Source organism: Aquarana catesbeiana, linkage group LG05, assembly GCF_042186555.1.
Source record: "Aquarana catesbeiana isolate 2022-GZ linkage group LG05, ASM4218655v1, whole genome shotgun sequence".
NCBI lineage: Eukaryota > Metazoa > Chordata > Amphibia > Anura > Ranidae > Aquarana > Aquarana catesbeiana.
Genome location: NC_133328.1, coordinates 21,045,918 through 21,190,096, shown reverse-complemented (window position 1 = coordinate 21,190,096; position 144,179 = coordinate 21,045,918). Strand labels below are relative to the sequence as shown.

The window sequence follows — 144,179 nt, the reverse complement described above, 5'->3', positions numbered from 1 at the left end:
AAAACCCCGCAAATGACCCCATTTTGGAAAGAAGACACTTCAAGCTATTTGCTGAGAGGCATGTTGAGTCCATGGAATATTTTATATTTTGCCACAAGTTCATAGTTGCCAACATTGCAAAAAAAAAATTCGGTACACTTTATTGCATGTAGGCGGAGCCTTGCTATAATTAGGGGGCGTGGCATACGTAACAGGAAAATGCGGCGCGCCGAGCGTGCCGCAAGATGGGCGTGGTTTGAGTGGAATAGCGGGCGTGTCTTAAATGGGTGTGGCTCTGAAGGGGTGTGGTATGAGATGAATGAGGGATGGAGGGAGAAAGAAAGAGAAAGAAAGAAAGAGGGAGAGAAATAAAAAGAGAGAAAGAAAGAGGGATGGAGTGACAGCAGGCTCAGATCCTACACAACAGTAGAAATATGTGTATTCCAGAAAGTTTAACAAATCAGCAGATAAAGATACTCCAAACACCTGGTGTTGGCACTTCAATCATCCCGGCACCAAGGTTGTTATGATGTCAGGATGATTGAAGTGCATTATTTCTATTATTACATTGTAATATAGAATGAAATTATTTACCTCACCATAATGCAGAATCAGTGGAAGCCCTGAGCGTGTCACCTGCCACGTCGCCTGCCACCAGATGCCATTCTGGAGTCCCCAGCGGAGTCCCCCCTTACATCAGGCATTTCCAGCTGACGCCTCCCTTACATCAGGCATTGCCAGCGGAGTCCCCCCTTACATCAGGCATTTCCAGCTGACGCCTCCCTTACATCAGGCATTGCCAGCGGAGTCCCCCCTTACATCAGGCATTGCCAGCGGAGCCCCCCCTTACATCAGGCATTGCCAGCGGAGTCCCCCCTTACATCAGAGATTGCAGCGGAGTCCCCCCTTACATCAGAGATTGCAGCGGAGTCCCCCCTTACATCAGACATTGCCAGCTGATTCCCCCCTTACATCAAGCATTGCCAGCAGAGTCCTGTCCTTACACTAGGCATCCCACAATGGAACCCCCCCTTTCCTTACATCAGGCATTCCCAGCAGTGGAGACTCTCTTCGCCGCCATTACTAAATAGAATGGGACAAAATGATAGCCGGGTGGCTGCCAATAACAATTGAGCTGCGGCACCTCCCCTTCCCACATCAGGTCACAGACAGACGGCAGCGGGGCGGAAGCTGGGCGGTGCCACAGCTCAAATTCTATTGGCAGCCACCCGGCCATTGCTAAACAGTAATTGTTTATTTTGGTCTTCGGGAAAATGGCGGCCGGTGGAGACATTGTCTCCGTCGGCCACAGACCTCTAGCGGCGGCGAAAAAAAAAAACGGTAATATAAGAATTTCCGGGGACATTTCCCGGGAATGGCTAAATCCGGGAAAAGGGTCTAAATCCAGGGAATGTCCCGGGAAATTCATGACAGTTGGTAAGTATGCAAGTTTCGGGAAAATGTATTTATTTTTTACAGAAAGTTGTCACTAAATTATATATTGTTCAAACATGCCATGGGCATATGTGAAATTACACCCCAAAATACATTCTGCTGCTTCTCCTGAGTACGGGGATACCACATGTGTGAGGCTTTTTGGGAGCCTAGCCGCGTACAGGACCCCGAAAACCAATCACCGCCTCACTCCTCACTGCCTATCAGTTTCGAAGGCCATGAAATGCCCAGATAGCACAACCCCCCCCCCCCCCCAAATGACCCCATTTTGGAAAGCAGACACCCTAAGCTATTTGATGAGAGGCATGTTGAGTATTTTGCAGATCTCACTTTTTGCCAAAGTTTTGAAAATTGAAAAAATAAAAAAAAACATTTTTGTTTTCTTTCTTTATTTCCAAATACAAATGAGAGCTGCAAAATACTCACCATGCCTCTTAGCAAATAACTTGGGGTGTCTATTTTCCAAAATGGGGTCATTTGGGGAGGGGGGATTTGTGCTATCTGGACATTTCAGGACCTCCGTAACTCTGATAGGTAGTGAGGAGTAAAATCACAATTTACGCCATTAGAAAGCCTGAAGGCAGTGATTGGTTTTCGGGGTCCTGTACACGGCTAGGCTCCCAAAAAGTCTCACACATGTGGTATCCCCGTACTCAGGAGAAGCAGCAGAATGTATTTTGGGGTGTAATTCCACATATCCCCATGGCATGTTTGAGCAATATATTATTTAGTGACGACTTTGTGCAAAAAAAATAAATAAAAAGTTTGCCATTTTCCCGCAACTTGTTGCAAAATATAAAATATTCCATGGACTCAACATGCCTCTCAGAAAATAGCTTGGGGTGTCTTGGGGGGGGGGGTTGTGCTATCTGGGCATTTTATGGCCTTCGAAACTGTGATAGGTAGTGAGGAGTGAAATCAAAAATTTACGCCCTTAGAAATCCTGAAGGCAGTGATTGGTTTTCGGGGTTCTGTACGCGGCTAGGCTCCCAAAAAGTCTCACACATGAGGTATCCCCCTTACTCAGTAACAGTAGCAGAATGTATTTTGGGGTGTAATTCCACATATAACCATGCCATGTGTGAGCAATATATTATTTAGTGACAACTTTGTGTAATTTTTATTTATTTTTTGTCATTTTTCAATCTCTTGTGACAAAAGAATAAAATATTCAATGGGCTCGACATGCCTCTCAGCAATTTCCTTGGGGTTTCTACTTTCCAAAATGGGGTCATGGGGGGGGGGGGGGGTTGTACTGCCCTGCCATTTTAGCACCTCAAGAAATTAGATATGCAGTCATAAACTAAAAGCTGCATAAATTCCAGCAAATGTACCATAGTTTGTAGGGGCTATAACTTTTGCGCAAACCAGTAAATTTACGCTTATTGACATTTTTTTTTTACCAAAGACATGTGGCTGAATACATTTTGGCCTAAATGTATGGCTAAAATTGAGTTTATTGGATTTTTCTTATAACAAAAAGTAGAAAATATTCTTTTTTTTTTAAACTTTAGGTCTTTTTACGTTTATATCGCAAAAAATAAAAATCGCAGAGCCAATCAAATACCTTTAAAAGAAAGCTCTATTTGCGGGAAAAAAGGACGCAAATTTTGTTTGGTTACAACATTGCATGACCGCGCAATTACCAGTTAAAGCAGCGCAGTGCCAAATTGTAAAAAGTGCTCTGGTCATTGAGCAGCCTAATCTTCTGGGGCTGAAGTGGTTAATGCATAGTATGCATTAAGGTGAAAAAACACAAGGGTTTACAACCCCTTTAAGTAGTGGGGTCAAATTCCTCTCCACATATGTACCCACTTGTGATGTGATATGTACCCTTAGATCAGTGATGGCGAACCTTGGCACCCCAGATGTTTTGGAACGACATTTCCCATGATGCTCATGCACTCTGCAGTGTAGCTGAGCATCATGGGAAATGTAGTTCCAAAACATCTGGGGTGCCAAGGTTCGCCATCACTGCCCTAGATATTTAAATGTAGAGACTACAGCAATCTGAGAAGCAGAAATTGGTCACCAAGGGGTCCACTGGTAAAAAGAACTGACTGATCCTAATTTATCTGAAAGCCTGAAAAGGAGCCATATGTATTGATTATAGACATTACTGCCTTCAATGAAGACGAGGTATCTCCCAGAAATAGAAGTGTATCATCAGCATATAAGGCTCCCATAGATCTACAAAACCCAGTAATATTCTTTGATTGACGGATAGAGGCAGCCAATGGTTCTAAAGCTAAAGAAAACAACAAAGGTGATAATGGGCATCCCTGTCTTGTTCCTCGTTGCAGTGAAAAAGGTGCTGATACTGATATATGTCCATTTACCTGCACCTGTGCCACTAGGGCAGAATAGAGGAGTTGTATCCATCTTATAAACAGGGGTCTAAAAAAAACAAATTTTTCTAAGCGATACCACAAAAAATCCCATTCTATGCTATCAAAAGCTTTAGCTGCACCAAGCGACAATATAGCTCTATTACCCAAGTTTTCAGTTGGTACCTGTAAATTAAGAAATAAACGCCTTATATTTACTGCCGTGGATCTATTTGGAATAAAGCCTGATTGATCCTTATGCACTATCTAATGCCGTGTACACACAAGCAGACTTTTCGACCGGACTGGTCTGACGGTCTATCGGACGGACTTTCGGCGGACTTCCGATGGACTTTATGAACAAACGCACTTGCCTACACACGATCACACCAAAGTCCGACACACGCACGACCGCACGACCGGACTAAAATAAGGAAGTTGATAGCCAGTAGCCAATAGCTGCCCTAGCGTCGGTTTTTGTCCGTCGGACTAGCATACAGACGAGCGGACTTTTCAACCGGACTCGACTCCGTCGGAATGATTTGAAACATGTTCCAAATCTAAAGTCCATCGACCGAAAAAGTCAGCTGCAGGTCCGATGAAGCCCACACGCGGTCGAATTGTCCGCCGGACTTGGTCCGTTGGACCAGTCCGGTCGAAAAGTCCGCTCGTGTGTGCGCGGCATTAGAAATGACTTTCGTCAATCTAGTGGCTAATACTTTTGCCAATAGCTTCACGTCTGAGGTAAGTAATGAAATTGGGCAATATGATTCAGGGTTACTAGGGATTTTATCAGGTTTTAACAACACTATAATAATTGCTTTATTCATAGAAGATGGCAAATTACCACTTTCAAATGCTGTATTAAAGACCTTCAAAAATTCAGGCAACAGGTCTTCTCCAAAAACCTTATAGACCTCCCCTGGTAACCCATCTGCACCTGGGGCTTTATTATTAGGCAAATTGGCAGAAGCTATTTGGAGTTATTCTACTAAAGTAATGGAATTCAAGAAAAGTTTCAAGTCGGTCTCCTTATAGGATACTTTGCTACTATACTGTCAGGGCTGGGCTCAGGCCTTCCTTCTCCGAGCTGGCTGGCTAATTGCCAGCTCCCATCTCTCTCTACAGTTACTCAGCTGTTGTTGATATCCTGCTCATCAGCCCTGCCTGCTTATGACACATACACACGATTCGAAAATCGGAAGACAGACCGTCCGACTTTTTTTGCTTAAGGCTGGGTTCACACTGGTCCGACAAACGCTCCGACATTGGGAGCTCATGTCGCATGACGTGTGAAATTTAATGTTTCCCTATGGGAGCCGTCCTAACTGGTCCGACACAAGTCGTTCCGACTTTAGAAATGCTCCCTGTACTACTTTGGTCCGACTTTGATCCTACTTCAGCCTATTGACTATCATTGAAGTCGGATCAAAGTCGGATTGCCGTCTTGCATGATCCGACTTTGGCACGCGACTTGTGCTCAGATGTTCTTGAGGGGGAACTCCGCGCCAAATTTTAAATAAAAAACCGGCATGGGTTCCCCCTCCAAGAGCATACCAGGCCCTTGGGTCTGGTATGGATCTTGAGGGGAACCCCCTACGCCGATAAAAGCGGCGTGGGGGTCCCCCCCAATCCATACCAGACCCTTATCCGAGCAAGCAGCCCGGCCGGACAGGAATGGGGGTGGGGACGAGCGAGCGCCCCCCCCCTCCTGAACCGTACCAGGCCGCATGCCCTCAACATGGGGGGTTGGTGCTTTGGGGGAGGGGGCGCGCTGCGGCCCCCCACCCCAAAGCACCTTGTCCCCATGTTGATGAGGACAAGGGCCTCTTCCCGACAACCCTGGCCGTTGGTTGTCGGGGTCTGCGGGCGGGGGCTTATCGGAATCCGGGAGCCCCCTTTAATAAGGGAGCCCCCAGATCCCGGCCCCCCACCCTATGTGAATGAGTATGGGGTACAGCGTACCCCTACCCATTCACCTAGGAAAAGTGTCAATTTAAAAAAAAACACTACACAGATTTTTAAAGCATTTTATTAGACAGCTCCGGGGGTCTTCTTCCGACTTCGGCGGTCTCTCCGGTTCTTCTCCACGCTCTCCGGATCTTCTGCCGGGCTCCTCCGCTCTCTTCTGCTCTTTTGCCGCTCTTTTGCTAAAGCGGAGGAGCCTGGTCTTCAATCTTCTGCCTTCTGCCTTCTGCCCTCTTCTCCTGATGTTGACACGACGCTCTCCCCGGCTGGAATGCTCTCTGTGCGCTCTGCTCTGACTTATATAGGCGGTGACCCCGCCCCCTTATGCCGTCACAGTCCCTGGGCATGCTGGGACTGTGACGGCATAAGGGGGCGTGGTCATCGGGTGATGACCACGCCCCCTAAAACGTCACAGTCCCAGCATGCCCAGGGACTGTGACGGCATAAGGGGGCGGGGTCACCGCCTATATAAGTCAGAGCAGAGCGCACAGAGAGCATTCTAGCCGGGGAGAGCGTCGTGTCAACATCAGGAGAAGAGGGCAGAAGGCAGAAGATTGAAGACCAGGCTCCTCCGCTTTAGCAAAAGAGCGGCAAAAGAGCAGAAGAGAGCGGAGGAGCCCGGCAGAAGATCCGGAGAGCGTGGAGAAGAACCGGAGAGACCCCCGAAGTCGGAAGAAGACCCCCGGAGCTGTCTAATAAAATGCTTTAAAAATCTGTGTAGTGTTTTTTTTTAAATTGACACTTTTTTCCTAGGTGAATGGGTAGGGGTACGCTGTACCCCATACTCATTCACATAGGGTGGGGGGCCGGGATCTGGGGGCTCCCTTATTAAAGGGGGCTCCCGGATTCCGATAAGCCCCCCGCCCGCAGACCCCGACAACCAACGGCCAGGGTTGTCGGGAAGAGGCCCTTGTCCTCATCAACATGGGGACAAGGTGCTTTGGGGTGGGGGGGCCGCAGCGCGCCCCCCTCCCCCAAGGCACCACCCCCCATGTTGAGGGCATGCGGCCTGGTACGGTTCAGGAGGGGGGGGGGCGCTCGCTCGTCCCCACCCCCATTCCTGTCCGGCCGGGCTGCGTGCTCGGATAAGGGTCTGGTATGGATTGGGGGCGACCCCCCACGCCGTTTTTTCGGCGTAGGGGGTTCCCCTCAAGGTCCATACCAGACCCAAGGGCCTGGTATGCCTCTGGAGGGGGAACCCATGCCGGTTTTTTATTTAAAATTTGGCGCGGAGTTCCCCCCTAAAGATTCATACCAAACACAGTGCCGGCATTGGCGGGGATCCAAGTCGGATCCCCGTTCATTGAAAGTCGGACACATGCCGGCTTCATGTCGCAGGGCAAAGTCGGATCCAAAGTAGGACGGCTGTCGTGTCGCACCAGTGTGAACCCAGCCTAATAGTCGCAAGTAGAAATTGAATATGTTACTAAAGTCGCGAAAATTCTCGTACGACAGAAAAAAAAAAAACGGAAGTGATGTCATGTGTTGTAATTTGTATTGTATTTTCGGACGACAACTGTACTGACTAAATGAAAATCGTACGTTCTGATATTGTAAAAGGAAAATTTTCATGCTTGTCCGAACAAATAATATCGGATGAATTGTTGTGATCGGCTCTTGAAAACCCTGTACTAACGATCCGATTATCGTGCAATCGCGTTGAAAGCTGCATTTTTCGTCCGATTTTCGTATCATGTGTTCGGGCCATTAAGCCGTCCAGTCCAGAGGAGCTCTGCCTTTGCCTTGGTCAACATCAGAAGAAACATCTTCTGCGTTCCTATTTAACAGCTTGCCGTCCATCCGCCGCAGTTGTACTGCAGCAGAATGGCACAGGCAGGCAAACCACTGTTATGCTACGTCGGGCGCGTGGCCGGCGGGGGTCTCCCCGCCGGCCGCGATGATCGGATTCGATCAGGAAGCGATCAATCCCCAGGCCAATGAAATATGGCCTGGACCTGGTGACCGCTCCTGACGAATGATATCCTTCCCCTGTCTGTGTAACTGTAAACACTGCACTGACAGGGGAAGTGATGTCATCTCTTCTCGTGTCAGTCTTTTCGTTCCAGACCGAGAGGAGAGAGCATCAAACAGTGAGTTGCACAACACTACACTGACACCAGGTCACGTAGGCACATAATTCACCCCCCGATCACCCCCCCAGTTAACCCCTTCACCACCTGTCATTGTGTTATCCAGTACAGCAATCAATTTTTTTTTTTCGATCGCTGTACTAGTGTCATTAGTGACAAAAATCAGTGTTAGGGTAATTAGTCCCAGATAGGTCTAGGGACCTTGATTACCCCGTCACCTGTGATCACAGTATAAGTGTCACGGGTGACGCAGTTTAGCTAGATTTTTTTTTATAGCGTCAGGGCACCCGACGTATTTTACCCAATAAGGGTTTAACCCCCTGATCACCCGGTGGGTGATCAAAGTTAGGTTTTAGCGTCAGATCAGTGCCAGTACCGCTAACACCTACGCCTCTCTTAGTAGTATAGTGTCTGAATGGATCAATATCTGATCAGAACTATAGTAGATGATAGGCTCAGCAATGGCATGCAATGCCAAGCTGCTGCTAATAAGGCGAACAGAATATTGGCATGTATTAAAAGGGGGATCAACTCCAGAGATAAAACGATAATTCTCCCGCTCTACAAGACTCTGGTCCGGCCGCACCTGGAGTATGCTGTCCAGTTCTGGGCACCAGTCCTCAGGAAGGATGTACTGGAAATGGAGCGAGTACAAAGAAGGGCAACAATGCTAATAAAGGGTCTGGAGGATCTTAGTTATGGGGAAAGGTTGCGAGCGTTGAACTTATTCTCTCTGGAGTAGAGACGCTTGAGAGGGGATATGATTTCAATTTACAAATACTGTACTGGTGACCCCACAATAGGGATAAAACTTTTTCGCAGAAGAGAGTTTAATAAGACTCGGGGCCACTCATTACAATTAGTAGAAAAGAGGTTTAACCTTAAACTACGTAGAGGGTTCTTTACTGTAAGAGCGGTAAGGATGTGGAATTCCCTTCCACAGGCGGTGGTCTCAGCGGGGAGCATTGATAGCTTCAAGAAACTATTAGATAAGCACCTGAACGACCGCAACATACAGGGATATGTAAGGTAATACTGACACATAATCACATACATAGGTTGGACTTGATGGACTTGTGTCTTTTTTCAACCTCACCTACTATGTAACTATGTAACTATGTAACTATATTAGCGTCCCCAGCAGTTTAGGGTTCCCAAAATGCAGTGTTAGCGGGATCAGCCCAGATACCTGCTAGCACCTGCTTTTAGCCCCTCCGCCCAGCCCACCCAAGTGCAGTATCAATAGATCACTGTCACTTACAAAACACAACACACATAACTGCAGCGTTCGCAGAGTCAGGCCTGATCCCTGCGAACGCTAATGCCCTGTAAACACGGTCAGACATTGATCGGACATTCTGACAACAAAATCCATGGATTTTTTCTGACGGATGTTGCCTCAAACTTGTCTTGCATACACACGGTCACACAAAGTTGTCGGAAAATCCAATCATCCTGAACGTGGTGACGTAAAACACGTACGTCGGGACTATAAACGGGGCAGTAGCCAATAGCTTAGATTTATTCTGAGCATGCGTGGCACTTTGTGCATCGGACTTGTGTACACACGATCAGAATTTCCGACAACAGATTTTGTTGTCGGAAAATTTTATAGCAAGCTCTCAAACTTTGTGTGTCGGAAATTCCTATGGAAAATGTGTGATGGAGCCCAAACACGGTCGGAATTTCCTACAACAAGGTCCTAGCACACATTTTCCATCTGAAAATCCTATCGTGTGTACAGGGCATTAAAATTTTTACTGACAGCCTAGGAGCTTTTTTACCTGTGAGTCTCACTACTGTACCAGTAAATTTAGAGACCAAAATCGAAGGTACAGCAGGCTCTCCTTCAGTCCACCTGCCCTCATTTATCCATCAGAATGCATGTGCCTCCACTGTGGGGACACTTATAGTTTAGTGTTAGGACCACAGATACCAGGGTGCCGTGATGAGGCTCTGTGGCTCATGCATGCGTTTGCAAATGTGTGCAGACTAAACCCCTGTTTTTAACGCATACTTTTAGACGGGTTAATTCAGTTGTCTGCGAGCTGGTTGGTAAGTAGGCTTGGGTTTTTTCCTGGGCATTCCCCAGGCTTTGTTGTTACCTGTTTTAACCTTCCAATGCCGCTTACTGCGATAGCCAGCTATAGATGAGGGCGGTGGCAAGTTCTTTCATTATCACGTTGGTGTTTGTATTGGTCCAAGAACGCACCAACATTTTTGCAGCCATTGTGCTACTTGCTGGGTGTTTGGTGTGCTCCTGTACCTTTAAGAAGAGGTAGGCTCTCCTTCAGTTCACCTGCCCTCATTTATCCATCAGAATGCATGTGCCTCCACTGTGGGGACACTTATATTTTAGTGCTAGGACCACAGATATCAGGGTGCCGTGATGAGGCTCTGTGGCTTACGCATGCATTTGCGAACGTGTGCGGACTAAACTCCTATTTTTAACGCATACTGTTAGACAGGTTATATCGGTTGTCTACAAGCTGGTTGGTAAGTAGGCTTGGGTTTTTTCCTGGACATTCCCCAGGCTTTGTTGTTACAGTAGTGAAGAGACCTACACGTTTCTGAGCATGGCAGATAGTAAAGAGGAACTCACCCATCTGTCAGATTCAGGCTCAGAATACGAACCTGTAGACAGCAACGGCACCCTGACAGATAGCTCTGACGACGGAGTTGTGGTCCCTGCCAAGGTCAGGCGTACCAGACCCCAATCTTCAGCTGTCATTAAGGTGCAAGAACCACAGGTCTCTCGTATGGAGCAGAGAGCCAGTACTAGCGCCGCTATTCCTTCTGGTGAACTGGCAAGCACCAGTGGCCTAGTACATCCTGGTCATACATCCAGCACTGCAGTAACACTTGGTGACGTGGTGAGTCCCATAAGTGCAGTTCAAGCTGGCAAGGTGGCAAGCACGAGTAGTGTTCCGCTGCCACCAAGAAGACAAAGACAGGCCCGTCGTGCCCATAGTGCCCTTCCTGCTGCATTCGCCAATCCTAATTGGGAACCCACCACTTCTGCAGCACCCGTACTTCCCCTATTCACTGGCCAACCCGGAATTCAGGTGGAAACAGTTGATTTTACGTCACTTGATTTTTATTTGCTGTTTTTCACCTGACCCTTGCCAGAGATTGGAGACCAATTACGGTCTCTGAATTTAAGACCTTCTTGGGCCTATCCCTTCTCATGGGAATAACTAAAAAGAGTGAGTTGCGGTCATATTGGTCCACTGACCCAATTCACCATATGCCCTTGTTCTCTGCCTCCATGGCCAGGACACGATACGAGCAGATCTTGCGGTTCGTGCATTTCAACGATAATGAACTCTGTCGTCCTCGGGGTGACCCTGAATTTGATTGGCTCTACAAAATTCGGCCCCTCGTAAACCACTTCAACCGTTTTGCAGCCTTATTTACTACCCATCAAGTCGTCTGCGTTGATGAGTGCCTGATCAAGTTTTCTGGCCGCTTGTCTTTCAAACAGTATCTTCCCAGCAAGCCAGATACGGGACCAAGATGTATAAGCTCTGTGACAGGGCCACAGGCTATACATATAGTTTTATGGTTTACGAGGGAAGAGATAGTTACGTAGAGCCGGAGAACTGCCCTGACTACATAGGGACATAGGGAGCGCTGGTAAGATTGTGTGGGATTTGGTGTCACCCTTATTCGGAAAGGGGGACCGCGTGTATGTGGACAATTATTACACAAGCGTGCCACTTTTTAGTCACCTGTTTGATCATCAAATTGGCGCATGTGGCACCGTGCGATCTAATCACCGGGGCTTACCCCATCGGCTTGTAGATTCCCGTTTTAGGCTGGGGGAGAGAGTCTGCTTGAGATGTAATAATTTGCTCGCTGTGAAGTGGAGGGATAAGAATGTTTTCATTCTGTCCTCCCTTCACGCAGACACAACTGTCCAAATTCCTACAGGGACTGGTGTTGTGCAGAAATCCCTCTGTGTCCACGAATATAACCTTAATATGGGAAGGGTGGACCTCAATGACCAGTTGTTGGCGCTATACCTAATTGCCCGTAAGGCCAGACACTGGTACAAAAAAGTGTCTGTTTATTTCTTTCAATTGGCTTTGCTGAACGCTCATGTGCTATACAGAGCTTCAGGACGAACTGGATCCTTAAATTCCAGGAAGAGATCATCAGAGCCCTTCTGTTTCCAGACAGTGCTCTGGCCCAACATCCCAATCCAAATGCAGTAAGCCGACTGCATGAGAGGCATTTTCCGCATGTCCTCTCTGGTACCCCTACCCAAAGAAACTCCCAAAGAAGATGTTGTGTCTGTAGAAAGTGCGGATTTAAGCGTGACACACGCTTTTATTGTCCCTCCTGTCCTGACTAACCTGGTCTTTGCATTGGTGACTGTTTCGAACGCTACCACTCACTAGTTGAGTATTAGCGTAGGGTACAGCACCACACAGTCATAGGCAGACGTACACAGGGTCTCGGGATCTTGAAAGATGAGAGACCCTAATCTGCAACGTTTAGTTTATAGATTTTTTTACAGTTTTTATAAAAGTGAAAAAAAAAAAAAAAAAAACACACACAAAAACACAAAAAAAATAAAAAAGCCAAAAATAGTTGTGGTTGTATTTTTCTTCTCTCTCCCTCTATTTTTTCCTCTGTTATGTTCGCTCTGTACTGTCCGCTCACTATTGTTCTATATCTATTGTTCTCTGTTTTATTTTTACTATGTTTTATTGTATTTGCTTTGCGGGTATGGTATGTTATACTGTAATGTTTGTTTTATTGTTAACCATCATTTGCTTAGCAGGTACACCAGCTGCAGCGCAGATTTATTTATCTTGACAGCAACAGCGTTTGCTCCCACGATACATAAAGCCGTGACTCCAGCGCTGTAGGAGGTGATTTCACCACCACAGTTAAAAAAAAAAAAAAGCATGGGGGCAGCAGTGGTGGAGGAGCAATTTGCTCCTAACATAAGGGGCGGATTGCCCCCATGCTTCGGCATATATTTTTTAGGCACAGATTGCAATGTTTTATTTTTACTATGTTTTATTGTATTTGCTTTGCAGGTATGGTAAGTCTTATGCCCCGTACACACGGTTGGATTTTCCGATGGAAAATGTCCGATCGGAGTGTGTTGTCGGAAATTCCGACCGTGTGTGGGCTCCATCGGACATTTTCCATCGGATTTTCCGACACACAAAGTTGGAGAGCAGGAGATAAAATTTTCCGACAACAAAATCCGTTGTCGGAAATTCCGATCGTGTGTACACAAATCCGACGGACAAAGTGCCACGCATGTTCAGAATAAATAAAGAGATGAAAGCTATTGGCCACTGCCACGTTTATAGTCCCGACGTACGTGTTTTACGTCACCGCGTTCAGAACGATCGGATTTTCCGACAACTTTGTGTGACCGTGTGTATGCAAGACAAGTTTGAGCCAACATCCGTCGGAAAAAATCCTAGGATTTTGTTGTCGGAATGTCCGAACAAAGTCCGACCGTGTGTACGCCCTATAACTGTTATACTGTAATGTTACACTGTTTTATTGTTAACCATCATTTGCTTTGCAGGTATGCCATTCAGCTGCAGCACTGGTTTATTCATCTTGACAGCAACAGCGTTTGCTCCCACGATACGTAAATCAGCAACTCCAGCGATGTAGGAGGTGATTTCACCACCACAGTTAAAAAAAAAAAAATGGTGCATGTATGCCCATCATTAGAAGTGGGTGGATGAAGGGCGGTATTCTAATGGTGGGCATACCCACCGATCAATCTCTTTTTTTCATGCAGCCCACAGGCTGCATGAAAAAAAGAACATTACAAAGTATGCCCAACAAGGACCAGCGACGTACTGGTATGTTGCTGGTTTTTGAATGGTTATACCAGAATGATGCCTGCAGGTCTAAGTATCATCTTGGTATCATTCTTTTCAGCCAGCGGTTGGCTTTCATGTAAAAGCAATCCTAGCGGCTAATTAGCCTCTAGACTGCTTTTATAAGCAGTGGGAGGGAACGTCCCCGTCCCCCCCACCGTCTTCCATGGTTTTCTCGGGCTCTCCTCTCCTAGCGAACTTGAGATTGCAGCCGGTGATTCTGCCAGCTGACCATAGAGCTCATCAGAGACCAGAATGGCTCCAATCTTGGTGTGGTCAGATGCTTTGAGGGCAGAGGAGAGATCTAGGGTCTAAAATTTTTTCAAAAAAGAGTACCTGTCACTACCTATTGCTATCATAGGGGATATTTACATTCCCTGAGATAACAATAAAAAATTCTAAAAAAAATAAAAAAATGAAAGGAACAGTTTAAAAATATAATAAAAAAGCAAAATAAAAAAAAAGCACCCCTGTCCCTCCCTGCTCACGCGCAAAGGTGAACGCAAGCGTCGTTCTGGTGTCATATGTAATCAGCAATTGCACCATGCATATGAGGTATCACCGCGAAGGTCAGATCGAGGGCAGTAATTTTAGCAGTAGACCTCCTCTGTAAATCTAAAATGGTAACCTGTAAAGGCTTTTAAAGGCTTTTAAAAATGTATGTAGTTGGTCACCGCTGCACGTTTGTACGCAATTTTAAAGCATGTCCTGTTTAGCATCCATGTACTCTGCATAAGATCATCTTTTTTATTTCATCAGAAGTTTGGGCAATATAGTTGTGATGTGAATCAATCACCAAACCAATAAGACATACATAACCCATAATTAATGAAATGGCATACATTGTTGTTTGGGGGGACGTTATGGGGACATTGTCTGCAGTCTCTGTCCATCTCTTGTATCATGTCCGCATTCTCTGATCATCTCTTGCATCATGTCCGCAGTCTCTGATCATCTCTTGCATCATGTCCGCAGTCTCTATCCATCTCTTGTATCATGTCCGCATTCTCTGATCATCTCTTGCATCATGTCCGCAGTCTCTGATCATCTCTTGCATCATGTCCGCAGTCTCTGATCATCTCTTGCATCATGTCCGCAGTCTCCGTCCATCTCTTGCATCATGTTCGCATTCTCTGATCATCTCTTGCATCATGTCCGCAGTCTCTGATCATCTCTTGCATCATGTCCGCAGTCTCTGATCATCTCTTGCATCATGTCCGCAGTCTCTATCCATCTCTTGTATCATGTCCGCAGTCTCTGATCATCTCTTGCATCATGTCCGCAATCTCTGATCATCTCTTGTATCATGTCCGCAATCTCTGATCATCTCTTGCATCATGTCCGCAGTCTCTGATCATCTCTTGCATCATGTCCGCATTCTCTGATCATCTCTTGCATCATGTCCGCAGTCTCTGATCATCTCTTGCATCATGTCCACAGTCTCTGATCATCTCTTGCATCATGTCCGCAGTCTCAGTCCATCTCTTGTATCATGTCCGCAGTCTCTGATCATCTCCTGTATCATGTCCGCAGTCTCTGTCCATCTCCTGTATCATGTCCGCAGTCTCTGTCCATCTCTTGTATCATGTCTGCAGTCTCTGACCATCTATTATATCATGTCTGCAGTCTCTGACCATCTCTTGTATAATGTCTGCAGTCTCTGGCCATCTCCTCTAGTATTTTGGGGGAGCCTGGAGCTCCTTTTTAAGTTGTCTGCTGTTTAGACTTTGCTACATGCAGAGAGTGTTGTCTTTTTTTTAAGAACAGATAAAATAAAAAAATGGCGCATGGACAGAAATCGTGATGCATTGTAGAATCGAATCAAAACGAATGGTTGACAAGATAATCGTAATTGAATCGTGAGACCAGTGAAGATGCGCACCTCTAGTGTATACACCGCCCCTGCCCATTGAAATGAATGGGCATTGCAAAGTGCTTCGGCAGCAGCTTTTTTCGGGCGCATTTAACCCTTTCTTCGGCCCCTAGTGGGGGTTAAAAGCGCCCTGCTAGCGGCTGAAAAGTGCAGCTAAAGCGACGGTAAAGCGCTGCTAAAACTAGCAGCGTTTTACCGCTGACACAGCCTGCTAGCAGTGTGAAAGGGGTCATAAAGAGGAGTAGGCTCCCTTCAGGCACGCCTGCCCTTAAAGGAGAAGTACAGACAAAGCTCGTTTGGCTGTACTTCTCCCATGGATCAAAGGAGATAAAAGCTGCAGCCTGCTGACGGCTGACATCACAGAGCTGGTCCAGGCTGGGGCAAGATCACAACAATGAAGTCGGGATCCACCGACATGCCTGGACCGGTACCCGGCTCAGCGAGGCGCTGAGAGGCTGAGCCGACAGCTCCCGTCCCCTGATTTGGGCACTCTAGACTGATGATTCAGGGACAACCCGATCACCTTATGGGGTCAGGAAGGAATTTTTTCCCCTTTAGAGCCAATATGACCAAGGGGGTTTTTTGCCTTCCTCTAAATCATTAAAACTTTTTTGTTCTTTTTTTTTTTATTTAGTCAAAAGACATGAACCACGGCATCAAAAACATTGAAGGAGCAAAACGGCGAATAGAACAGCACAAAACAATGACAGTATGCATACCTAATACTCCTATTGCTTCACATATCCCTGGCCAGAGGACTCATCAAAAGGTTTAAGGGTCTGAAAAGAAGAGGGGAAAGTGGAAATATTTGTAATTCCTATACCTGAGCAAAAAGTAAAGGTTTTATTTTTATATAGTTTATAGGGGCTGCTAGTTGTAAGGATAATACCTTTAGGGCACTTTCACACTGAGGTGCAGGGGCTTTGGCGGTAATTTTTAGCGGCACTTTACTGTAGTTTTAGCAGCACTTTTTGGCCGCTAGCGGGGGCGCTTTTAACCCCAGCTAGCGGCTGAAAAAGGGTTAAAAGTGCCCGCAAAGCGGTGCTGCCCAGTGCTTTAGGAGCAGTGTATACTGCTCAAAGATGCTGCTTGCAGGACTTTTTTTTAGCATCCTGTCAGCGCACCACTCAAAAGCCCTCGGGCTCTCACACTGGAGTGACAGGAGAGTTGCATTACAGGCGCTTTGCAGGCGCTATTTTTAGCGCCATAGCACCTGTAAAACGCCTCAGTCTGAAAGTAGCCTTAATATTTAAAAATTTGCGATAAACCGCGCACCCTACTATTATTAACATAAGGTGCAATGAAGTGCAATATCATAAACAACCACTAGATGTCTCTAGTGGATAAACATAAATTAACCACTTCAGCCCCAGAAAAATTTACCCCCTTCCTGACCAGTGCGTTTTTTGCGATTCGGCACTGCGTCGCTTTAACTGACAATTGTGCGGTCCTGTGACGTGGCTCCCAAACAAAATTGACGTCCTTTTTTTCCCACAAGTAGAGCTTTCTTTTGGAGGTATTTGATCACCTCTGCGTTTTTTTTTTTTGCGCTATAAACAAAAATAGAGCGACAATTTTGAAAAAAACGCATTATTTTTTACTTTTTGCTATAATAAATATCCCCAAAACATAATTTAAAAAACATCTTTTTTTCCTCAGTTTAGGCCGATACGTATTTGTCTACATAGTTTTGGTAAAAAAAAAAAAAAAATCGCAATAAGCGTGTATTTATTGGTTTGGGCAAAAGTTATAGCGTTTACAAAATAGGGGATAGTTTTATGGCATTTTTATTAATAATTTTTTTTTTTTACTAGTAATGGCGGCGATCAGCGATTTTTATTGTGACTGCGATGTTATGGCGGACACATCGGATATTTTTGACACATTTTTGGGACCATTGTCATCTATAAAAATGCACTGATTCCTGTGTAAATGACACTGGCAGTGAAGGGGTTAACCACTAGTGGGCGGGGAGGGGTTAAGTCAGTACTAGGGAGTGTTTTCTAACTGTAGGGGGGATGGGCTAGCTGTGACACGCCACTGATCTCTGCTCCCGATGACAGGGAGCAGAGATCAGTGACACTGTTACTAGGCAGAATGGGGAGATGCTGTTTACATCTGCATCTCCCCGTTCGTCCTCTTCGTGAGGCGATCGCGGGTATCCTTGTCGCGATCGAGTCCGCGGGACCCGCGACCCGACTCACGGAGCTCCCGGCCGGCGGCACGCACACAATGGCACGGCGGGGAATTCAATGGGACTTACCTGTACTCCTATTTGCCCAGCCGTGCCATTCTGCTGACGTACATCACTGTGCGCCCATCGGGAAGTGGTTAAAGGAGAAGTCCAGCCTGAGCTTGTTTGGCTTATCTCCTCCTCTGGGTCACAGGAGTGCAATTCGTTTTGCACACCTGTGACCCGTTTTCAGCGGAGGGTCCGCTCTCCGCTGACGTCACCAAGATCAGTCCAGGCACCAAGATTTTTTAGGAAGTCTGGATCCGCCAGCTGCCTGGAGTGATGGCAGTCTCTGCCTCTCAGGAAGACACTGAGACGGCCGCTCCCCGCCCCTCCACAGCTCAGCGCTCCAATGAGCATGGAGGAGCAGAGCAGGAGAGCTGCTGACACAAATGGTCCATATAGTGAACTTGGTGTTTAGTTATTCAGTTTAAGGTCACCACAAAGGACAAGGGGGCACTATTTACGTCTAGAGGAAAAAAGATTTCATCTCCAAATACGGAAAGATTTCATTACAATAAGAGATGTGAAAATGTGGAATAGACGCCCTCCAGAGGTGGATCTGGCCAGCTCAGTAGATTGCTTTAAAAAAGGCCTGGATACTTTCCTAAATATACAGAGTATACCGTATTTATCGGCGTATAACACGCACCCCAAGTTTAGGAGGGAAGTTTAAGAAAAAAAACTGTTAGGAGGGAAGTTTAAGGAAAAAAACTTACATTTTAAATGCCCATCAATGCAGCCTTATCAGTGTTCATCTGCAGCCATGCCCAATAGTCTCCATCTGCAGCCATGCCCAATAGTCTTCATCTGCAGCCATGCCCAATAGTCTTCATCTGCAGCCATGCCCAATAGTGTCCATCTGAATAAGCTCAATAGTGTCCATCTGCAGCCATGCCCAATAGTCTCCATCTGCAGCCATGCCCAATAGTCTCCATCTGCAGCCATGCCCAATAGTCTCCATCTGCAGCCATGCCCAATAGTCTCCATCTGCAGCCATGCCCAATAGTCTCCATCTGCAGCCATGCCCAATAGTCTCCATCTGCAGCCATGCCCAATAGTCTCCATCTGCAGCCATGCCCAATAGTCTCCATCTGCAGCCATGCCCAATAGTCTTCATCTGCAGCCATGCCCAATAGTCTCCATCTGCAGCCATGCCCAATAGTCTTCATCTGCAGCCATGCCCAATAGTCTTCATCTGCAGCCATGCCCAATAGTGTCCATCTGAATAAGCTCAATAGTGTCCATCTGCAGCCATGCCCAATAGTCTCCATCTGCAGCCATGCCCAATAGTCTCCATCTGCAGCCATGCCCAACAGTCTCCATCTGCAGCCATGCCCAATAGTCTCCATCTGCAGCCATGCCCAATAGTCTCCATCTGCAGCCATGCCCAATAGTCTTCATCTGCAGCCATGCCCAATAGTCTCCATCTGCAGCCATGCCCAATAGTCTCCATCTGCAGCCATGCCCAATTGCAGCATGATCGTTTTTTTAAATTGCACCGCCGAGAGACAGAGCCGGATGTCCTGTGTCCTCGGCTCCTCTCGGCTTGTCTCGCAGTCCCGCCCCTTGGCCTGGCTCCTATGATTGACACAACATCGGTCCAATGGTGGGATGTAAATGCTAGGAGGCAGGACTGGGCGTGACTGCGAGCGGTGCCAAATACACAGTACACTCGGCTCGGGCGGCGCTCCTCTTTTCCTCAGACAGCGGGGGATCAGCGTATAACACGCACCCACGATTTTCCCCTGATTTTATGGGGAAAAAAGTGCGTGTTATACACCGATAAATACGGTAACTGGGTACTGACATTTATAGGTAAAGTTGATCCAGGGAAAATCTGATTGCCTCTCGGGGGATCAGGAAGAAATTTTTTCCCTGCAGTAGCAAATTGGATCATGCTTTGTTGGGGTTTTTTGCCTTCCTCTGGATCAACTGTGGGTATAGGATTGTGTATATGGGATTGTATTTTTTTTTTGGTTGAACTATAGGGACTTGTGTCTTTTTTCAACCTGACTAACTATGAAAGGCAGCATCTCTCTGCTCGGGGAGGTGAGAGAACCGTGCCATCGGCGATGTTTGGTGGCTCGGTTCTCAGTGAAGAGGCGGTGGGGGACAGATGCAGCATTGGACCAATGATCCTGCATCCACCTAGGTAAGTATGAATATAAAAAAAAAAAATCCATACTTCTCTTTTAATTACCATAAATTAACGTGTAATATTAGTGCAGTACTCATGAAAACATATACTCTAAAGTGCATAAGTGCAGACAAGTGAATACATATAACAGCCTCCAGATATCTCCAGTGGGCATCAAAGTTGAAGGTGCAGTGTCCAAGAAAATCAATCATATAAATGCACAGTGTCCAAAAACTTCCATCAATGACTTCCGATGGTAATAAATTGCGTTAATCCAGCTATAAGGTGACTACGGATCCTTCTCCACCAACACATGTCACACAGCCTACTCACCGGATCTATAAGACTCCCATCACAGGAGTCACATACAGCAGATTATCTCCCAATGGTCGTCTCAGCGATTCAACAAAGAAAGCTCCAAAAGCAGATTGGATCAAATCACCAGATCTCCAATCACCAGTAAGGCATTGAAAGTAAAGAAACAGCCTCCCATAGTGAAATACGTATGATTTATTTAACAATTAGCGCTACGATAGCACTTGGAACAGGTACAATTAAAAACCGGTAAAAGTGGAAGCAGGGATGCCAATTGCGCTCCACCTGCGTTCCACTGGGGCGGAAGTGACATATCACGCTCGGCCACTCCTCAGTGGCAGTTAGTCTTACAAAGGCTAAGTTCACCTTTCTAGAAAAAACAAACACATCTTTGCATTTATTATTTTTTCTTGCAGGAGCCTGGAAAGCATTGCACCCGTGATCAGTGGGTCAGGAGTGGAATGTCGGGCTCTTGTAGACAAGTCCTGCAGCTTTCAGCCTGTACCTCCATACGCCGGTTCCCGCATCGCATCTCTCCCGCAGGCAGTTCACACGATCTTCTGTGGACCGCTCCGGGTGTCAATACAATGTTAATGACACCCACCAGATCGGTTCACAGATCGCAGTGCGAACTGTGGATTCGGAAAGAATCAGATCGCATGGGTGAGAACACTTATGCGATCAGATTCCAGTACGGGGAAGAAAAAAAAAAGTCCCTGCACCTTTTTTAATGTGAATCCAATGCGAGTTCAGCCATACAACTGTATGGCTGAACTCGCATTGCACAGACATCGCATGTGATCGGCACCGCGATTGGTGATTTAATAAATCGCGGGACCCGATGGCTTGCACCCGAGGGTACTTAGGGAACTCAGTCAATGTCTTTGCCAGACCATTGTTTCTAATTTTTACTGACCGTCTACTGACTGGAATGGTACCAGCTGATTGGAGAAAAGACAATGTAGCACCAATATTTAAAAAGGGCCTAAAATACATCCCTGGGAATTACAGACCAGTTAGCCTAACATCAATAGTATGTTACAAGACTCTGGTCCAGCTGCACCTAGAGTATGCTGTCCAGTTCTGGGCACCAGTCCTCAGTAGGGATGAGCTTCGAGTTCGAGTCGAACTCATGTTCGACTCGAACATTAGCTGTTCGCAAGTTCGCCGAACACCGAACAATTTGGGGTGTTCGCGGCAAATTCGAATGCCGCGGAACACCCTTTAAAAGTCTATGGGAGAAATCAAAAGTGCTAATTTTAAAGGCTTATATGCAAGTTATTGTCATAAAAAGTGTTTGGGGACCCGGGTCCTGCCCCAGGGGACATGTATCATGTACGTTTTTTCAGGAGCAGTGATTTTAATAATGCTTAAAGTCAAACAATAATATCCCTTTAAATTTCGTACCTGGGGGGTGTCTATAGTATGCCTGTAAAGGGGCGCATGTTTCCCGTGTTTAGAACAGTCTGACAGCAAAATGACATTTGGAAGGAAAAAACACATTTAAAACTACCCGCGGCTATTGCATTGCCGACAATACACATAGAAGTTCATTGATAAAAACGGCATGGGAATTCCCCCCAGGGAAACCCCGAACCAAAATTAAAAAAAAAAAAAATGACGTGGGGGGGTCCCCCTAAATTCTATACCAGGCCCTTCAGGTCTGGTATGGATATTAAGGGGAACCCCGGCCAAAATTAAAAAAAAAAAAATGACGTGGGGTTCCCCCTAAATTCCATACCAGACCCTTCAGGTCTGGTATGGATTTTAAGGGGAACCCCGCGCCAAAAAAAAAACGGCGTGGGGTTCCCCCAAAAATCCATACCAGACCCTTATCCGAGCACGCAACCTGGCAGGCCGCAGGAAAAGAGGGGGGGACGAGAGTGCGGCCCCCCCCCCTCCTGAACCGTACCAGGCCACATGCCCTCAACATTGGGAGGGTGCTTTGGGGTAGCCCCCCAAAACACCTTGTCCCCATGTTGATGAGGACAAGGGCCTCATCCCCACAACCGTGGCCGGTGGTTGTGGGGGTCTGCGGGCGGGGGGCTTATCGGAATCTGGAAGCCCCCTTTAACAAGGGGACCCCCAGATCCCGGCCCCCCCCCTGTGTGAAATGGTAAGGGGGTACTTACCCCTACCATTTCACTAAAAAACTGTCAAAATAGTTAAAAATGACAAGAGACAGTTTTTGACAATTCCTTTATTTAAATGCTTCTTCTATCTTCCTTCATCTTCTTCTGGTTCTTCTGGCTCTTCTGGTTCTTCCTCCGGCGTTCTCGTCCAGCATCTTCTCCGCGGCGTCTTCTATCTTCTTCTCCTCGGGCCGCTCCGCACCCATGGCATGAGGGGAGGCTCCCGCTCTTCTCTTCATCTTCTTCTTCATCCTCTTCTCTTCTTCATCTTCTTCATCTTCATCTTCTCTTCTTTTCTTCTGCGGGCCGCTCCGCATCCATGCATGGAGGGAGGCTCCCGCTGTGTGACGGCGTCTCCTCGTCTGACGGTTCTTAAATAACGGGGGGCGGGGCCACCCGGTGACCCCGCCCCCCTCTGACGCACAGGACATGACGGGACTTCCCTGTGGCATTCCCCGTGACGTCACAGGGAAGTCCCGTCAAGTCACCGTGCGTCAGAGGGGGGGCGGGGTCACCGGGTGGCCCCGCCCCCCGTTATTTAAGAACCGTCAGACGAGGAGACGCCGTCACACAGCGGGAGCCTCCCACCATGCCAGCATGGGTGCGGAGCGGCCCGGAGAAGAAAAGAAGAGAAGATGAAGATGAAGAAGATGAAGAAGAGAAGAGGATGAAGAAGAAGATGAAGAGCGGGAGCCTCCCCTCATGCCATGGGTGCAGAGCGGCCCGAGGAGAAGAAGATAGAAGACGCCGCGGAGAAGATGCTGGACGAGAACGCCGGAGGAAGAACCAGAAGAGTCAGAAGAACCAGAAGAAGAAGAAGATGAAGGAAGATAGAAGAAGCATTTAAATAAAGGAATTGTCAAAAACTGTCTCTTGTCATTTTTAACTATTTTGACAGTTTTTTAGTGAAATGGTAGGGGTAAGTACCCCCTTACCATTTCACACAGGGGGGGGGCCGGGATCTGGGGGTCCCCTTGTTAAAGGGGGCTTCCAGATTCCGATAAGCCCCCTGCCCGCAGACCCCCACAACCACCGGCCACGGTTGTGGGGATGAGGCTCTTGTCCTCATCAACATGGGGACAAGGTGTTTTGGGGGGCTACCCCAAAGCACCCTCCCAATGTTGAGGGCATGTGGCCTGGTACGGTTCAGGAGGGGGGGGGCCGCATTCTCATCCCCCCCTCTTTTCCTGCGGCCTGCCAGGTTGCGTGCTCGGATAAGGGTCTGGTATGGATTTTTGGGGGAACCCCACGCCGTTTTTTTTTTTTTTTTTTGGCGCGGGGTTCCCCTTAAAATCCATACCAGACCTGAAGGGTCTGGTATGGAATTTAGGGGGAACCCCACGTCATTTTTTTTAAAAATTTTGGCCGGGGTTCCCCTTAATATCCATACCAGACCTGAAGGGCCTGGTATGGAATTTAGGGGGACCCCCCCACGTCATTTTTTTTTTTTTTAATTTTGGTTCGGGGTTTCCCTGGGGGAAATTCCCATGCCGTTTTTATCAATGAACTTCTATGTGTATTGTCGGCAATGCAATAGCCGCGGGTAGTTTTAAATGTGTTTTTTCCTTCCAAATGTCATTTTGCTGTCAGACTGTTCTAAACACGGGAAACATGCGCCCCTTTACAGGCATACTATAGACACCCCCCAGGTACAAAATTTAAAGGGATATTACACTTTTATTGTTTGACTTTAAGCATTATTAAAATCACTGCTCCTGAAAAAACGGCCGTTTTTAAAACTTTTTTTTGCATTGATCCATGTCCCCTGGGGCAGGACCCAGGTCCCCAAACACTTTTTATGACAATAACTTGCATATAAGCCTTTAAAATTAGCACTTTTGATTATTCATGTTCGTGTCCCATAGACTTTAACGGTGTTCGCGTGTTCGAGCGAACTTTTTTCCTGTTCGCATGTTCTGGTGCGAACCGAACAGGGGGGTGTTCGGCTCATCCCTAGTCCTCAGAAAGGATGTTCTGGAAATCTATCCATTAGAGTACATGTGCTCCCACTGTGGAGACTCTTCAAAGTTAGAGCTAGGGTCTGCAGGATACAGGGTGCCTTGCCGTGGCCTGCAGCTTACGCATGTATTTGCAAATATGTGCAACTAAACCCCTGTTTTTAACGCATACTGTTAGACAGGTTAATTCAGTTGGTCGCAGGCAGGTTGGTAAGTTGAGCTTGGAAATTCTTTGGTTTTTGACATACCGTATATACTCGAGTATAAGTCGAATTTTTCAGCACATTTTTTTGTGCTGAAAGTGCCCCCCTCGACTTATACTCGAGTCAAGCACTTTTCTGCAGCAAAAAATTTCATTTTCTGAACCGATTTTGGGGCCCCGTATCTCAGGGCCACTTGGTGCTAGGAACCCAAAATTTGGTGTGCAAACCCAGTGGAACTGGTACCATAACATATGGGGTTCCTAGCACCAAGTGGCCCTGAGATACGTGGCCCCAAAACCGGTTCGGAAAATGTCATTCTCTGCTGCAGAAAAGTGCTTGACATTTTCTGAACTGATTTTTGGGGCCCTGTATCTCGGGGCCACTTGGTGCTAGAAACCCCAGCTTTGGAAATTTTATGGTGCTAGTTTCACTGGGTTTGCACACCAAACTTGGGGTTGCTAGCACTAAGTGACCCCGAGATACGGGGCCCCAAATTCGGTCAACTGTGTCCATCTGCAGCAATGTCATATCGGGACCCTTTGGGTTCAGAGACCCCAAATTTTGGCTGCAGCTAGGGGGCATCTAGGAACCCTTAACTACCGAGTTTGAAGTTCAGGGGACCTATGGCTGCAAATGGGCACAGTGAGGCATGCAAATGGGCACAGTGATGCTGCAAATGGGCATTGTTGACCCTCTTTTCCACTTACAGTAGATGTGCATTTCTCACCCTCGTCTTATACTCGGGTCAATACGTTTTTCCCATTTTTTTGTGGTAAATTAGGGCCTCGACTTATACTCGGAACGACTTATACTCGAGTATATACGGTAGTTACATAGTTAGGTTGAACAAAAGACACAAGTATATCCAGTTCAACCATAAAATAAAAAAATAAATAAAATAAAAAATATCGTACAATCCAATATACCCAATTCTATACCCACAGTTGATCCAGAGGAAGGCAAAAAAAACCCCAGCAGAGCATACTCCAATTTGCTACAGCAGGGGAAAAAAATCCTTCCTGATCCCCCGAGAGGCAATCGGATTTTCCCTGGATCAACTTTACCTATAAATGCTAGTACTAGTGATGCACCATTTCGGCCGAAAATGGCCTTTTCGGCAAAATGGCGAAAAGGAAATCTCGCTGATAAGGGCGCCGAAAATGGGGGTGGGGCCCCGTCCCTGGTGCTGCCCATTACAGGGGTGCCCTTCTGGTACGGCGTGGCGCAGTCCTCTCCTCTCTTCTCCTCCTCCCCTCCCCTCCCTCCTCGCCGCGATCTCCGTTGTGTCACGGTGCTTAACTACACAGACTGCAGTAACAATGTCCCGCCTCCTGTGACAGACGGCACACTGGTCCAATGGTGGGACATTGAATCAGTGTGACGTGATTACAGGAGGCGGGTCATTGTTACTGCGACCCGGGCAATTCAAATGCAGCTCCGTGACACACGGAGATCGCCGCTCTGATTCGGGAACTGGCAAGCTCCATGATGGGCACTGGCAGGCTACATGACGGGCACTGGCAAGCTGCATGATGGGCACAGGTGAGGCTGTATCTTATAGGCACAGGCAGGCTGCATCTTATGAGCACATATGGGCTGCATTTGAGGGGCAAACGCGGGCTGCATCTGAGGGGCAAACGCGGGCTGCATCTGAGGGGCACTGGTGAGACTGCATTGATCTCTTGTATCATGTCTGCAGTCTCTGACCCACTCCTGTACTATGTCTGCAGTCTCTGATCATCTCCTGTACTATGTCTGCAGTCTCTGACCCTCTCCTGTACTATGTCTGCAGTCTCTGACCCTCTCCTGTACTATGTCTGCAGTCTCTGACCATCTCCTCTACCATGTCCCCAGTCTCTGACCATCTCCTGATGTAACAAATAATTCTGCGCTGCCTAAGGAAAATAGCAGCTAACACAATAAATTGAATAAATGCAACAAAAGTGGATACAAAAAAAGTGTAGCACTTACGTGTGAAGCATGATGCAACAACAAAATGTCAAACAAAAGAGTAATGAACCCCAATGATCACTGATAAGAAAAATAAAAAATAAAAATACAAATGCAATAAACCCAGTGACTGTTGATAAGTGTCCAAGGAAAAAGTCCAAGTGAAAAAATTATGATCAAAATTTAATTCTGAATCTCATATAAAATAAATACAAAAACTTCAGATGACATCACCCGCTGCCATCCTTTGAAGCTAAAAGCACACGGTCGTGCTACATGCCTGTATCGTTTTAATCCGTCCGTGAGTTCCAGCTAGAGTCATCTGAGGATTCCAGTGTCCAGTTCCATTGGTTGTTCATACAAAACAAGCCCATTTGACCCACAGAACATACGTTCCCGTGGGTTCAAACTTTCCGGTAAGCCTCCCTACTGTCGGTGGTGGCATTTTTCACTCCAAGCTCACATCTTGTTCACCGTTATGATCTTCACATGAGGTTTTTGTATTTATTTTATATGAGATTCAGAATTACATTTTCATCATAATTTTTTCAATTGGACTTTTTCCTTGGACACTTATCACCAGTCACTGGGTTTATTGCATTTGTATTTTTTTTTTCTTATCAGTGATCATTGGGGTTCATTACTCTTTGTTTGACATTTGTTGTTGCATCACGCTTCACACATAAGCGCTACACTTTTACTGTATCTGGCCATCTCCTGTACCGTGTCCGCAGTCTCTGACCATCTCCTCTACTATGTCCCCAGTCTCTGACCATCTCCTGTGCCATGTCCCCAGTCTCTGACCATCTCCTGTACCATGTCCGCAGTCTCTGACCATCTCCTGTACCATGTCCGCAGTCTCTGACCATCTCCTGTACTATGTCCCTAGTCTCTGAAATCTCCTGTACCATGTCCCCAGTCTCTGAAATCTCCTGTACCATGTCCCCAGTCTCTGAAATCTCCTGTACCATGTCCCTAGTCTCTGAAATCTCCTGTACCATGTCCCTAGTCTGTGACAATCTCCTGTACCATGTCCCTAGTCTCTGACAATCTCCTGTACCATGTCCCTAGTCTCTGACAATCTCCTGTACCATGTCCCTAGTCTCTGACAATCTCCTGTACCATGTCCCTAGTCTCTGAAATCTCCTGTACCATGTCCCTAGTCTCTGAAATCTCCTGTACCATGTCCCTAGTCTGTGACAATCTCCTGTACCATGTCCCTAGTCTCTGACAATCTCCTGTACCATGTCCCTAGTCTCTGACAATCTCCTGTACCATGTCCTCAGTCTCTGACAATCTCCTGTACTATGTCCCTAGTCTCTGACAATCTCCTGTACCATGTCCCTAGTCTCTGAAATCTCCTGTACCATGTCCCTAGTCTCTGACAATCTCCTGTACCATGTCCCTAGTCTCTGACAATCTCCTGTACCATGTCCCTAGTCTCTGACAATCTCTTGTACCATGTCCCTAGTCTCTGACGATCTCCTGTTCCATGTCCCTAGTCTCTGACCATCTCCTGTATAAAAATATTTTTAAAAACAGTCACTTTCGGTATCGGTTTTTGGGTTTAAGGAGGATTTATTTTCGGTATCGGCACCAAAAAACCCATTCGGTGCATCCCTAGTTAGTACCCAGTTATATTATGTACATTTAGGAAAGTATCCAGGCCTTTCTTAAAGCAATCTACTGAGCTGGCCAGAACCACCACTGGCGGGAGTCTATTCCACATTTTTACAGCTCCTACTGTGAAGAAACATTTCTGTGTTTGGAAATGAAATCTCTTTTCCTCTAGACGTAAAGAGTGCCCCCTTGTCCTCTGTGTTGACCGTAAAGAGAATAACTCAACACCAAGTTCACAATATGGATCCCTTATATATTTGAACATGTTGATCATATCCCCCCTTATTCTCCTCTTCTCAAGAGAGAATACATTCTGTTCCTCTAATCTTTCCTCATAGCTGCGTTTGCCCTTCCAGTGCTCCTTGCTGTGAAGACCAGTTATATGTGAAGGCAGTGACCTTTTTTTGTAGCGAGTACAAAGAAGGGCAACTATCCTAATAAAGGGTCTGGAGGATATTAGTTATGAAGAAAGGTTGCGAGCGTTGAACTTATTCTCTCTTGAGAGGGGATATGATTTCAATATTGAAATACCGCACTTGGTGACCCCACAATAGGGATAAAACTTTTTTGCGGAAGGGAGTTTAACAAGACACGTGGCCACTCATTAAAATTAGAAGAAAAGAGGTTTAACCCTAAACTAAGTAGAGGGTTCTTTACTGTAATGCCGCATACACGCGGTCAGACTTTCAGACGGGAAATGTTGGATGTGAGCTTGTTGTCAGAAAGTCCAACCGTGTGTACGCTCCATCGAACATTTGCTGTCGGAATTTCCAACAACAAATGTTTGAGAGCAGGTTCTCAAATTTTCAGCCAACAAAACTTGTTGTCAGAAAGTCCGATTGTGTGTATACAAGTCCGTCGCACAAAAGTTCACGCATGCTCTGAATCAAGCAGAAGGAGCCGCACTGGCTATTGAACTTCCTTTTTCTCGGCTCGTCATACATCTTGTACGTCACCGTGTTCTAACGTTTGGAATTTTTGGCCAACATTTGTGTGACCGTGTGTACACTAGACAAGTTTGAGCCAACATCCTTCGGAAAAAAATCCACGGTTTTGTTGGTAGAAAGTCCGATCGTGTGTACGCGGCATAGGAGAGGCAAGGATGTGGAATTCCCTTCCACAGGCGGTGGTCTCAGCGGGGAGCATTGATAGTTTCAAAAAACTATTAGATAAGCACCTGAACGACCACAACATACAGGGATATACAATGTAATACTGACATATAATCACACACATAGGTTGGACTTGATGGACTTGTGTCTTTTTTCAACCTCACCTACTATGTAACATCAGGGGTGATCAAAGGGTTAAATGTGTTCCCTGGGAGAGCTCACTAACTGTGTGTGTGTGGGGGGGGTTGCTCTGACTGGGGGAAGACAGAGATCAGTGTCTCTGCTTAGTAGAAACACAATATCTCCATTTTCTCCCCTGTCGGACCGCCGTTCTGCCTCTCGGAAACGATCGCGGGTGGCCTGCTGGACATCGGATCCGCCGGACCCACTGATTGGCTCCTCTTCTATCCGATCAGTGTGCAATCGAGTCTCCGGCAGCGTGTGCGTGCCCCCTAGAGGCTATTGCACGAAATAACATACAGGTACGTGATTTTGCGCAATAGAGCCACTTTGTGTACGTTACGCAGTCGTCAACCACTTCCCGACCAGCTCCTGTACATATACGTAGGCAGGATGGTTCTCCTACGCGAATCGCCATATTTGTACGGCGCCTCCTTTAAGAGCCATAGCCGGCACACGAGCACCTGCTGCACATTGGGGACCCGATGTGTGTGGCCGGTGGGCGCGATCGCCACCAACCACCCACGATCGTGAGCACGAGAGCCAGAACGGGGGTTTTGTGTGTTTAAACACACAAATCCCTCTTCTGACAGGGGAGGAGAAACAGATTGTTGTTCCTACGATCTGGCTCCTCCCCTAGTCAGTCACATCCCCATACAGTTAAGCCTCGTACACACGATCGGATTTTCCGCAGACAAAGCCTCAGACTTTTGTCCGAAGGGCGTTGGCCAAAAACTTGTCCTGCATACAAACAGCACACAATTGTCGGACAACAAACACAAATGTAGTGACGTACTAGACGTACTAAGAGCCGATAAAGAGGAAGTTCAATTGTCAGACGCCACTCTTTGGGCTCTTCTGCTAATGTCGTGTTAGTAGAAGTTTGGTGAGTGTTGATTTGCGCTTTTCATTTCGTGCTTTTCAGTTCGTTTCTGAACGACCATTCGTCAACCAGCCATATTGTGGAATCGGAGGAGGTGTTATTTATTATTGGCCTTGGAGTTATTGCTTTGACCCAAGTCCAGTCCAGGAACAGGAGGAGGAGGAGTTCTTGGACCAAAAATTGGTTGCTTTATTAACCACTTGACCACTGGGCACTTAAACCCCCTTCCTAACCAGACCAATTTTCAGCTTTCGGTGCTCTCACACTTTGAATGACAATTACTCAGTCATGCAACACTGTACCCATTTGAAATGTTTGTCCTTTTTTTCACACAAATAGAGCTTTCTTTTGGTGGTATTTAATCACCGCTGGGTTTTTTTTATTTTTTGCGCTATAAATCAAACAAGACTGAAAATTCGGTAAAAAAAAAAATTCTTTGCTTCTGTTAAAATTTATTGCAGAGTATTGGCAGAGTATTGCATAGTACTTCAGAGTATTGCATAGTACTGCAGAGTATTACATAGTATTGTATAGTACTTCAGAGTATTGGCAGAGTATTGCATAGCATGGCAGAGTATTACATAGTATTGCATAGTATGGCAGAGTACTGGCAGAGTATGGCAGAGTACTGGCAGAGTATGGCAGAGTATTGCACAGTACTGGCAGAGTATGGCAGAGTATTGCATAGTACTGGCAGAGTATGGCAGAGTATGGCTGAGTATGGGCACTGAGCAGCGCTGTGGGCTGGATCTGCGCTCCAAACGATCTCTCCCCCTCTCCCACTGTACCGATCAGTACAGAGAGGGGAGGGAGGAACCAGTGTCATGACATGACGCCGGTTTGTTTACAAGTGATGCTCTGTCATTTGACGGAGCGATCACATGGTAAACGGCCGCTATCAGCGGCCATTTACCGTGATCCGTGATGCTCCGGGTCCCCCAGCCACTGGTCCCAAAATAGTGTCAAAAGTGTCCGATCTATCTACCGCAATGTCGCAGTCCCGCTAAAAAACGCAGATCGCCGCCATTACAAGTAAAAATCCGTTGTCGGAAGTTCCGATCGTGTGTACACAATTCCGACGCACAAAGTTCCACGCATGCTCGGAATCAAGCAGAAGAGCCACACTGGCTATTGAACTTCATTTTTCTCGGCACGTCGTACGTGTTGTACGTCACCGCGTTCTTGGCGTTCGGAATTTCCGACAACATTTGTGTGACCGTGTGTATGCAAGACAAGTTTGAGCCAACATCCATCGGAAAAAAAAAAAAACATGGATTCTGTTGTCGGAATGTCCGATCCTGTGTACGCGGCATAAGGGTTAAATATGGAAAAAAGGTGTCTCCCCACTGATGCTTTATCACCAATCCTTGTTTCCCTAATAACCCCAAATTTTCAAAATCCATTTGTCATTGGGACAGAAAGTGAGGTGAAATCTTCTGAAGAGGAGCACAGACAGCAAAACAAATGTTACAGGGGTGATAACTCTTCCCTATGCTATCCAAAAAGCTTAAAAATAGATTTTTTGGCTGGAGCTACACTTAAGCACTTCAATACCAGGTACTTATACACCTTCCTGCCCAGACCAATGTTCAGCTTTCAGTGCTGTTGCAGTTTGAATGACAATTGCGCGGTCATACAACACTGTACCCAAACTAAATTTTTATCATTTTGTTCCCACAAATAGAGCTTTCTTTTGGTGGTATTTGATCACCTCTGTGGTTTTTATTTTTTGCCAAACAAAGCAAAAAAAGACCGAAAACTTTGAAAAAAATCAAAGTTTTGCTTTTGTTTCTGTTAAAAATTTTTGTAAATAAGTAAGTTTTCTCTTTCACTGATGGGCACTGACAAGGCGGCACCAATGAGGTGGCACCAATGAGCGGGCACTGATATGCGGCTCTGATTGGCACTGGAAGGTGGCACTGATGGGTGGCACTGATATGCAGCACTGATGTGCATTGATAGGCAGGACTAATGGGCACTCATGGGTGGCACTGATAAGCGACACTGATGGGCACTGAAAGGCTGCAAAGATGGGTTCTTATGGGTGGCACTGAGGGGCACTGCTAGGCGGCACTGATGGGCACTGATACGTGGCACTGATATGAGGCACTGATAGGCATCCCTGGTGGCACTGGTAGGCATTGTGAGTGGGCACTGATTTGCAGCTGCCTGGGCATTGATTGGCAGCTGCCTGGGCACAGATTAGTATTTCCCTGGGGGTCTAGGGGCATACCTGGTGGTCCAGTGTGGGTGGCTTCCCTGGTGGTCCTGGGTGGGATCTGGGGGGGGCTGTGCTGATAAACAATCAGCACAGACCCCCCCCCTGTCAGGAGAGCAGCCGATCCGCTCTCCTCTACTCGCGTCTGTCAGACACGAGTGAGGAAAAGCCGATCACTGGCTCTTCCTATTTACATAGTGATCAGCCGTGATTGGACACGGCTGATCACGTGGTAAAGAGTCTCCGTCAGAGACTATTTACCTAGATCGTTGTTGCGGGGTGTCTTACTGACACCCCGCAGCAATGATCGCCGCGGCTCAATATCCTCAGGGCGTTATATGACGCCCAGTCAGGATATTGAAACCACTTTGCCGCCGTCATTCTGCTATATGGCGGGCGGCAAGTGGTTAAAAAATGTACCTGTTCCAAATTACAAACAGATTCAACAAACCTACAGTCCCTGTCTTGTTTGTAACCCGGGGACCGCCTGTATTTATTATAGCAAAAAGTAAAACTTTTTTTTTTTTTTTCAAAATTATCGTTTTTCTTTTGTTTATAGCGCAAAAAAATAAAAACCGTAAAGGTCATCAAATACCACCAAAAGAAAGCTCTATTTGTGTGAAAAAAAGGACAAACATTTCAAATGGGTACAGTGTTGCATGACTGAGTAATTGTCATTCAAAGTGTGAGAGCACCGAAAGCTGAAAATTGGTCTGGTTAGGAAGGGGGTTTAAGTGCCCAGTAGTCAAGTGGTTAATAAAGCAACCAATTTTTGGTCCAAGAAATCCTCCTCCTCCTGTTCCTGGACTGGACTTGGGTCAAAGCAATAACTCAAAGGCCAATAATAAATAACACGTTATCTCCTCCGATTCCGCAACATGTCTGGTTGACGAACGTCCGTTCAGAAACGAACTGAAAAGCGCGAAATGAAAAGCGCAAATCAACACTCACCAAACTTCTACTAACACGAAATTAGCAGAAGGAGCCCAAAGGGTGGCGTCTGACAATTGAACTTTCTCTTTATCGGCTCGTAGTACGTCTAGTACGTCACGTCAAAAGGACGTCAATTTTGTTTGGGTACAACATCGCACAACCGCGCAATTGTCAGTTAAATCAACGCAGTGCTGTATCGCAAAAAATGCTCTGGTCAGGAAGGGGGTAAAACCTTCCCGGGGCTGAAGAGGTTAAACACCGGAATTTTAGGTTTCGGGCGTCGCCAATTATAAGAGATTTTTCAGCAGCGTGAGAAGACAAACGTCCAATAGAACGAGACGTTGTGCAAATATTGCCTCAGGACCACCATTGGGCCTACAGAAATGAACAATGAATTAAATATTAAATCGTAAATATAATAATCATAATGATACAAAATAAATAAATAACAAATCAAAATGAATTAATACCAATAGAGAAAAAAAGTAAAACATGTTTAGATAATAAAAATAAAAAAATAGAGATACCTCCAGGGCATTGCGGGGGCCCCTGAGGGTGGTTGGCGTTCATTCGTCTTGGCGTTGGTGACCTGAAGACGAGAATAGCGGTTGCAGGGGGTGGAGAGATGGATCCTGTTGTCCAACCAGCCTGGAACGGCGCTTGAACACAGAGCCCGCCCACCTCCTCTGTGTGTTATTCCCTCCCTAGTCATGTCTGGTCTCTTCTCCTCCAGGATTAGCAGCACTGAGAGGTCATGTGACTGAAACTTTCTTCTCTCCCTCTCCACTTCCCCCTTAGGGGGCTTCCAAGTCAACGACCCAGGGGCCGAAAGTGCGTACATAATACACTTACAGTCATTTATCAGATTCAAACAGTAGAGGGCAGCAGATCCCTACAATATGTTTATCTCTGTCTGCATAGCAACCAATCATTCTACACAGAAACCTGACTGGTTGCTAGGGACATCCACTCCGCTTCTAGCTCGGCCATGTGAGGATTTTTCATTATTTCAGTGATTCGTGTTAGTCACTGAGGATTAGTGTGCACACATATGACTGTTCGTTATGTTGCCAGAGGGTTACGTTAGACTTCTACTAAGGGCATTTTTGCCCTCGCCCAAGATGGCGGCCCGCTCGGCCGTAGAGCGCCCCCGGGGCCACCTGCAGTCGCGCGGTGTCGCTTTGCGGCGGCCGGCACAGCAGAGATTTCATCATGCAGTGAGTGTGATGCGCGTGCTGAGATCCCTCCCCGCCCTGCTGCTGCGGCTCACTACTCAGCCCCGATCCCTCCGCCACAAGAGCCGGCTCTCCTCCCCGAGCCTCCTCCTCACCGCTCTACACCCCAAACACCCCACACACTCACCCGGCATGGAGGAGCAGCTCGCCCCGCTCAGACTGGCCGTCAAGGAGCAAGTGAGTCAGGAGGACACCTGGGGAGAAGGGTGACACATGGGGAGGAGGGGGACACATGGGGGGTATGGGGACACCTGGGGAGGAGGGCGACACATGGGGGGTATGGGGACACCTAGGGACAGTACACAGGGAAGGGGACACCAGGAGAGGAGGGTGAGACCTGGGGACAGTGCTGAGGGACGGGGACACCTGAGAAAGATGCTGACACCTGGGGAGGAGGGTGACACCTGAGGAGGAGGGTGACACCTGGGGACAGTGCTGAATGATGGGGACACCTGGTGGGCTGGGGACATTGCATAGGGATAGTGACACCTGGAGATAGTGCTGAGGCATGGTGCCATCTGGGGACGGTGCTGAGGGATGGTGTCACCTGGAGGGGAGGGTGACACCTAGGAACAGTGTGTAGGGATGGTGACACCTGGGGACAGTGCTAAGGCATGGTGCCATCTGGGCAGGAGGGTGACACCTGGGGACCGTGTACAGGGATGGGGACACCTAGAAAGGAGGGTGACACAAGGGGGACAGAGCATAGGGATGGGGACACCTGGGGAGGAGGGTGACACCTGGGGACAGTGTGTAGGGATGGGGACACCTGGGGAGGAGGGTGACACCTGGGGACAGTGTGTAGGGATGGGGACACCTAGAAAAGAGGGTGACACAAGGGGGACAGAGTGTAGGGATGGGGACACCTTGGAAAGAGGGTGGCACCCACGTGACAATGCATAGGGATGGGGACAGTGTGTAGGGATGGGGACACCTGGGGAGGATGGTGACACCTGGGGACAGTGTGTAGGGATGGGGACACCTTGGAAAGAGGGTGACACCCAGGGGACAATGCATAGGGATGGGGACACCTGGGGAGGAGAGTGACAGCTGGCAAAGGGGATGATACTTTGGGGAGGGGTAACAACTAGGGGCAGTGTACAGAGAAGAACGTACACCTGGAGGGGGGGGGGGGTGACAGTTGGGGACAGTTTACAAGGGTACACCTGGGGAGAAGGATGATAACTTATTAGATTGTAAGCTCTTCTGAGCAGGGCCCTCTTAATCCTCTTGTTTTTATTTTGCAAAGTGCTGCATAAACTGTTGGCGCTATATAAATCCTGTCTAATAATAACTTCATTAGGTGGGTACAGACATCTAAGGACTGAGACCTGAGCAGGAGGATGACACCTGGGGAGGAGGATGACACCTGCAGGCATTGCATAGATGGGGGGGGGGAGACACCTGGGGAGGAGGATGACACCTGCAGGCATTGCATAGATGGGGGGGGGGGGAGACACCTGGGGAGGAGGATGACACCTGCATGGGTGGGGGGGGGAGACACCTGGGGAGGAGGACAACACCTGCAGGGGGTGATGGGAAATCCTGCTGCCTGTGCTGTCCTGTGTGGTCAGTGGGTGATGATGAAAACACCTGGACAGGATGTTGGGTACCACAAAAAAATCTGACAGCAACATTCTTCCCAACATTCTATTGGAAAGCAGTCCCGGGGGAAGGTACGGAGGAGTATTATGTATAGGTGGTTCCTCACTGCCATGACTGTCCCTGCAGAGTGTAGTGAGGAAGACTATGTACATGGAGCTCGTCATCACCATGACTGTCCCTGGAGGAAGGTACAGAGGATGACTATGTACATGTGGTTATTCACATTTAGAATTGTCCCTGGTGATGACTATCTACATGAGGTTACTTAGCACCAAGAATGTCCTAGTAGAAGGCACAGGAGATGACCACGTGCTTCCCCACAACCAGGACTGTCCCTGTAGAGCAGGGGTCTTCAAACTGCTGCCCTCCAGGTGTTCAGGAACTACAATTCCCATCATGCCTAGTCATTTCTGTGAATGTCAGAGTTTTACAATGCCTCATGGGATGTGTAGTTCTGCAACAGCTGGAGGGCCGTAGATTGAGGATCCCTGCTGTAGAAGATACAGAGGATGACTAAGTACATTTGGTTTTCCATCACCAGGATTGTCCCTGGAGACAGCCTACCGCCCCAAGAGTATCAGGGATGCGGCATATCTGTTGTGAGTTGGCGTGGGCTCTGGTATTGGGGGTACAGTGTGTAGGTACTAGTAGTGGGGGTTGCTGTTAATTACTAGAACATACACTTTAGATAGGATGGATTCTGTGACTTCAGAATGTGGACACATTTGTAATCTGGAGGGGGAGGGGCCAACATATGGAGGGGCTGATACATTTCAGAAGTGTCGGGGTCCTGAATTGGTTGCCCATATTAGTTTTAAGTCACATGGTCATCCTTCAGACAGGGGAGGGCTAGGAGGGAATATTTCAATAATGTTCAATGCATAGATATGATTGTGACATCTTTATAATCTTTAAGTGTGGTCCATAGCCACATATCTGGGGGTGTGGTCTGTAGCTGCACATCTGGGGGGGTGGTTTGTAGCATCTGGGGGTGTGGTCTGGTGTTTTTTTTTTTGCTGGTTACATTCTTGGTTTGTCTTCTTGTAGCAAACTCTTCCATTGTATCTGGCACTGGAGGGCGTCCATCATCCCACTCTCTCTATTCCATCCATACAATCCTCTTCTGTGTTCCCCCATCCAGGTCCTGATCATTGCGGTGAGCACCATCACAACCCAAAGTCTGGCTTCATGTTGTCGCACTGCAGTAATGGATGGGTCGGCTGTGAAAACATGCGCTGTTGTGCAGCGGCATCATTCATTCTTGGTGGCACCCCAATGCACCTTGCCAGCAGATGTGTGTTGCAGTGCACTGCAGCACCCACTACGAGGTGTCATGGTGCAGTGCCTAATAAATAATAGGATATGCACGGTTGGTGTTTCCGGCAGCATGTTCCCATGAATGTGAGCTACCTTGTCACAGCACATGGTAATGCCCGCAGCTGTGTAACTCTAGGCGAAACTATTTCCTGGAGGAAGTTCTTGGCATCTACCTTGTATCACAGAGGAGCTTTTTTTTTTCAGTTTAAACACTTTGTAGCTGATCTTGGAAGAATAGCGAGACAGGTTGCATAGCAGGAGCTGGGGTGGTTTGGAGCTGGGGCTGGTTGGGTGGTTTGGAGCTGGGGCTGGTTGGGTGGTTTGGAGCTGGGGCTGGTTGGGTGGTTTGGAGCTGGGGCTGGTTGGGTGGTTTGGAGCTGGGGCTGGTTGGGTGGTTTGGAGCTGGGGCTGGTTGGGTGGTTTGGAGCTGGGGCTGGTTGGGTGGTTTGGAGCTGGGGCTGGTTGGGTGGTTTGGAGCTGGGGCTGGTTGGGTGGTTTGGAGCTGGGGCTGGTTGGGTGGTTTGGAGCTGGGGCTGGTTGGGTGGTTTGGAGCTGGGGCTGGTTGGGTGGTTTGGGGCTGGGGCTGGTTGGGTGGTTTGGGGCTGGGGCTGGTTGGGTGGTTTGGGGCTGGGGCTGGTTGGGTGGTTTGGGGCTGGGGCTGGTTGGGTGGTTTGGGGCTGGGGCTGGTTGGGTGGTTTGGGGCTGGGGCTGGTTGGGTGGTTGGGTGGTTTGGGCCGGTTGGGTGGTTTGGGGCTGGGGCTGGTTTGGGGCTCGGCTGGTTGGCTGGCTTGGGGCTGGGGTGGTTTTGGGGCTGGGCTGGTTGGGTGGTTTGGGGGCTGGGCTGGTTGGGACTGGCTAGCTTGTTTGAGTGGCGCAGGACCGGTTTTATGAGTACATCATTCTTGCCTAGGCAAGAATAAAGGAAGTGCTGTGCTGCAGGTCAAAAAAAAAAGTAATTATTATTCAATTGTGGGAGGGGGAGGAGTCAGGAGGAAAAAAGTTGCTTTATTGTGTGAAGATCCTCTTTGAAGAATAGTTTTTTCTTTTTATGGGGTGTTAGAACAAGGGCCATTAACACTTATGTGATGTGGAAAGATGCCCATTTTAGTGTGGCAATGCACCTACTCTGTGTGTAGAGTTACAGTACTGTACAGCAGAGCCCAACCATGCGTTGTGATGAAATATGTTGCTCTATAATGCTTAGGTGGGTATTTCAATCTGCTCTGATGAATGGTTGGCCTGTTCATAATTAGTGGACTGCCCCTTTACAGTGGGCATTACAAACTGTAACAGATCGCTAAAGTGTCAACCAGCTCTTAAGGGACCGTATAGTGACAGGGTCATGTGACCAAGGCCCAGTGGGTGGGGCGAAACACATCAGGGGGCGTGGCCAGAGCAGTGCTGGCTGAAGCCACACATGTACACACCTTGAGCGCCGTCTCTCTTCTCGTAGGGTCATGCTAAATCCCAACTCTATGCAAAAAAGAGTTTTCTATTGCGGTGAGGCTGTGCCCGCCTTCAAGGGTTAACTGCTTATTTTTGCCCAGGGGATTGGAGAAGGGAGATATACTTGACTAATTCTCCGATCCTCCTCGCACAAGAGCGGTCCCTGCGGCTCCTGTCGTTCCCCCCCCCCCCCCCTGCAGTCGTGTGCGGTGGACTGTTCCTGATGTCATCACACCCATAGATCTGTTCTGGACTTGAGGATGTCAGGAACAGTCCACCACTGGATCATGGGGGGAGCGCAGTTCGCCACTGGAGCAGTGGATCGGGTAGGTACAAGGCTTTCTGGTTGCCCCTGGACAAAACAAGCAGGGCACAACTTTTTTTTTTTTGCTCAGAGTTGGGCTTTGGTCCCCGATGTACCAAGAATCATCAATTGCTCACATCTGCTCTTGTACCGATCCATATGCTTTAAACTCCGTACACACCCCCGGAAGCTGTATTGCGGCATAATGCCAGCAGTGGCGGTCAATGGTCTGCGTGGTGATGTGACAGCGCTGACCAATGTGAGGCTCTTCTTCATCCGGGACAAAAGAAGAGACTTCAGTGCCACCACATTCCCGCTCGCCACTGCCGGCATTGTGCTGCCAGCAGTCTATGTGGTGATGTGGCAAAACTGACCAACCAGGGTCTCTTCTGTCCCCGGAGTAAAAAGAGACTCTCGTTGGTCAGGGCTGTCACTGCATTGACCACCAGCCACCGCCGGCATTATACTGCTACACAGATTGATACTCCGGCAGAGGTTTGTAGTGCGGGAGGGGTGGTCAGTAGAGGTGGAATTACCCTTTAAGCTGAACACATTCATGTTTACCTCAAGGAGATTATAGCTTGCTATGGTGTTCTGTGCAGGAGATTTAGATCTCTATGGACTTCATTGGACAGAATAATAAAGCGTTTCCCTGCAGGGTACCCGGCATCCCCCCCCCCCCCCCCCCCCCCAACCCCTTGATGAATGCCATCATGGAGTCCTGTAAACACAGCCGGGTGACCCCTCTCTCTCCCAGGTTACTGTGGGCCAGATGACTGGGAGAGAAATCTTCATTCATTTATTCATTTTCAAAGTGTTTTCACAAATGTTTGGCTCATCCGAAGCTGCCGACTCGGCAAAGTGAAGAAAAAAAAAAATTAGGAAGTTGTCACGTGATGGTGAGCGATAATTGTGAGCAGGATTGAAATTTGTTATGTGATTGATGTATGGTCAGCCCTGGAAGAATTCATTTCTGTTTTTATACAATTAACTATTTGGCAGATTATTATACAGGATTTATTTATTATTATTATACAGGATGTATATATTCCCGTTATTCAGGATTTCGATATTATTTTTTAAACAGGATTTATATATTGTCCTGTATAATAATATATACATCCTGAATAATAACAATAATAGTAATATATAAATTCTGTATAATATCCAAATCCTGAATAATAATATTTTTATACAGGATTTATATATTATTATTATTCAAGATTTATATATTACACAGGATTTATATATTATTATACTGGATAATAATATATAAATCCTGAATAATAATAGGAATATATAACTCCTGTATAAAAATATTATTATTATTATTCAGGATTTAGATATTATTTTTATACAGGAGTTATATATTACTATTATCCTATATAATGTATAAATCCTGAATAATAGTAATATAAAATCCTGTATAAAAGTATTATTATACAGGATTTAGATATCACTGTTGTTGTTCAGGATTTGACATATTTTACAGGAATTCGATATTATTATTATACAGGATAATATATAAATCCCGTATAAAAATATCTAAATCCTGAATAATGGGAATATATAAATCCTGCATTTATAAATCCTGTAGGGCTGCAACTAACGATTATTTTCATAATCGATTTTAGTTGGCCGATTTATTGTTTCGATTAATCGGTTAATAACCTTAAAAAAAGTGTGGTGTATAATTTAGTTAATGTGTAAAGTTTAAAAAAAAAAAGGCAATTTATTCTTAAATATCTTTATATGCAGTGGTAAATATAAATAACCAACTATATTGATATGGAGAAAAATCTCTAATCCACTCTGAGAATAACAGACAGAAGAGATATACAGTATATACTATTAGAGGTTGAATCTGGTAAATATCAGACTCAGATCAATTTTTTTTATTTAAAGAAATAAAAAAAGACATACTGTTTTGCAGATTTTCAAACAGAACTGTAAGCTGGCCATACAAAAACAATTATTTTTCGTATATTTTTTTTTTTCAATAAACTCCCCTTCATGTTATCCTATGTGTCCATGCACACATAGGCTGTTATCAGCAGTTTTTGGCTTTAAAAAACCCCCCAAAACTAGTGGGTTCTGAGAGGAGTTTCACAGCTGTTTTCAGCTGTAAAAACGCTCTAACGTCATTAAACGCTCAAACGCGGCTCACTACTAGCGTTAACGTTTTTTATCTATTGAAATAAAAAAAAAAAAGAAGAAAACATTTTTTTTTTTCAAAAAAAATACTTAAAAACACGCAAAAAATGTTAAACGTTGAAAGACTCACTGCAAAGCTACTGGCGTTTTGATAACGTTATTTTAACATCCAATGTGCATGAGGCCTAAAAGTACAGTTGGGTGGAGATGGGATAGGCAGAGTTTCAGGTTTCGGCTAAAAGTTGACATAAAGACAAGGATGAGCGAGTTTGGGGTGGAGGAACTTGACTTCCCTGCATAGAGTCCTGACCTCGACCCAATAGAACACCTTTGGGATAAATTAGAGCGGAGACTGCGAGCCAGGCCTTCTCGTCCAACATCAGTGCCTGACCTCACAAATGCGCTTCTGGAAGAATGGTCAAACATTCCCATAGACACACTCCTAAACCTTGTGGACGGCCTTCCCAGAAGAGCTGAAGCTGTTATAGCTGCAAAGGGTGGCCCAACTCAATATTGAACCCTACGGACTAAGGGTTCCTCTCAGGACCTCCTACTCTCTAGCTTCTTCTTCACCTCCTCCCATGCTCGCCTTCAGGACTTTTCCAGAGCCTCTTCCATCCTATGGCACTCCTTACCCCAAGCTGTCCAATTATCTCTAACATGCAGGGCCCTCTGATTCCTCCTGTATTGATTTGTATTGTAAGTGTACTGTCTGCCCTCATTTTGTAAAGCGCTGCGCAAACTGTTGGCGCTATATAATTCCTGTATATTAATAATAAAATGTGTGTAAAGGCAGGCGTCCCAATACTTTTGGTAATTTAGTGTTTATACAGTATATGTGTCTATCCTGTCTGTCAATCATCTCTATTTATAATCTATCTATCTATCTATCCCATGTGGTCACACCTGTTTAGCACTCAATGGGTTATCTATGATGTATAAACTATTGGGGTTTGAGCACAGATATATCATTTCCATTGTATAGCCCGGGTCAGTGACCGGACCTGTACCTGTAGTGTGGGGGGAGATTTACTAAAACTGGAGCACTCCGAATCTGGTGCAGCTCTGCATGGTGGCCAATCAGCTTCTAACTTCCTTTTTGTTCAATTACCCTTTGGCCATAAAACCTGGAAGCTGATTGGTTGCTGGGCACAGCTGCACCGGATTTTGCACTCTCCAGTTTTACTAAGCCTGCTTTCACGCTGAAAGCGCCGGCCGTTAGCGGTAAAGCGCAGCTCGTTTTAGTGTCGCTTTACCGCTGTTTAAATTGCACTTTTCGGCCGCTAACGGGGCGCTTTTAACCCCAAAGACGGGGTTAAAAATGCCCTTTTTTTGCGGCGCTTTCAATGGGCAGGGGTGTTTCGGGAGCTCTATATACAGCGTTTACAAACCGCCCCAAAGATGCTGCTTGCGGGACTTTTCCCTAATGGTCCCGCAAGCGCACCGCCCCTGTGTGAACAGTCACACTGAAATGAATGGGAGGCGCTTTTCAGGTGCTATTTAGAGGCTGTTTCTAGCGCCAAAATCCGCCTCAGCGTGAAAGGGGTCTAAATTAACCCCAACTTGTATCTATGCGGTCCGTATTGGCACCATGCCCACTGAGGTCATGTCTGGGTTTGCAAAGGCGTTTGATGCCCATAAAGTGGTGTTATGGCCACAAAGGAATATGTTTTAATGAAGGTGTCCGGAGTGCAGCTTTAACCACTTCTGGAACGCCGCACGCCGAGTTACGTCCTAACTTTGACGGGGGATATCGTTGTTATGGCAGATAATTGGACTAGCTGCCATAACCCCGGTATCCTCGTATTCAGCCGGCGGTCCGGTTTCTGATAAGAGTGGTCTCTGCGGTGGATTTGCCGCAAGATCACTTTTATCGGTGGTGGTAGAGGGCCCCTCCTCCCGCCGCGCTCCGGTGCCCTCCGCCGCTTACCGGATCTGTCGGCAGCAGCGGAGGCAATCGGATCTTCACCCTGGCTGGGCATAGAGATGAGTGAGGGGAAGATGGGGGGGCCCCCCCCCCCCAGTCTCCATGACACTGCAGAGCGGAAGCAACGTCAAAACGTCACTTCCACGCACAGCCCTTGAAGGGCCATTTTTTTTTAAATAATTTTTTTAAATGACATTTTTTTTTTTTAATTGCATTTAAGTGCAAATATGAGATCTGAAGTCTTTTTGACCCCAGATCTCATATTTAAGAGGTCCTGTCATTCTATTACAGGGGATGTTTACATTCCTTGTGATAGGAATAAAAGTGACACTTTTTTTTTTTTTTTTTTTTTTTTTTAAACAGTGTAAAAATAAAAAAACTAAATGGTAAAATAAATAAGAAAAAAAAAAAAATGTTTTTTTTTTTTTAACGCGCCCTGTCCCGCCAAGCTTGCGGGCAGAAGCGAACGCATACATGAGTAGCGCCCGCATATGAAAACGGTGTTCAAACCGCACATGTGAAATATCGGTAGAGCGAGAGCAATAATTCTAGCCCTAGACCAGTGATAGCGAACCTTGGCCCCCCCCCCCCCCCCCAATGTTTGTTAATTACATTTCCCATGATTCTCATGCACTCTGCAGTGTAGCTGAGCATCATGGGAAATGTAGTTTCCAAAACATCTGGGGTGCCAAGGTTCTCCATCACTGCCCTAGACCTCCTCTGTAACTTAAAACACGCAACCTGTAGAATTTTATTTTAAATGTCGCCATATGGAGATTTTTTTTAAGGGTAAAAGTTTGTCGCCATTCCACAAGTGGGCGCAATTTTGAAGTGTGACATGTTGGGTATCAATTTACTTGGCGTAACATTATCTTTCACAATATAAAAAAAAAAAAAAAAAAAAAAAAAAAAAAAAAAAGAGCTATCTTTACTGTTTTATTTTTTTATTCAAAAAAGTGTATTTTTTCCCAAAAAAGTGTGCTTGTAAGACCGCTGCGCAAATACGGGGTGACAAAGTATTGCAACGACCGCCATTTTATTCTCTAGGGCAGTGGTCATCAACCCTGTCCTCGGGGCCCACTAACAGGCCAGGTTTTATGTATTACCTTGGGGGAGATGCAGACTAGAATACTGCAATCACCGAGCAGCAAATGATATCACCTGGGATGTATTTCAGTTATCTTGTAAACCTGGCCTGTTAGCGGGCCCTGAGGATGGGGTTGATGACCACTGCTCTAGGGTGTTAGGAAAAAAAATGTATAATGTTTGGGGGTTCTAAGTAATTTTCTAGAAAAAAAAACAGATTTTAACTTGTAAACAACACATCTAAAAACGAGAGGTTAATGAACAAACGTTCCTAAGTGATAAAAATCTGCATAGATCTTCCTGCATGCTGGATAATGAATTACTGCACACAGGACAGTCATTGGCCCCCCAGCTGTTATGTGCAGTGATTGGTGAGTGTGGGGAAGTCTGGTCACCGCTGCCATGTGTCACCGTTTTATCCCCTTCCAAAATATTATCGGAAGTCGGATTTTACGCCCATCTTCCATTACAAAATCTGCTGGCGCAGACCAGGACTGACTGCATGGCTTGTCCTGGGACATCCCGTCTCCCCGCGCTGCAATCCGAGCCATCTCCTCGTGTCTCCTCCCATGCCACGTTATCCAAAACTCTTCAATGCACACCAGATGAGACCTTCACCGTATGGAGGGGGGGAGGGGGGGATCCATTCATACAGCCCCCAGTCCTGGCTCAGCACTCAGCATGCATCTACTAGATCTGCATACAGCTGGAGTCACTCTATTATTAGTTTTTTTTACTTATTTTGATTTATTATTTTGTATTTATTTTACTTATTATTTTTCAGCTGGAGTCACTCTATTATTACAGTTTTTATTTTTTACTTATTTGTATTTATTTTGTATTTATTTTGCTTATTATTTTTATTAAAGCGGAGTCCCACCCACTTTTTAAATTAGATCTTAAAGGAAAGCCTACCCCTCCACCACTAGTTTTTGGCTATTGATTATTATTTTTTTTTTTATTTTATTGCTCCTTCCTACCTTTATTGAAGAACCTTGTCTGCTTCCGCCCCAGCATCTCGGCTGCACCCGATCCGTTGGAGGGATCGGCCTCGGGGGGAGGGGACGACGACATCGCGGGCTTCCTGGACAGGTAAGTGTCCTTATTAAAAGTCAGCAGCTTTTTTAAAAAATGTTTCCGGGTAGAACACCGCTTTAAAGGAAATCTATAGGTTCCTTTACAAAAAAAAAAAAAAAAGTTATACTTGCCTCCTCTGTGCAGTTGGTTTTGCACCCGAGTGGCCCCCGATCCTTCTCTTCTGGGGTCCCACAGCGGCGCTCCTGGCTCCTCCTCTTCTGGAGAGCCGCTTTCCCTCTGGGCGCTCATGCGGGCGCGCTCCCGTGTCCTGCTGCTGCGTCTTTTGACACAAACAGCAGGGCTCGGCTGTGTCAATGGATTTGATTGACAGTAGCGGGAGCCAATGGCTGCACTGCTATCAATCCATCCAATCAGAACCTGAGACACCAGCTGGAGCAGGTGTGCTCGTCCCCATCGCTGGAATTATCTGGTTCAGGTAAGTAAATTGGGGGGGGGGCTCTGGGGGGGCTGCTGCATTACAGGAGGTGTTTTACCTTAATGCATGGGAATGCATTAATGTGAAAAGCCTTGAGGGTTTACAACCCCTTTAAACCCTCATGATTTTTAAATGAACACACTAAGCACAATAAAATAAACATTCCCCCCCAGTAAACTATTAAAATTCTTACCCCAGCATATGCAGTTTACGGCTTTCAATGCTGCTGGCTTCTGTTCTTACAGTGCTGCTTCCCTGAACTTCCCACAGGAAAGAGTTACAAGTGGGCAGTGCAGTCTCCAGCCAATTTGTTAGTTTGGAGGAGGGAGGGAGAGGCAGGGGGAGTGGCTTGCTATCCTCGGCACAGAGTGTAGGAGGGCACAAACCTTGTCCCTACATGCCAGGGTGGCTCTATAGGATGCTGCAAGAGAAAGGAGACACTCTGAAATGGGGAAACCTGGGGTACCAGTCATGGCCACCATCCTAAAGAGGAACTGCAGTCTGCTCACAGAATTTGTAATAAAAACATCTTTGCCATTCTGAAGCTTCCCTCCAACCACTTTGCATATTTTATATATACTGTGATTCTGCACTTGCCAAATATGCTGCAGAAATCTCCCTCATTTGAGTCTGGCTGCAGCCATTTTAATTGTGGGCAGCTGAAGATGCAGCCTGTTCACTTCCTGGATTTACACAGACACTCCTCCAGCTCTGCAGCTTTCATTGGCCCTCTTATGACTCATCCCCCCTCCCTTCCTGGCAAACTTTTAAAAAAAAAAAAACGGAAAAAAGTCAAAATTTTGAAAAAAAAAAAAAAAGTTATTTCCTTGTTTCTGTCCGAAAATTTTGTAAAAAAAGTATTTTTTTTCTCCTTCACTGACGTGCACTAATGAGGTAGCACTGATAGGCACTGATAAGCTGCACTGTTCAATGGCACTGATGAGCACTGAGAGGCAGCACAGACTGGCCTCCCGGATGGGCACTGTTGGGGCTGTACTGATTACCCGCGCAGGTCTTCCCTGTGAGGAAATGCCGCTGATCAGCTCTCCTCTCACACTCTCAGGGTGAAGCATGGAGAGCTGATAACCGACATCTCCTTGTTTATATGTGATTAGCTGTGATTGGACACAGCTGATCACATGGGTAAAGAGACGTGTCATTGGCTCTTTACCGAGATCGGGGTCACGCTGTGTGCCAGTGAGACTGGGGCAACCTCATATGTGAGGTAGTCCCGGAACAGCATCCCGCCCCCCCCCCCCATCATTTGTCTATACGGTGGGCAGGAGGTCGTTAAATAGATCTGTACCTTAAAGTGGTTGTAAACCCTTCCATATACCCATTGAAGTGACTGGCCTCAGGTGATAAACAGAGATTAAACAAATCCTCCTGCGTAAGTTGTACCTGTTTATCTCTCTAATCTACAGCCATTCAAAGGCTAGAACTTATACAGCCTGTCTGAGCTATCAGAAAAAAAAGGGGGCGGAGAGCTGAAGTTGCACTCTGCAGCGTTCAGTAAGGAGAACTCTGAGAGCTGATTGGGAGGTAAGGGACATGCGTACCTTTACACAGCACACAGGAAAAGAGCTGAGGCTGTCAATCACTGGCTGTGTGCCAGAGCTCACACCACTGTCAAATTTTTTTTTTCTCTTGATGTCAGGAAAACTTGTCAGAAGTGATTCATGTTGATAGCAGAGGAAGGAGGCAACAGACAGAAATTATACTTCGTGCGCTGGATTGAGACAAGTACACGCTATAGAGGGACATGTCTGAACTGAATGACCGTTAAGGCCCATTACACCATCTCATTGCAACAATGCATAGAAACGCATGTTAAAAGAGATGTATGGGATTTTTTTTTCCTCCAAATTCTACTTACCTAGGTGGATGCTGCATCTGTCCCCCGACGCCTCTAAAGCCTCGTACACACGATCGGATTTTCCGCAGACAAAACCCTCACACTTTTGTCAGAAGGGCGTTGGTTAGGAGCTTGTCTTGCATGCAAACGGCAAGGAATTGTCGGCCAACAAACACAAACGTAGTGACGTACTACATGGTTTTTCAGCTCTTTAGCGCCACCCTTTGGGCTGCTCCTGCTAATTTCGTGTTAGTAGAAGTTTGGCGAGTGTTGATTCGCGCTTTTCATTTCACACTTCATTTTGCGCTTTTTTAGTTCGTTTCTGAACGGCCGTTCGTCAACCAGCCATGTTGTGGAATCGGAGGAGGTGTTATTTATTATTGGCCTTGGAGTTCTTGCTTTGACCCAAGTCCAGTCCAGGAACAGGAGGAGGAGGATTTCTTGGACCAAAAATTGGTTGCTTTATTAATCGTGACCAATTATGTCATATGCCTTTGCTGCGGGAGCTCCAGGAGAATAATCCGGATGATTTTCGGAATTATCTCCGGATGACGGACCCCTGCTTTCACCAACTCTTGGCATTGGTGACCCCCTACATCAAGAAGCGGGACACATGCATGAGGCTTTTATTTTATTTTTTTTTTTTTTTGGCTGAATAATAATGATTTGATTTGGTATATTTTCTATATTTTTGGATGCATATAATGCACTTTTTGGTTAAGTTCTATTGGCAGATAACATGTCTAATTTTATTTGTTTTCTTTTTTTAATGCACAATAAATAAATTGTGTAGAATAATACTTGGCTATGTGTTTTACTTCAAATGACAGTTTGGGAGTCGGCATTTCATTTAAAATAATAACATGTAAAATTGACAAGGGACACCAACATAGTTGTATCTTTGATCTTAAAAACTACGGGATAATGGTGTTGTGGTAACTTGCACCAAAAAAAAAAATAAAAAAACATAATAATAATATTATTCTTGATATCACTAGAAAAAAAAGCCTTTGAAACATCGTTTGCCATAACTCCATCAGTATCACCAGCAAAGCAGCTTCATTATTATCCCATTAAAGAAGAAGAGAATTGTGCGCTGCATTTCCAGATTTCAGAATTTGGCGCGTCTCAAATGTTAATTCTTCATTACGAGCGCTAGTTTACAAGACCGACCGCCGCTTCTGAGCATGCGTGTTTGTACTTTAGACTTTTGTCCGACGGACTTGTGTACACACGCTAGGAAAATCCGACAACAGACCGTTGTCCGAGGAAAATTTTTAAGCCTGCCGTCCAACATTCGTCCGCGGAAAATCCGATAACAATTGTCCGATGGAGTGTACACACGGTCAGATTTTCCGCCAACAGCCTGTCATCACACAATTCCCGTTTGAAAATCCGATCGTGTGCACGAGGCCTAAGAAGCCTCGTAGCAATTGAACACCGTCGATCGCTTGGTTCTCACAGCTCCTTGAGCAGAGAGCCGGTGACTATCGGTCACTGGCTCTTCGCTGCCCCCCTCTGAGCTCACTGGAGCACTAGGCTGTGGAGGGGGCGGCTTGCTGGGTGCCGGTCCAGGCATGTGGGTGGTTCCTGACTATATAGTCACTATCTTGCCCGAGCCTGGACCGGCTCTGTGACGTCAGCTGACAGCGGGCTTCAGCCCCTCTGTCTGCTAAAAAGGGGTCACAGGAGTGCAGAGCGAACTGCACTCCTGTGATCCATAGGAGAAATGCAGCCAAACAAGCTTTCTCTATACTTCTCCTTTTAAATGCGTTGGTGCGATGGGGTAATTCACCTGCCAATGGACATGTATTACAAAGTGGCAACATACAAACATACGTGGCAAAGAAAAAATGAAGTGCATACACTGCACTGAATCACAATGCAAGCTAATGTGCTGCCAAAAGATGATCATGTGAACAGTCCCTGGTAAGAAATATGGAACAGCAAAGTAAAAACATAGGAGATGCATTTAAAATAATAATTCAGTTGGCCGCCTTTTAACCACTTCAGCCCCGGAAGATTTGGCTGCAGAATGACCGGGCCATTTTTTGCGATTCGGCACTGCGTCGTTTTAACTTTCAATTGCGCGGTTGTGCGACTTTGCACCGAAACAAAATTGACGTTTTTTTTTTTTTATCCCCACAAATAGAGCTTTCTTTTGGTGGTATTTGATCGCCTCTGCGGTTTTTATTTATTGCGCTATAAACAAAAAAATGCGTCAATTTTGAAAAAAAAACCCAATATTTTGTACTTTTTGCTATAATAAATATCCCCATTTTTTTTTTTTTTTTTTTTTTTTTTTAAAGAAATACGTTTTTTTTTTTTCTCAGTTTAGGCCAATATATATTCTTCAAAAAAAAAATCACAATAAGCGTATATTGATTGGTTTGCACAAAAGTTATAGCGTCTACAAAATAAGGATATATTTATAGCATTTTAAATTTTTTTTTTCTTTTTTTACTAGTTATGACGGCGATCTGCGATTATTTTTTTTTTTTTTTTATTGTGACTGCGACATTATGGCCGACACATCGGACACTTTAGACACATTTTTCTTATTGGCATTAATACAGCGATCAGTGCTATAAAAATGCACTAATTACTGTATAAATGTCACAGGCAGGGAAGGGGTTAACAATACGGCGCGATCAAGGGGTTAACTGTGTTCCCTGGGAGGTGATTCTAACCGAAGGGGGGAGGGGACTGACTAGAGGAGGTGACGGATCGTTGTTCCTGGCTAATAGGAACACACGATCTGTCACTCCTCTCAGAACAAAACATGGATTTGTGTGTTAGTGCACACACTTCTGTGTTCTGTCCCTCGTGCCCGCGATCGCTCGAGCCTCTAATAAGTCTTACCTGTAGGTAGTGTATTTATCTCCTAAGCATGCACCATACTATGTGTATGGCTGAATGCGCAGTGCGGTGCGAATCGCATACGATCGCACAGCATTGTGAACCGGCCCTCTAATCTAATTGCTTTTTTTTTTTTGTAAGCCGGTGGTTTCCCTGTTGTCTTGTTTTGGCAAAGATTTGTTTTTATCTGTTCTAAATCTGTATTAGGTTCCCATTTTGGGCAGGCAGTGCTCTAAAATAGGCGTTTAAATAAACAGCTTAGTGGCTTATTACCGCAGTGATTTTTAATCCTCTTTTTCTTTTTTTTTTTTTTTTTTGTTTTTGTTGCTCGGACTCTCCAGTGTGTAATCGCAGTTCAGCTGCCATTACTGCGATTTCCTGACTTCAGATGCAACCAAATCATCGCTGCTTGAGGAGCTGGTGGGGGTTGTATCTCACAGAACGTCTCATGGGAGGTTGTGGTGGGTTCTGTGATAGAGTTGCACGCAATTATTTTCTAATAAAAACACACAAATCTGCCCAATTTGAGCTACAAAAAAAAAGCTCTAGGACTTGTAGTGAAGATGTGAACCAACTCCATAGAGAATAATTGTTTTTTTGTTTTTTTTTTCTCCAGCGTTTCGGAGCTCCAAGCTTCAAAATGCTGAGGTGTGAATGAAGCCGAAGGGAGCAAAACAAAGTCTTCTTTTAAGCAAGCTTGCAGAATTTTAATATTAAACTTGTATAAAAAAACATTGATGACTACTGACTAGTTGTCTTTTAGGCGAACACTTTTTCCTATTCATCTTAACTATTCTTTCTTTCCTTTCTCCCCTCGACCTCTCCCCTCGATGCCTTGCTCTCTCAATGATTATATCAATCTAACCTGATGATTCCAGCTGACATGTGTCCGTGTCCCAGTCACGCTTAGCCTGAGCCCCTGTATTGATGTAATAACAAAGGATTAGTATCTGAAAGTGCTGGGTTTAGCCCATTAAGCTGCATTACAAGCAGAGCTATAACTATTGCTTCTTGTAAAGAGGCGGCTTATTAGAAGTCTTGCGTGAGACATTGTTTGTCCTGTGTGTCAGCCACAGCCCCACAGGTGATACAAGACAGGGACAGGTTACATCAGGTCTTTAGAAGTTTCACCTTACACTCGTGCCCATTTGTTTAGCTCAACTGACGGTGGGTTTGGGGTATTGGGACTCAGGAGACTGCAGATTAACTAAGGGCACTTTCACACTGGGGTGGGGGGGGGGGGGGCATCGGCGGTAAAGCGATGCTTTTTTTTAGCAGCGCTTTTTGGACTCTAGCGAGGCACTTTTAACCCATGCTAGCGGCTGAAAGTGGTTTAAAATCGCCCACAAAGCGCCTGCCGAATCGCTTTGCGGGTGCTTCGGCAGTGCTGGCTATTGATTTCAATGGCAGGGGCGTTTTAGGAGCGCTGTATTCACCATTCCTTGAACGCCCCCAAAGATGCTGCTTGCAGGACTTTTTTTCCCGTCCTGCAAGCACACCGTTCCAGTGTGAAAGCTCTCGAGCTTTCACGCTGGGGTGGCAGGGGAGGTGTTTTTCATGCGCTTTACAGGCGTTATTTTTAGCCCTTTAGCGCCTGAAAAATGCCTCCAGTGTGAAAGTAGCCTTAAGGAGACTGCCTAAGATTGCAGACATTGTACAGGAGGCTGTCACTGATGGCAGACATACTATAGGAGACTGGCGGTGATTGTAGATATACTACAGGAGACTGCAGGCATATTACTGGAGACTACCAGAGATTAGACGTACTGTTGGAGACTTCACAAATGCTACAGGAGACCTCAGACATGTAGCAGACATACTAGAGGAGACTGTTGGCAATTGCGGACGAACTACAGGAGATTGCTTAAGACTACAGACATGCAGGAGACATACCATAGGAGACTGCCGGGCTCTGCGGCCGCACTATAGGAGACTGCCGGGCTCTGCGGCCGCACTATAGGAGACTGCCGGGCTCTGCGGCCGCACTATAGGAGACTGCCGGGCTCTGCGGCCGCACTATAGGAGACTGCCGGGCTCTGCGGCCGCACTATAGGAGACTGCCGGGCTCTGCGGCCGCACTATAGGAGACTGCCGGGCTCTGCGGCCGCACTATAGGAGACTGCCGGGCTCTGCGGCCGCACTATAGGAGACTGCCGGGCTCTGCGGCCGCACTATAGGAGACTGCCGGGCTCTGCGGCCGCACTATAGGAGACTGCCGGGGTCTGCGGCCGCACTATAGGAGACTGCCGGGGTCTGCGGCCGCACTATAGGAGACTGCCGGGGTCTGCGGCCGCACTATAGGAGACTGCCGGGGTCTGCGGCCGCACTATAGGAGACTGCCGGGGTCTGCGGCCGCACTATAGGAGACTGCCGGGGTCTGCGGCCGCACTATAGGAGACTGCCGGGGTCTGCGGCCGCACTATAGGAGACTGCCGGGGTCTGCGGCCGCACTATAGGAGACTGCCGGGGTCTGCGGCCGCACTATAGGAGACTGCCGGGGTCTGCGGCCGCACTATAGGAGACTGCGGTACAGGTGTGGTACATGAGACTGTATGGATTAGGGCTCCCATTACTTGCTGCTGAGACAGCGGGCAGCACAAATGTCTAAGGGTCTTGTGACCCTTTGGCTAGAGGTGCCAGTACGGGGCTCTTTTGCTTTGTGACAATTTTGTAAACTCCTTAACATATTTGGTTTGGGTTTAGATACACTATACAGTGAGGGGAAAAAGTATTTGACCCCCTGCTGATTTTGTACGTTTTCCCACTGACAAAGAAATGATCAGTCTATAATTTTAATGGTCGGTTTATTTTAACAGTGAGAGACAGAATGACCACAAAAATATCCAGAAAAACGCATTTCAAAAAAGTTATAAAGTGATTTTCATTTTAATGAGTGAAACAAGTATTTGATCCCCTATCAATCAGCAAGATTTCTGGCTCCCCAGGTGTCTTCTATACAGGTAACAAGCTGAGATTAGGAGCACTCTATTAAAGGGTGTTCTCCTAATCTCAGCTTGTTACCTGTATAAAAGACACCTGTCAATAGAAGCAATCAATCAGATTCCAATCTCTCCAGCATGGCCAAGACCAAAGAGCTGTTCAAGGATGTCAGGGACAAGATTGTAGACCTACACAAAGCTGGAATGGGCTACAAGACCATTGCCAAGCAGCTTGGTGAGAGGATGACGGAGTTTGTTGCGATTCTTCGGAAATAGAAGAAGCACAAATGACTGTTAATCTTCCTCGGTCTGGGGATTCATGCAAGATCTCACCTCGTGGACCTTCAATGATCATGAGAACAGTGAAGAATCAGCCCAGAACTAAACGGGGGAATCTTGTCAATGATCTCAAGAAAGCTGGGACCATAGTCACCAAGAAAACAATTGGTAACACACTACGCTGTGAAAGTCTGAAATCCTGCAGCGCCTGAAAGGTCTCCCCTGCTCAAGAGAGCACATCTACAGGCCAGTCTGAAGTTTGCTAAAGAACATCTGAATAATTCAAAGGAGAACTGCGTGAAAGTGTTGTGGTCAGATGAGACCAAAATCAATCAATCATTTTGGCATCAACTTAACTCTCTGTGTTTTGGAGGAGGAGGAATGCTGCCTATTACCCCAAGAACAGCATCCCGACCATCAAACATGGAGGTGGAAACAACATGCATTGGGGGTGTTTTTCTGCTAAGGGGGTCAAGACAACTTCACTGCATCAAAGGGACGATGGACGGGACCATGTACCATCAAATCTTTGGTGAGAGCCTCCTTCCCTCAGCCAAGGCATTGAAAATGGGTCGTGGATGTGTTTTTTTTTTTTTAGCATGACAATGACCACACTGCCAAAGCAACAAAGGAGTTGCTCAGGAAGAAGCATATTAAGGTCCTGGAGTGGCCTAGCCAGTCTCTAGACTTTAATCCCATAGCAAATATGTGGAGGGAGCTGAAGGTTCGAGTTGCCAAACGTCAGATTCCAAACATTAATGACTTGGAGAGGATCTGCAAAGAGGACAAAATCCCTCCTGAGATGTGTGCAAACCTGGAGGCCAACTACAAGAAACGTCTGACCTCTGTGATTGCCAACAAGGGTTTTGACACTAAGTCATGTTTTGCCAAGGGATCAAATACTTATTTCATTTATTAAAATGCAAATCAATTTATAACTTTTTTGAAATGCATTTTCTGGATATTTTTGTTCTCTCACTGTTAAAATAAACCTACCATTAAAATTATAGACTGATCATTTCTTTGTCAATGGGCAAATGTACAAAATCAGCAGAGGATCAAATACCCCCCCCCCTCACTGTATAATAAAAATTGTTGGTTCAATGGATAAAAACAAATCTATCTGAGATATTCTCCCCCTTTCACCCTCTTCATCCTTCATCCACTATGGCCCAATCGCCCTGTTTGTAGACAGTCAGCTTTTTTATTAAGAATTGTCTCACTTTTGCTCCCGTTCACCTCTGGTCACTTATTCTTCCTGGGTCACCCCACTCTTACACCTGGTGTCTGGAATCCTGGTATTTTACATAAATGATTTGGGTTGCTCTTGGTTGCATTGGGTCCAGCATGGTTCTTTTGTATATCATGGCACTGTAACAGGAATTTTATTTGCCGCTTTTTTAGGTTCACAATGCTCCTGTCTTGACTTTCCTCTCCATTTTGTAGGGCGACCTCGTCAGAAAGTTAAAAGAAGAGAAAGTTCCTCAGGTGGATGTGGACAGAGCCGTGGCAGAACTGAAAGCCAGAAAAAGGGTTTTGGAAGCCAAGGTACAAATCTTCTCGCGCTCACTGGTTCTCAAACAAAAAAAAAACTTGACAGCCCGTTTATTGAACCGCGCTTTGCAAACAAGCAGTTACATTAATTTTGCCGTTTTGTACAGTGAACTCTGCTTGACATTCTCATTTGAAATTAGACCTCAAAAAAGGAACTTCAGCCAAAAATGTTCTCTGCTTGTATGGGAAAAGGGTAAGAACCTCTGTCAGGTTTCTATGTCCCCACTGGGCAAACGTAGAATTCCTTTCTTGACTTGGGGACACGAGCAGAAGTGAGGGAAGTTATTTGAAGTCTTCCTGATGAAGATACAAGAAAAAACACATGAACCCCCATTGATGGGTGGGACTTTAAAAGTGACCAAGAACAATAATTTGTATCAAAAAATAGAAAATTTATTACAATAATCATATATTCAGTCAAGAACTTATGTCATCAAAGACAAGAGAATACATCAATATGGGTACATTGGATTGAATTTGCAAAGTGCATACAGACAACAAATAGGCTGATGGATAAACCCAAAGCTTCCAGCTTGATGCCCTTCTTCAGGGTAGTTAACATCCAGAGGCCGATGCCTGTTAGAAAGATACATATGTACATATCATTAGATAAATATTTAATACACACAGTATATGTACATATGTATCTTTCTAACAGACATCGGGCTCTGGATGTTAAAAAAAACCCTGAAGAAGGGCATCAAGCTGGAAGCGTTGGGTTCATCCATCAGCCTATTTGTTGTCTGTATGCACTTTGCAAATTCAATCCAATGTACCCATATTGATGTATTCTCTTGTCTTTGATGACACAAGTTCTTGACTGAATATATGATTATTGTAATAAATGTTCTATTTTTGATACAAATGATTATTCTTGGTCACTTTTAAAGTCCCACCCATCAATGGGGGTTTCATGTGTTTTTTCTAAAATTATGGGATGTGGTGACCTCTAACAAATTACTCCATGGGTCTTGGAATTCTTTTTCCGTGATGAAGATACAACGGCATGAACCTCAGAGGCTGAAACCCCAGAGAGGTGGAGGTATCTCATAGAAAACATATAGGAAACCATAGATCACTGGGAGGGGTTATTTTTAAAGGAGTTTGGCCAAATTAAAGTGGATGTGGTCAGTGATGGCTAATTTGCAGCTTTTTAAAGCATTTTAGATGTGTATTACAAGCGTTTTACAGCTTTAGGGCATTTTTGTTTAGCCAATAGAAAGCACTTGGGGAAAGGAAATTCGGGGTGGAGAACTGCTGTTTAAGTGTTTTACAAGCATTTTTCTGCTCAAGTCAGGCGTTTCTATTGAAGTACAAGAAAAACAGAAATGGAAGGCGCGCACACCTAATGTATTACCAAAGATAATTTAATAATAAGAAATTTTTATATAAAAGTGGGTACTGACAAAAGGCCATAAACACAGTGCATGGACATGCACAGAACACGGGGTACAGCTGACGTGTTTCGGGGGGCGCACCCCCTTCCTCAAAGCTAGGCTAGAGTAGAGTGCATTCTCCATGCACTGTGTTTATGGCATTTTGTCAGTTGTATTTTGTGAGTACCCACTTTTATATAAAGATTTCTTATTATTAAATTATGTTTGGTAATGCACTACTTGCGCGCGCGCCTTCCATTTCTGTTTTTCTTGTAGTTCCTTTCGGATTACCCCATCTGAGGAAGGCAGCATCCACCCAGTTCTGGATACCATATATACCTTTCACACCACCATTTTATCTGACATCTGTTACTCCACACATTGGAAGACCTATTAGCGCTGGAAGTGACTGTGTTTTTTGTATCGCTACTGTTTCTATTGAAGTCTATGGGGCCAAAATGCTTGTAGTCTGCCAAAAAGAGGCTCCTATACTTTAAGCTTCAGGCGTTTTGCTTCAGGCGACAGAACACTCGTATGTCAACAGGGGCCATTGAAATGAATGGGATTTTGCTTGTTGAGCGTTTTGGAGCTTCAGAGCTTAGTATTTTTACAAGCTGAAAAACGCTCAGGTGTGATTGGGGCCTCGAACTACCACGGCGCTGTGGTAGTTCATTGAGCCTTCCTGTTAGGGGTACTACCTTACCTGTACGGGATGTACACACAGATACACTGACAGTGTGCAGGAGACCTGCATGGCATCAGCGATCTGCATTGCCTTACAGGCTCCTACTACAAAAAATAATAAATGCACTTTTTTTTTTTTTTTACCTGGAAAACTTGCATTTTTATTTTTATTTTTTTTAAAGTGAAGTTATCCTTTACAGGTTTTTTTTCTGCTTTTGGCTCTTATACTTTTACTTTCTTGATGAAGAGAACTGTGTTCTTGCATGCTTGCGCTGTCTATATTTATTTAACTAATAAATGATTCCTCCTGGCAAATACAACACACTACATGCAGGTCTGGCGTCATAAGTTAGATACACTGGATCAGCAATAGGAAGTGAGGTGCTCCAAATGATTTCTGTTCTCTCGTCTGTTTGTTTTTTTTTTCCCGTCCTGCGAGCGCCCCGCCCCGGTGTAAAAGTGCTTGGGCTTTCACACTAGGGAGGCTGGAGAAGAGCTTTTCAGACGCTATTTTTAGCGCTAAAATGCCTGAAAAGCACTGCAGTGTGAAAGTAGCCTAATTGATAACAGAAGATTTGTGCAGCCACCGAGGGGGACAACTGTTGCATCTCAAAACCAATTTTTTATGGTTACCATCATTATAAATGTTATCTAGACCAGTGGTTCTTAACCTTATTGAGAGCGGGGTTTGGTAGATTCTTCCAAAACCTTTTTTGTCCCCCAACAGTAAAAAGAAAAAAAAAAAAAATTTTTCACAATAGAAAATATGTATTGAAATTGTGTAAAGCTCCGGATGGTGCTGGGTGTTAATAGGGGGGGTTCTCGAGCTGCTTAAGGGACTCTGGTGCAGGCAAACTTGGGGGTGCACCCAATGGCATCCTCAGGTCCCCGCTCCGGCTAATGCAGACGCATCCGGTAGATTCTATTCGGGGAGCAGGCTGGGTTAAGAATCTGATTAGCTCTGTTAGGTTAACGCCGCTTTTCACCCCCACCCACAGGGCTTAGTCGTGGAGGTCGAAACGCATCCGGGAGTAGGCCAGGATGGAGATAGACTGAGTTTGCTGTCATCTCTCTCATGTTGGGGATTACTGGGTTTGTGGCTTGTGGGGCTCTTTTTTTCATTCTGATACTTACACTGCATTCACACCCGAGTGTAGCGTTTTTGAGCGTTTCTTCCGGCGTTTTGTCGCACATTTTTTCGGGCATATTTGCGCGTTTCCATGAAGCGCTGTCCGGCGTTTTTGAGCTTTGGCATCTTTTTTATTGGCCAATAGGAAAAATGATCCTCTGTTTCATCATTTGTTGTTATGTTGTTAGATTTTGTCATCTGCTTCCTGCTCCAAAAATGCCCAAATCTGCCCGATTCGCGTGACAAAAAAGGGTCCAGAACTTGTTTGAGCTACAGCTGTTTGGCTTCAGGTGACTTGGAGTGGTGATATGAACCATCTCCATAGAGAATAATTGATTTTTTCCCCTCAAGCGTTTTGTAGCTTTAGGCTTCAAGCTACAAAACGCTCAGGTGTGAATGGGCTCTTAGGGGTGCAGGAGACTTGGTGGCCCTGTAGGAGTTGAGGTAGCTGGGGGAAACTGTGTGGAATCTGGGGTCTCTGGAGGGGGCTGGTGGGGGTTTTGCAGGGACAATGTGGGAGCGCATTGCTAGGAATGGAGGGGCACTTTTGGTGGAACAGTGGGAGGCTGGAGGCTCAGCAGCAAGCTAGGGGGCACTGTGGGAATTTGGGACTGAGGGCTGTTAAGGAGGGCTGGGAGTACTTTGAGAGGCGCTGCGGACCACTATGGAAGGTTTGGTGGCAGTATTGGAGTCTGGAGTTACGGTGGGATGTTAGGGGATCTACAGCTAGATGAAAGCCTAGGAAGACAACGGCCATGGCCCGGTCATTGATGTCTACTGCTCTGCAAAAACGTGGCCAGGAAGCTGCCTTCCTGCAACACCCTCTGCCCCTCCAGTACTGTTATATGGTAGTGGCTTTGAAATGGTCACCCCCCCCCCCCAAATTCTGTACAAGTCGGTTATCGCCCACACTTGCATCCACCTGCTGTTTGGGTATTAAGAACACAGAGATATGAGAGAACTTGGTCACCTTTGGTCGGTCTGCTGTCACATTTATTGAGATGTGAATGTAGTTTTCCTGTATCCATAAACTGTAATTTATTATAGAAATATGTATCTGTGTGCTGTGGTGGGGCAGCAGCTGACACAGATGAGTAATATACCAAATATAAAAAGGGGGTAGGGAAAAGGGGAAGTGGAAATGGGAAGGAGCAAGCAATCACCTGATAATGGTCAGGTATAATACGTGACCAGTTAGATCGTTCACCTAATAGGTGTTGTTGCTGTAACCATGTAGCATATAGCAAAAAAATGGGGTGGTTACCCGGTATAAAGAGAACCGGGTAAGAGGTTACTTTTAGCAACAAAAATTGATCAAACAAAAATTATCAAAAAAGAATACCAAATTTATTTCATTAAGCCCCGGTTCACACCGGGGCGGCACGACTTGCAGGTCGCCTCACCGAGGCGACCTGCACACGACTTCCACGGCGACTTGCAAAACGACTTCTGTATAGAAGTCTATGCAAGTCGCCTCAAGTCGCCCCCAAAGTAGTACAGGAACCTTTTTCTAAGTCGAAGCGACTTGCGTCGCTCCTATTAGAACGGTTCCATTGTACAGAATGGGAGGCGACTTGTCAGGCGGCTAGGTCGCCTGACAAGTCGCCCTTGTGTGAACCGGCACTGACAGACATATACATATTCATGTATTAAAAAAATTTTAAACTATAAAGGTGCAGTGTCTTTTAAAACTAATCACATCCAATTGTGGACATTGAAGAGATTGCCATAAACAGGATCAACAAACAAGACAAACATAAAACAATACATGACAACACTGAACACTGTCCGGACGCATTGTATTAGCCAAAAGTCAGTCAAAATCAAATCATAAATGTAACTTGATAATAGGGGGTCCTGAATAGTCCCCGTGTCCTAAATATTATTGACTGACTGTAGGCTAATCCTATTGGAGAAAGGGTAGAATTTGGGGAATGAGATGCGGGTCTGAGGAATATATTATTGAGCCAAACCTACTAGTGCCTGAAATGGTGGTCAGCAGTACTAATGAAATACTAAATTAATCCTTAAAACTAAATATCAATGTACTGAAGAGTATTGAAAAAAACGTCAGTCCTTAATTGGCATGCATTATATATCATGGAAATCCAAGGATAGTAATGGTACTATAAATACTAAAGTTCAACTTCTTTCATCATTTTTCAAGGGAAGCATCCAGTGTACCAGGATATTCATTAATATTCAAAGGCTCAGCTCCCAGACTTAATCGTCAAAGTTTTTATAGAAACAGCAGCAAACTAGTCTTCCACATTCAGGAATACTGCTAATGTTAGGTGAGAGTGAAGCTGGAGACAAGGAGTAAGTAAAGACATCCGGCGGTATTGTGCTGTGCATGTCATGTGGAGATTTGCCATATGTTACCGCTCGGCTGCTAAACGGCTTGATTCACTTGTCATCATTGGTTGGAACAACAGTAAGTTTAAGCCTCGTATCATTCCCCACTTCCAAAGTAAAGACCAGGGAAGGATATATGAGAAAAGTACGTCCTTAGCCAAGTTCATACAGCTCATAGATGTAACCTCTCCTGCCGTGGTCTCCCACTATTGTTGCTGAAGCCGTAGATCACTAAAAGCCGACATCCATCACTCTCAACACATCCCACACTGGCGTTGTTGTAGGACAAGGCAGCGTTGTGGATGACGTCAACGCGTTTTGCTGGGTCTAATGGCATAGCTTCATCTTGGACGATACTTAGGCTGGTAACCCCGCTCCCTTTTATCATAACAATTGCATTCGGTTACCACCAAAGTGAGTTTTAAACTTAATGGGACCATTGTCACATTTGGTGAAGTAGTTTATATTGGCGTTTTTTTCAAGATCCGTCATTTTAGCAAGTACACATCTTAGACCAGGAACAAAGTAAAGTAAATACCCATAGTCTCTTTAATATAAAATGTATAATTGTAGAACTTTTATGATAACCTCGAGATTATCTATGGAGAGGCAGCAGGGAAAGAGGAGAAAAAATAAAGGAAGAAAAGCGAGAACAAGAAAAGAATAAAGGGAGGGTAGAAAAATTACATAACATAAACAGACAGCCAGTTACACTAACATCAAAAAAGTTTTTTGTGGCATATAAAACTTGAGTATTGGGGTAACAAACTAGAAAATGACCTGGTAGTCATTGACCATATATACCAGGTATGTCGGTCACCTCAAATAATAAGCAAAAATACATGCATAGAGGATTTCCTAGGTGGATAGAAAGGCCTGTAAATTCAAATCCGTATTCAACCCCACCGGTACGAGGGACTTCAATCGATACACCCACCATTTTTCCTTCTGCAGGAGTATGCGATCGAAGTCCCCACATCTGATGGGTAATTTTAAGGCATAGATTTCCTTCACCTTCATGCCATGGGAACTCCCTCCATGGCATAGTGTGAAGTTTAGCCAGAGGCTTCTCTGGGATTTTTCTCTTGTCATTGATTTCATGTAAGTGCTCACCAATTCCAACCTTTAATTGCCTTTTTGTTTTTCCCACATAGATTTTGTGACAGGGACATGTTATCATATAAATAACTTGTAATGTGGAACATTTAATTAGGTCTTGGATTTCATATGTTTCCTTCTCGTATGCATCTATAAATGTAGAATTTCTATGTACTAGTGGGAGATCTGACATTTGTTACAAGAGAACATGCCTAGGGCTCGTGGGTAATTAGTTAGCCAAGTTGGGTCCTGTTCACGAATGAATTCTGACTAAATCAACATGTCACCCAGGTTTTTGGCTCGGCGTGCCACTAGCTTAGGGGAGGTACTTACTACTTTTGCTTGTTCTGGTGAATTAGTCAAGATTCCTCAGTGTTTCTTCAAAATGGAGCGAACTATGTTCCATTGAGACCCAAAGGCTGTTATGATTCGAATTGGGTCATTTGTGTTTAGATTAGGTTCAAGCATCAGTTTTGATGGCTCTATTGATAGCAGACTTTCACGATCCCGGATTGCTGCTTTCTTGATATGTCTGTGCGAGTAACCGCGTTCTCAGAATTTAGCATAGTGTTCAAGACCCTCACTTACTACATCTGTAGTCACTTTCCTTTGAACAATTTCTTTTAATACGCAGGAATTGCCCCACTGGTATACCATTTTTTACCCAGTGGGGAAGGTGACTTGTAGTGCATAAGGATATTTGCAGCTGTTTCTTTTTGGAATGTGGAAGTGCTGAGTTGACCATTTTCCAAGGTTATCTGCAGATCAAGAAAAGATAATCCTGTCTGGTCCATGGTATAGGTTAATCGTATGTTACGTTGATTCGTATTTAGTTCTTTCATGAACTCATGGAACTAAACAGAGGTACTCTTCCAGATCATGAGAACATCGTCGATGTCCCGTAACCATGTATGTATGTGGTCACGGTACATAGAAGAGTATACATCCTCCTCCTCCCACAGCCGCAAGTGGAGGCAAGCATAGGATGGTGCCCATGCTGCCCCCATAGAGGTTCCACGTACCTGTTGATAGTAAGTTGTTAGAAACTGGAAGAAGTTGTTGAGTAGCATGAACTCCAACAACTCAACCAGGAATTCATTTTGTGGCCCTGATTCTGGGTACGTGGTGTTTAGGAAGGTCTTGACGGCTTGTATACCGCATGAATGGGGTATCAAAGTATAAAGTGACTCTCAACGTCAATACCAACTAGCCACACTTCCCCAAGCTGTTCCAATTCTTCAAGCCCTGATATTTTGGCCAGAACATGCCGATTGTCCTGTGTCCAAGATTTTAAATTCCCAACTATGTATTTCAAAAGGGAGTCCAAGTACCTACCTATTTTCTCGAGGGCCTTGGCAGGTTGAAACAATTGGCCTTCCAGGTGGATTTTGTAAATTTTTGTGTATCTTGGGAATTGTATAAAAGGTGGATTGTTTGGGGATTTGCATCATTTAATTTACAGAACATGCCCACAACTTTTGAAGATGTGTGTTTATTTATTTTATTGTGAAGCAAACAACAAATAGGACAAAATAGCAGAAAAAGTCAATGTACATAACTATTCACCCCCCTAAAGTCAATACTTTGTAGAACCACCTTTTGTGGCTATCACAGCTCCAAGTCGCTTTGGATAAATCTCTATGAGCTTGCCACATCTTAACACTGGGATTTTTGCCCATTCCTCCTTGCAAAACTGCTCCAGCTCCTTCAAGGTGGATGGTTTGCGCTTGTGAACAACAATCTTTAAGTCTGACCAGAGATTTTCTATTGGATTGAGGTCTGGGCTTTGACTAGGCCATTCCAACACATTTACATGTTTCCCCTTAAACCGCGCAAATGTTGCTTTAGCGGTGTGTTTGGGGTCATTGTCCTGCTGGAAGGTGAACCTCCGTCCTAGCCTCAAATCACACACAGAGTAGTACAGGTTTTGCTCAAGAATATCCCTGTATTTAGCACCATCCATCGTTCCCTTAACTCTGACCAGTTTCCCAGTCCAGACTGCTGAAAAATGTTGGTGTTCTTTGGGTGATGTGATGTGTTGGGTTTGCGCCAGACATAGCGTTTTCTTTGATGGCGAAAAAGTTAAATTTCAGTCTCATCAGACCAGAGCACCTTCCTCCATACATTTTGGGAGTCTCCCACATGCTTTTTCACAAACTCAAAACGTGCCATTTTGTTTTTTGCTGAAAGTAATGTCTTTCTTCTGGCCACTCTGCCATAAAGCCCAACTCTATGGAGCGTACGGCTTATTGTGGTCCTATGTATAGATACTCCAGTCCCTGCTGTGGAACTCTGCAGCTCCTCCAGGGTTACCTTAGGTCTCTGTGCTGCCTCTCTGATTAATGCCCTCCTTGCCCGGTCCGTGAGTTTTGGTGTGCGGCTGTCTCTTGGCAGGTTTGCTGTTGTGCCATGTTCTTTCCATTTGGTTATGATAAATTTGATGGTACTCCTAGGGATCATCAAAGATTTGGATATTTTTTTATAACCTAACCCTGACTTGTACTTCTCAACAACATTGTCCCTTACTTGTTTGGAGAGTTCCTTGGTCTTCATGGCAGTGTTTGGTTAGTGGTGCCTCTTGCTTAGGTGTTGCAGCCTCTGGGGCCTTTCAAAAAGGTGTGTATATGTAATGACAGCTCATTTGACACTTAGATTGCACACAGGTGGACATCATTTCACGAACTATCTGACTTCTGAAGGTAATTGGTTGCATCGGAGCTTTTTATGGGCTTCATAACAAGGGGGGTGAATATATAGCCACATGTAAATTATCAGTTTTTTATTTCTGAAAAATAGTTTTATGTATTTATTTATCTAATTTTACTTCGCCAACTTAGACTATTGTGATCTGATCCATCACATATAATTCAGAATAAAAAAAAACATTGAACTAAAGGCTGTAATGTAACAAAATAGGTAAAAAGCCAAGGGGGTGAATACTTTTGCAAGGCAGTGTGTGTGTGATAGATTATATATAGATATAGATATAGATATATATAGATATTTTTTTTTTTTACATTTAATCACTGTTCGTGTAATTTATTATAGCTTTTTTATGGCTTTTTAGGAAAGAACAAAAATGTAGACCATGTTATTGTGAAGGAGCGCCTAAAAAAAACCATTGAAATGCATTGCATTTATTCACCTTAAATTGTGTATAATTTATTACCCAATAAATGTACATTTCCAACTATAGTAGTAGTAATTGTCCCATAAAGCTCTTATTTTGGCTTGTTTATTGTACAGAATTCTGCCCAGTTGCTCTTTTTTTTTTTTTTATAGTTGGCGTGGTCCAGTCCAAACGAGAACACCCAGATTATATGCCAACCAATCACTGAAACATCTACAAGTAAAACCTGCATTCAGTTGGCATCTAGTCTGTGATTTGTGACTAAACCAGTTCTCTTTTATCTATCTTATGATTTGGTTGTAGTATTATAGAAGGAGACGTCGTAATTGTAGGTCCGACACGTCAAACTGAAATAGAACTGGAAAAATGAGACGGGTTTGAGCAGGGCGATTCCAGCTGTGATTTAAAGTGAACCTGTCACTGCAAGTGTCTACCATTGCCTTTTTAACTAGCAGCAGAAAGTGTGTTTGCAGCTCTCATCTTAACCTCAGTAACTCCTGGAATGGTACCTGCATTGCACTCAGAGATATCATGTAGGGGTTCTTGCCAGTGATCCAATGTGAAGTTACGGAGCGACTATTATCACAAGCCATTCAAAGTGACCGTGTCTGCACATAGCCAGGCTTGTAAGTTTACCAAGACATGCTCCTTCACCACCTTACCACAATTCTGGAACCCAAGGCAGGGCCGCTGTTCGAAATCACGGGGCCCCATACAGCTTACATCTCCCCAGCCAAAAATGACTGACGATTAATCAGTCCCTTTCTCTACAGCCTCAGCTGCACAGATGAATAGGAAGCACTCTGAGGCTCCCCGCTCATTCCCAAACTGAAGTGTACCGAACATGGTTTCCTATGCTTCAGTGATGAATGGACACAGGAGTGATTGGTACTGATTGCTCACTGTGTTCATTCGGGAAAGTAAGGGGCCAGTAAATGACATATTTACCAGCCCCTTATCCCACTCTCCTTCCTGAAACATCCCCGTGTGTCCGCAGGAGCTGCCAGCGGCAGACGAGGGAAGCTGGCAGCGATGCAGGGGAAAGGGGTGCACAGGGGGACCCGGACAGCAGATGGAAGGGGCACATATACTAGAACCAATCCACCTGTGGTGCAGCCGAAGGGAGGAAGAGGAGAAACTGGCAGTGCAGTAGGGGGAGGTAGAAGAGGATGGGTGTCTGCAATAAGGCCGTACAGCCGGCCCTCCTATTCGTCAGTTGCCCTGGCCCCCCTTTTTAAGCTGAGACCCAGGCCCAGTACAGGAGGGCTGGTTGTACTGCCTTATCGTCCTGACCCTAGGTAATGGAGCACAACTTCCCAATATGGGGAAGCTTATCCACTTATCCACTTATCCACTTGCTGTCCCGCAACAGTACATTTACATTTACATTCAGCAGCTGCAGGCCCAGCAACGTACTGGTACGTCACAGAGCACTGGCATGCCCCCTGGAGTGTGCTTTTTATTTTTTTTATTACTTACTGTGACCAGTCAGTGCCCCTGATCACTGCCTTACCAGTCATATGATGATACTGTGCTGCGCTGGTGACAGTATGTAAAAAAAATGTAATTTCTTTATTTTCCAAAAATTTTAAAAAAAATTTCACAACTTAAACTTGCCATGCCTCTCAAAGTTCTTAAGTTCTCAAATTTTTTTTTTTTTTTTTTTAAAGAATATTCCTAACCTAGGCGGATGCTGCATCTGTCCCCTGTCAGCTCTAAGAATATGAACCGAGCGATCAAACGCAGATAATCGCTTGGTTCTCAGAGCTCCGTGAGCAGAGAGGTGGCGACTGTCAGTCACCACCTCTCTGCTCTGCCCCACCTCGCGCTGGAATCAAGAGGGGGCTCAGGTAAGTAGGGGGGCGGGGGGCAGCTGCACAGAGAAGTTTTTTTACCTTCATGCATGAAGGCAAAAAACTTTGTGGCTTTACAGCCACTTTAATTGAATAAGCTGAAGTTAGAAGCTGATTGGTTATTGTACACAGTTCCAAAATTGTCTGGAGTGGAGCTATAAAAACCTTTACAGTTTACCGGTTTGTGCCCCCATTCAGTTTAATTTCTTAAAGTAGCTGTAGAGTGAGATGGATAAGGAATGGATGACTGCAGCTGAAAAAGCACCAACAATCCCCGTGTCCTGCTGTCCGTTATGTGCAGGTCATACTAGTCCCACCAATCTGCTATTTATGTTTTTTATAGGAGCTGTCTCTTCAGCCCCAGGATGATATCGTGGACAGGGCCAAGATGGAGGACACCCTCAAAAGGCGATTCTTTTACGACCAGGCCTTTGCCATCTATGGAGGTAAGCGATGGTGATGACTCCCTTTTGACGTTTGGAGAAAACTGCGAAGAAGGAATAAAAGCAATGCCAGTGAAAGTGGAACTATACTCACAGAAATACTCACCTCCACATTCCAGCAATGTGGTGGTTAAAATCCCTCCGGGGTCCCCTGTCCTGGCTACTTCCAGGTGTCGGTTTTTCAGCCTCTTGATTGGCCAATGAGGGAATAATGTCATCTCACACATGCGCGTATCTATCATTCTCGCACAGCTGCTATTTACTGAAAATGCCAGCTGAGTTGTGCGTGCGCAGCTCAGTGTGCATTCAGTAGAAGACTTCCAGCAGGCCGGTAAGTCTTTGTTATTGCAGAAGAGACAAAGCTTGTCTCTTCTGCAATAAAAATCTGCCTGCTTGCGTGTTTGTTTTTTGTTTTTTAGTACCGACAGTACGCAAATATGCGGCCTCTCGGCGGGTGGGCCTTGGCGCTGAGGGGCATATATGCGTACCAAAATGTAAACAAACCTGTGGCGGGAGCATGCCCCCTGAACATTACCGGCGACTACTGGAAAGATCAAGTGACCAATGCGCCAGCCAATCACGGTGGTCACATGGCCATAAACCCCGCCCTGCCTGGCAGAAAAAAAAAATGTTTTACTATCCAAAGTTAAAACAACAAGGGCAGAAGATTTAATAGATTGAAAGTTAAAAAAATGACGGAAGGTCCACTTTAAGTCTGGTTATACTTTTAAGGTACAGTGCATCCATATATACTTTAAAGCCCAACAATAACCTTACCAGGTTTAAAGCACTTGCATCTTTACCCCAAAAGCAACCTCCCATCATGCAGACTTTCTCCTACATCGCACATATATACTTGTTTACATATCGGGGTTATTCTAGCTCTCACTCTACTTCTGTCCCGCTCAGACGTAAGTGTTGCCATGCTCATAGACCCCAGCACTGAGCTCTAGTGTCTCCTCCTCCCTCTCCTCCTGGCCATTCACAAAGTGAATCCTGTGGCTGTGTAGGGCCCAGAGAAGAGGGCGGCGGAGATGCAGCCTAAGCGGTGGGATTTATGAGCCCTACAACTCTTACATCTGAGTAGCCCAGAAGTACAGCGGGGGGCTCTACTAAATCCCGGCATGTAAACAAGCAGATTTGCAGGATGTAGGTGAGAAGCCTGCATGATGGGGGGTTTTCTTTTGAGGAAAATACATTTGTTATTGCTTTAACCCTGGTAAGGTCATTGTGCCCGGAATTAGGTTTTAATAATTAAAAAAAAAAAAAAAAAAAAAAACCAGGAGGGGTTTCCCTGCCCCCTATTGTGAAATATTTAATATTACAGCTTGTTTTTGTCTTGTGACACAATGAGACCGTGGCTTCCCGTTGTGTGATCCCTCTATAATTATATTTCCTATACCTGGGATTAGAGCAAGCTGTGTGTGGTGACTACAAACTATGCAACATGCCTTTTTCATTAAAGAACATTAAAGTTACCCTGTCTTTAAATCTCCTCCACAGAAACATATAGCACCTGTAAGAGAAGACTGTGAATATATAACCTTCATGCTGCTTTATAATGAGGTATTCAAAAATAAAAAGAGCTGCAGACATCTTTGTCCTTTATATCTGCCTGGACATTTAAAGCGGTGTTCCGCCCAAAAAAAAAAAAAAAAATTAAAAGGCTGAATAAATTCTACCCTTTGAATGGCTGTAGATTAGAGAGGGCTGCAGATAAACAGGTACAACTTACGCAGGAGGATTTGTTTAATCTCTGTGTATCACCTGAGGCCAGTCACTTCAATGGGTATATGTAAGGGTTTACAACCACTTTAAAGCGGTGTTCCACCCAACAAAAAAAATGAAAATAAAAGCCAGCAGCTACACATACTGCTGCAGCTACTGGCTTTTAACAATCGGACACGTGCCTGTCCTGGAGTCCCACGATGTCGGCACCGCAGTTGATGTTTCCATCAGCTGTCGGGTGCTGCCGCCGCCATTGCGGGTAAGGGTACCCGGCAGTGTAGCCTTACGGCTTCACGCCAGGAACCCTACTGCACATGCGCAAGGCCCCGCTCCTCTCTCCTACTGGCCCGGCGACAGGGAGAGGAGGAGGGAGCCCCGCGGTGATGTCACGGGCCGCGGCATGGACTCCCGGAAGTGGGAATAGGATACCCCCAAAAGGTGCCGATTGTGGCACCGGAGGGGGAGAGGAGACAAATGAGCGCAACTTCTACTTTTGGGTGGAACTCCACTTTAAAGTGATTGTAAAGTCTCAAGGTTTTTCACCTTAATGCATTCTATGCATTAAGGTGAAAAAACATTCTATGCTGCAGCTGCCCCCCCAGAACCTCCCTGTTTCTTACCTGAACCCGTTCGTTCCAGTGACGAGCACGAGCCCAGCAGCTCCAGCCGCTTTCTCTGTCCTCATAGATTTTTAGCAGCAGGAGCCATTGACTCCCGCTGCTGTCAATTAAATCCCGTGACACTAGAGCAGGGGGGGTGGGGCCGAGTCCTGTCTGTGTCAACGGGCGCAGCAAGGGGACTTGTGAACGCGCTCGCACGGGGGCCCCTATTGAAAGTGGCTCTCCGTGGGGGGCACCCGATGAAAAGGAGGTGCCAGGAGCGCTGCTGGGGCACACCAGAAGAGGAGGATCGGGGCTGCTCTGTGCAAAACCCTTGCACAGGGCAGGCAAGTATAACATGTTTGTTGTTTAAAAAAAAAAAAACTTTAAAGTGATTTTGTAAGGGTAATTAAAAAACAAAACAAAAACTTGGCTATATTTACCTGCTCCGTGCAATGGAATTGCACAGAGCAGCCGCGAACCACCTCTATTCGGGTCGCCCGCCGACGCTCCTGGCCCCTCCTCTCTGTCCAGTGTCCCCATGGAAAGCTGCTTCCCACGGGAGCACTCGTACGCGCTCGTACTCGAGCTCCACTGCTGTGTTCATTGACACAGACAGCGGGACTCAGCTCCATCCCCCGCCACCACCCCCCGCTCCCTCGTCACTGGCTTTGATTAACACCGCTGGGAGCCAATGGCTCCCGGTGCTCCAGCAAAGCCAGTGAGACCCGTAAGTGATGTGCACGGTGCTGGATCGAATGAGGGCTCAGGTAAGTAAAAAGGGTGGTGAGGGGAATGCCAGCACCTAAACATTTTTTACTTTAATATAAGGAATGCATTAGGTTTTATAACCACTTTAAAGCGGTAATGTAAAAAAAAAAAAAAAAAAAAAAAAAACAAACCCTGCCAGGTAAACTTCTTTTGTAAGAGTTGTCACTGGATAAGCTGTCTGGTGGTGAAAAGATATCTTGCTTTCAGCTGTGTTAGGTGTGTCTGTGACAGGAAGTGAAGGCTTCCTGAGAAGAATGCAAAAACCTGAGGTTTTCACACTTTCATATATCTAAGGTTTTTGGTTTGAGTATAATTTAATTATGTTAGATGTTGCTCATCACATAAGTATTCACAGTGGTTGTAAAGGCATACGGTTTTTTACCCTAATAAATTCTCTGCATTAAGTTTAAAATACTTCTGCATGCAACTGCCCCGCCCAGCCCCCTTTTATACATGCTTGAGTCCGATCTCAATCCAGCAATGTGCACAAAAGCAGCGGCTCTCTCGCTCATCATTGACTCAGAGACAGCAGCGGGAGCCATTGGCTCCTGCTACTCCCAATCACAGCCAGTGATGAAAGAGTGGGGCGGGTCTGCACTCTGTGTGTCAATCAACACAGAGCGGGCACGCACGAGTGCCCACAGAGCAAGTTGCTTGCACTTAAAAAGTACTTAAAAGGCGTTAGGAGCACCAGCAATGGACATCAGAGGAGGAGAATTGGGGCCACTCTACAAAACCATTGCACAGAGCAGGTAAGTATAACATGTTTGTTGTGATAAAAAAAGTGAGCATTTACATTCACTTTAGAGTGGTTCCAAAGCCTCAAGGTTTTTGCCTTAAAGGGGAGTTCCACCCAAAAGTGGAACTTCCGCTTTAAGTACTTTTTAACTTCTCACCTCCTAACATGCTACATTTGGCATTTCATTTTTAGGGGGGGTACCTAGTTTTGACAGGTACCCAGCTCCCACTTCCGCTCCAGGCCGCCTAGGTGGCCCCTCCCTCCCTGCAATCTTCTGGGACACGTCACAGGTCCCAGATTGCACGGCCATTCACGACGAGTGGTGTGACTCACACATGTGCAGTGCGCACCCGGCTGTGCAGCAGTAAGCTGTCAGTTGGGTGCCCACAGTAGTAATGCCGGAGCGGCAGACGAGCGGGGCAGAGGAGCGAGGCTTCAGGAGCCCTCATTGCTGGACCGTGGGACAGGTGTGTGTGTAAGGTCAGCAGCTACACTTTTTTTTTTTTTTTTTTTTTTTAATTTTGTAGCTGCTGACTTTTAATAAACATAGAACTGGGTGGAACTCTGCTTTAATGTATTCTATGAGATAATAAATCCTTTACATATACCAAGTGAAGTGACTGTCTTCAGGTGATCCATAGAGATGAAACAAATCCTCCTGCATAAGTTGTATTTGTCTATCTGCAGTCTTCTCTTCTCTACATTCGTTCAAAGTGCTGAATTTATAAGCTTGTCTGAGAGTTCTGAAAAAATGGGGTGGAGAGCTGAAGTTACACACTGCATAGCTCAGTGAGGAGATGTTTGAGAGCTGATTGGAGGGAAGAGACCCCCTCCCCCACACAGCAACAGAGCTGGGGCTGTCAATCTGCTGGAGGTCCCTCCCCTGTCACCATTATTCTCTTGGTGTCAGGAAAACTTGTCAGAAGTGACTCATGCTGATGGCAGAGGAAGGAGGCAGTAGACAGAAATTACACTTGGTGCTGTTGATTGAGTACCTACTATGGAGGGATATGCTTTGTTCAAATTTCATGTCCTAAAGGTTTACAACCACTTTAAGGTAAAAAAAACCTTCGGAGCTGCAGGATCCCTCCAGCCACCCCCTTAAACTTACCTAAGCCAAATCCCAATCCAGCGATGAGATGGGATCAGTAGCTCTTGCCAATGTCTCCCTTTTCACTGAGCAGATTGATAGCAGCGGGAGCCATTGCTGCAGCCAAACAAATGCTGGGCCCGAGCCGCCGGTCTGTGTCAAAGGCCGGCTCAGGAGCAAGCCCACGCAAGTACCCCCATAGAGAGCTGCTTTCTATGGGGGCACTCGCCAAAAAGGAGGAGTCTGGAGCGGCGTTGGGGGACCCCAGAGAAAAAGGGTTGCGGGCGCTGTGTGCAAAACCATTGCACAGAGCAGGTAAGTATTACATGTTTATTATTTAAATTTTTTTTTAAATGAAGGTTTAATGTTACTTTAAGGGTGATTGTAAATTTATCGCTGGCTTACCGTGGTTGTCTATTTCAGGGGTCAGCGGATTGTATGACTTCGGGCCTGTTGGATGTGCGCTAAAAAATAACATCATCCAGACATGGAGACAGCACTTCATACAGGAGGAGCAGATCCTGGAAATCGATTGCACCATGCTGACCCCAGAGCCTGTTCTCAAGTAATTGTCTCTTCTACCTGTATTGTCAAATGCAAATTACACCCATACCTATTTTTTTTGTTTAGGGTGGGCACTGAAGAGCTGCCATCTGCCAGCTTCTTCTAATCTGGGATCCTTCCCAGCCCTCCTTAAGTTCTAAAAAGAAACCTGATGAAGGACAAAGGCAGCGTTGCTTGACCGGATGTAGCAAGATAGAATTTCTGGCAGAGAAGGCTCTTTCAGCATGTTCCTATTGGTCAGTAACTGTAATGGGCAGCCTTATTGGCCTGTAGGATGGTATGAAAGGCAAAGGGGGGTGGGTGGTCTTTCAGCATGCCAGGAAGTGCTGAAATTTGCACGTTAAAATGGCTGTAAAGTTGTGGCCCCTCAGGCACTGGAGAAGCTTGGCCAGGTACCTGTGTTGAAGCAAGTCCAGTGCCTTTATGGTGCTAACAGGTTTAATTTGCCATACATTATCACCTGTATCTCTACAGTTGGGTGTCAGTGGTGGATTGGAAAGGGCTCTAGGACAGACTTTCTCAACATTTTTACCCTAGAGCAGGGGTTTTAAACTGGTGGCCTTCCAGCTGTTACGAAACTACAAGTCCCATCATGCCATTGCCTGTTGGACTCGTGCTTGTAACTGTCAGCCTTCCAGTGCCTCATGGAACTTGTCATTTCGCAACAGCTGGAAGGCCGCCAGTTTGAGACCCCTGCCCTAGAGGGGAAAAAAAAGTTTGATGTCTTGGGGACCCCTTACCAAAATCAGCTTATCGGTGGGGGGGTTGGCTATTACATTGATAATCATTGGAAAGGATGCCAACCTTACCTTTGCTAAGAAATAACATATTGCAGCTTACCAATCTTTAAGTGTGGCGGCAGCATTCATTTTATTTTTTCCCATGGTTGTTTTCTTAGGATGTTTGCTCAAGCTTCCCAAATCCTGTGCTCCACTGAAGGGTGCAGGCTGGAACCAACTCCGTCCCACTTCAAATCCCACTTCAAATCCTACATTAAAGGCGTGAAGAGCGTTCCAGTGACTGCACCCCATACCTAGCCGTGTGTCAGATGGTAACAGCCTCAGCTCACTCTGTCTAGGCCTGGGGTCTCAAACTGGCGACCCTCCAGCTGTTGCAAAACTACAAGTCCCATGAGGCATAGCAAGACTCTGACAGCCACAAGCTTGACATCCAGAGGCATGATGGGACTTGTAGTTTTGCAACAGCTGGAAGTCCGCTAATTGCATATCCCTGGTCTAGGCCATGGCTTGATGCGTTTCGCCCTGCCCCCGGAGCGCTCATGGACTAAGCCCTGGGGCGGGGGCAAGACATATCAGCACAATGGCCTAGACCAGGGGTCTCAAACTGGCGACCCTCCAGCTGTTGCAAAACTACAAGTCCCATGAGGCATTGCAAGGCTGACAGTTACAAGCATGACTCCCACAGGCAGAATCATGGACTTGTTGTTTCGCAGCAGCTGGAGGGCCACCAGTTTGAGACCCCTGGTCTAGGCCATTGTGCTGATATGTCTTGCCCCCGCCCCAGGGCTTAGTCCATGAGCACTCCGGGGGCAGGGCGAAACGCATCAAGCCATGGCCTAGACCAGGGATATGCAATTAGCGGACTTCCAGCTGTTGCAAAACTACAAGTCCCATCATGCCTCTGGATGTCAAGCTTGTGGCTGTCAGAGTCTTGCTATGCCTCATGGGACTTGTAGTTCTGCAACAGCTGCAGGTCCGCTAATTGCATATCCCTGGCCTAGACTGAGTGAGCTGAGGCTGCTGCCATCTTTCTGAAGGTTGCAGGCTAGAATTAAGTTGGTCCTGACTCAAACCATACTATAGAGATGTTAAGAGCGTTCCAGTAACTGCATACCATACTAAGCCTTGTGTCAGAAAAATGGTAGCAGCCTCAGCTTGCTCCGTCTAGGGCCCCCCCCCCCCCCCGAGACATTTCGCCCCTTCCCAGGGCCTAGTCCACGACTAAGCTCTGGGGGCATGGTGAAACACATGGGGTGTGGCTTAGATGGAGTGAGCTGAGACTGCTACCATCTTTCTGACACAAGGCTTTGTATGGTGTGTGATCACCGAAACATTCTTTACGCCACTGTGGGGAGAGAGTAGTGTTGAGATGCATTAGCAGATTTAGGCTTCTTTCACACTGAGCCGCCTGTCTTTTCGGCAATTAGCAGGGCGCTTTTAATCACCAAAAAAGAGGTAAAAAGTCCCATTTTGCGTCGCTTTCAAAGCGCTGCCCATTCATTCCAATAGGCATTGTGTTTTGGGAGTGCTAAATACAGCGCTCCCAATCCGCCCTAAAGATGTTGCTTGCAGGACTTTTCGGAACGTGCTGCAAGCGCACCGTCCCCGTGTAATGGATGGGAGGTGTTTTTTAGGCGCTTTGCAGAGTCTCTAGCACTAAAGCACCTGAAAACCGCCCCAGTGTGAAAGGGGTCTTGGGGTCCATTCACCCCAGCCGCTGCACTGTAACGTGTGCAGTTTTCTTTTGACAAACTTTTTTGAAACGTCGCACACATTTCATATTCAGTTCTCCACTGCGCTGAGAAAGTCATTCTTGCAGTGCTTTTTTTCAGTGCACTGCCGCACACCACCACAACGCCCTGGTGTGAACCGAGCACACAGACTAGTCATTTTGCCTTGCCATGCGGTGGGACTTTGCTGGAATAGATGCCCACCGCAGTCCCACCTCAGCTGGTGTAAATCGATCCTTAGGTGGACCAGACTAACAAATTAAACCTGAACTCTGGCTAACACTTGTTAAAGTGGTTGTAAACCCTTACAGACCACTTCTGGCTACAGGTAAGCCTATAATAAAGCTGTGCCGTTGCTCCTGTGAGTGTGCCATTACCGGCGGCTCGCGCGGGAGTGGCGTCATCTTGGCTCCGACCAATCAATCACAGCGCCGGAGCCGCGATACCCCAAAGTAACCCCCAGGAGTGATGTCGCCAGCCGGTGCTGTGTACAGGCACCGCAGTGAGGGCTTTGATCTCAGGTGAGTATTACGTAATGAGCTAGTATGCTATGCATACTAGCTCATTATGCCTTTGTCTTGCAGGTGTTAGTTTTTTTTTTTTTTTTTTTTTCAAAGTCGGTTTACAACCACCTTAAAGTGGTAGTAAACTCTGTACTACCATTTTTACCTACAGGTAAGCCTATAATAAGGCTCATCTGTAGGTACTGTGAATATTTCCTAAACTTGCACCATTTAGGAGATATTCAGAGTGCATGCAGCTGGTGGCATCATTGGCACATGCGCTCTGAAGGTCCAGCTTACAGCGCGGGAGTGACGTAATCGCGCTCCCACCCCCCCCCGGCCACTCATGTAGCCGGAGGCCACAAATTCAGAAGGAAAACGGGGGAAGATGATAGCCGTCTCAGCGGTGAGATCGCGGTGCTGAAGTACTTTGTTCTAAAGGTAAGTTCCCCATAATGCGATGGGGCTGCGTACTCCGGCTCTGTGACTGGCCGGAGCCGCGTGACGTTACTCCTGCTCATGCGTGCGGGAGCCGTCAGTCACGGCACACGCTGGGGGAAGAAATGGCACGGTGGTCCGTTTCTTCACAGTGCATGCGCTGATGACGACATTGGCACACTACAAGCGAAACGTCTCCTAAACGGCGCGCGTTTAGGAGATATTTTCACTACCTATAGGTAAGCCTTAGTCTAGGCTTACCTATAGATAAAGGTAAGACAAAAGGCTTTACAACCACTTTAAGCAGTTACAGCCACAGTTTGTTTTCCTTTTTTGGATAGAAGTTTTACATAAACTTAATTAACGATGACCATTGGAAGCATCCCTGTCAGTAGTAAAAAAAAAATTGTCCCAATCCTTTAACTGCCACCTTTGCTGGACAGCTTAGTCTGTAAAGGAAGCTGAAAAATAACACTTACTGGCCAGATCACCAGTTGAAAATAAAGGAAAAAAGCTTAAAGAAAGCTAATGCAGCCACCACATCAAAGAGTAGCAAGCTGTAATATCTTCATGTTTTTGGGTTTAATACTGCTTTAAGGAACCCCTAGCAACTTCTGGAGGAACCCTAGTAGATGGTCTAGTAGTTGTCTGTGTGTGTGTTTTGTTTGTTTGTTTTTTTATTTGCGTGTACTTGCAACCCAGACTGCAGATAATACTAGGGTGCAGTGGAGTGGCTCTTCAGCTTACGCATGCAAGAAGCACATGGAAGGGTGACGCATGTCAAACCAAAAAAAAAAAAAAATTCCCAGCTCAACTTACCAACCAGCCTGCAACCAACCAAATTATCCTGTCTAACAATTCACGTAAAAACTAACTAAACCCCTGTTTTTAACGTGAATTGTTAGGATAATTTGGTTAGTTGCAGGCTGGTTGGTAAGTTGAGCTGGGAATTTTTTTTTTAATTTGGTTTGACATGCGTCACCCTTCCATGTGCTTCTTGCTGCGAAGTCCAGCTATAGGTGGGTGCAGTGGCCATTTGCATCACGTAACTGTGTCTGGGAAATTCATGAAATTTCAGAACTGATATGATGATCTAGAGTTTCATATACAAGGTCATTTCATTATATTATTGCTTTTTGTTTACACATGGCACCCTCCTATTTACATTTTAGGACATCTGGGCACGTTGACAAGTTTGCTGATTTTATGGTGAAAGATGTCAAAAACGGTGAATGTTTCCGGGCAGACCATCTTCTAAAAGGTGACACATTAAAGCCGGCACCTTCAGGAACGCCCAGTCTCTGCACCCTCCCTTCATGCCCCCTCTGCTCATTGCTTGTGCACTTCTCTTTCACCCGTCTTACCCTCCTGTCTTCTCCGCACATTGCCTGTACCTTCTTCTGTCCCCCTTTACCTCCTCTCTCCTCCTTTGTCCCTTCAATCCCCCTTGTTCTACGTAACCTTTAATTTGTCCTGTAAACAATTGTTTGTTATATGTGATTGCAATGCTGATGATACTACTCATTGGACTGTATTAGTTTTCTGCCCCCATTCTAAAGGTTGTTTATTTGGCAGCTCATCTCCAGAAACTCATGTCTGACAAAAAGTGCACCGCAGAAAAGAAAGCAGAAATGGAGAGCGTGTTGACACAGGTGAGCAGTGTTGTGTGGTGAAGTCCTCTGGACACATCTGATTGGTGGCTCAGCCATCGTGATTTTGGGCCGATTCACAATAGGGAAGCGCACATGAACGCGGTGTGTGTTCCTGTGTGATTCGCACGTAGTTCCATGCAGTGTGATTTCAGCCCATTCATTTTGAATGGGCTGAAATTGCGCCGCACCAAAAGTAGTTCATGCACACACTTTTATTAATGTGCTGCAAACGGATTGCATGGTATTTTTGTACCATAATATCTTCTTGCTTTCACCTGACCATTATTATATATGGTACCTCATCCCTAAATTGTCGTGTGCCAGCATAGATTGGAACATTATATAGGTACGTATGAAAGAATTATTGGTTATAAAAATATTTTGCTTTATTTTTAAACATGAAGGTTAAAATTGTATCAGATTTTAAAAGATTGAAGTTAATTACATTTAAAGCGGTTGTATACCCGCAGGGAAAAAACAAAAAACAAAAAAAACCTGTAAGACAAAGGCATAATGAGCTAGTCGGCATCACATTCAGGGGAGCTGACATTTTCCCCTTTGCGTTTCTGCCGGGTGCCCGGCTTCCGGCGCTGTGAGTGGCTGGAGCCGCAATGACATCACTCCAGCGCATGCGCGCGGGAGTCCTCCATTCCGGAAAGGTTCAGCAACATCCGCTGGACCTTCAGAGTGCATGCTCCACTGACGTCAGCGGCTGCATGCAAGGTGAATATCTCCTTAACCATATAGGTTTAGGAGATATTAATTTTAATTACAGGCAAGCCTTATTATAGGCTTACCTGTAGGTAAAAATTTGCTAAAGGGGTATACAGCCACTTTAAGGGTTTATATAGCATGTATACATTTTATCATATGCAGATATCTTCAATATTAGTCTGTAAAAACACAACGCGTTTCAACTCCTAGAGTCTTCATCAGGAGGTGAAGAACATATAACAGAACCCAATGATTCAATATATAAAATAGAGAGGTGCAATACAAGGGATGCTGAAACCAAAAAAGGCCGTAAAGAGCAAAAAGGAATGATTGCCGCTTGTGCTGGGCAAAGGCTGAGACCATGTGGTGATCCAATTTTCACCATTTATCCGTATCAGAGGTCAATCACCAGCTCTACAACTTTAGGTTTTTCTTTTGTATAGATCGGGCCCTCATTCCTTTTTGCTCTTTACAGACTTTTTTTGGGTTCCGCATCCCTTGCATTGCATCAGGCTTGCCTCCTTGGGTTCTCCTTGGACTTGCATCCTCTCCATCTTATATATGCATCACTGGGTTCTGTAATATATTCTTTCATCCTGATGAAGACTCTGAGCTGAAATGCATTGAGGTCTTTTTACAGACTGATATTGGGGATGTCTGCATATGATGGAATGTATACATGCTATTATGTATAATTATGAATGTATGAACTTTTGATGTAATCGATTTCAATCTTTTTAAAATTGTGATACAATTTTATTTTTTTTTCTTGTTAACAAATAGTGATATATTTTTATATCCATAATTTTTTTTAATTGTTTCCTTGGTACCTATATAAAGTCCCACTCCATGCTTGCACACTACTACGTTTGTACCAAGCAATCTGTTGTGGGCAAACACACTGCATTTGGGATGTCTTTAATGCCGCGTACACACGGTTGGATTTTCCGACGGGAAATTTTTTCGATGGGAGCTTGTTGTCAGAAATTCCGACCGTGTGTAGGCTCCATCGCACATTTTCCATCTGAATTTCCTACACACAAAATTTGAGATCTGGATCTCAAATTTCCCAACAACAAAATCCGTTGATGGAAATTCCGATCGTGTGTACACAATTCTGATGCACAAAGCTCCACGCATGATCGGAATCAAGCAGAAGAGCTGCACTGGCCATTGAACTTCAATTTTCTCGGCTCGTTGTACGTCACCGCGTTCTTGACGTTCGGAATTTCCGTCAACGTTGTGTATATGCAAGACAAGTTTGAGCCAACATCCGTCGGAAAAAATCCCATGGATTTTGTTCTCGTAATGTGCGAACGTGTGTGCGCAGCATTTCAGTGCGCTGACACCCGCTGCAGATATCAAGGGCAGTGCTCTTTGAATTCGGTGCAGAACACATGCAAGGAATGCAGGTTTCATACACAGAGTTCTAGTGCGAACGGGCCCTTTAAAGTACATGTTTGTTAAATAAAAATTCCCCAGCCTTCTCTATATGTAGCTGCACTTAATAGGCTCCACCAGCCGATAAGTCTTGTGCTTGGGCACTACCATCCCACAGACTTGAATGGTATGTACCTTTTTAGCAGGAGCAGCACCCTATTAAAAGTCTATGGGGCATTAGTACAATGTTAATATTGACCGGGGGGTGTTCTAAAATCTGTATTGAATTGATAAGTTTAAACACTGTGCAGTGCTCAGACTGGCCAAAATTGGGTATTGTGTGCTCAGCTCTAGGTCTTATCCTCCCCTCTGTATGGTCAGGCCTGTATTTTTTGGCCCTATTAATTAGTATTTGTTTTGACTGCAGAATTTGTGATTTTTTTTAAATTTATTTTTCCTAAATTTTCCCTAAATAGATGGACAATTACGGACAACAAGAACTGGCAGACCTCTTTGTCAAGTACAACGTAAAATCCCCCATTACCTTAAATGACCTCACCCCTCCAGTGTCTTTCAATCTGATGTTCCAGACATCCATCGGACCCGGGGGCAACATGACAGGGTGGGTAACCTGCTCTTTATTAATCATGCTATTTTCTTGGTGACTATGGTCCCAGCTGCCTTGAGATCATTGACAAGATTCTCCCGTGTAGTTCTGGGCTGATTCCTCATCGTTCTCATGATCATTGTAACTCCACAAGGTGAGAACTTGCATGGAGCCCCAGACTGAGGGAGATTGACAGTTATTTTGTGTTTCTTCCATTTGTGAATAATCGCACCAACTGTTGTCAACCTCTCACCAAGCTGCTCGGCGATGGTCTTGTAGCCCATTCCAGCCTTGTGTAGGTCTACAATCTTGTCCCTGACATCCTTGGAGAGCTCTTTGGTCTTGGCCATGATGGAGAGATTGGAATCTGATTGTGGACAGGTGTCTTTTATACAGGTAACAAGCTAAGATTAGGAGCACTCCCTTTAAGAGTGCGCTCCTAATCTCAGCTCATTACCTCTATAGAAGACACATGGGAGCCAGAAATCTTGCTGATTGATAGGGGATCAAATACTTATTTCGCTCATTAAAATGCAAATCAATTTATAACTTTTTGAAAGTCGTTTTTCTGGATTTTTTTGTTATTCTGTCTCTCACTGTTAAACCTACCGTTAAAATTAGACTGATCATTTCTTTGTTAGTGGGCAAGCGTACAAAATCAGCAGGGGATTAAATACGTTTTTCCCCTCACTGTACAAACTGCAGCATTTAAGTGAATAAATTATTACTAAACATAAATAGTAACTGTTATAAGCTATCCAAAATATCAGCATCTCAATATTAGTGAGTGACCAATTATATAGAATACGTGACTCCAAAAAGGAGAAATTAACAACTGAAAAAAAGTCCAAATAGGGAGGATTTAAACAGTGAATATTCACAACAGAATTGGCGTGTGTATGCCCCCTGCTGGCGGAAATGCCAAATTACATATATACACACACGATTCGGGGCACAGCTGCTGCCCTGTAGCAGTAAAACTGTTATAGGGAGGTCAGCAAGTGGTTAATGGAGCTGGCTTTGTGAATTGGGCTCAATCATGTTCAGAAAAGGGCCTTCATCAAAATTACTAACAGAGGTGCACAGTTGTTTGAAATGTTTTTGTATTCTGAAGCGTTAACAGTGTAACGTCTGAATTCCATTATCTGGAGGTCTGTCTACATTAATGTTGGCTATACAATGTATTTGTAGAGCACCAGGCTTCTATGCAAAGCTTTACAGATAATATAATGTGGTTTTCACACTACAGTCTTAGAGATGTGCAGAAAATCCGGGAATAATTTGATCAGAAGCTAAGAAACCCAAGTTCCTAGTGAATACCGTAGCAGATGCTGAGATAATGAATGAACATTGAGACGGGACCCCAGTGGGAATTGAATTCACTCCCCAGCAACTGCAAGAAAACTGAGCTGTCCCCTAAGTCAATGTCATTGGCCTGTCCTATTTGAATGCAGCTGTCCTTCAGACTTTGATTGTCCATTTTCCTACCTCTAGGTATCTGCGGCCAGAAACTGCACAAGGAATCTTCCTCAACTTCAAACGGCTGTTGGAATTTAATCAGGGAAAACTGCCATTTGCGGCTGCTCAGATTGGAAACTCTTTTAGGAATGAGATTTCTCCCCGTTCAGGACTCATCAGGGTTCGGTAAGTAGTGGTTTCTCTTAAAGTCATTGTAAAGTCTTGTTTTTTTTGTTTTAATAACATGTTATACTATTCCTCCCACTGACACCTTTAACAGGGCACTATTCCTCCCACTGACCATCAACAGGGCACTATTCCTCCCACTGACCATCAACAGAGCACTATTCCTCCCGCTGACACCATTAACAGGGCACTATTCCTCCCGCTGACACCATTAACAGGGCACTATTCCTCCCGCTGACGCCATTAATAGGGCACTCTTCCTCCCACTGACCATCAACAGAGCACTATTCCTCACACTGACGCCATTAAGGGAGCACTATTCCTCCCACTGACACCATTAACAGGGCACTATTCCTCCCGCTGACGCCATTAACAGGGCACTATTCCTTCCGCTGACGCCATTAACAGGGCACTATTCCTTCCGCTGACGCCATTAACAGGGCACTATTCCTCCCGCTGACGCCATTAACAGGGCACTATTCCTCCCACTGACCATCAACAGAGCACTATTCCTCCCACTGACGCCATTAAGGGAGCACTATTCCTCCCACTGACGCCATTAAGGGAGCACTATTCCTCCCACTGACGCCATTAAGGGAGCACTATTCCTCCCACTGACTCCATTAACAGGGCACTATTCCTCCCACTGACTCCATTAACAGGGCACTATTCCTCCCACTGACACCATCAAAAGGGCACTATTCCTCCCACTGACACCATCAAAAGGGCACTATTCCTTCCACTGACACCATTAAGAGGGGCACTATTCCTCCCACTGACTCCATTAACAGGGCACTATTCCTCCCACTGACTCCATTAACAGGGCACTATTCCTCCCACTGACGCCATTAAGGGAGCACTATTCCTCCCACTGACACCATTAACAGGGCACTATTCCTCCCGCTGACGCCATTAACAGGGCACTATTCCTTCCGCTGACGCCATTAACAGGGCACTATTCCTTCCGCTGACGCCATTAACAGGGCACTATTCCTCCCGCTGACGCCATTAACAGGGCACTATTCCTCCCACTGACCATCAACAGAGCACTATTCCTCCCACTGACGCCATTAAGGGAGCACTATTCCTCCCACTGACGCCATTAAGGGAGCACTATTCCTCCCACTGACGCCATTAAGGGAGCACTATTCCTCCCACTGACTCCATTAACAGGGCACTATTCCTCCCACTGACTCCATTAACAGGGCACTATTCCTCCCACTGACACCATCAAAAGGGCACTATTCCTCCCACTGACACCATCAAAAGGGCACTATTCCTTCCACTGACACCATTAAGAGGGGCACTATTCCTCCCACTGACTCCATTAACAGGGCACTATTCCTCCCACTGACTCCATTAACAGGGCACTATTCCTCCCACTGACACCATCAAAAGGGCACTATTCCTTCCACTGACACCATTAAGGGGGGCACTATTCCTCCCGCTGACACCATTAACAAGGCACTATTCCTCCCACTGACAGCATCGAAGGAGCACTATTCCTCCTGCTAAAAAAACAATGGTGGGGCATTGTTTACTTCCACTTATGCCAGGACATTTTCTACTCAAACTGGCCTCAATTCGACCCCCCTAAATCCTGAAGGACAGTAAACCGGCCCTTTGTTCAACAAAGTTTGGAGACCCCTGGTGTAAGGCACGGACTGTTTCCTGTATATACTTGGCACAATGTAAGGCACAGGCTGCGGACTGAATGTGCATGGTACAGTGTAAAGCACACCCAGCAGACTGAACGTATGTGGCACTCCCTGCATCCTGAATGTTCATGGCACAGTGTAAGGCATTCACTTGAAGGTTGTTTGTTACTGAGATGTGCTTGTTCTGTTTCCCCTGCAGAGAATTCACTATGGCAGAAATTGAGCACTTTGTGGACCCCAATGAGAAAGTTCACCCTAAATTTGAGGCCGTGGCAGACTTGAACATCCTGTTGTATTCCTCCAAAGCGCAGCTCAGTGGGGAGTCGGCACATAAGATGAGGCTGGGTGACGCTGTGGAGCAGGTAGGTCACTTGACCAATCAGCTGTCATGTTCTGCATGTTCTCTTTTGTTTCAGGGAACTGTGTAATATTCTTAGTCGTTTGGAAGGACTCTATGATATAAACATATGAATCCATGACCTGCAGATAGGGTTATAATGCTATATTGCTGATGTAACTGATCTCTTCTCCGATGTTCATATTGTTCTTGCATGTGAGTGAGTGGCTCAAGCAGGTCAGTCTTTCCACCTTAAAAATGTTGTTGATCGTGATGATTTAAAAGCCCAACTTCAGAGGAAGTCAAAATCTTCCCTTGCGATGGGGCTGCTCCCTGTACTGCAAGGGATAAAACGCTTGTTTAGGTCAAGCACATATATCAAACACAAGGCCAGCCAAGCCAATCCGGACCGCCAGGCCTTGTCACTTGGCCCTTGCACCCAGTTTTGCAGCTGGAATGTGGAGGAACACTATTCCCCCACCTCTGGTTCTTGCCCTTCCTCGTTGTCATTTGTAAACATAGAAGCCTGCTTGGAGTTGGGGTTGCACACTGCATAGCGCACCCCTGAGCCCTGCGCTCTGTGCCTGGCGCACCCCTGAGCCCTGCGCTCTGTGCCTGGCGCACCCCTGCGCTCTGTGCCTGGCGCACCCCTGCGCTCTGTGCCTGGCGCACCCCTGCGCCCTGTGCCTGGCGCACCCCTGCGCCCTGTGCCTGGCGCACCCCTGAGCCCTGTGCCTGGCGCACCCCTGAGCCCTGTGCCTGGCGCACCCCTGAGCCCTGTGCCTGGCGCACCCCTGAGCCCTGTGCCTGGCGCACCCCTGAGCCCTGTGCCTGGCGCACCCCTGAGCCCTGTGCCTGGCGCACCCCTGAGCCCTGTGCCTGGCGCACCCCTGAGCCCTGTGCCTGGCGCACCCCTGAGCCCTGTGCCTGGCGCACCCCTGAGCCCTGTGCCTGGCGCACCCCTGAGCCCTGTGCCTGGCGCACCCCTGAGCCCTGTGCCTGGCGCACCCCTGAGCCCTGTGCCTGGCGCACCCCTGAGCCCTGTGCCTGGCGCACCCCTGAGCCCTGTGCCTGGCGCACCCCTGAGCCCTGTGCCTGGCGCACCCCTGTGCCTGGCGCACCCCTGTGCCTGGCGCACCCCTGCGCTCTGTGCCTGGCGCACCCCTGCGCTCTGTGCCTGGCGCACCCCTGCGCTCTGTGCCTGGCGCACCCCTGCGCTCTGTGCCTGGCGCACCCCTGCGCTCTGCGCCTGGCGCACCCCTGCGCTCTGCGCCTGGCGCACCCCTGCGCTCTGCGCCTGGCGCACCCCCGAGCCCTGCCCGCCCCGCCACAGATGCAACCGGCCCTTTGAGAGCAACCATACTGCTGATGCAGCCCATGATGAAATTGAGCTTGACATCCCTGGTCTAGGGAATGGGATAAACTGTTTTCTCTATCTAGTCCTCCACTCCTGCAGCAGCCAGTGCCCCAATACACTTTAGTTGTGGTCCCCTTGGCATCCTCAAGTCTGATGAAGGGCTATGGATCCTCCGTTGGACTTGATGTGACCAGGGAACCTGCATCCATCAGTGATTAGGGAAGAAGAAGCTGCGATGGGACCAGTCTGAGGAGATAGCCTGCGAGAGAGGAGGATTGGGTAAGTAAACCGCTTTTCTTGTCCCCATAGACATAAACATTCAACCCTTGCAGTGCGGGGGTAGCTCTTCTGCATGTAAGCATTTTTACTTTCCTTGGAGTTCAGTTTTACCCTTTCACACACCAGCTTTATAACTGCACTGAAGGATTGTGATTGAGGCATTGCTTTGAAAGGTTAGGGTTCAACAGACTCCAACACACCCTAAATACCAACTAGCTGTAAAAAAAAAAAAAAAAAAAATTATTTCCCACTAGTCTCGCCTTGTGTCCAGAGTTCGCTTACTTGCCCTTTCCTTTTCGTCTTCTCTCTCTGCATCTGAGCCTTTAAAAAAAAAATTAATAACTCTGACCTGCCACATAACTCCAGTTAATGTTGCGTCACTTACTGTAATTATTATTATTATCATTATACAGGATTTATATAGCGCCAACAGTTTGCACAGCGCTTTACAACATCGGGGAAGACAGTACGATTACAATACAATTCAATACAGGAGGGATCAGAGGGCCCTGCTCGTTAGAGCTTACAATCTAGAAGGGAGGGTCCAGTGGAACAAAGGGTAGTAGCTGTGGGGGATGATCACATGGAAAAAATGAAAATACAGTTGTTAGGTGTGGGTAGGGTAGGCTTCTCTGAAGAGGAGGGTTTTCAGGGATCGTCTAAAAGGTAATAGAGTAGGAGATAGACGGACAGATTAAGGGAAAGGAGTTCCATAGGCTTGGAGAGGCTCTGGAAAAGTCCTGGAGACTAGCATGGGAGGAGGTGATGATAGAGCTAGAGAGCAGGAGGTCTAGAGAACGATTAGGCTCGTATTTTGAGACTAGGTCAGTGATGTAGCTGAGGGCAGAATTGTGAATTGCTTTGTAGGTAGTTTGTTAGTATTTTAAATTTAATTAGTAGGGTGAGCGGAAGCCAGTGGAGGGATTGACTGAGAGGAGGAGCAGAGACAGAGTGGTTGGTAAGGTGGATGAGTCTGGCAGTAGTATTCATGATGGACTGAAGGGGGATAGAGTATGCAGAGGTAAGCCAATGAGGAAGGAGTTGCAGTAATCGAGGCAAGAGATGACCATGGAGTGAATTAAAAGCTTTGTTGTGTCATTGGTTAGAAAGGGGTGTATTTTGGAGATGTTCCGGAGGTTGAGTCGGCAAGATTTGGACATGGGGCTTAAAGGAGAGTTCAGAGTCCAGGACTACTCCTAGGACCTTGGCATGTGGGGATGGGCTGATAGTTGTGCCATCAATTTTGACAGAGAGATCAGGGGAAGTGGCACGTGGGGGAGGAAAAATGATAAGTTTGGTTTTGGACAGATTAAGTTTGAGGAAGTGGTGTGACATCCAGACTGATATATCTGATAGTAAAAGTGATACATGAGGAGACTGAAGGAGTGAGTAGAAAAATAGATTTGAGTGCGTAGAGATGGTATTGGAAGCCATGGGAGGCTATCAGCTGACCCAGGGAGGAGATGTAGATTGAAAATAGGAGAGGTCCAAGAACAGAACCTTGGGGGACCCCAACAGAGAAAGGAAGAGGAGAGGAGGCGGTAGAATTGTAGGTAACGCTAAAGGTGCGGTTAAATAAGTGGGTGGAAAACCAGCGAAGAGTACAGTCATGGAGACCAAAGACATGGAGTTTTTTGAGGAGGAGGGGGTGGTTAACCGCATCAAAGGCAGCAGAGAGGTCCAGAAGTAGGAGTTACAGAATAGTGTCCCTACATGCACTATAAAATGATGCATGTATTGGAGAAATGATGCATACAAGGTTTACAACCACTTTAAATCTAACAAGGTGGCTTCCTCTTTCTAGCTGTATATCACTTATTCCCATCTGACAGTTTTATTGTGCTCCTGGACGATAACTTCCAGAGCTCTACTGCTACTCTATGGTCTCAGTTCCTTCAAGAGCAGAGTCGCTGGAACTGCTATGCCCGCCCTTCCCTTCCTTCTGCCCATTTACAGAATCCATTGTATTATGTGAACTCATTCACAAAATACAAAGGCTTCTGTGAATGGGCAGCAGAGGGGTGGGGCGAGCATAGCTGCTCTCTGTGCTCCTCTCATCCTACAGCAAGAGTGTATCCTCCAGGAGTGCAATGAACCGGTAATAGAGAGAGGAGAGGTGACATGCACCTAACTGGATTTAACTTATGTGCCTGCACTTTTTGCAAAGTTGCTGAATTCCTGAAATTCAGGTTTAAAGTAATACTAAAGGATATTTTTCTTTTTTTTTTTTTTGTTTAAACGATATTGCAGAGAAAGGTCCCTTACCCCATTTTCTGGCGGTCCACCGCCAGCGCTTTCTGCTTCTCCCTCTTCCAGGTGCCTCCTTGGCAAGCTGGTTGCTAAGGAAGCACCCATGCATGCGTACGTCCAAGCTGTTCTGTGTGTCTCTAAAGATGAGCACAGCACCAGTTGGCCACGCCTTCCTCGCAGGAGTTTTACTTGCACCAGCAGGAACCTATGTCATCTCATGTTAAAGCAGGTAGCGGTGCTGGAGCTGCGGACTATGCTGAAGCAGGGACATGGAGCAAGGTAAGTGTTTAGGAATGGTACCTTAAAGGAATTGTACCTTAAAGGAGAAGTACAGCCAAAGCTCGTTTGGCTGTACTACTCCTGTGAATCACAGGCGTGCAGTTCGTTTTGCACTCCTGTGACCCTTTTTCAGTAGAGAGCGGGCTGAAGTCCACTCTCTGCTGACGTCCGAGTCAGTCCAGGCTCAGCATCATCAAGAGAATGGGAGTCGGGATCCACCTAGTTCCCTGGACCGACACCCGGCTCAGCCTCTCTGCGAGTCGCTGAGAGCCTGAGCTGTCCGCTTCCGCACCCTCCACAGCCCAGCGCTCCAGTAAACTAGGAGAGGGCAGAGCAAAGAGATGTGACTGACTGACAGTCAGCAGCTCTCTGCTCAGGGAGCTGTGAGAGCCGAGTAATTGGGGGTGTTTGATCGCTCGGTTCTCAGTGTAGAGGCGCTGGGGGACAGATGCAGCATCCACCTAGGTAAGTTTGAATCAAAAAAAAAAAAACCCATGCTTCTCTTAATGCAAAAAATGCAGTAAGGTAAAAAAAAAAACTTTTAGACTTTAAAACCAAATAAAAATCTAAACAACTCTGCCATTGTACACTGTAGCGAATTGTCTGCGACTTGTTAAGAAGACTTCCTGTAAGTAAAGATCTGACCTTTTTTGCGTCTTCCTTTTCTCCAGGGTGTGATCAATAACTCAGTCCTGGGATACTTCATAGGAAGAATCTACTTATACCTCATTAAAGTCGGCGTGTCAGCGGAGAAGCTGCGGTTCCGGCAGCACATGGAAAATGAAATGGCACATTATGCCTGCGACTGCTGGGATGCCGAGACCAAAACCTCTTATGTAAGTATCGGGAAGTATGTACTCTGCAGCTCTTACCAGGCTGTATCCTTCTGTCCTGTCTAATATCCAAATACCAGCAACAATCCATTCCAGCCCACTGCAAGTTATTGGGAGAAATCGGCTGATATTTGGGATATTTGACTGTAGTTCTTTTTTCTTCTCATGGGGAAATAGAGACATCTACTGGTTTACAGACCAAACTGCAGTTGCTTTGGCACCTTTCAATAAGATAGTGATGTGATACTTGGTTTAAGAACAAATCTGCCCTTAATATTTTTTGTTCGGCTTTGACACTGAAGAGCCTGTAAATCTATTTTTTAATATCAAAAGCCATCTGCGCTATGGAGCGGTTTGAAAGGTATACAGGCAGTATACATAACCCACATAGATAACTGAAATAAAAAATGTTTAGCGCCACTAAACGTGCAGCATAAAGCAAAACAAACAAATGTGTAAACATTCATCAACAATTGAGGCAAGAAAGAATGTGTTACTAAAAGGTCAAAGTCCAGATAAAAGGATGAGATTCTGTGCAAAATTCATGAAGAGAAGATCTGACACCTTCACACGTATAAATAATCCTTCCCAAAATTTGTTCAGAGGCCGGTCACCACCTCCCTGTGGAGTCAACACTCACTGGAACAGATGGCTGCCATTACAATAACGTATGCGCCTGTGACTTTAAAGCGGAGTTCCACCCAAAAGTGGAACTTAAGCACTCCTCGCCCCCTTACATGCCACATTTGGCATGTAATCTCTTTTCGGGGGGAAGTGGGTACCTGGTTTTGACAGGTACTTTCTGTTCCACTTCCTGCTTCCGTCGTCTCGCCGCCTAGGCGACTCCTCCTTTCCCCACAGAAGGCCACTCCCTCTCTGCAATCTTCTGGAACACGTCACAGGTCCCAGAAGATTGCCTGGCCACCAGGAGAGCGCAGTGCGCACACGGCTATGAAGCCACAAGCTGTTACAGCTGGGTGCCCACACTTGCAATGATGGCGCCACGGAGAGGAGGGGCAGAGGAGCGAGGCTTCGAGCGGCTGCATCCCTGGACTGTGTGACAGGTGAGTGTTTTTTGAAATTCAGCAACTAAGCTTTTTGTAGCTGCTGACTTTTAATAAACTTACAAAAGAGTGGGACTCCGCTTTAAGTAAAAAATTCACAGCCCAGTGTCTTCATCAAAAGGCACCTCTCAATGGAGAGTAGCTGGGATAAATGAAGCTCACCAGGAGCCAAGAGTAATCTCCAATAGTATAGTATTTTAGAGCGGTAGTAAACCTCAAAAAAAAAAAATTCCCTGAAAGGCAATGCCATAATGTGCTAGTATGCATCGTAGACTAGCACATTATGAGAAATTTACCTTTAGAACGTAGCCCTCCAGCTGCGCGATGTCACAGCTGAGAGGGCTGACATCTTCCCCCCCCAGTCTTCCCCCCCAGTCCGGTTCAAGGCCTCTGGCTACATGCACGTAGAAGCCGATGTTTACTGCACGGGCTTAAAGCGGTGTTCCAGCCACAAACTTTTTTTTTTTTTTTTTTTTTTTTAAAGTCAGCAGCTACAAACACTGTAGATGCTGACTTTTAATAAGGACACTTACCTGTTCAGGGAGCCCGCGATGTCGCCCCCCCCCCCCCCCCCCCCCCGCGGCCTCTTTTCAAATTGTGGCAGCTGGTGTGGGAAGAAGATCGGGGGGGGGGGGAGTTGCAGGAACATATTACATAAGATGAACTTGTAGAAGAAGAGTACTGCAGGGGACAGATCCGTATTAATGAGTATTGCACCTAAATCTTCTTTTTTTTATTTTACTTTTTTAATAGAGATCTATTTAATTCTTTGTTTGCTGTTGCTTACTTTTTCTTTCAGGGCTGGATAGAGATTGTTGGCTGTGCGGACCGCTCATGTTACGATCTTTCCTGCCATGCCAGAGCTACAAAGGTGGTGCTTGCTGCTGAAAAGCCTCTTAAAGAACCCATATCCTTTCTCAACTTCCGATTTTTATACATTTGTCTTGTGTGTTTCGGTATTAAGTTGTCTTGTCAATATTCCTATCGCACACGTTCCTGGAAAGTATGGCTCTAAAAATGGTGGGTGCTGTAGCGATTTACCAATTGGGTCCTGGAAACATCATGCAAGTGTACGTATTCTCACCAGCACACCGTGGATCAACAACCTCCGTCCAAAATGTTTTCTTTTATTGAGAGAGGTCACATCACAGAGATAAGTGCAACGTTTCGGAGCCACGCAGGGCCCCTTCGTCAGGCATGTGACACTCCAAAGCAATGCACTTATCTCTGTGATGTGACCTCTCTCAATAAAAGAAACCTTTGGACAGAGGTTGTTGATCCATGGTGTGCTGGTGAATATGTACACTTGCTTGGTATTAAGTTGGTCACACTATTTGCATATATAACTTGTATTCCCTCAGCAAACGGAGTGGTTGGGGAAGAGAAGAAAAGACGAGCAGCTATGGGGACTGTCAATAAAATGTAACTTTGGCTGTCCTAAAATACTTAAAGCGGTGTTCCGCCCAAAAAAATAAATACATTAAAAGCCAGCAGCTGCACCTACTGGCTTTTAACAATAGGACACTTACCTGTCATGGAGTCCAGCAATGTCGGCACCGCAGGGTGCTGCCGCCGCCGCCATTGCGGGTAAGGGTACTCAGCAGTGTAGCCTTACGGCTTCACGCCGGTAACCCTACTGCACGTGCGGGAGGCCCCGCTCCTCTCTCCTACTAGCCTGGCAACAGGGAGAGGAGGAGGGAGCCCCGCGGTGATGTCACGGGCCGTGGCCCGGACTCCCAGAAGTGGGAACACAGGATACCTGTCAAAGACGGGTATTCTGTCCCCACTGAAAGGTGCCAGTTGTGGCACCGGAGGCGGGGAGAGGAGACAAAAGAGCGGAAGTTCAACTTTTGAGTGGAACTCCGCTTTAAAATAGTTTCTTCTCCCTAGCTGATGATGAATATTTTACTTGCTGTTTAGGGGATGATCTGGCAGTGTCATACATACCCTAATCTATGGTCTTTCCGTCTTCTTTCCCACTGACTCCAGTTGTGATGACCAGTCCACCAAAATCTTTTCTTGCTGGTCTCTGATCTTGCCGTCACCCCTCATCGCATACATGGACAAGTGGCTGAGTCGCATCCTGATGACCTTGTCCCTGATCCTGCATTGTATATGATAGAGCCCCCCCATCCACTGTTGAGTTCTGGAGTGAGGAGGAACAGATAGTAGACTTTCGCTCGTAGGGATAGTATTGCTCTGTCAATTCATATTTTAGAAACAAACATATCTTTAGTTTGTAAGCTCCTTGAGCAGGGCCCTCCTATTCCTTCTGTATTGTAATTCTACTGTTCTCCTTTATATTGTAAAGCGCTGTTGTCACTATATAATCACTGTATAAATACAATATATTCTTCATTAGCTCAGTTTGGGGTGAGCAGATTTTAAGTGTTATCACTGCCAGAGTTGGGAATTTTATTTTAGGAAGGAGAGCGTTTTTTTTTTTTTTTTTTATGCACTAAGTATCAATTGATTCCAGTGCAGTCCATCTACCCATACATTTTATATAGTGGCTGGTGCTCAAAGAGAAACGACCTCCTCTTTTCAGTCCTCTTACCTTTTAAGCTGGGTTATCATTAAAAACAATATACTTGTGCGCTTTGCGAATCCAATGTTGGTCTGCTGGAACCCGCAGTGCCATCTCTGCTTCTGATGTCATCGGTAAGCCAGGTTTCTCTTCCGGGATTCAGGCAGCGAAACCTGGGGATCAGTTCTGGTTCCTGATGACACACCTCAAATTCTGTCCTTCTCCGCCGTATTGAAGATGATGCTTACCTGAAGCTGGCAATCTCCCACACGGAAACATCTTATAAGTACGGATAGGAGGCATTCTGATTGGTTAGTGCCGACCAATCAGAACCCACGTAGGCCGTCTTGTCAGCACTGGAGAAGTGGAGAGAAAGCCGTGGGGATTTCAGATCCCTGGATCGGTAAAGCGGCTATACGATGTGTTAGTGCGGGAGATCACCGGCTTCAGGTACAGCGGGACCGGGTGTGATGGGGGGGGGGGGTCCAGTGTACTTTCACCGTACAGATTTTCTGTAAAGGTGAACTTACACTTTAAAGTGAATTGGCCATTGGTGCCATGTCAGAGTACAGTTGCAAGTAGAATATATCGCCCAAACACCATTGTAGCAAAACTGGAATCAAACTTTTACTCGCTATCACATAGTGCAGCGTCTCAGGGCCACTGAAGACCCCTTCCTCAGGCAGCAGTAGTCACTGCTGGAAGGGGGTCCTCTGTGACCCCGAAACATCACACAATGTGGTGGGGAATACGTGTTTTGATTCCTGTTTTGCTTCAGTGGTGTTTGGATGATATATTCTACCTGGTGGCCCCGAAATGTCGCACAATGTGGCAGCAAAATAATCCGATCTATGTCCAAGTCTTCAGATTTTACTTGCTAAACATATCAGGATTCCAGTATAACACCTGTAGATGGCAGTGTAGCGCTAGGATTCCAGGGGTATCGGCCACAGAATGGCAGAGGAAAATCTGCTTTGCTTAGAGGGTATGTCACCCTGTCACCGGGGGGGGGGGGGGGGGGTAAGCAGCCCAGCTGGTCGAATGCTTCCATCTGACGGGCAGGAGTCTGCTTGTCAGATTTCCACCCAATCCTGGACCTGGCAGTGAAAGAGTTAAAGTATATCTAAACATCTCAGAGAACTAAGCACAAATCTTCTGTGGATGTCGGCTGCCTCAAATCCTTCTGTCTCTTCATGTCATCCCAGACAGACTCCATGATGTTGAGTAAAAGGGAAAATATGGGACTTTAATGGCACCACATCTCAGAGTAGATAAAAAAAATGTAAAAATGTATTTATTGAAATAACAAAATTGATTTAAAACATATCCGAGTACATATTACATTATGTATCCCCCCCCCCAATTATACTGCACTGGTATCCCCAATAACCCTCAAACTGTATATAGGGAGCCCCCAATAATCAGTGTGTTGAAAAATAATAAAAATAATCCATGAAGTTGAGATCAGGGCTCTGTGGGGACAAAACCATCTCTTTCAGGACTCGTTCTTCTTTATACTGAAGATAGTTCTTAAAGCGGAGTTCCACCCAAAAATGGAACTTGTGCTTTAAGTGCAGGTGACCCCCTGACATGCCACATTTGTGGGAACAGGTGTTTAATAAGTCAGCAGCTAAACTTTTTGTAGCTGCTGACTTTTATATGGGTAGAACTCCGCTTTAATGACATTGGCTGTATGTTTGGGGTGGTTGCCCTACTGTAGAATAAATTTGGGGCTAATCGCTTACAGCTCCCTGATGGTATGGCATGATAAATAAGCAACTGCCTGTATTTCTCAGCATTGAGGCGATTCAGTTCATATTTGCAGCGCTATACAAGTCCATTCATTCATTGAGGACACCATTGATTAGACTTTGCACATTTTATTTAATTATTTTTATCTATTTTTAAACCAAAATTCCTTAACCCCAGTGCACAAAACCGTTAATGTTGTCCAGTTTGATGCCAATAAGGGAGCTATCGGCAAAGCGTACAAGAAGGACGCCAAGCTGGTGATGGAGTATCTTGCGATTTGTGATGAATGCTTCATCACAGAGAAGGAGAAGCTGCTACAGGAAAAAGGGTGAGTCCATTTTTTTATTTTAGGAAATGCATATTGGTTTTGTGTGTGTTTTCTTTCTTTGGGTCATGTAAGCTCACCAGGTCAGGATTATTAACCAGTTTCGGTCCTGGCAAATTCGGACATTCCTCCCCTACATGCAATAAGCAGCATTTTGGGGTTTTTTTGGCTAGAAAACTACTTAGAACACCCAAACATTATATTTACAGTATCTCACAAAATGAGTACACCCCTCACATTTTTGTAAATATTTTATTATATCTTTTCATGTGACAACACTGAAGAAATGACACTTTGCTACAATGTAAAGTAGTGAGTGTACAGCTTGTATAACAGTGTAAATTTGCTGTCCCCTCAAAATAACTCAACACACAGCCATTAATGTCTAAACTGCTGGTAACAAAAGTGAGTACACCCCTAAGTGAAAATGTCCAATTTGGGCCCAATTAGCAATTTTCCCTCCCTGGTGTCATGTGACTCGTTAGTGTTACAAGGTCTCAGGTGTGAATGGGGAGCAGGTGTGTTAAATTTAGTGTTATCACTCTCACTCTTACTGGTCACAAAGTTCAACATGGCACCTCATGACAAAGAACTTTCTGAGGATCTGAAAAAAAGAATTGTTGCTCTACATAAAGATGGCCTAGGCTATAAGAGGTTTGCCAAGACCCTGAAACTGAGCTGCAGCACGGTGGCCAAGACCATACAGCGGTTTAACAGGACAGGTTCCACTCAGTACAGGCCTCGCCATGGTCAACCAAAGAAGTTGAGTGCACGTGCTCAGCGTCATATCCATAGGTTGTCTTTGGGAAATAGACGTATGAGTGCTGCCAGCATTGCTGCAGAGGTTGAAGGGGTGGGGGGTCAGCCTGTCAGTGCTCAGACCATACGCCGTACACTGCATCAAATTGATCTGCATGGCTGTTGTCCCAGAAGGAAGCCTCTTTTAAAGATGATGCACAAGAAAGCCTGCAAACAGTTTGCTGAAGACAAGCAGACTAAGGACATGGATTACTGGAACCATGTCCTGTGGTCTGATGAGACCAAGATAAACTTATTTGGTTCAGATGGTGTGAAGCGTGTGTGGCGGCAACCAGGTGAGGAGTACAAAGACAAGTGTGTCTTGTCTACAGTCAAGCATGGTGGTGGGAGTGTCATGGTCTGGGGCTGCATGAGTGCTGCCGGCACTGGGGAGCTACAGTTCATTGAGGGAACCATGAATGCCAACATGTACTGTGACATACTGAAGCAGAGCATGATCCCCTCCCTTCAGAGACTGGGCCGCAGGGCAGTATTCCAACATGATAACGACCCCAAACACACCTCCAAGACGACCACTGCCTTGCTAAAGAAGCTGAGGGTAAAGGTGATGGACTGGCCAAGCATGTCTCCAGACCTAAACCCTATTGAGCATCTGTGGGGCATCCTCAAATGGAAGGTGGAGGAGCGCGAGGTCTCTAACATCCACCAGCTCTGTGATGTTGTCATGGAGGAGTGGAAGAGGACTCCAGTGACAACCTGTGAAGCTCTGGTGAACTCCATGCCCAAGAGGGTTAAGGCAGTGCTGGAAAATAATGGTGGCCACACAAAATATTGACACTTTGGACCCAATATGGACATTTTCACTTAGGGGTGTACTCACTTTTGTTACCAGCGGTTTAGACATTAATGGCTGTGTGTTGAGTTGTTTTGAGGGGACATCAAATTTACACTGTTATACAAGCTGTACAATCACTACTTTACATTGTAGACAAGTGTCATTTCTTCAGTGTTGTCACATGAAAAGAATAGAATAAAATATTTTACAAAAATTTTCAGTTTCGGTGCACCACTAGTATTTCCAAAAAAATTTGTGTTTGAAAAAATGCAGTGCAACTATCTGTGACATAAAAATATGCAGCAGCCACCATTTTATTCTCTAGGGCCTCTGCTTTAAAAAAAAATAAAAAATGTGTACGTAGATATAGATATATAGATTATATATTTAAAAAAAATGTGTGTGTGTGTGTGTGTGTGTGTGTGTGTGTGTGTGTGTGTGTGTATATATATATATATATATATATATATATATATATTATAAAATATGTACCGTATTTATCGGCGTATAACACGCACTTTTTTCCCCTTAAAATCAGGGGAAAATCGTGAGTGCGTGTTATACGCCGATCCCTGCTAATTTTGATCGATAGGGGCGATCGCCGCCGACATACACATAGCGTGTAGATTTAAAAATGGTGCCGCCGAGTTTGCAGGGACTCGGCGCCGCCAAGTTTGCAGGGACTCGGCGCCGCTCACAGTCACGCCCAGTCCCGCCATTGGACCTGTGTTATGCCCATCATAGGGCGGGACTGGGCGTGACTGTGAGCGGCGCCGAGAAGAGTCGAGTACACTCGGCTATGTGTATCTTGGCTCCACCCAGTCACTGTGATCTCGGCGGTGCTCGTTCAGCTCAGCCGAGTCCCTGCAAACTCCGCAGCACCGTATTTAAATCTGTAATGGACAAAAATCCTGCTTGCTGCAGCTCGGTGGTACAGAACCTCTGCTCTAGACTAGAAAAGTGACTGTAAATATGAAATGTTAATATTATGCAGTTCATAATCCAGCCTGCAGATGTCACTCCAGTCTGCTTTTCAGATCATCAAAATGCTTTCTTTACACCAGTGCTGAACTCCGGGCCTTCCCTTCAGTCTTGCACAGTTGTACCGGCTCCTGTCCTTGACTGAAATTGTTAACCCTGATTTTACCGCACAATGCGAGCTTCCCGTTGCTGCCACTCTCTGTGCTTTTGACTGTATCTGACAATTCATTGCTTAAATTACATTTTAACCATTTCTGTTTTCTTGCAGGGAATTCACTATAGAGACAGAAGGGAAGACTTTTGTGCTGACAAAGGATATGGTCAGTGTGAAGAGGTTTCAGAAAACCATACATGGTAATTACTTCTATTTGCATCTTTAATGCACAACAGTGCTTTTGTTGCATTTACATGCTTTTGATATTAGGAGAGGCTTTGCTATTGTTCGTTGTTGCCTAGTCAGGTTCTGCTAACCACTTCAGCTCCGGAAGATTTTACCCCCTAATGACCAGGCCATTTTTAGCGATACAGCACTGCTTTACTGTAACTGACAACTGCGCAGTCGTGCTACTCTGTACCCAAATAAAGCGTACGTTCCCCCCCCCCCCCCCCCCCCCACAAATAGAGCTTTCTTTTGGTGGTATTTGATCACCTCTGCGGTTTTTATTTTTGTGCTATAAACATAAAAAAAGCACAATTATTTTTTTACTATACTATTTTTTACTTTCTGCTATACAACACATCCAATAAAAAAAAATTTAAAATTCAAATATCTTCATCAATTTAGGCCAATATGTATTCTGCTACATTTTGGTTAAATTAATCCCAATACGTTTATATTGATTGGTTTGCACAAAAGTTATCGTGTCTACAAATTATGGGATATTTTTATGGATTTTTTTTATTTATTTTTTTACTAGCAATGTTGACTATCAGCAATTTTATTTATTTATTTTTTTAGCGGGATTGCTAAATCGGACACCTGACACTTTTGACACTTTTTTGGGAACCAGTGGCATTATTACAGTGATCAGTGCTAAAAATTTGCACTTTTACTGTACTAATGACACTGGCTGGGAAGGAGTTAAGAGGGGCAATCAAAGGGTTAGGTGTGTCCCTAGGGGGTGCTTGCTAACTGTGTAGGGGATGGCCTGATTGGGGGAACACAGAGATCCATGTTCCTGCTCATCAGGGACACAAGATCTCTATCTTCTCCCCTGTCAGAATAGTGATCTGCCGCCTTTACAAAGGGAGATCACCGTCCTACCTCTCTGGGGATTGATCGCGGGTGGCCGGCGGACATTGGGGCCTAAAGCTTAAATCCAGCCAGGAGTAATATAATAATATTAGAAAGTGCTTGCCTTTTCATTGTGTGTGTATATGTGTGTGTGTATATGTGTGTGTGTGTGTGTATGTATATGTATGTATATATATATATATATATATATATATATATATATATATATATATATATATATATATATATTACACTTGTGCGACTTGGGACTGCTAAGTCGCATGACCAGTTGTACCCCATGATTTCCAATGAGTACAATTCATATCTGTACGACTGCAAGGTAGTCCCTTCACTACTTTGGTCCGACTTTGATGTCACTTGAGCTCCATAAACCCCAAGATTACACAGGCATTGCTTCAATTCTTGTCAAAAATCGCACAGAGTCCTGACCTCAACACCTTTGGAATGATTTAGAGTGGAGATTGCGAGCCGGGCCTTCTTGTCCACATCAGTGCCTGACCTCATAAATGCTCTTCCGGAAGAATGGTCAAACATTCCCATAGACACACTCCTAAACCTTGTGGACGGCCTTCCCAGAAGAGTTGAAGCTGTTATAACTGTAAAGGGTGGGCCAACTCAATATTGAATCCTACGGACTAAGACGCCATTAAAGTTCATGTGTGTGTGTAATGGCAGGTGTCCCAATACTTTTGACACAATACTATGTGTGTGTATATATATATGTGTGTGTGTGTGTGTGTGTGTGTGTGTGTATATATATATAAGTATTCACCCCCCTTGGCATGTTTTGTGGCCTCACAACCTGGAATTATCATGGATTGTTTGAGGATTTGCATCATTTAAGTTACAGAACATGCCCACAACTTGGAAGATGTTTTTATTATTGTGAAGCAAACAACAAATAGGACAAAATAACAGAAAAAGTCAATGTGCATAACTATTCACCCCCCTAAAGTCAATACTTTGTAGAGCCACCTTTTGTGGCCATCACAGCTCCAAGTCGCTTTGGATAAATCTCTATGAGCTTGCCACATCTTACCACTGGGATTTTTGCCCATTCCTCTTTGCAAAATTGCTCCAGCTCCTTCAAGTTGGATGGTTTGCGCTTGTGAACAGCAATCTTTAAGTCTGACCACAGATTTTCTATTGGATTGAGGTCTGGGCTTTGACTAGGCCATTCCAACACATTTACATGTTTCCCCTTAAATCACTCTAGTGTTGCTTTAGCAGTGTGTTTGGGGTCATTGTCCTGCTGGAAGGTGAACCTACGTCCTAGCCTCAAATCACACACAGAGTGGTACAGGTTTTGTTTAAGAATATCCCTGTATTTAGCACCATCCATCTTTCCCTCAACTCTGACCAGTGTCCCAGTCCCGACTGCTGAAAAACATCCCACAGCATGATGCTGCCACCACCATGTTTCACAGTGGGGATGGTGTTCTTTGGGTGATGTGATGTGTTGGGTTTGCGCCAGACATAGCGTTTTCTTTGGCCAAAAAGTTCAATTTTAGTCTCATCAGACCAGAGCACCTTCCTCCATACATTTTGGGAGTCTCCCACATGCCTTTTCGCAAACTCAAAACGTGCCATTTTGGTTTTTGCTGATAGTAATGTCTTTCTTCTGGCCACTCTGCCATAAAACCCAACTCTATGGAGCGTACGGCTTATTGTTGTCCTATGTACAGATACTCCAGTCTCTGCTGTGGAACTCTGCAGCTCCTCCAGGGTTACCTTAGGTCTCTGTGCTCCTCTCTGATTAATGTCCTCCTTGCCCGGTCCGTGAGTTTTGGTGTGCAGCCGTCTCTTGGCAGGTTGGCTGTTGTGCCATGTTCTTTCCGTTTGGTTATGATAGATTTGATGGTGCTCCTAGGGATCATCAAAGATTTGGATATTTTTTTATAACCTAACCCTGACTTGTACTTCTCAACAACATTGTCCCTTACTTGTTTGGAGAGTTCCTTGGTCTTCATGGCAGTGTTTGGTTAGTGGTGCCTCTTGTTTAGGTGTTGCCGCTTCTGGGGCCTTTCAAAAAGGTGTGTCTATGTAATGACAGATCACATGACACTTAGATTGCACACAGGTGGACATCATTTCACTAATTATGTGACTTCTGAAGGTAATTGGTTGCACCAGAGCTTTTTATGGGCTTCATAACAAAGGGGGTGAATACATACGCACATGACAATTATCAGTTTATTTCTGAAAAATAGTTTTATGTATTTTTCTAATTTTATTTCACCAACTTAGACTATTGTGTTCTGATCCATCACATATAATTCAGATTAAAAAAAACATTGAACTAGGCTGTAATGTAACAAAATAGGTAAAAAGCCATGGGGGGGTGAATACTTTTGCAAGGCACTGTATGTGTGTATGTGTATATATATTACTGTATATATATATATATAATATATTACTGTATATACTCAAGTATAAGCTGTCCCGAATATAAGCCGAGGCACCTAATTTTACCACAAAAAACTGGGAAAACTTTTTGACTCGAGTATAAGCCTAGGGTGGGAAGTGCGCAGCTACTGTAAGTGGAAAAGAGGGTCAACAATGCCCATTTGCAGCCTCACTGTGCCCATTTGCAGCCATAGGTCCCCCAAACTTCAAACTCGGTAGTTAAGGGTTCCTAGATGCCCCCTAGCCGCAGCCAAAATTTGGGGTCTCTGGACCCAAAGGGTCCCGAAATGACATTGCTGCAGATGGACACAGTTGACCTACTTTGGGGCCCCGTATCTCGGGGCCACTTGGGGCTAGGAACCCCAAATTCGCTGTGCTAACCTAGCACTACAACATATCTAAAGCTGGGGTTCCAAGCACCAAGTGGCCCTGAGATACGGGGCCCAAAATTCGGTTCGGAAAATGTCATTCTCTGCTGCAGAAAAGTGCTTGACTCGAGTATAAGCCGAGGGGGGCATTTTTAGCACAAAAAAATGTGCTGAAAAACTCGGCTTATACTCGAGTATATACGTTATATTATATGTATTTTCTTTCTCAGGCAATGATTTCTAAAATTTCACAGCGATTTTATTGAGTATGGGAAAGAGGGATCTAGGACTACAAAATGCTTGTTCAGATTTAAGATCTGTGACAAGATATTTATTATTTGGCCCCTACTAGAAAGATTTCCTCTTGCTGTTTTAGTGAATAGGCATAGCAAGAAGAACCTTCCCTTCTATAGACGGTGCTACAATAAAAAGTGTTACTCTCTGGACAAAGTACAACCTTAACTAAAAATGTTTACCAAAAACGTTTGTCGGCAGTCTGATTACCAATATTTGCATTGAAGTAACCTTTTGATTACTTTAATTGGCAATTGTGGAACTACGCACTTCAGGGTGGCATTTTAATGGTTTAAACTATGCCTGTTGGAAAAAAAAAAAAAAAAAAATTCTATGGTTTGTCATTGATTTGCTGGAGGAAGCCTTGAAAGGTTTTATTTCTTTGTTTACAGAGATGGATTTTTATTGTGCGCAATGATGTTTCTCTAGTCCACACTCTGCATTGTGCGCATTCATCTCATTGTTCATTCTCTCTTGTATATTCCATTATCTGTTATTTGAGAGGTTCCTGGCATTCGGTTTCCAGCGCAGATTGACACACACTCCATCCACTGTGTCCTTGTGCCGTGTTTCCAGCTGCAGGCGGCGCAAGGCAGCCAATCAAATTCCCCGACCGTGAGAAGAATAAGTCACTGAATTGCATTGACCTGCATCCCACGCTCGTCGCGTTTTGTTGCCGGTACTGCGCTGTTATTCAGCACCTGAGAACCTTGACTGTGCGGCATCGTTCCAATACGGCTTTTAGCAGTCGTCATGGCAACTGCCAAGGATCGGGTTCAGGGTCTGCTTCTCAAAAACAGACAATGTTCACTTTTGTTAATTGAAAATAAAAAAAAAAATTAAAAAATTAAAAAAGCCTGAGTTTGATTTCAAGCGAGGATTGGAGCAGTAATTAAAGCTCAACTCTAGACTTACTCTCAGTCTTAAACAGTTGTACCGGATCCTCTACTGGACTGAAATGGCTTACACTGATTTCACTGCACACTGTGAGCTTCTCATAATGTGCATTAGAAGCTGAAGCAAGTCAGATAGAGCCCCGCCCCATTTCCTGGCTGCAGGATGTCCGACACCAGTCAGCTCTTTTCATTCCCAGCCCATTCATTTATTGGATTTAAAGACTAAGTTCACCTTTCTGAACATGTTACACCCGTATTTATAGCGTAACATGTTCAGCATGCACCCCCCCCCCCCCCTCCACCCTGTTACAGCGGGCAGGGAATCCTCTCCCCGCACCAGTTGTCACAATTTGAAAACAGCGCTGCCATGCGGGGCTCCACCAATTCGGCCTCGTTATTCATTCACAGTTACCTGTGAATAAATAAACTACAAGTACCATCAGCCTTTGCGGCTGACGGCTTGTAGAGCTCAGTTTACTACAAGTGCGCTGGTGAGTGCTCTCGTAGGTCATTGATCTTCCTGCTCTCAAGTAACTGCCTGCCCGTATCAGAGGTACGGGCAGACCGTTATCCTAAAAGTCTGCAGGAGACATGACGTTGCACCCACGATCTGCTGGTTGCAGGTGCAGTGCCCTGCAGGTTCCTTAGAAAAAAAATAATTCACTTTTTTTTTTTTCCTGCAAAAAAAAAAAATAAACAATGCGCATTTTTTTTTTTTTTTGTTTTTTTTTCAAAAGGTGAACTTATCTTTTACACTTCAGTCTCTGCCCTCAGGGAATGATGTGTGTGTACAATATGTAGAGGAGCTTACAAGCTAAGGTCCCTAGAGCTCTTTGGTGTGTGCAAGCACAGGGAGAACATGCAAACTCAGTGCCAGGGACCCTAGTGCTGCAAGGCAGAAGTGCCGAGCACTAAGCCACCACCACACGCGCACACACGATATGTCCGATCCAGATTTTGTAAATTCAGGTAATGGATTTTTTAAACTTATTAAATGACTATATAAAGTTATTACTGCAATAAATAATTATATACTGTGTGTAGAGCATGATGCTGCCACCACCGTGCTTCACTGTAGGGATGGTATTGGCCTGGTGATGAGCGGTGCCTGGTTTCCTCCAGACATGACGCTTGCCATTCAGGCCAAAGAGTTCAATCTTTGTTTCATCAGACCAGAGAATTTTGTTTCTCATGGTCTGAGAGTCCTTCAGGTGCCTTTTGGCAAACTCCAGGCTGGCTGTCATGTGCCTTTTACCGAGGAGTGGGATCCGTCTGGCCACTCTACCCTACAGGCCTGATTGGAGGAGTGCTGTAGAGATGGTTGTTCTTCTGGAAGGTTCTCCTCTCTCCACAGAGAAACGCTGGAGCTCTGTCATCTCCCTGACTAAGGACCTTCTCCCCCGATCGCTCAGTTTTGCAGGAGGCCTGCTCTAGAAAGTGTTCTGGTGGTTCCAAATTTCTTCCATTTACAGATGATGTAGGCCACTGTGCTCATTGGGACCTTCAATGCTGCAGACATTTTTTTTGTACCCTTCCCCAGATCTGTGCCTCCATACAAGCCTGTCTCGGAGGTCTACAGACAATTCCTTGGACTTCATGGCTTGGTTTGTGCTCTGACATGCACTGTTAACTGTAGGACCTTATATAGACAGGTGTGTGCCTTTCCAAATCATGTCCAATCAACTGAATTGACCACATGTGGACTCCAATTAAGTTGTAGAAACATCTCAAGGATGATCAGCGGAAACAGGATGTACCTGAGATCAATTTTGAGTCTCATGGCAAAGGCTGTGAATACTTATGTACATGGCATTTTTTTTTTATTTACAAAGATTTCAAACAAATGTCTTTCATGTTGTCATTATGGGGTATTTAATTTATTCAATTTTGGAATAAGGCTGCAAAATGTGGAAAAAGTGAAGCACTATTAATACTTTCTGGATGCACTGTAAAGTAAAACAAATGTATAAAAAAAAAAAAATTAAGGGAGACCACTTGATCCTTTTTGTTTTTTGTTTTTTCTTCCTGTCGTTTTTTTTTTTTTTTTTTTTTAATTTAACACATTGTACTAACTATTTAACACATTGTACTTTTGTCTGTGACATTTGTGCTGCCATAGTAATATCTATCCGCTTTTTTTTCTTAAATTCTTCCAGTTGAGGAAATTGTGCCAAATGTGATTGAGCCTTCATTTGGTTTGGGGAGAATCATGTACACCGTTTTTGAGCACACATTCCAAGTCAGACAAGGAGACGAGCAAAGGACGGTAAGGAAATCTTTATCTAAACTATTTAATAAAAGCTGGGAGTTGTTTTTTTATGAAAATCTACCCAAGACCACCAGTTATCAATCGCATTTCATGATTAAACTATTTTTAAGCCAAAGTTTAACCACTTCCATACCGCTCAACGTCCTATGACGTCCTCGGCTTTCAGTGGTGATATCTGAATGATGTTTGCAGCTGCAGGCATCATCCAGATATCATTTTTTTTTTTTTTTCAGCCGGCGATTCCCTTCACCATAAGAATGATCATAGCGGCGGTTCTTTCCAGCGACGGGAGGGGATGTCCTCCCGCTGCCCTTTGGTACTTCTCCGGGCTCTCCCATGCGATCAGGGACCTGGAGAAGGAATCCACCGGCGCCGGACGGAAGTCCTAGAGAAAACCGAGGAACAGATGGTCCCTGGCAATCTCTGACTCTCGGAGGCCCGGGGCGTGACGTTCTGACGTCACGTCCGGGCCACCTGAAGTAAACAAAGCCGGGGAACTCGGCTAGAAAGCTTCAGATCGTTAACTTTTTTTTGTTGTGGTATCTGATTCTTTCCAGCCTGGAGGAGAGATGTGGGGGTCTTATAGACCCCACATCTCTCCAGAAAGAGGACCTGTCGAGCACTATTCCTATTACAAGGGATGTTTACATTCCTTGTAATAGGAATAAAAGTGATCAATTTTTTTTTTAAAGGGAAAGTGTAAAAAAAAAAAAAAAAAATTAAACAATAAAAAAAAAAAAAGTTAAAGCTTCCCTGTGAGTTCGCACGCAGAAGAAACGCATACTTATGTCGCCCCCTAATAGGTAAATGATGTTCAAACCACACATGTGAGTAAGAGCAATAATTCTAGCCCAAGTCCTCCTCTGTAACTCTAAACATGTAACCTGTACAAATTTTTAAAGCGTCGCCTGTGGAAATTTTTAAGTACCGAAGTTTGGCGCCATACCACGAGTGTGCGCAATTTTAAAGCGTGAAATGTGAGGTATCTATTTACTTGGCGTAACATCATCTTTCACATTATACAAAAAAATTGGGCTAACTTTACTGTCTTTGTTTTTCTATCTATTTTTTTTATTCATGCAAATGTTTTTTTTTTTTTTTTTTCCAAAAAATCGCTTTTGAAAAATGACTGCGCCGCAAATACAGCGTGACATAAAAAGTTTGAAATGACCGCCCTTTTTATCCCCTAGAGTGTCTGCTAAAAAAATATATTTATAATCTTTGGGGGTTCTGAGCAATTTTCTAGTAAAAAAAATGATGATTTTTACATGTAGGAGAGGAGTGCTGGAATTTGCGCAGTATGGAAGTGGTTAATCTGCTTCTGTTTTGCCTTCTCTGCTTTCCATTAATATGCTAATTAAGTTTTTAAATCAAACCTTTCTGCTTTTATTAGATACCATATTTTAGTACCAGTGATGTCATCATCGGGTAGCAGGCAGGTCATGACTGGTGGGAGAGGCCAGCAGGGTGCTGTACATGGCTTCCTGTCATGCTGAATCTCTCTAATTGAAATAACTAAAATCCAAAGAATAAGAGGGATGAGCCGGGGACAGTAAAGCTGGCCTTACACCGATCAAAATTCAGCTGGTTTAGCAGGGACAAGCCAAATTAATTTTGTGTCGCTGTCCCCACTCAACAGAAGTTGATCATTTGTTTGGCTTCTGACGAAGGGACATGCTGGAAAGCTTCTGTCGATCAGCAGCTGCAGCCACCGATCAGTGTATTTTGACAGCTGTGGGTGTCGCGGTCAGTTTTTTTTTTTTTTTGTGCAGCCAGCTGCGACATTCTATTCTGGTACAATAATTTTTTATTAAAACCATGCCAAAATACAGGCCTGAAAAAAAAGAAAGGAAAAATGGTCCCGCGCAGAGGAACAAAACATCACTTTTCGTAAATACAAACAAAACACTTTTTCAAAATGTAAAAGCAAGTAGTAGAAGCATCCGGCGTAGGTGCCGGAATTGGGAATGAATAACTTGGACTGGAGGTCCAAGACATGGTAAGACTAAAAAGCAAATCAGAACAAACAAAACAAAAAGGTGGGGGTGGGGTGGAATAGGGAGGGACGGGGAGGGTGGAGTGGGGAGAGAAATTGAGAGAAAGGAGATGTAGAATTAGGCCAGAAAGGAGAAAGAGAAAAGGTCAAGACAAGAATGGAAAAGGAGGAGGGTGTAGACTTAGACAAGGAAATGGCGTGGGGCCTGCGGGTTGGGTGGTTTATTAGAACAGTCCAGAATACTCAAGCTGGTTGGTGGCAGGGTGGGGAGAGCATAAGACCACCATGGGTTCCACGCTTTGAGGAACTTGGCATGGGAGTCATGACGTACACTGGTCATCTTCTCATGCAGCATGAGGGTGGTCAAAATGCTCTTCACCTCTGCAATACCAACCGAGGGCTTCCACCAAGCTCTAGCAATAGCACGTTTTGCAGCAGTGAAGAGGTAGGTGGCCAGCTTTTGTTGGTATGAGAAGAGGCCCGGGAGGAGGCAATCAAGTAGTGCATGCTGGGTGTCTTTGTGGAAGGGTACATGCGGGACATTCTATTCTAACTGCGTTGATCTTCTGATCTTTTTAGTCCTGTGACTGGCACGGCACCAATCAGGGCTGACCAGACAGACTCACACTGCAGAAAGCATACATCAGCAGAGTAGTAGAAGCCTGTGACGTTTTGACCTCACTTCCGCCCTGCAATGATATGGAGACGGGTGGGGGCCATCTTCCCCTCACTCATCTCCATGCCTAGCAGGAAGAAGGATCCGATCGCTACTGACTGCTCCGGTAAGCAGCGGAGGGCACCAGAGCGTGGCGGGAGGGCCCCTCTCCCGCTGCTGATAAAAGTAATCTTGCGGTGAATCCGCCGCAGAGACCACTTTTATCTGAAAGCGGACCGCCCTCTGAAGAAGAGGATACCGGGGTTATGGCAGCTAGCTGCTGCCATAGCAACGATATTCCTCTTCAAAGTAGCGACGTAAACCTGCGGCGGGCGGTTTGTAAGTGGTTAATGTCCCAAGTGAAAGAGCCCCTTCATTTCTTCAACACAAACCACACATATAGTACCCTGGATAACAGGGGTAAAAGGAAACGCTGAGTCCAGTGTGGTTGTACGGTGAGTCTGATTAGTGCTGATCAGACTGGGGTTCTCAGTCACCCTGTGCCCCTAAGGTGACTTAAACATAGGAGGGGGGTGGGGGAGCGCTGGACAAGGAGTTTCCAGAGCTCTCCAAGGTAAGCTGGGTTCCACAAGCCCCCCGCCCCAAAGTGACTCCCGTCACAAAGCCACTTCCAAAGATGTTTCCTTGCAGATTCCAAAGAACAGGGATAGATCATATAACCACACAACAGCACTGCAGGAATAAGGCATTTAGGGGATAACAAAAAAAAAAAACAAAAGTGTCATGAGAGATACGTGATTTATATGAATGAATTATGGTAATTAACACTTCTCTGTTTAGTATCACTTTAAGGCTGGATAGGCCAGCTCTAGCTTCCTGCAGCTTTTATTGCATACTGTGATAAGGTCTCATTGTGCATTAAATCAGAGTAAGCAGCACAGGAGAGGATGCTGTACAGCTGTGCAAAATTGAACAGAAGGCTGGAGTTCAGTTTTAGGAAAAATTCACTTCAAGCCAATTTATTCCATTTAGCATGCATGTGGTCGGGTGTAATCACCCATCAACTTGTTAAAAGCCTTTGGTACCCAGCAAGAGGATCTTCTGTAATATTGCATGTTTAGGCTGTGACATTGTTCAGTCACCTCTATGGCTAATTGGTGGTGTTAAGCCGTCTGTGCTAGTTTTTATCCATGTATTCCTTTGGTTAAAAAAAAAATGGCATGCAGCTCTTTAATGTATAAGCAGCAAAACCAGCACGAGGGGCCAGGCAAGTTCATAAATCAGTTATGGCAGCCCGCAGTTTGTGTTCTGTGGAATTAGTTTATTTCCCTAGCGTTTAAGTTTCCTTTTTCTCTCCTGTTTATAAATAAAAGAGCTGCTTGCCGCTTCTTCTCTTTGCCTACTTTTCTGCGCACACATGAGTGGCCTTTTACTGCTCTGAGAGGGTCCGATCCAATTATAGGTCACTGAAGTAGTCAGATACGGCTGTCTGCTTTGCAGCAAGGGACGGAAGAAGACACATTTATAAGATTTCCCACAGGAAGTGCAAAACATTATGGAGTGAAGATAAAGATGGATATTGAAAAGTAAACTTGGCTCAAACTAGGCACAGTCGGTTGACAGTCTTTTTGGTGCTTGCAGTATGCATGTACTGAGGAACACCCCCACCATTCCCTGCTATGCAGTGCTGGGCGTCCGTAACCTATTAAGAGTCACCTTGCATTCCATTGTGCATTTGGTGGGTGAAATAGTTGGAGTCGGTTAGAAAGCATAATTACATACTTCTAGATTTTGTGGGCTCCTGGGACACCCTGTAGTAACAGATTAGCAAGTGAAGGACCCCAGCAGCTCTGTCTTCTCTCTAAGGCTGGTTTTGTTAATCAGTGTTGAGAGGGTTCCTCAAAAATGAAAATTGGGATGATGCTACAATATTTGGGTGTACGGTGTAAGCCAGAACTACAGAAGAAAAATATTTGGTTGTGCTCATCTCTGAAAGTTGGAAAATGAACAAACATTGCCTGGCAGTGAAGAAAGCAAATATAATTCTTGGATGATCACTGGAAGGGATCACCAGGAGGAAGGAGGTCCTGGTCCCTCCATATAGATCTTTAGTTATCATTAGAGGGATCCCCAGCAGGAGAACAAAGGTCCTGATCCCTCCATATAGATCTTTATATTACTACAGGGGTCATGAGGAGGAAGACAGTCCAGTTTTCCCTACATAGAGATTTAGTGTACACTATAGGGGTCACCATCAGGAGAACAAAGGTCCCGATTCCTCCATATAGATCTTTAGTTATCACTAGAGGGATCACCAGCAGGAGGACTGAGGTCCTGATTCCTCCATATAGATCTTTAGTTATCACTAGAGGGGTCACCAGCAGGAGGGCGGAGGTCCTGAATCCTCCATATAGATCTTTAGTTATCTCTAGAGGGATCACCAGCAGGAGGACGGAGGTCCTGATTCCTCCATATAGATCTTTAGTTATCACTAGAGGGATCACCAGCAAGAGGACGGAGGTCCTGATTCCTCCATATAGATCTTTAGTTATCTCTAGAGGGATCACCAGCAGGAGGACGGAGGTCCTGATTCCTCCATATAGATCTTTAGTTATCACTAGAGGGATCACCAGCAAGAGGACGGAGGTCCTGATTCCTCCATATAGATCTTTAGTTATCTCTAGAGGGATCACCAGCAGGAGGACGGAGGTCCTGATTCCTCCATATAGGTCTTTAGTTATCACTAGAGGGATTGCCAGCAGGAGGACGGAGGTCCTGATTCCTCCATATAGGTCTTTAGTTATCACTAGAGGGATTTCCAGCAGGAGGACTGAGGTCCTGATTCCTCCATATAGATCTTTAGTTATCACTGGAGGGGTCACCAGCAAGAGGACGGAGGTCCTGATTCCTCCATATAGATCCTTAGTTTTCACTATAGGGGTCACAAGCAATAGGACGGAGGTCCTGATTCCTCCATATAGATCTTTAGTTTTCACTAGAGGGGTCACCAGCAAGAGGATGGAGGTCCTGATTCCTCCATATAGATCTTTATCACTAGAGGGGTCACCAGCAATAGGACGGAGGTCCCGATTCCTCCATATAGATCTTTATTTATCACTAGAGGGGTCACCAGCAGGAGGAAGGCGATCATGATTCCTCCATATAGATCTTTACTTATTCACTTATTCAGAATACTTTGTCCAGTTCTGGAGACCTCACAAGAAGATATTGATGAGATGGAATGAGTTCCAGAGGCACGCAACAAAAAATGTTGAATGGTTTGAGGGATAGAACCAGGAAAGACTTCAGGAACGTAAAGTGGTTCTAAAGGCTCAAGGTTTTTTACCTTCATGTATTTTATGCATGAAGGTAGAAAGCCTTTTGTGTGCACCGAAACAAAAAAAAAAAAAAACTTGCCTTTGTTATCACTTTAAGGCAGGCCACAGATTGTGGGATTTTCTTTCGTTGCAGGAAAGAAAATTGCTTGATTTTCCCCCATCAACACAATCATGGGGAAATTCCTACCGTGGTGCTATTATGTTTTCCTGGCTGGGGGGGTGTAGGGATCCATCCCTGCCAGGAGGACACAGTGATTATTGCTAGCGGCTATAGCCTGTGGCAATAATTGAATGCTAGAAATCTGCCATGCTGGTTGTACCCAAGTCAGTCGATGGATCGACTTGGGTACAATCAGCCTGTCATTAATATTGAATAGGCTTCTGTCAGGCCAGGTTCACATATGTGTGCCTGCGGTAGCGTGCTTGGGGGTTCGGTGCTTTCCTGTTCGCCAGTTCAGGTGCGATTCAGGTCCGAATTATTGCCTTAGTTCGCACCTCAATCGGACCCATAAATGCACAGGATCCTTCTGCAATCCAATCCGCAGCTGCCCCAGGCCTGTGTGAACCTGCTCCATTGAGAGCCGGGCACGCTCGCCTGTCATGCGAATTAGATATGGTGAAAAACGCATTCAATTCGCACATATGTGAACCCGGCCTCACAAAGTGTTTGTTGGCATGCTGCAGTGGACCACACAAATGGGAATCCAGCCTTAAGGTCCTAATAGAAAATCTGCTCTATATTTTCTTCAGCATAGGACACTGTATTTTTGCAGATGTGGTTTGTAAGTGGCGAATGTGCTGTAAATAATGTTTTTTTTTTTTTTCTTTTTTTTTTCTTGTTCATTGTAGTACTTCAGCTTTCCAGCCATTGTAGCGCCATACAAGTGTTCAGTACTCCCGCTGAGCCAGAATCAGGAATTCTTTCCTTTCGTGAAGGAACTATGTAAGTTCAGTGCATGTGTGTGATGTTCTATTACTTTTGTTCTAGATCTAGATTTTGTTTTTTACGGAAAACTTTATTGAACATATCAGCATTAGAAAACACGTTTCAGAAGGAAAAGTGCAAAATACATGAGAAATGCACCAGCACACCTGTTCCATGCCGGGGATAAAATCCTCAGTAGCACATCATACAATCCTAATACATCAAGACAAATCTTAGCACTGAAATACATGGAAAGCTGCTTTCCATGGAATGGGGGGGGGCACCCGTGCAGGCGCGCTCCCGAATCCTGCTGCTGCGTCCATTGACACAGACAGCAGGACTCGGTCACGCATTACTGGATTTGATTGACAGCAGGGGGAGCTAATGGCTCCTGCTGCTTTCAATCCGTCCAATGAGGACCCAAGACAGCAGCTGGAGCTGCTGGGCTCGTTTTCATCACTGAAATGATCGGGTTCAGGTAAGAAAAAAAGGGGGGGAGGGGCTGCTGCAGCACAGAAGGTTTTTCACCTTAATGCATTTAACCAGTGTAAAACCCTCAAGGTTAGAATAGAATGCATTAAGGTGAAAAAACCTACTGTGAGAGCCCCCCTTTTTACTTGCCTGAACCCGGTCTTTCCAATGACAGGGACGAGCACACCAGCTCCATCCGGTGTCTCGGATCCTGATTGGATAGATTAATAGCAGCTTGCAGCCATTGGCTCCAGCTGCTGTCAATCAAATGCAGTGACCGGGGGGGGGGGATTAGTCCTGCTGTCTGTGTCAATGGTCACAGCAGCAGGACACGGGAGCGCGCCCGCACGAGTGCCCCGAGGGAGAGCGGCTCTTAAACGGAGCACTCAAGAAGAGGAGGAGCCAGGAGCGCTGCTGAGGGACCCCAGAAGAGGAGGCTCGGGACCACTCTGTGCAAAACTAACTGCACAGAGGAGGTAAGTATGACATGTTTGTTTTTTAAGAATTAACCTTTAAATATCCTTTTAAGGTAACAAATCATGAGACTTTACAACTCCTTTAATTATCTTATTTAATTAATTGTACATTATTTAAATCATTTTATCTGAGCTGATTGGTCTCTGATTTCTCATGAAAACTCCCTGACTTGTCCTTTTTCTGTGCAGCTGAAGCTTTAACCAAGAATGGAGTGTCGCACAAAGTGGACGACTCCTCTGGATCCATCGGCCGCCGCTACGCCCGGACAGATGAGATCGGTGTAGCCTTTGGTATCACAATAGACTTCGATACAGTGAATCGCACGCCACACACCGCAACACTTAGAGACCGGGACTCAATGCGGCAGATCCGAGCCGAGGTATGAGCATTTCTTTTGTGGAAAGTGCAAACGCTTGCAGCTGCTGCAAAAGCAAAGTGTTAACTGTTCTAGTGCAATAAAGCCATATTAAACCCAAAATGTAATGTATTGCAGCTTACCAATCGGATGTGGTGGCTGCATTTGTTTTCTTTTTTTGGAGGCTCTTATCTCCTCTGTTTTCACCTGGTGATCTGGCCAGTAACGCACCTCCTGTATTAGAGTGCCCCCACTCTGGACGAAGGAGCAACAGAAACCCCTTTGGACAGCAGCATTGTTAATCTGGGCGGGTGTTGGATGTACTAGCAGATTTTGGTGGGTGTTGGATGTACTAGCAGATTTTGGTGGGTGTTGGATGTACTAGCAGATTTAAATACAAACTTCCAGCCAAACATCGGCTAACACTTTGTAAGCAGTTACAACAAAGTGTTTTTTTTTTTTTTTTTTTTTGCCTTTTTGGCATAAAGTTTTTACTTAAATAAACGTTTACCCCTGTTAGTGGTAAATGGTTTGTTTTAACTCTAACGCCAAAGATCCTACCCCTTTCCTACTCCATCCAAATTGAAAAATAGTTTTGGGTTTCAAATAGATACACTTTAGAAAGTCCCGGTCACCTTGACTATTCAGGGCAATTGATAAGATTTAACCCTTTCACTACCAGTTTTTGTGTTTTTTGCACATGTGTAAAAAATCATTTTAGGAAAAGGGTTCCAACATCGACAGAATCCGGTGTTCTTGTCACCACATCCCAAAAATAGATACAAAAGGATACCCCCCTTTGAGTGATGGGACTTAAAGAGGAAGTAAAGCCTTTAAAAAAAAAAAAAAAAAAAAATACACCCTGCAAGACAAAGGCATAATGAGCTAGTATGCATAGCATACTAACTCATTATGAATTACTTACCTGAGATCGAAGCACCCGCATTGGCCCTCGTTCGCCACCTCCGACGCTGCCATCTATCCCGGAGTGACTTCTGGGTATCACGGCTCCGGCGCTGTGACTGGCCGGAGCTGCGATGACGCCACTCCCGCGTATGCACGCTGGTGCCGCCACTAACGGCATGATCACCGTTAGAGACGGCGCGCTCAGTGCGCCAGCGCCCGATGTCTACGGCGCATGCGCCGTAGACATCGGTGCCGCTATTTCTGCAAATATCTCCTAAACCTTTTAGGCTTGGGAGATATTTCTTGTACCTACAGGTAAGTCTTAATCTAGGCCTACCTGTAGGTTAAAGTGGTTGTAATGGGTTTACAACCACTTTAAAGGCTACTTTCACACTGAGGTGCTTTACAGGTGTTATACGCTAAAAATAGCATCTGCAAAGCGTCTGTAAAACGCCTCTCCTGTCACTCCAATGTGAGAGCCCCAGGGCTTTCACACTGGAGCGGTGCGCTAGCAGGACGCTAAAAAAAAGTCCTGCAAGCAGCATCTTTCAGGCGCTTTAGGAGTGGTGTATACACCGCTCCTCCACTGCCCCTGCCCATTGAAATTAGCGGCGCTTTACCAGCACTTTTAACCCTTTTTAGGCCGCTAAGCGGTGGTTAAAGGCACCCCTCTAGCGGGCGAAGATCGCCGTTAAGACAGTAAAGTTCTGCTACAAAATAGAGACGCTTTACCGCCGACGCCCCGTTGCCTCAGTGTGAAAGTGCCCTAAAGGTGACAAGAACACCAAATAGTATAAAAAATAATTTTATTACAAAAATATAGAATACAATCCATTAAAACTGTCTATGCAAAGACAGATAATGGCATTGCATGAGTATTGTAATACATGAGCAGATACTTAGGACATCTCTGGTGCATGCGCATTAGGGAACTGGCTGTGAAGCCGCAAGACTATGGCGGTGGCAGCACCCGAGAAGCGATGGAAACATTGGCTGCGGGGTGCCTTCATCTCTGGATTCCAGGACAGGTACGTTTCCTAATATTAAAAGTCAGCAGCTACAGTATGTGTCAGTATGCTCCTTGTTGGCACATGAGCTTCGTGGCACAACTGATTGGCTCCTTGTGCTGCTTCTTCCTCCCCCAGCCTGAGCTCTACTTTACAGGGACTGGTATCATGTCAAATTCAACTACTTAAACTGCTTACTTTAAAAAAAAAAAAAAATACATTTATTGGTATAATAATGAATGCAGAGCCAAACTCCTGCCAGACTTTTTTTTTTTTTCATTTTGGATGGATGGTCAGTGTCCCTGCTGGGGAGATTTCTTTTTTGTTTTGTTTCTTGCACTGCCTGTGCCTTTCTATCCCAGTTCCCCACATTTCGTGTATGGTTGTCACCAAGACAGGAAGTAAGGAAAATCTCCCCACTATCCATCCAACCCCTTCTCTGCTTTACTGAAAGAAGCAATCCCTTAGTTGTAGCCTGTAGGGCACTTTCACACTGATCTATAGCAAAAAATGCAGTAAAAACGCAAATGCATTTTTGCTGCATTTTTTACCACATTTGCAGTGCGTTTTCCACAAGACTCGTGACTCAAAAACCACATTAAAAAAAACGCAACCACGAGTGTTTTTGCGGCGTTTTCTATGCATTTCAATGGAGATGTGCATTTTTGGTGCAGTTTTTTTTTTTTTCTTTTTTTTTTTTTTCACCGCATCAAACCTGCACCAAAAATGCAGCAAGCAGGATTTTACTAAACGGAACAGCGTGAAGAGTTCCAAAGGATTTACACAGTCGCACATTTTTCTTTTCGCTTTTTTTTTTTTTTTTTTTTTTTTTTTTTTTTTTACACAAAAGCGGTAGAAAAACAGATGAAGCGAAAACAGCCTAACACAAATGTTTTTTTTTTTTTTTTTTTCTTATGCAGATATCCGAACTCCCTGGGATCATCCGTGATTTAGCAAACGGTTGTCTGACCTGGGCGGACGTGGAGAACAAATATCCAGTGTTCGAGGGACAGGAGACCAGCAAGAAGGACTCGACAGAGGAGTAGACGCTGTGTGTTGGGGGGCCACTTTTTACCGCCAATGTTAATATTCATTGTTTTATCCGTTTGACATGTAAGGGAATCAAGCATTGTACAGTGCTTACAGGGATACTGCTTAATTATTACTTCCAAATCCAAATTCTGCCATTAAACTCATCATGATGATATTTTGTCTTTGTCTCTCTTTGTAGTAACCCCATAACTTCACGGTAATGCATTTTGGGCCGATTTTACCATGCTGTGCTTATGGGGTTTTTCAGAGGTCATGTGACTCAAAAAACGCATCAAAAACATACACTGTGAGTTAATGATGCTTTTTTGCTGCGTTTTCAATGCTTTAGAACTTGGAGGTATGTGTTTTGGTTTTTTTTTGGTTTTTTGTTTGTTTTTTGTGCTTTTTTTTTTTTTAACCACATCAATACTGAGCACTTTCGCCCCCTTCCTTCCCATACCAATTTTCAGCTTTCAGCGCTCTCGCACTTTCAATGACTATTGCGCGGTCATGCTATGCTGTACCCAAATTACATTTTTATAATTTTTTTCGCACAAATGGAGCTTTCTTTTGGTGGTATTTATTCACGACTCCGTTTTTTATTTTTTGTGATATAAGCGAAAAAAAAGAGCGGAAATTTGGAAAAAAAACAATATTTTCTTCTTTTTGTTTTAAAAGAAATCCAATAAAATCGAATTTTGTCATACATTTTTGCCAAAATGTATTCTGCTACATGTTTTTGTTAAAAAAATTTCCATTAAGTGTATAATAATTGGTTTGTGTGATCACAGACAGATGTACGCAAATGATCATGTACAGATGTGCGCAGGTGATCACGGACATATGTGTGCAGATAATCATTGGAACATGTGATTTTAGTGGGACATATGTGGGGGACATGTGTTTTGGGGACATTGTGTGGGTCATGTATGTTTTACATTGTGTGGTGACACTAGGTTGGTGATCAGGGAGTAAAAAGCTGTAAAAAAAACAGCTCATACTCACTGATGACCAGCCGGCTGCAGCGATTCCCTCTCCTCTCCTCACCGACAACTTCTGTGTGAGGAGAGCCGATTGCCTAGCAACCGGCTCTGTTTTTACATCACACGACGGCTGTGATTGGACACACCCGTCATGTGATCAGGAGTTCCAATCACAGAGCCCTGCCGATCGGAGATGCGCCGTGTCCAGGTGGCACGATCCCCCTCCTTCTGAGGGACGTTCCTGAATGTCCACTCAGGAGGAGAGAGCGCCCACCCGGCCGTTTATGTACATTGGCCAGTAGTTAAAGTGGAGTTCCACCCACTTTTACAACTCTTCAGCATCCCTCACTAAACTGTGCACTGTAAACAAATTGGATATTTTTTTATTTTTTTTTCTCATCACCTACTGTATATCTGCTGTATTCATTGTTCACTTCCTCCTCCCTGGCCGCGGCCCATCGCATCATTTCCTGTTTTGCAATGCCTTCTGGGAAGGGGCGGCAAGTTCCTCTGAAACTGCCATTGCTATGGAAACCTGACCTGAAACCTATTACACTGCTTGTGCTGCACTGAGCATGTACGAGATCTGCAAGGATGAGATCCAGGAAGAAATACAGTCTGGCTTCAGATGCCCACACTTAAGATGGCCACGGCCTGCTGTAAGTTTATAAAATAACAAACTACTGCTATAAACTAACAAAACAGACCTTAGTTTACAGACTAACTTTACTAGAATACATTAAGCTTGTGTATTATAGGGGTATTCTTATTGAAAAAGTATAATTTCGTCCGGAACACCACTTTAACTGACCACAAATGCAGCAAGCAGGATTTTTACACCACAATGGAATCGCAACGGACCAGTTTGAAGACATACATAGAATTTTTAAAGGGATACATTTTTCTTGCCCTAAAGGTGCAAATAATGGCCGACGATCAATTCATATTCGTTTAAATTGATGTCAATTAAAAAGTCAAATATAATACAATTCTATATAAAAATATAAATATTTTTTTAAAAACTGCCATTTTCGGCCAAGTACATCTTTCATTCGGTGCACCGTAGAAATATTCATTGTATCTTTTTCTCTTTGCAGGGGAGAAAGATGTAAACAAACAAGTGTGTTAAAAAACATTTGCTAGATCAATGCTTGCTGTAAGTCAGGGTTAGTGTTGGGGTCATGGCAAGGGTCAAAAGTGAAGGCCAGGATCAAAGGTTGGGGCTAAAGGTCAGGATCAGTATCTTTCGGCCAATCAAACGACCGGAGCCCGCTAACCCAGAAGGAAGACCAGGTGAAGATGGGCATCGTTTTAAGGTAAGTTTTACATAATGTGCTAGTGCGATGCACATTATAAATTTGCCTTGCAGGTTTAAAAAAAAAATTTAAAAAACTGCGGTTTACTACCGCTTTAAATAGAATAAAAAAAAAAAGCAAAATGCACACTATTGTTTTTGGGCACTACTACAGGTACACACAACAAATAAGACACACATGGTATCGCTGCAATCGGCAGGAGAATTTATTTTGGGTTGTTCTTTGGTGGTAGGTTATGTTAATAGCTAAATTTTACAAAAATTTAATTTTTTTTACCGTTCTAGGCCAGTTTTCCTTCGATAATAATAAAAAAAAAAAATCTGGAGATATCGTTACTGAAAATGTGAATAAGCGCTGAGCTGCATATATCTATTGCAGCCAATCAAGTAACCAATAATCACATAAGTGAATACAAATTACACAAACCATACTTAAAATTCAAACAAATGAGTGACCATAACAGAGTCCATAATCCTCAAACAAAACCAGTTTATGTGTTATCTGTGAAGATGTACCAACTATGGTCATTTCTTTGCATAAATTCCTCCACGTGACCTTCATGCTTTTTTGCACCTTTTTCCCATCGCCATTGTGCTCACATTAAGCTCACCTCAATTAGTTGAACCCCGTTACATATAAGGTTAGAAAGCGTGTATATTGTTCCCAGAAGGTGCCTCCTGGTGGTCCCTGTGGATGTTGTGCCGAGTCGCTCACGCCTATCCTCTAGGACAGTGATGGCAAACCTTGGCACCCCAGATGTTTTGGAAATACATTTCCCATGATGCTCATGCACTCTGCAGTGTAGTGGGGCATCATGGGAAATGTAGTTCCAAAACATCTGGAGTGCCAAGGTTCGCCATCACTGCTCCAGGATGTCTCAATCTCCCATAGGACTTATCCATGTAATAATTGGAATTGGTCCCTTTAAAATAACCTCATATGCAAACTCCCATATCTGGCTCCAGTGACATGTAAAGAAAGGGGAGAAAGTGGCCTCCAATAGTGTAATATTTTGATAACACCACTTTGCATAAAAACCACACTCACATATAGTTAAAATCAATGCGCTTATAGAAGAGTACAGGGATGGCTCAGTGTGTCATACACCCTTACTTCCAGTATGCAATCCTTAGGCTCCTCCCTACGTGTTACGTCACGGGTCATGCGACCTCATCAGGGGAGAAAGCTATCCATTACCATACAACACCAAATGAAAGCCCAATTTGCGATCATGTGTACAGTTGTGCGTTCAGAGATGGTATTCTGCATACCTTGGATGTAATGAGTTACTATTGCCTTTCTATCATCTTCAACCAGTCTGAACATTCTCCTCTGACATCAATAAGGCATTTTCATCCACACAACTGCCACTTTCCCTTTTGCCTACCCTTCTCTGTAAACCCGAGAAATGGTTGTAGGTAAAAAATCCCAGTAGATCAGCAGTTTTTAAAATACTCAGACCAGCCCGTCTGGCACCAACCATGCCACGTTCAAAGTCACTTAAATCCCCTTTCTTCCCCATTCCAGTGCTGTTTGAACGTCAGCAAGTCTTCATCACCACGCCTAGATGCCTAAATGCAATGAGTTGATGCCATGTGATTGGCTGATTAGCAGTTTGTTAAGCAATAAACCGGTGTGGCTGATGAGTGCATGTCCCACATGAATCTGACGTCCATACAAATACACAAGACACTATTGCTACGTTGCTGGGTTACCAATGACCTATCCAAAGAGCATCCAACTCGTTTGGCCTTTGAGGGACTTTGCCTCTGTTCTACACTGAATACTGTTGTCAGCAACCTCACAGTAGGACACAGCAGGCTGCCTGCCTCACCACAGGAGGCCTAGAAAGAGCTAGGCTGACTTCCTCCACTTTGCTGTAGGTGCCCATGGGCCCTCTTAGTTCTTGCTCTACAGGCTGTGCCAGAGTCAGGTGCAAAGTTCAACTAACCCCTCTGCATGAAGGTTTGCCCCCTCTTCTTCAAGTGAGGGGCTGATCCTGGTAGGCCCATTAGTAGCTTCCCTTTCTGGCCCTCAAGTGCAGCGTGTTCCCTTTTTCATCCACAGGCTAATCCCTTCCTTCTGGGGCCACCTGCAGTTGCTCCTTATCTCCCCTGGGATATTGCACAGGACCCCGCTTTTCCTTGTCTGTCTGCGTTTATTCCACCCACAGGATCCCCTGTTCTAGTCCTAGAGATGGCTTGCGTTCTGGAGCTGTGCCCCTTCCGGGCCTCCAATCCCTAGAACGTGAACAACCCTTGTTGGTATATGGTTCCTCCTCTCCAAAGGATCTCCTTGACTCAGAGGGTCACCTAAGACCAGCTCTGGCCTGTTTTAAACTTGGGCAAGGACCTGGATTCTCCTGTTGCTCCTCAGAGCACTGGCGCTTGGATGCAGCCTTTTGCCATCTCCTGGCAAAATACGATTTGAATGGAAGGAAATTATTTATGGATCTATTTGTTATGTTATGGTTCGGAGATTCTGATGGATCCACCTCCATCCAACCCAAACACAATGCTTGCTGCATCTTTGGTGTGGTAAAAAAAAAACACCAAAATTGCATCTCTTCATTGAAATTAATGGAAACCATGGCAAAAATGCATCTGTGGGAAGTGCTTTGTCCACTTACATGTCCAGGGGAAAACTGCAACACACTGCAGCAAAGTGTGAAAGCAGCTTTAGAGTGGGACTCATCATCTTATATAACTTTATCTCTTACTGTATTTATTGCAATATGTTTCTATTTCATATGTAGTGCATTTTTTTTAAATAAAGAAAAATGTTAATGCAAGATCAAAACAAATGGATTTGAATCAATTGGGATCATTTCTTATGTTATTTTGGATGCTTACATTAACCACTTGACCTCTGCAAGATTTACCCCCCCCCTTTCATGACTAGGCCATTTTTTGCAATACGGCACTGCGTTACTTTAACTGACAATTGCGCGGTCGGGCGACGCTGTAACCAAATACAATTTGTGTCCTTTTTTTCCCCCACAAATAGAGCTTTCTTTTGGTGGTATTTGATCACCTCTGCAGGGTTTTTTTTGCGCTATAAACAAAAAAGACCAATTTTGAAAAAAAGTTTTTAAAAAACCTATATCCAATAAAAAAAAAAAAAAATCTAATTTCTTCAAAAGATTAAGGCCAAACCCATGTATTCTGCTAGATATTTTTGGTAAAAAAAAAAAAAATCCCAATAAGTGTATATTGATTGGTTTGCACAGTTATTGCGTCTACAAACTGTTTATATATAATATATATATATATATATATATATATATATATATATATATAATTCCAGTATATATATATATATATACTGGAATTTTTTTATTTTTTTTTAATACTAGTAATGGTGGAGATAAGCGACTTATATTGCGATCAAAGGGTAATGTGTCCCTAACCAGTGTTTTTGTGTTTAATATGAGGTGCTTTGCAGGGAGATTAAATCCAGCACATTCCCGCTGACCGGACAGTGCTCTGCCTTGTTTACATAGGCAGAGCTCAGTTCTGTATCTCTGCCCAACAATCGCTGGGTGCTGGAGGGCATCCAGTGCCCAGTAATCATAGCAGAAGCGGTGCGCCCCCTAGCTGTAAGTGCAGAATCGCCTATATATACGTGATTCTGCGCCGGGGGGCCGCCCTGTAGCAGTATATTTGGTATGGGGTGGCCCAAAAGTGGATAATGAATCCAAAATGTGATTTTGTTCTATTCACAATGTTATGATTCAGAGATTCCAATGGATCCACCTCCATCCAACCCAGAATGCATCTTTATTCTCCCGAAATAACACTTTAAAGAGGAAGTAAACCCTGATGGGTTTTACTTCCTCTTTATTCCCCTGCGAAGTAAAAGCATAATGGGCTAGTATGCATCACATTCTAAGCCATTACGTGCCACTTACCTGAAAACAAAGCCCGCTGTGTCCCCACTGGTGGAAGCATCCATCTTCACCCCTCTTCCTTCCGGGGCCGCGGACTCCGGGTCTGTGACTGGCCGGAAGCAGTGTGCGCGAGTCACGGCACATACGAGTGAAGATACCTATAGGTAAAACCTTACAAATGTAGGTTTACAACCACGTTAAGACGTATATAGAGCTCTGTTCTATCATTTTCCTCGCTGATCAGCAGGTGCCTGCCAATCGATGATTAAGACACAGCAGAAGCGGCGAACGCCCCCCTACCTGAAAGTGCCGTAACCCGTACCAGGTACGTGATCCTGCCCAGGAGAGCCACTTTGCCGCCATATAACCCCCGTTATTCGGTCGGCAAGTGGTTAACAAATGGTCCAAATGAAACGAATACATTTCCTTGTTTTGTTATAATGTATTTTGGATTTATTGAAATTGGTTACTATTGTGATTTGGAGACTCAATATCAAAAAATTTGATTCGTAACAAAACTAATCACACATGTCTAGTTGCACTCCCCACCCCCCTCCCTCCCTCCTTCCCTCCTTTGTGTTTTGTGTAGGGTCAGCTGTCAGTCATTATGAAATGGGGACGGTACACGTAGTTTTTGAGGGTGTCGGTAGACATTTCACATGAACTGCGAGAAGTTCCCCCACTGCAACCAGGAAGACAAAGTGTTAACGGTTTATATTTAATCAGCTCATTTGAAGTCCCTATTTTGCTTCTTTACCGACCTTCATCTTTCCACCTCCCCCCCCCCCCCCCACATTACATTTGCTGTATCTATGCAGCGGCACGGCAGGACGGTCGCTGGCCGCTGGGCTTCATCTTTATGTTTTGCTGAATGAGAAAAGTACTTAAAATTGCAGCATTTCCATCCAGCTGGACTAAAGGCCATTACAGGGGTGTAATTACTGCCACCCCGTCCAAAGCCTTCATTCTGCTTCGTGTGTCCTTGTCACTGAGCAATTATAGGTAATAACCAAACGCTCTTCTCTTGGAGGCACCATGAATATGAATAGTCAGAGTGTATAATATATATATATAATACCCGCTCCACCCCGAGCCAAATCCATCCAAAACAAGCATTTCTGAATTTTGTTCATTTATCCCGAATATAGATATAAACCCAATCCCTGAATTCTCATAGAAGCTTTAGCATGTTGATGTCTTTTTCATGTTTTTAGAGCTATTTTTAATGTTAAATCTGCAGCTTTTATTAAAACCATTCTCAGGTGGTCTTGCCATTGATGTTCCTGTTCAGGCACTTCCTCCTAAAGGGTGACAACGTTCTGTTCCCTTTCTCTGATACTCCTGGTTGTCACATGGGCTTCCTATGGAGGCTACTAGTGGCCAATTCAACATTCATTATCAAGGAATCATTCATTGCCCAATAATGCCCAATTCATTATCAGGCATCATAGGCAGGCGGACGGGGTACGCTGAATGTCCCTTCCTCCTGCTGCCCACCACCCCCCGCAGCGCTGCCGGCTTCCTTCCTTCCTCTCCTCTCATGTCGGCTGCTGTGGGGGATGTTGAGGATAGAGAGCGGGGGAAGAGGGCAGGTAAATATGTCATATGGCCTCTTCCTTTTCTGAATGAACACAGCGCGTGATCAGTACCACCACTGTCCTCATTCCCTTTCTCCGTCTCAAAAGTAAGGCACCTGTTTAGACCCCTGATATTTCACCACAGCCAAAAAAATACACACACACACACCTTGGATTACGAGCAGAATCCGTTCCAGAAGCATGCTTTTAATCCAAGGCACTTGTATATCAAAGCGAGTTTCCCTCATAGGAATCAATGGAAACTCAGATACAGTGGAACCTTGGTTTACGAGTAACACAGTTAACGAGCGTTTTGAAAGACTAGCAACTTTTTTGTTTTTCAATTCTGACTCGGTTTGCGAGTGTTGTCTTGCAAAACAAGCAGAATTCAAGTTAATAGGGTGCAGTACCTATTTGCAGTAATTGCAGTACCGCAATAGGCCAGAGGGGCGGGGGCGCCGGGGACACTCGGAACGGTTTGGAGCCGTTCGGGCAATACTCCGTTCCCAAGTGTTTCCGAGGCTTCCGGAGTTCAGCCGAGCTGTCTCCGAGTATTTCCGAGGCTCTCCGGCACCCCCCCACCTCTGGTCACATGCGGTATTGCATGTAATAGAAGTCAAGGAGGAACAAATTATCTTTGTTTCCATTGACTTCTATGGGGAAACTCGCTTTGATATGCGAGTGCTTTGGATTACAAGCATTCTCCTGGAACGGATTATGCTCTTAATCCAAGGTTCCACTGTAAATTGTTCCACAGTGACTGCTGCTATATGCTGTAGCGCATGTGGCCAGAGGTGCTGGGGCGTCATCAGGAACTGATGCGGTACTGCACTCCCCAGTGGCTTGAATCCTGCTTGTCTTGTGAGACAACGCTTGCAAATAGTCAGTATTTTTTTTTTTAAATAGCCTGTATTGCGAAACGCTCGTAAACTGCGTTACACGCAATCCGAGGTTTCACTGTCTGTAGAGTGAAAAATTTGCCTTCTTCCCATACTGCATCCTGGTGCCATCTCTTCCCCAGGTTAGCGACGCACACCAAGCCACCTACCCGGCAATCCACGTGATGTAAAAGAAAATGTGATTCAGGAGACCAGGCTACCTTCTTCCATTGTTCTGTGCTCCAGTTCTGATGCTCACGTGCCCATTGGAGGCACTTTTGGCTGTGGACACAGGTCAGCATGGACACCCTGACCGGCCTGCAGCTACAGCTGTGGCCAAAAGTTTTGAGAATGACACAAATATTAATTTTCAGAAAGTCTGCTGCCTCCGTTTTTATCATGGCAATTTGCATATACTCCAGAATGTTATGAAGAGTGATCAGCTCAATTGCAAAGTCCCTCTTCGCCATGAAAATGAACTTGGTGATACTAAATTCTTGTTTTTAACATGTTATCCTTACCTGCTCTGTGCAGTGGCTTTGTACAGAGCAGCCCCGATCCTCTCACTTCTAGAGTCCCTATTCTGTGCTCTGGCCCCTCCCTCCTGTGGAGTGCCCCCACAGCCAGCAGCTTGCTATGGGGGCACCCGAGCTGAGCCACAGCTCCCTGTGTCCATTCAGACACGGAGCCGCAGCCCGGCCCCGTCCCCTTTCTCTCCTCATTGGCTGACTGACTTTGATTGACAGCAGCCGGGAGCCAATGGCACCACGCTGCTGTCTCAGCCAATGAGGAGGGGAGTCCTGGACAGCCGAGACACTCCTGAAACATCGTTGGATCTAGATGGGAATCAGGTAAGTGTTAGGGGGGCTGCTGCACATAGAAGGCTTTTTATCTTAATGCATAAAAATAATAAAAAAAAAAAATTCTGTCTTTACAATCTATTTAATCCCAAAAAAAAATTTCCACTGCATTTCAACCCTGCCACAAAAGGACCAGCTGACATGTCAGTGATCCTCTCGTTAACACAGGCATCAGTGTTGATGAGGACAAGGCTGGAAATCACTCTGTAATGCTGATTGAGGCTCGCTTCACACGAGACATGACACGTGAAATTCAATCTTTCCCTTTGAGAGCCGTCTTAACTGATACTACTCTGTATGACTTTATAAAAGTTTCTCGCACTACTTTGGTCCGACTTTGATACAACTTCAATGCCACAGGGTATAAAAAGTCACATCAAAGTCGGATTCCAAGTTGGGCTAGTGTGAACCGAGCCTTAGAATAACAGACTGGAAGCTTTAAAAGGAGGGTGGTGCTTAAAATCATTGTTCTTCCTCTGTTAACCATGGTTACCTGCAAGGAAACACATGCAGTCATCATTGCTCTGCACAAAAAGGGATTCACAGGCGAGGATATTGCTGCTACTAAGATTGCACCAAGATCAACCACTTATCGGATCATCAAGATCTTCAAGGAGAGAGGTTCAATTGTTGTGAAGAAGGCTTCAGGGCGCCTAATAATATCTAGCAAGCGCCAGTACCGTCTTCTACAGTTGATTCACCTGCGGGATCGAGGCACCGCCAGTGCAGAGCTCGCTCGGGAATGGCAGCAGGCAGGTGTGAGTACATCTGTACACACAGTGAGGAGAAGACTTTTGGAGGATGGCCTGGTGTCAAGAAGGGCAGCAAAAAAGCCACTTCTCTCCAGGAAAAACATCAGGGACAGACTGATATTCTGCAAAAGGTTACAGGGATTGGACTGCTGAGGACTGGACTAAAGTCATCCAATCACTCTGCAGAAGGACACCATAGATGTGCGACTTCCAGGGGCCCTTCCTTTCTTGTACATTGCAGGAGCCAGGACGGGCTCCATCCCCTGTCAGCACTCTAGCAGCAGCTACGGAGGCATTGTCTACATACCCCTTCTCCACCGAGCCTGAGCGGCCCACACACTTTTCCCAGGTCACTGGTGTCAAGCAGGGCAGCAAAGAAGCCACTTCTCTTCAGAAAAAGCATCAGGGACAGACTGACATTTTGCAAAAGGTTACAGGGATTGGACTGCTGAGGACTGGGGTAAAGTCATTTTCTCTGATGAATCCCCTTTTTTATTGTTTGGGGCATCCAGAAAAACATTGTCCTTAGAAGAAAAGGTGAGCGCTACCATCAGTCCTGTGTCATGCCAAGAGTAAAGCATCCTGAGACCATTCATGTGTGAGGTTGCTTCTCAGCCAAGGGAGTGGGCTCACTCACAATTTTTAAGAACACCATGCCATGAATAAAGAATGGTACAAAACATCCTCCAAGAGCAACTTCTCCCAACCATCCAAGAACAGTTTGGTGAGGAACAATGCCTTTTCCTGCATAATGGAGCACCTTGCCATAAGGCAAACTTGATAACTAAGTGGCTTGGGGAACAAAACAACAAAATTTTGGGTCCATGGCCAGGAAACTCCATGGCAGACCTTAATCCCATTGAGAACTTGTGGTCAATCCTCAAGAGGCGGGTGAAAAAAAGAAACCCCCAAATTCTGACAAACTTCAAGCATTGATTATGCAAGAATGGGCTGCCATCAGTCAGGATGTAAAAAGAAGTTGAGATAAAGAGGACTAGGAGTGGGCCAGCATCCCTATGTGCATTATACAGAAAGCAAGGTTACCCCTTGTGGAATTTTAAAGGCCCTAATGGTGATATAACACCAAAAGACAAAATTAATAATAAATAAAAAAATAGAAATTTATTATAATACATACAGTTCAAAGAAATAACAAACAATGAATGATTGATAAGAAAGACGTGGCTGATATAGTTAGTTACACATCAATATGATACATTGGTTAGATGCTGTAAGGGATCAAAGGACACCATATGGAGGGTAAGGTGTGGAGCCTGCACTCCCTATGGTGTCCTTTGATCCTTTACAGCATCTAACCAATGTATCATATTGATGTGTAACTAACTATATCAGCCATGTCTTTCTTATCAATCATTCATTGCTTGCTATTTCTTTGAACTGTATGTATTATAATAAATTTCTATTTTTATATTTATTATTCATTTTGTCTTTTGGTGTTATATCACCATTAGGGCCTTTAAAATCCCACAAGGGGGAACATTGCTCTCTGTATAATGAGTCAGGATGTGGCCCAGAAATTGATTGACAGCATGCCGGGGCGAATTGCAGAGGTCCTGAAAAAGAAGGGTCAACACAGCAAATATTGACTCTTTGCATAAACTTAATGTAATTGTCAATAAAAGCCCTTGACACTTATGAAATGCTTGTAATTATACTTCAGTATATCATAGTAACATCTGACAAAAAGATCTAAAAACACTGAAGCAGCAGTGAAAATGTATTTCTTATCGTACATCACGGGACACAGAGCCATGGTAGTTACTATGTGGGTTATAGGCCACCTTCAGGTGATGGACACTGGCACGCCCTAAGATAAAAAGTGCCCTCCCTATATAACCCCTCCCACTACTGGGAGTACCTCAGTTTTTTCACCAGTGTCTAAGGTGTTGGTCACGAGTGAAGATGTGCTGTGCTGAGCTCCTCTGGAGCAATCTTTGCTGGGGCTAGCCATGCAGCCGGATCCATTCAAAGTGTCTTATAGGCCGAATTGAATGGTACATGGGCCTTGTATCCGAAGAAACAAGGTTTTGCCTGTAGCGCTTCTCTTTTAGAGAGCTGGACCCCGGGATCCAGTACTTTTTGGTAGTAAGGTCATAAAGTTTTACTGGCGGTGGTGCTATTACAGGTCCAGGATTGTGGGTTTCCTCGAGGATCCCCGGCTCCTGAAGGTTTAACGGAACCCACCGTGAAGGGTGAAGATTGGGTCTGTTGGTTTTACCACAGGAAACCCTGCGGCGGGAAAGATAAGTGGAGTTTTTCTAAGAAATCTTTTGAATTTTCTTATGGATGTCTCCTTTAAGTTAGTAAATGTTGTCATGCTTATGTGTCTCCACTGGTGGCTGTATAGAGCACGTTCCGTCTCACGCTCCCTCAGAGAGCTCACGATGTGTCCGGAGCGACAGCTTCCATTTCCTGCAGCCAGCAGCAGACCTCCGGTAAGTCTGGGAGGGGTTTCCTCCCCACCAGACGCCCCCCACCTGTGCCATTTGCTACCCCTCTTCAAAAGGAAGAAGCACAAAAAAAAATAACGAACGGCACGCTGCACTACTCGGCGGCTTCCACGTTCTCCTCGCCATTTTTTCCCCTCTCTGTAAGATCCCATAGGATCAGTCTCTTTTTTTGAGAGAGGAGAGGGGCGGGGCTTAGCGCGGCATTGGCATCCTTCAACGCCCAGTGCAGGAAAGAGTGTTTTTAAAAGCACTAGTGTTATTGCTGCAAGCTGCGGAGGGACACAGGAGCGTAGAGGGGCATGAAAGAGGTTGGTGACACAAGCATTCTTTTTGAACACATTTACTATTGCATCAGGCTGAGCGTTAATAGCAGCGGCAGTTCAGGGCGCGCGCGCGGCGCGCTCTGTGATCAGTGAGTCTATGAGACTCGGCTGATCACAGATCGGAGTAAGGGTTCGATCCCGACCCCTTACCACGTGACCAGCTGTCAGCCAATGATAGCTGATCATGTGATGTAAACAGAGCCGGTAATCGACTATTTTTTCTCCTTGCGCTGACAGCGCGAGGAGAAAAAAAAATAAGCCGATCACCGGCGGCTCTCAGAGGGACATTGGTTCCGATCAAGGAGAGCTCCCGCCAGCTCATTTGTGCCCACCTGTGCCACCTGCCAGTGCCGCCTACCAGTACCCACAGTGCCACCTATCACTGCCCACAGTGCCACCTATCAGTGTCACCAATCAGTGCCTCATCAACAGTGCTGCCCATCAGTGTCACCTACCAGTGCTCATCAGTGCCATCTATCAGTGGTACCTATCAGTAACACCTATCAGTGCCCCCCATCAGGGCCCATCAGTGCCATCTTATCAGTGCCCATCAGTGCAGCCTATCATTGCCCACCAGTGACGCCTCATCAGCGCATATCAATGAAGGAGAAAAATTACCTGTTTGCAAAATTTAATAACAACTATGAAACATGATTTTTTTTTTTTTTTCAAAATTTTCCGTCTTTTTTTGTTTAGCAAAAAATAAAAACCCCAGCTGTGATTAAATACCACCAAAAGAAAGCTCTATTTGTGTGAAAAAAATGATAAAAATTTCATTTGAGTACAGTGTTGTATGACCGCGCAATTGTCATTCAAAGTGTGAGAGCGCTGAAAATTGGTCTGGGCAGGAGGGGAGGGGGGTTAAGTGCCCAGTAAGCAAGTGGTTATAATCGATCTTTTTAAGAGAAATATTAAATGTGGGCTGAAAGGAGCACGAATGTGAATTCATTGATTTGTAAAGAGGCTGCGATAGCTGTGATCTCTAGCTGTCTCAGGTAATGTGTCTCTGTCTATGACGGCATCCTAAACCCCCAGTCTATGAACTAGACCTACAATCTAAAGCATTTACCCATTTATCTACAGCATGCAGACTCTAATACAGCTGTCTGCAGCATTACATTCACTGAATATTACATGCGTTCCTTTGGCAGCATCAGGGGTCCCAATCATGAGAGTTGACCACACCTGGACTATAGACCCCTCTACGTAGCCTTTCTCAACCTTTTTAACACAGAGGAACCCTTGAAATAAAGCTCCGGTCTCAGGGAACCCCTGATAAAAAAATTATTTTATGAAGTGATTTTCTTTAGTAGTACATTAATAGTGAAAGCGTGTGGTAACTATCATGGTTGTTAAGGAGCAGGCGGTCGTCACATCCTTAGAAACCGATGAGTCATCAGCCATCAGCGCTGACAACTAAATGTAAAGAAAAGAGTTGCCGGCATTAAAAAAAAAAAAAAATCACAGAAAAAACGGCGTCGGGTCCCCCCCATCCATACCAGACCCAAAGGGCCTGGTATGGATGGGGGGACCCCACGCCAATTTAAAAAAAAAAAAATGTTGCCATGGGGGGGATCCCGTCAAAATCCATACCAGACCCAAAGGGTTTTTCCCGTGATTTTTTTTCAATTCTGGCAATTCATTTCTTTACATTCAGCTATCAGCTGATGACAGTTACTGGTTGTTAAAGAGGGAGTCCAGCGAAAAAAAAAAAAAATTAAAAGCCAGCAGCTACAAATACTGCAGCTGCTGACTTTTAAAATAAGGTCACTCACCTGTCCTAGGGTCCAGCGATGTCGGCACCCGAGACCGAATCGTCCCTCGTCCCTCGGTCCTCGGGTGCTGCTGCCGCCATTCTCTGTGAGGGAATCAGGAAGTGAAGCGCCGCGGCTTCACTTCCCGGTTCCCTACTGCGCATGCGCGAGTCGCGGTGCGCTTCCTAACTGGTCCCCGCTGTCTCTGGGACCCGTGTGTGTCCCAGCAGACAGCGCGGTGGGGACGGGAAGAGGCATAGACTCCCGTGGGAGTCTATGCCGGAAGTGCGTGCAAATACCTGTCTTAGACAGGTATCTGCACCCCCCTCCCCCCCGAAAGGTGCCAAATGTGACACCGGAGGGGGGGGGGGAGGGTTCCGAAAAGTGGAGGTTCAATTTCTGTGTGAACCTCCGTTTTAAAGTGTTGCTAAACCCACAACAGTAAAATTAGTCTGTATATGCAGTAAAGCATGCTTGTTATACTCACTGTGGAACCTAAGGGGTTAATCCTCTGCATTGTGTAAAAAAGCTGTTTGATCCTGTCTTCTCTAATCCTCTCATTTTACTATTCCCAATACATCTCCTGATAAGACAGAGACTTTGGCATCTCTCTGCACATGCTCAGCTTGGTGTGTATTGCTAGAAAGTTTTTTTTTTTCCTTGGGAGGGTGCATGTGATCAGCACAGGGTCAATCAGCACTGTCCAGACAGAGGGTCAGGGGTCCTGCAGCCTCATAGGACAGCCAGAGGAGAATGAAAACTCCTCTTACAAGCTTTAACCAGACACTGATAGAAGCCACAAGAGTGCTATATACTGCTGATGAGAAAAGGTATTCAGCAGTTTATATTTACTAAAATAATTGCATTTTCATGTTCTGTGTACTGTGGGAGACCAGATATAGTGAATGCAGGCTCCTGGGTTCAGTAACACTTTATGGACACTGGTGGCTGTACGCTCCTTAAGAGCCCTTTCACACCGGGCCGCCCATAGCGTCGGCGGTAAAACGCCGCTATTTTTAGCGGCGTTTTACCGTCGGATTAGCGGCGCATTTCAACCGCTAGCGGGGCGCTTTTACCCCCCGCTAGCGGCCGAGAAAGGGTTAAAACCGCCCGCAATACACCGCAATAGCTGCGTTTTGCCGGCGGTATCCCAGCTCTGCCCCATTGATTTCAATGGGGAGCAGCGGTGGAGGAGGGGTAAACACACCGCTCCTTCACCGCTCCAAAGAAGCTGCTGGCAGGACTTTTCCTGACGTCCTGCCAGCGCAGCGCTCTGGTGTGAAAGCCCTCTGGCTTTCACACTGGAGACAATGCTGCAGCTGTTTGAGGGCGGATTGCAGGCGCTATTTTTAACGCTATAGCGCCTGCAAAACGCCCTCGGTGTGAAAGGGGTCTTACAACCAGTTAAAATCATACACGTTCCTTACTGCATGCCTTGAGCACTACTTAATACTTGCATGCATTTTATTCTTTATTTCCTTTGTGAATTAAGTTTACAGTCTGTTCGTGCGGTATTTACTGAGTGCTTTCAGCGTTTTTGCCGTAAATACCGCAAAACGGTATAGTAAATTGACAGTTTCAGGATCGCATGTGTTATTTAGGCGGAATGTGTCTGGACACCTAAATATCACATGCAAGATCTTTTGTAAATGGAGCCCACTATCTCTAAATCATACGTTCGTGTGTTGATCACTGGGAAGAATGCTCCTTACAGATAGGTAAAAAGATCATTGGTGTCAGTGGGAACTTATCTGAGAGGCAGAAATTGCTCATTGCTCAATGAACCCCTAGCAACCTCTGGAGGAACCTTGGTTGAGAAGCCCTGGTCTAACATCAAGAGGAATCAGAGATAAGAACTGATATCTGATATGTTACCAGTAGGGGGAGATCTTGCTCCTTTAGCACAATGTCTGTCTGTGGTCAGTACTTGGAAATCCTTGGTGCATTACTCTAAATTACATTTCAGTATTCTTTTCTGTTGAAAGAAATGGAAAATAATGCGCCAGTTCTGAACAGTTATAGCAGAGAAAACTGAGATTTGATTCTTGATTGACAGGTAGACTTTCTGCCCTGCAGAATTACTAACTGCAATGCACACACAAAGATAGATAGATAGATAGATAGATAGATAGATAGATTAGATAGATGCAATATATATACTCACCAGCCACTTTATTAGGTCCACCTTGCTAGCACCGGGTTGGACCCCCTTTTGCCTTCATTCTTGGTGGCATAGATTCAACAAGGTGTTGGAGACATTCCTCAGAGATTTTGGTCCTTAGCAGGGTCCTCTGATTTCTCCTGTATTGATTTGTATTGTAATTGTACTGTCTGCCCCCATGTTGTAAAGACACACACTGATGACGCTACATAAATCCCGTATAATAATAATAGTGACATAATAGCATCATGCAGCTGCTGCAGATTTGTCGGCTGCACATCCATGACCACATCCCAAAGATGCTCTATTGGATGAGATGTGTAAGTACCTGAATTTGATTTGGCAAGCAGCCCATACCTACCTCTCACTGCATCAGCTGATCACTTTTATAGTGATTTATTGCTGATGAATTGCAGCCAGCAATTGATCACGGGCAGCAGAGCGACTAAGTGGTTAGAACTACCTGCCTGGGGTTTGCATTTTCTTCCTGTGCCTGTGTGGGTTTCCTCCGGGTGCTCCGGTTTCCTCCCACACTTCAAAAACATTCTGGTAAGTTAATTGTCTACTGTCTAAATTGGCCCTAGTAGGTGTATGTATGAATGTGATTTAGGGATATTAGACTGTAAGCTCCTTGAGGGCAGGGAATGATGTGGATGTACAATATATATGAAAAGCGCTGCGTAAATTTGATATATACATTAAGTGCCTGGGGGCAGAGAACAAAGGGGGGCTTGCAGAATAATTATTATGGGAAAGGCAGCCCTTTGAGATGTTCTTCTAACGGCTATCGTTGGGGCCCTTTAAGAGTGACTTTGCACTTAATGACAGTCACAGTATAGGTACGGTATAGATGCAGTAAAGGTTTGATATAATGTGGGATACTATGGTGGGAACTATGAGGACCTGTCATGTCCTGGAAGAGTCATCACTGGTGACAAGTTCCAGGCCTCTTCGGCAGTCATTGCCATCACATCTGGGGCATTCTTAATTATAGCCAAATGCCCAACATTTTTAGGTCCATCCCAGAGTCTCACTCAATAGTTAAATAGAAGTAGAACGCCATCTAAAACCGTTTCTAATAGTTTGGTGTGCTGTCTACCGTGAGTCTGGCAGAAAGACTCCCCCACACACTAGTATTGACAGGACTCCCCCACACCCTTAGTATAAACAGGGATCCCCACACCCCTAGTGTAGACAGGGCTCCCCACACCCTCAGTGTAGACAGGGCTCCCCCCCACCCCTAGTTTAGACAGGGTCCAACCACACCTAGTATAGACAGGGCTCCCCTACACCCCTAGTGTAGACAGGGCTCCCCCACACCCCTAGTATAGAGAGGCTCCCCCACACGCCTATTATAGACAGTGCTCCCCCACACCTAGTATAGACAGCACTCCTCCACACCCCTTTTGCCCCCCACTCCTAGTTTAGACAGGGCTCCCCTACTCCTAGTATAGACAGGGCTCCCCCCACCCCTAGTGTAGACAGGGACTCTCCCACACCCCTAGTGTAGACAGGGCTTCCCCACACCCTTAATGTGGACAGGGCTCCCCCAACCCTAGTATAGACAAGGCTCCCCCACACCCTTAGTGTAGACAGGGTTCCCCAACCCCTAGTATAGACAGGTGCTCCCCCACGCCCTTAGTGTAGACAGGGCTTCCCCACCCCTAGTTTAGACAGGGCTCCCCCACCCCTAGTATAGACAGGACTCCCCCACACTCCTAGTGTAGACAGGGCTCCCGCACACCCCTAGTGTAGACAGGACTCCTCCACACCCCTAGTTTAGACAGGGCTCCCCCACACTCCTAGTATAGACATGACTTCACCACTCCCTTAATGTAGACAGGGCTCCCCCACTCCTAGTGTAGACAGGATTCCCCCACACCTTCAGTATAGGCAGGGCTCCTCCACATCCCTAGTGTAGACAGGGCTCCCCCACACCCCTAGTGTAGACAGGACTTCCCCACACCACTAGTGTAGACATGGCTCCCCAATCCCTAGTATAGACAGGGCTCCCCCTCACCCCTAGTGTAGACATGGCTCCCCCACACCGCTAGTGTAGACAGGGCTCCCTCACATCCTAGTATAGGCAGGGCTTCCCTACACCCCTACTGTAGACAGGGCTCCGCCACACACTAGTATTGACAGGGCTCCCCCACACCACTAGTATAGACAGGGCTCCCCTCCACCCCTACTGTAGAGAGGGCTCCCCCACACCCCTAGTATAGACAGGGCTCCCCTACACCCCTACTGTAGAGAGGGTTCCCCCACACCCATAGTGTGGACAGGGCCCCCCTTCACCCCTAGTGTGGACAGGGCTCCCCCACACCCCTAGTGTAGACAGGGCTCCCCCACACCCCTAGTGTAGACAGGGCTCCCCCACGCCCCTAGTGTAGACAGGGCTCCCCCACACCCCTAGTGAAGACAAGGCTCCCCCACACCCTAGTATAGACAGGGCTCCCCCTCACCCCTAGTGTAGACGGGGCTCCCCCACACCCCTAGTGTAGACAGGGCTCCCCCACACCCTAGTATAGGCAGTGCTCCCCTACACCCCTACTGTAGACAGGGCTCCCCCACAAACTAGTATTGACAGGGCTCCCCCACACCCCTAGTATAGACAGGGCTCCCCTACACCCCTACTGTAGATAGGGCCCCCCACACCCCTAGTATAGACAGGGCTCCCCTACTGTAGAGAGGGTTCCCCCACACCCATAGTGTGGACAGGGCCCCCCTACACCCCTAGTGTGGACAGGGCTCCCCCACACCCCTAGTGTAGACAGGGCTCCCCCACACCCCTAGTGTAGACAGGGCTCCCCCATGCCCCTAGTGAAGACAAGGCTCCCCCACACCCTAGTATAGACAGGGCTCCCCCACGCCCCTAGTGAAGGCAAGACTCCCCCACACCCTAGTATAGACAGGGCTCCCCCACACTCCTACTGTATACAGGGCTCCCCCACACCCTAGTATGGACAGGACTCCCCCACACCCCGACTGTAGAGGGGGTTCCCCCACACCCCTAGTTTAGACAGGGCTCCCCCACACCCTTAGTTTGTAGACAGGGCTGCCCCACCCCTAGTATAGGCAGGTGCTCCCCCACACCCCTAGTGTAGGCAGGGCTCCCCCACACCCCTAGTGTAGACAGGGCTCCCCCACACCCCTAGTGTAGACAGGACTTCCCCACACCCCTAGTGTAGACATGGCTCCACAATCCCTAGTATAGACAGGGCTCCCCCTCACCCCTAGTGTAGACAGGGCTCAACCACACCCTAGTATAGGCAGGGCTCCCCTACACCCCTACTGTAGACAGGACTCCCCCACACCACGACTGTAGAGAGGGTTCCCCAACACCCCTAGTGTAGACAGGGCTTCCTCACACCTAGCATAGACAGGGCTCACCCACACCCTTAGTGTGGACAGGGCTCCCCCATACCCCTAGTTTAGACAGGGCTGTCCCGCACCCCTAGTGTAGACAGGGCTCCCCCACAGCAAGTATAGACAGGGCTCCTCCACACTCTAGTATAGACAGGGCTCCTCCACACTCTAGTATAGACAGGGCTCCTCCACACTCTAGTATAGACAGGGCTCCTCCACACTCTAGTATAGACAGGGCTCCTCCACACTCTAGTATAGACAGGGCTCCCCCACACTCTAGTATAGACAGGGCTCCCCCACACTCTAGTATAGACAGGGCTCCCCCACACTCTAGTATAGACAGGGCTCCCCCACACTCTAGTATAGACAGGGCTCCTCCACACTCTAGTATAGACAGGGCTCCCCCACACTCTAGTATAGACAGGGCTCCCCCACACTCTAGTATAGACAGGGCTCCTCCACACTCTAGTATAGACAGGGCTCCTCCACACTCTAGTATAGACAGGGCTCCTCCACACTCTAGTATAGACAGGGCTCCTCCACACTCTAGTATAGACAGGGCTCCTCCACACTCTAGTATAGACAGGGCTCCTCCACACTCTAGTATAGACAGGGCTCCTCCACACTCTAGTATAGACAGGGCTCCTCCACACTCTAGTATAGACAGGGCTCCTCCACACTCTAGTATAGACAGGGCTCCTCCACACTCTAGTATAGACAGGGCTCCTCCACACTCTAGTATAGACAGGGCTCCTCCACACTCTAGTATAGACAGGGCTCCTCCACACTCTAGTATAGACAGGGCTCCTCCACACTCTAGTATAGACAGGGCTCCTCCACACTCTAGTATAGACAGGGCTCCTCCACACTCTAGTATAGACAGGGCTCCTCCACACTCTAGTATAGACAGGGCTCCTCCACACTCTAGTATAGACAGGGCTCCTCCACACTCTAGTATAGACAGGGCTCCTCCACACTCTAGTATAGACAGGGCTCCTCCACACTCTAGTATAGACAGGGCTCCTCCACACTCTAGTATAGACAGGGCTCCTCCACACTCTAGTATAGACAGGGCTCCTCCACACTCTAGTATAGACAGGGCTCCTCCACACTCTCGTATAGACAGGGCTCCCCCACACTCTAGTATAGACAGGGCTCCTCCACACTCTAGTATAGACAGGGCTCCCCCACACTCTAGTATAGACAGGGCTCCTCCACACTCTAGTATAGACAGGGCTCCTCCACACTCTAGTATAGACAGGGCTCCCCCACACTCTAGTATAGACAGGGCTCCCCCACACTCTAGTATAGACAGGGCTCCTCCACACTCTAGTATAGACAGGGCTCCTCCACACTCTAGTATAGACAGGGCTCCTCCACACTCTAGTATAGACAGGGCTCCTCCACACTGTAGTATAGACAGGGCTCCTCCACACTCTAGTATAGACAGGGCTCCTCCACACTCTAGTATAGACAGGGCTCCTCCACACTCTCGTATAGACAGGGCTCCCCCACACTCTAGTATAGACAGGGCTCCTCCACACTCTAGTATAGACAGGGCTCCCCCACACTCTAGTATAGACAGGGCTCCCCCACACTCTAGTATAGACAGGGCTCCTCCACACTCTAGTATAGACAGGGCTCCTCCACACTCTAGTATAGACAGGGCTCCTCCACACTCTAGTATAGACAGGGCTCCCCCACACTCTAGTATAGACAGGGCTCCTCCACACTCTAGTATAGACAGGGCTCCCCCACACTCTAGTATAGACAGGGCTTTCAGGAGAGGAGCGTTTGGGCAGAAAAATTGCCACGCTAAACGTGCCTAAACGCTAGGCGCATTTAGTGCTTGAGTGTTCATGTCACTTTCAGCAGGCGCTACCACCTGCCAGTCGTAACCCGTTTAAGTGAACGGGGGCCGATCTGCAAGCGCCCCACACCTGTGTGCAATGCGTGGTGGATCCAAGCGCAGATCGCTTTTCGGAGGAGCAGCAGCCCCTGTTGCACGTGCACGACCAGTCCTAAAAAGCAACGTGATGTCCTTAAATAATTTATTTCTGACGTGTTTTCATCAGGTCAGAGTTAATCTGCGTCTGCTCTGACGTGCGATAATCTTGGTGTCTGCTCTATAAATGGCAGGAAAAGTGATGACATGAAGACATCTCGCCTCTCTCCTCCCCCAGTCAGCTGCGAACCGAATTAACCTCTGGCGTCGGGGTTTTCAGCGATCGGATCCCGGGCCGCTGTGCTGCACATTTTCAGTCTGTCAGAAGCCCTAATCATCAGAAATGATATGATAATTATCACATTGGGTGAGAGGACACACTGTCAGCATCCTAATTGAATTAGCAGTGAGTAATGCGTTCTCCTTACAGGAACCAGTTTATAGTAAAGGGGACTTCCAGCCCTGAAGCCTCGTACACACGATCGGACTTTCTGACGGGAAATGTTCAATGACAGGCTGTTGTCGGCAAAATCCGACTGTTTGTACGCTCCATCGGACAATTGTTGTCGGACTTTCCGCGGACAAATGTTGGATGGCAGGTTTTCAATTTTCCGCGGACAAATGTGTGTCGTCGAATTTTCCGAGCGTGTGTACACAAGTCCGTCAGACAAAAGTCCAAAGTACAAACACGCATGCTCGGAAGCAAGGAGGAGCCCGGAAGCGGTCGGTCTTGTAAACTAGCGTTCGTAATGGAGAATTAACATTCGTGACGCGGCAAATTATGAAATCTCGAAATGCAGCGCACAATTCTCTTCTTCTTTAATGGGATAATAATGAAGTTGCTTTGCTGGTGATACTGATGGAGTTATTGCAAACTAATTTTAAAAGGCTTTTTTTCCTAGTGATATCAAAAATAATATTATTACGTTTTTTTTTATTTTTTTGGTCAAGTTATTACAACACCATTATCCGTAGTTTTTCTATCAAAGATACAACTATGTTGGTGTCCCTTGTCAATTTTACATTGTATTTTTTTAAATCTAACTGTCTACTCCCAAACCGTCATTTGAAATAAAACACATAGCCAAGTATTCTACACAATTTTTTTTATTAAAAAAAGAAAACAAATAAAATTAGACATGCTATATGCCAATAGAACTCAACCAAAAAGTGCATTCTATGCATCCAAAAATATAGAAAATATACCAAATCAAATCATTATTATTCAACCAAAAAATAATGTCAAAGCAATAACTCCAAGGTCAATAATAAATAACACGTTATCTCCTCCGATTCCGCAACATGTCTGGTTGATGAACGGCCGTTCACAAACGAACTGAAAAATGCGAAATGAAAAGTGGGAAATGAAAAGCGCAAATTAACACTCACCAAACTTCTACTAACACGAAATTCGCAGAAGGAGCCCAAAGGGTGGCCCTAAAGAGCTGAAAAACAACGTAGTACGTCACTACGTTCGTAATTGTTGGCCAACAATTGTGTGGCCGTGTGTATGCAAGACAAGTTTGGGCCAACGCCCTTCAGACAAAATTTCAACGGTTTTGTTGGCAAACAATCCGATCGTGTGTACGAGGCTTGAGGCTCTATTCCCACCAAGCGGTGTGATAGAGCGTGGGTGCGTTTCCAGCTCGTCCTTGTGCGTTTGCGTTTAGGGCAGCCTGGAGAAGAAGTCCCTGACCCTTTTTCAAAAACGTGCCGCACCGAACCGCATGCCCAAGGGCCCCAGTGCCTCTAAGTGCACTCTAAACACCCCTCCTTGTTTACAAGCCTCAAGCATTTTTTTTCTTCTGCTAAAACACTGCTGGGAGGAGGAAAGGCATCTAGGAGAAGCGTGAATGAGACCTTAGGCTTCATATACAGCATGCAGGTGTAGGACACACTCTAGACCTCATCTTCAAACAGAATATGGACATCAACATACTCGACAACACTCCACTACCGTGGACTGACCACCACGCTATAAAATTCAAAATCACCATCAACACCACCTCCCAAAAACAGAAACGGGCAACAACAACAAACTGGAATAGATCCCAGAAGAAACTACACTCCGAACTCTTCAAAACCACACTATCAAACAAAATACTCCTGCTAAACGCAAACCTCTCAACGGAACAAACACTCAACTCCCTAAACAAGGTATTACTACAAACAGCAGACTCAGTGGCGCCAAAACGCAGAACACCTATCCGCAATAAAAACTCGAGATGGTTTAATGCCACGCTCACCCTACTCAGCAAGAACGTAGAAGAGCTGAAAGAGCATGGAGAAGAAATCCCACCAAGGAAAACCGTACCAATAACAAAGAACTTACTGTGAAATACCACAAGGCAATCTTCAAAGCCAAAAAAGAACATTTCTCGGACACCATCTCAACTGCCCTAAACTGTCCGCGAGAACTTTTCAAATTAGTCACTCAGTCAATGAACCCAACTTGCTTAGAGCCACCCGGAAACAATACTCAAGAATTCTGCAATGAATTATCAGAGTACTTCATCGACAAAATCGACAACATCCGGAAATCAATTCATCAGAAAAGAACAACCAACCTCATTCAACCAAAGCAAAAAGAGGATATTAACACAAACATCACACAACCACCGAATTTTTCTTTGTCTCCTATCACCACTGACACGAATATAAACATCATCAGAAGCCTTCGCGACAGCACATCCCCAAACGACATCATTCCCACAAAACTCCTTAAAGAATGTTCCGACATCCTGGCCCCTACTCTTACACACCTCATAAATCAATCATTCAAAGAAGGGACTGTACCAACCTCTCTTAAGCAGGGCATCTTCAAACCTCTGCTGAAGAAACCCAATCTTGACCCTAATGACCCTAACTGCCGCAGACCGATAACAAGCCTCAACACCATCTCCAAGATTATGGAGATAGCAGTAGTACTGCAGCTACAACGTCACCTGGACACACACCAACTCCTGGACCCGCTGCAATCAGGCTTCCGCCCGGGCCGTGGCACAGAAACAGCACTCCTCAAAATATGGGACGATGCCCTTGAAGCAGCAGATGACAGAGAATCCAGTCTCCTGGTACTGTTGGACCTCAGCGCAGCATTTGATACAGTGAACCACAATACTTTACTTGTCCGCCTCTCAGAAGTGGCAGGAGCCACAGGTCCGGCTCTAAAATGGTTTGCATCCTTCCTAGAGAATCGCTCTCAGATAGTGAAGCTAGGAACATTCACCTCGGTAACCCGGGCAATCTCCTGCGGAGTTCCTCAGGGCTCACCCCTGTCACCAGTACTATTCAACATATACATCCGCCCACTTCTCAATATCATCAGGAAAACCGATCTCTGCTTCCACTCATACGCTGACGACACCCAACTCTACTTTCGCATCACTGGACAAAAAAACCATCATCAACAATTAGAAGAATGCCTCAGTTCAATTGATGACTGGATGACCTTCAGCTCCCTCAAACTTAACGGCGCAAAAACAGAACTTCTTCTCCTACATGCCAACAAAAATTCCAAAATTAAGACCCCGTGGACACCTCCCACCATCCTAGGACAGGCCATCGCTCCAAGCCTCAAAGCCAAGAGTCTCAGAGTCATCTTTGACTCAGGAATGACAATGGATGCACAAATAGGATCAGTGGTGAGCGGTTCCCACCATCTCCTCCACCTCCTACGCAGACTCATCCCCTTCATCCCAGAAGAAGACAAAGCGGCAGTTGTGGGAACAATCATCAATTCCCGACTCGACTACGCAAATTCGCTCTACTTAGGACTACCCCAATATCAGCTTGCGCGCTTACAACTCATTCAAAACACGGCGGCAAGACTGTTAACAGGAAAAAAACCCTGGGAATCTATTTCACCATCCCTAAAGTGCCTACACTGGCTAACCGTAAAGAATCGGATCAAATTCAAGACCCTCTGCCTCACCCACAAATGCATACAAGGAAACGCTCCGCTATATCTTCAGGAGAAAATAAAACACTACACACCCAATCGCAGCCTTCGATCAGCTAACCAAAATCTCCTCATCATGCCCAAATATCGCTACAAAGCAAAGGGAGAACGAAGATTCGCAGTCCAAGGACCTCGACTATGGAACGCTCTTCCGACCCACATCCGCATGGAAGAAAACCATCAGGCCTTCAGGAAAAAACTAAAGACCTTCCTTTTCTAAGAGCTGGCAACAGAGAACGCATTTCTAGCGCCTTGAGGCGATTCAGTTCGCATTTGCAGCGCTCTACAAATCCTTCATTCATTCATTCATTCATTCAGGTGTGATGGTGTGCATACGTGTTTCTGCATGTTTTCCACATTTTCCAATGTGCTGTGTGGGAGGACAGCCCTTCATTCATCTCGATGGGCTGACCTACATATGGAAAATGCGTAAAAGAAGACCCAACTATCGTGCAAAATCGTGCAGCACAAGTATGCATGGTGCTGCAGCGCCATGCATTTTGGTGCATTTGAAAATGCATGTGTTAGCAAATGCGTGGTGTGTTCAATCAACCATTTAATGGCACCAATGTGCGTCTGCAGCGTGTATCTGTGCATGTTTGGAAAGCACGCGATTTTGCACATTTTATTCTCCAGACTCCAGACAAAATAAATAATGTTTAGTGGGTTTTAACCAATCGTCAGGCCTAAAATGTGCTTTTTAATATTTGCGTTAAAAAATTACAGTGAAAAGATGAAATGATATACACTATATTACTAAAAGTATTGGTACGCCTGCCTTTACATGCACATGAACTTTAATTGCATCCCGGTCTTAGTCCGTAGGGTTCAATATTGAGTTGGCCCACCCTTTACAGCTATAACAGCTTCAACTCTTCTGGGAAGGCCGTCCACAAGGTTTAGGAGTGTGCCTATGGGAACGTTTGACCATTCTTCCAGAAGTGCATTTGTGAGGTCAGGCTCTGATGTTGGATGAGAAGGCCTGGCACGCAGTCACCACTTTAATTCAATCAAAAGGTGTTCTATCGGGTTGAGGTCAGGACTCTGTGCAGGCCAGTCAAGTTCCTCCACCCCAAAGGTGCTCATCTATGTCTTTATGGACCTTGATTTGTGCACTAGTCCAAATCATTTGATGGAGGGGGGATTATGGTGGGGGGTTGTTCAGGGGTTGGACTTGGCCCCTTAGTTCCAGTGAAGGGAACACTTAAGGCGTCAGCACACATAACTGCGCACCAGTGCATAAAGCAAGGTCCATAAAGACATGGATGAGCGAGTTTGGGGTAGAGGAACTTGACTGGCCTGCAGAGAGTCCTGACCTCAACCCAATAGAACACATTTGGGATGAATTAGAGCGGAGACTGCAAGCCAAGCCTTCTCATCCAACATCGGTGCCTGACCTCACAAATGCTCTTCTGGAAGAATGGTCAAACATTCCCATAGACACACTCCTAAACCTTGTGGACGGCCTTCCCAGAAGAGTTGAAGCTGTTATACCTGCAAAGGGTGGGCCAACTCAATATTGAACCCTACAGGCTAATGCCGCGTACACACGGTTGGACTTGCCAACGGGACAACCTCCGTCAGCATTTCCGATGGAAAAATTTAGAACATGTTCTATATCTA

The 144,179-nt window shown here is 45.7% G+C and overlaps 1 protein-coding gene across 1 annotated transcript; it reads left to right on the top strand.

Annotated features, from left to right (window-relative positions):
* The first annotated feature begins 34,536 nt into the window (after positions 1-34,536).
* LOC141144116 (glycine--tRNA ligase-like) lies at positions 34,537-116,492 on the top strand. The gene is made up of 17 exons (XM_073629506.1): positions 34,537-34,842; positions 55,396-55,497; positions 67,472-67,574; positions 72,922-73,063; positions 77,646-77,734; positions 78,049-78,125; positions 80,696-80,841; positions 82,321-82,470; positions 84,328-84,490; positions 89,302-89,466; positions 91,327-91,439; positions 94,994-95,134; positions 97,975-98,060; positions 105,082-105,191; positions 111,994-112,087; positions 113,206-113,396; positions 116,206-116,492. The coding sequence occupies exons 1-17, from the start codon at positions 34,552-34,554 to the stop codon at positions 116,329-116,331; spliced, it is 2,289 nt and encodes a 762-aa protein (XP_073485607.1). The 5' UTR covers positions 34,537-34,551; the 3' UTR covers positions 116,332-116,492.
* The last annotated feature ends 27,687 nt before the right edge of the window (positions 116,493-144,179 follow it).

Coding starts and splice junctions, on each gene's coding strand:
- LOC141144116 (XM_073629506.1), top strand. CDS start 34,552: ATGGCGGCCCGCTCGGCCGTAGAGCGCCCCCGGGGCCACCTGCAGTCG. Junction 34,843..55,395: donor GACTGGCCGTCAAGGAGCAA/GTGAGTCAGGAG, acceptor TCCATTTTGTAG/GGCGACCTCGTCAGAAAGTT. Junction 89,467..91,326: donor CCGAGACCAAAACCTCTTAT/GTAAGTATCGGG, acceptor TTTTTCTTTCAG/GGCTGGATAGAGATTGTTGG.